We start from the raw sequence: 144,179 nt of genomic DNA, 5'->3' as shown, positions 1-144,179 counted from the left end.
GATATCAATGGAGATAAGGCTGGTTGAAGGTTTCTTCTGTCATTTTGGGATTTTTTTTTCAAACAATGTTAGATTTTTTTTTGCAATATGACTTCACTTGTTATCATTTTAATAAAGGCAAGTCAGTGCATTTCATTACATTTTTCTCTTTCACTTGACCATTACTCCATGCTTTGTTACCTTCCATAACTTCACATTCTCATTCTTAAATTTCAGATGATGAATATTTAGACAATGATAACAATAATTCTGAGATTTAATTTTGAGAACTCATCCACGTCGATGTGAGGAGATGATTTGAGCAAAAAGTAAGCTGTTACTGAAGGTGAAATAGATATGTCTTGAAGGTGTGCAATCTTTTATACAAGTTCATGAGCTCTGTTCAATAGATGATGTTCAAGAAAGATATTCACAATTGAGATGAAAAATGGCCATCTTTCTTTTACCATTTGAAAAACCATTTATTGTTACCCTTTTGAGCTTATCATTTTTTTGAAGAACCCCAACCAAGGATCACCCTCTACACTGGAGGGTAAATTTTGAAAAAAAAAAAAAAAAAGAAAAAAAACACCACAAAAGGTCTCAAAGATGAAAAGAGAAAGAAAAGCAAAAAAAAAAAATAAATGCCACACATGATTTGGGGCAAAGTAATGAGATCCTTTGTGTGAGGAAAGAAAAAGCAGTGAAACGATGTGGGGGGGCAAAATGCCAAGTTGTATCAAATGATCCTTTGGTTTTGAACCTCTTTAATACATGTTTTGAGCCTATTATATCCTTTTTTATGACCCTTCACCTTGGCCTACGTTACAACCTTGAAAAGTCCATTTAGATCAAGTGTGAATACTCAACTTGAATGGTCATATGTTGAGCAAAGATATGCTCATGATGAAGCAATGGAATCATGCTACATGAAAGATATCAACACTGGATGAAAAATGAGAAAAGAAAAAAAAAAGAAAAAAAATAAGAAAATGAAAAAATGAAAAAAATGAAAAAAGAGATCCAAATTGAAAACCTGAAAGGGTGATTTTGGTACCCAAAAAAAAAAAAAAAGATCCAGGTCAAATGGCTCACATGAATGAAAGATCAAAGACATCTGAAGATCCCTCAAAGACTGGGGCAGAGTTCGCCAAGCTCAAGATGACTTCAACAGTAAATGAATGAGTTTTTGAAAAAGAATCCTAGATTAATGTTGAAAATTGTCTGAATATTCATCATTTGGACATACCATCCATCCCAATGACATGTATCCAATTCACTTCCTTTCCCATTGGCTTTGTACCAAAACAGATCTTCATTATTTATCTTTACCATAATTCACTTTCTGTCCTCTTATTGTTACACCCTTAGAATGAATTGAGAAAATGCTTGATTGCATTGTATTTGTCAAAATTTGAAATGATAATGAATGAATGAATATGTGCTTAAAAGAATCTTACATTCATTTGAAAAGAAATCTAAGATGATGAAGAAATGGTAGAAACCTAAAAGAGATGATGGGGCAAATCTTGAAAAGTGATGAATTGATCGATATGACTTGCAAGATATGATTGAATGATGAAGACAATCAGTAGACAAAGTCTGTTTTGGAATGGTTGATGCTGAGACAAGGACCCAGTGATGGTGGATGAAATTTGTTTTGAAATTTGCTAGTGCTGAGAAATTCATTGAATGATGGTCAAGGGATGATCGATTGATGAAGTTTATTCCAAAGTATTGAAAAACAGAACAAGGAAAGAATGTGAGTGGAAAGGACAATTGAGAGATACACTGGTTCGATCTTAGAAGAGCAGTGCAATTGGATCCTTGAGGAATCAAAGGGCTTGACACCCAAGAAAGAAAAAAAAGAGCTTGAGAAACTTGAGTACCATACATTAAACAGGAATTAATTGGCCAACATTTGCATAGCATGCATTGAAAATCATGCACATTGCATAGCATACACTACTTTCAGGAAAGTATAGTGTACAAATTCAAGAAACAGGGGTGTTCCAACATCCCACATGGAAAAGACAGATATGAAAAGACTTTGCAAGTTTGAGAAGAAACTTGTCAGGTAAGTTCCTAATCCTTGAAATAGGATGTCTCTGGGTATCAGGGTTGATTTATAAGACCTTTCGGCATAATCTCCTGAAATCCCTTCAAACAAAACTTTTAACTCCTTCAGACATGATCGTCTAGGAGTATTTACTTTTCAAAGTTCGTTGCCTCTGTTTAGAGGAGCAATTTACTTTTCCAAGTTCGTTGCCTCTGTTTAGAGGAGCAATTTACTTTCCAAAGTTGTGGTACCTCTGTTTAGAGGAGCAATTTACTTTTCCAAGTTCGTTGCCTCTGTTTAGAGGAGCAATTTACTTTCCAAAGTCGTGGTGCCTCTGTTTAGAGGAGCAATTTACTTTTCCAAAGTCGTGGTACCTCTGTTTAGAGGAGCAATTTACTTTCCAAAAGTCGTGGTACCTCTGTTTAGAGGAGCAATTTACTTTTCCAAGTTCGTTGCCTCTGTTTAGAGGAGCAATTTACTTTCAAAGTTCGTTGCCTCTGTTTAGAGGAGCAATTTACTTTTCCAAGTTCGTTGCCTCTGTTTAGAGGAGCAATTTACTTTCCAAAGTTGTGGTACCTCTGTTTAGAGGAGCAACTTACTTTTCCAAGTTCGTTGCCTCTGTTTAGAGGAGCAATTTACTTTCCAAAGTCGTGGTGCCTCTGTTTAGAGGAGCAATTTACTTTTCCAAAGTCGTGGTACCTCTGTTGAGAGGAGCAATTTACTTTTCAAAGTCGTGGTGCCTCTGTTTAGAGGAGCAATTTATTTTTCAAAGTTCCGTTGCCTCTGTTTAGAGGAGCAATTTATTTTTCCAAAGTCGTGGTACCTCTGTTGAGAGGAGCAATTTACTTTTCAAAGTTCGTTGCCTCTGTTTAGAGGAGCAATTTACTTTCCAAAAGTCGTGGTACCTCTGTTTAGAGGAGCAATTTACTTTTCCAAGTTCGTTGCCTCTGTTTAGAGGAGCAATTTACTTTCCAAAGTCGTGGTACCTCTGTTTAGAGGAGCAATTTACTTTTCAAAGTTCGTTGCCTCTGTTTAGAGGAGCAATTTACTTTTCCAAAGTCGTGGTACCTCTGTTTAGATGAGCAATTTACTTTTCAAAGTCGTGGTGCCTCTGTTGAGAAGAGCAATTTATTTTTCCAAAGTCGTGGTGCCTCTGTTTAGAGGAACTTCGGCAAAAAAAAAAAAACAAAAAACAAAAAAAAAACAAAAAAAAACAAAAAAAAACAAAAAAAACAAAAAAAAAACAAAAAAACAAAAAAAAAACAAAAAAACAAAAAACAAAAAACAAAAAACAAAAAACAAAAAACAAAAAACAAAAAACAAAAATTTAAAAAAAAAAATCAAAAAATAAAAATGTTGAGTTGAGTCTTGATTGGGTGTCTACGTCTTTGCGCAATTTCTGTTTCACAGAAAATGTGCAAAGAGGGGCAGCTGTAGACACCCAATTGGGTCCGGGCCCAGATCAATTGGGCCTGGCCCAAAGGGGTAAGGCCCATTTCAATCCTGTATTTTTTTTTCTTTTCTTTTTTTTCTTTTGTATTTTATGTATTTCATTATTATTATTATTATGTATATCTTTGTGTATTTATTTTTATTTAGATTAGATTTATATGTATTGTATATATATAGTTATATATTTATTATTATTATCTTTTTTTTTTTTGTAATATATTTTTAGGTTTATCTTATGTTATTTTTTTTGTATTATCTGTTAATTTTATCTGATTTTTTTTTCCGAATTATCTGATATTATTTTTTTATTTTTATACTATCATATCTTTTGATTATCTAGTATTTTTTTATTTATTTTGATTTTAATTCTGGATGGCTAAGATTCAAAGTTGAAGAATCCCACTCTGGAGGGGAATTCAATCAGAAGAGTCCAGTTGGATTCAAAGACTGAATTCCCGTCCAAGGAGGAATTGAGATTGATCAGGAACTCCTGATCAACCCCTATAAAAGGGACCCTCTGGAACAATGCTGAAGACACGGAGAAAACAGTAAGCAAAGCTACTGATTTGAGAGAAAAGGAGGCGTATAGGAAGCTAGGAAAAGTTTAGGAGTGTTCTGGGAGTGAGAAAAAATTTTTAGAGATTTTTGGCGAAAATTTTTTCTGGAAATTTCTGGGAAATTTCCAGAATCCGGCAAAAATTCCGGCGAAGTTTGAATTTTCCGGCGACATTTCCGGCGAACATTGAAGATTCCGGCGACCTACCCAGTTTCCGGCGAAGAATCTCAGAAACCGACGATCTTCCGGCCAACTTCCGACGAAATTTCCAGATTTCGGCAAAAATTTCCAGAATCCGGCACCGGTGTTCTTCAGTTTCTAGAGAGAAGGGAGAGAAAAAGGAAGAAGAGAGAGAGGGAGAGGAGCGTTCTGCCAAAAAACGGAGGAAGGTGCCTTTTATACCCTCCCAAAACGACGTCGTTTTGGCCTTAAGTAACCCAGAGGATCCGCGCGTTTTGCCGAACCCGACCCGACCCGGGCGTCGACCCGCTTTCTGACCCGCGCGTGCCAGCCCCCTCCGAGCCGAGCCGAGCCGAGCCAAGCCGCCAAGCCGCTCCCCCGAGCCGTTTTCTCTTCCTTGAGCCGAGCCGAGCCGAACCGCGATCCGAGCCGCTCCAGGTTTTTTTTTTTTTATTTCTTTGTTTATTTGTTTATTTTATTTTTTATTTTTTATTTATTAGATTGGGTTTATGTGATATTCCTTTTATTTATTTTTTATTATTTTATTTTCTTTAAATAAAAATATAAATTTCCAAAAAATATTTTTAGGGAAAAGTTGAAAGTATCAATTTTCCTTAAAAGAAAAATAAATTTCCAAAAAAAAAATATTTTTAGGGAAAAGTTGAAAGTATCAATTTTCCTTAGAAATAAATTTCCAAAAAATATTTTTGGGGAAGAGTTGAAAGTATCAATTTTCCTCAGAAATAAATTTCAAAAAAAAATATTTTTGGGGAAAAGTTGAAAGTATCAATTTTCCTTGAAAATCAAAATTTCAAAAAAAATATTTTTGAGGAAAAGTTGAAAGTATCAATTTTCCTTAGAAATAAATTTCCAAAAAATATTTTTGGGAAAAGTTGAAAGTATCAATTTTTCCTACAAAAAAAAAAATCATTCTTTCCTTCCTTTCTATCTTAATTTTGATTTTGTTTTTTTCTTTTAAATAATCCGACGACGGAGCCTCTGGAAGTGAAACAGTAGTTTTTCTTGCATACTCTTGAGGTAAGGGAATTTTCTCAATTTTCTGCTAAAAGTATTAGAGTCAATTGAGAATAATTTTCAACAACTAACTACTTGGTAAAATTTTAAGGCTTTTGGATAACACAAATTCAAGCTGGTACCATCTTTTGATGGGCGTTGTGAGGGTGCTATAACCTTCCTCACACGTAACCGAACTCCCGAACTCTGTTCTGGTTTGTAGACCTGAACCTATTCTTCTAGGGACCCTTGAACTTAGGTGTTCCCTGAAAGGACAGATTCCATAGGTGGCCAATCGCACCTAGATAAAAAAGATTGGTGGCGACTCCCTAAAAGTCAATGTCTAACGATAGATCCCCGGATCTAGACGTTATGACAATGACAAATCCCAAATCTGGTGCCACTCTGGAAATCTGTTAATAAAGATAGGGAATGTGAATAGTTTTCTGATGTATACTGTAAGTTGATGAAGATGCACTGCTTGGAGGCAACAGCTGCAGTTGCTGCCTCCAGGTACTACTTCCAGCTTTTGAACTGAAAATAAATAAATAAATAAGATTGTATTTAAGGTTAGTAATGCTCTTGGCCAGCTACCAAATTGAGTACAAGCTTGAGATTATAGTGGGAGAGAGTAAGATGGTACATGATTGTGGTGTTAGTTGAGCAATTGGGTAAATTTTGGAGCCTTTGATCTTTGTTCATTGTTTGCTAGGAAACCCCTATTTATAATCCTCATTTTGTTTTTTGTTGGAATTTCAAAATTTTACCTTTTTGCGGTTTCTTTGGTTTTCAGTTATTTTTATTGAATCATCCTTTCTCAAACTTGCATTGTTTTTCTAATTTGTAGGTAGGGTAGAGAATTTGGAGCCGGTGATTCTTCTTCTAATCTCAGTGTTGCGACTCCTGACGCTAATAATTTTATAGCTTTTTTTCTTTTTGATTTTATTACCTTGGTAAGTTGAAAAGCATGTTTAGAGTTTCTTTGAATTTTATACTATTAAGAAGTGAAATGGAATTCAATTTTATATTATTTGTAGTCATATTTCACTCATTTCGATATGTTATGAATTTTATAATTTTAAAAATTAAAATACAAAATAAGAAAGTTTTTACAAAATAATGCCACTACATAAAACGACGTTTAAAACCAAAAACTCACCTATTTAGCTGTGTTTATTTTTTTTTTATTCTTTCGAAAATAATTGTATAATTAATTTTGATAACATTAAAAACAGTGGGGATGATAAAATTAAAAGTCAGCAATAAGGGTGTCAGACTAAATTAAATGATGAGTCAATATTTGCTTGGTAAAAGTATAGTGAGGTACGGTTAAGAAAAAATTGATCATTAAGAACGTATTAATTGATATATGAAACATTATCAAATGCATTAACACTAAAGCTTTTTAATTTTATAAATGAGATTAAACTATTGATATAATAAAAAAATTAATATAAAAAAATGAGACATGTGTTATCATTTTAATTTTTCTTGTGAAATTAAAAAACTTCACTATTAGTATATCAAATAATTTTTTTTGATATATTATATAATTTATAATATATTTGATATTTATAAATTTAATAAAACTATTTTATATCAAAATAATATTTTTTAAATAATTCACAATAGTAATACATGTTTACAAATATTTCCAATGAACAACATAATAAATAACTTAAAAACCTTCAAACCTAAAACCTTGAAAAGTTCTAACAAATAAAAGAAATGGGAAGGTTAACAAGAATAAATAATTTTAAAACTCCAAAATAAAAATTGAAAAAAAATTTCAATATGAAGAAAAAAAAAAGAAGATGGGGACTTTTCTTGTTTCATGCCAGGCAAGAAAAATGAACAAAAAGGCTACAACGGAAAGGAAAGTGCGATTAGGAAAAGGGGAATCATCTTCACTAAACTCATGAGGCTCCAAACTGGGATTTTATACAATTGGAAGCTACAGTCACACAGCATTGGAGCTCCCCGCATCACCAAACGAGATCGAAGAAACTCAATTTAAGCGATGCGGGAGAAAAACGAAATGCTACTTGTCCTTTTCAATTACCTGGTCTGAAGCTTGATGAAGCAAATCCGAAGAAAAACGCTCTGCTGATGATGGCTTTTCTCTGTTATCTAAGCTGTCTATTGTAATGCGAATGTCGTCATTACTAGCCATTACCTACACAAAAGTATGATATACAACTCCATTATTATTGGAATAAAACCTCTTGGAAATCAGCCACAGTGAATACGAAATTGACTCTATTTGTTTACGAAGCAAAGAATGAAACGAATTTTGTTTGGATTTACCACCCAAAGTTGAAGCAGAATTGTGCTTGTGCTTGTGCTTCTGAAATTTGGACTTAGTCTAAAATCGATGTGGTATAAATAGAGGTTTCAATCGAATGAGTTCCAAATCATTTTAAATTTAAATAATTTTAAGTTTCAAGCATTTCAAATTTAAATCTTTTACTTTAATTAGGGATAGATGACCTCAAGAGCAAGAGAGGGCCATGGTCCATCCAAAAAATTTGAAAACGCCAAGTCTCTCTCTCTCTCTCTCTCTCTCTCTCTCTCTCTATATATATATATATATATATATATAAGTGAAAATCACGTGCATGTATATCTCAATAAAAATTAATAATAGTTAATTTATTCTCCAAAAAAATCAATTTCAGAGTTTCTATGCTTATTTTTATTCTTACATGCACACTTATGTTTTTTTAATATTTATAAAATTAATAAAAATATTTTTATATCAAAATAATATTTTTTAAAATAATTAACAATAGTATTACTTATTTACAAATATTTACAATGAATAACATAATAAATAACTTAAAAATCTTCAAACCAAAAAACTTGAAAAGTTCTAACAAATTAAAAATAAAAGAAATGGGAAGGTTAACAAGATTAAATAATTTTAAAACTTAAAATAAAAATTAAAAAAATTAATATGAAGAAAAAAAAAAAAAAGAGAAAGCGGGGACTTTTCCTGTTTCATGCCAAGCAAGAAAAATGAACAAAAAAGCTATAATGGAAAGGAAAGTGCGATTGGGAAAAGGGGAGTGATCTTCACTAAACCCATGAGGCTCCAAACTAGGATTCTACGATTGGAAGCTACAGTCAAATAGCATTGGAGCTCCCCGCATCACCAAACGAGATCGAAGAAACTCAATTTACGCGATGCGGGAGAAAAACGAAATGCTACTTGTCCTTTTCAATTACCTGGTCTGAAGCTTGATGAAGCCAATCCGAAGAAAAACGCTCTTCTGATGACGGCTTTTCTCTGTTATCTAAGCTTTCTATTATAATGCGAATGTCGTCATTACTTGCCATTACCTGCACAAAAGCATGGGATACAACTCCGTTATTATGGGAATAACACCTCTTGGAAATTAGTCAAAATGAATACGACATTGACTCTATATTTTTACTAAGCAAAGAATGAATCGAATTTTGTTTGGATTTACCGCCCAAAGTTGAAGCAGAATTGTGCTTGTGCTTGTGCTTCTGAAATTTGGACTTAGTCTAAAATCGATGTGGTATAAATAGAGGTTTCAATCGAATGAGTTCCAAATCATTTTAAATTTAAATAATTTTAAGTTTCAAGCATTTCAAATTTAAATCTTTTACTTTAATTAGGGATAGATGACCTCAAGAGCAAGAGAGGGCCATGGTCCATCCAAAAAATTTGAAAACGCCAAGTCTCTCTCTCTCTCTCTCTCTCTCTCTCTCTCTCTCTATATATATATATATATATATATATAAGTGAAAATCACGTGCATGTATATCTCAATAAAAATTAATAATAGTTAATTTATTCTCCAAAAAAATCAATTTCAGAGTTTCTATGCTTATTTTTATTCTTACATGCACACTTATGTTTTTTTACAAGATTTATCTCTATTTTTTGTAATTACTTTTGCAAACGAAATCTAAAAGATCCAAGTTGATAGTGATCACTTCGAATTTTATATTGATTCGATTTTGAAATATATTTTTAATTTGAATTAGGTATGAAGGTCTAAATTATTGATTTTTTTTATCAAAGAACATTGAGTAACATTAAAAATTATAATGGATTGAACGAAATTTTAAAATTCAGTCATTTTTACTATCCTCATCTATAAATTTATAATTACATGTAAATTGTCATTTGTGCAATACACAAAATAATTTTATTTATTTCATACGTATATACTTATAAATTAATATTAAATTATGTTTAAATTTTAAAATGTACAACATATATAAAATTTTATATCTGACTAACTTATTATAAAAATAAGATTTTTAAAAAAGTAAGAAGAAAATTACATATTTTCACTTTGCACCATCTTTATTTGCAATAATATTTATACACCTAAAATTTATATCAAATAAAAATAAATTACATATTTTTCTTAAAAAAATAAAAACATATATATTATCGAATGATGAATTAAATAATAAAAAAAGTGTAAGCATACTTTTACTTTTGTAATCTTATTCAAATTACTATATAAAATATGAAACATGTTAAGACATGTGTAAAAAAAAATAAATTGAAAAAATTATTAATTTTCATAAAAACAAACTTGAAATAGTAATAAAATATACCTTAAAAAAATAAAGATGCAAATCATAAAAATAAATTGCAATAGAAATAGAATTCCAAAAAGTTGCAAACCTAAAAATAAAAAAAATGATATAACACATTACATTTATAATCTTTAATTTGTAGAATAATTCTTGGATGACATTTAAGATTAAATAGATAATATTTAAATTGATCTTTAAAAAATTAAAAAGACATAATAAGTGATAAAAATTAAATCAAATTTTTTGTCTATTTTTAAAATATAAATTTGATAGTTAGAGTTGAGATGGATATAAGTTCTATTATTTAAAGATTTAATATGAAAAAATTATCTGAATTTTTACTTAAATTTTTGAAAAAATAATTTTGTTTGATATAAATTAAGATAAAAAATATAGTAAGTTTTTTAAAGATTCAGATAAATTTTATTTTTATATTTTTAAAATATGATGAAAGATTTTCATAATTAAATAATTTATAAAATAAGGTTATCTAATAAAAAAAATTAAAATTTTAGATAAAATTCATATTTCAAAATTTTAATTTTAAAAAAAATATATTTCTAAATTAATTTGATTTGTAATTATAATTTAAATAATTTTGATATTTTTAAAATAAATTTAAAATTATTTAATTTATAATTAAAAAATTATACTTTTTAAAAAAAACCATCTCACATATCATCCAAAGAACTCTTTTACATGACAAATCTTATTAGGTATTTTTATATATCATAATATAATAATATATACATGATGATACAGATACCTACAAAAGTATTTAGTGACATACATGAATGACATCAGCTTATTACTTCACATATTCAAATAATTGTACGAAATAATATACTGAAGTCACCATAATTCAAATTATAATGGATTGAACAGTATTTTGGAATTCAATCACTTTTATTATCCCTATCTATAAATTTATAATTGGAGTGGGACAGACACCTACAAAATTGTTTACTGACATATACGAATGACATCAATTTATTAGTTCACATATTCAAATAAACGCACTGTCTATGATATTGACACATCACAACTGCAATAGTACTTACAACTACGATAGTACAAACCCTTTTAATTTGTCTACAAAAGTCTAAAGCATATCACCTATAATTTAATTATAATTTATATAAAATTTATATTTATAAATAACAAATTTTTATTATGATTAAACAATTATAAAATTACAAAAAACTTATAAGTGAAATACGTCAGGAAAATCTAAAAATAATATCCGCATTTATCTTAATCCAAAGTCCATTCCTCATCCAAATTAGAAGAGCTATGTACAATTCACTCCTCTTATATTTTCTTTTCCTTATAACAAGCAATTGACCTGGCACGTTGTAGCGAGATGTGAGTTTTCCTTTTATTCAATAAATATTTATATATTATTCAGCTTTTCTTTTTTTTATTTTTTTTTTAGTAAAAAAAATTATTATATAGTAAAAGAAAATGATAGGTAGTAAAATTGATTCAGAATATATAAATAAATAAAAATAAAACATAAATTTTCTAGTATATGTTATTCTGCTGTATAAAAGTAAAATTTTACATTTTTTTCAAACAAATACAAATGAATTTGAAGTTCAAGCTAGCATACCACGATTAAGGACAGTTCAAAGCAATTAAAATTTCACAATTTTTGTATTTATGTCATATATCATGTTATATTTGATATGTATAATATCACAAATTATTAAAATACAAATAAGATACAAATTATAAAATGTGTCTAAATCTTAAACACGAATATAATATATTTATTATATATGTTACATGTGACATGAAAAAACTAACACGCATATAATTAATTCATTTAGATTTGTCTAGTTATATGATAGTTTGTTTAATTGATTTTTTAGTGATCTTTTATTTATGGTTGTAATACTTGATTATGACTATATTTTTTCTTGTACTTATAATTTCATAAAAAAAATTGGATTATTTGATTGTTAATTCTAGTGTGTGCATTTGTTTTCATTGCTAGATCTTGGAATTTTAAAGTTTTTTTTTTCAATTAGTATATCTTCAATTTTTTTTGGATTTGTGCACTTTGATTTAAAATTAATAATCTAAAACATGACATAATAACACAACACGAAAATAATATAAATAAAAGACACAAAAGTGATACGGTTTAAAATTTTAACAAAAATCATATATGAGTTTAACAAAATAAAAAATATATTTCATATTTTCGCGTCGATACGAATTATAACATAATTTTTATGTAACACATGATACGAATATATAAATTTTCAATATTTTATATGACACGAATACAAGAATTCTCAAATCTACTTTGATCTACTCATGTATAAGATCTTTGTGACTTTCTTAATTTGGATTTTATAAGGTTGTTATTAATTAATGTGTAAACCTTTCTGTTTTATAAGGTATTTATCAAAATGAAATCTTTTTTTATTTAGAAAAGTACAATCACATAACCATTTAGGAATTTGTATGTGTCACGAATTCCTTATCAATAAGACAAGAGGTTATCTTTGAGTTATAAAATTGTGGGTCTTCTTTCACCTAATATACATATTTTTTGGGTTAATAATATGGTTATGTGACAAGTGATATTAGAGCATATTCAACTCTTTATTGATGTGGACTTCCATAAAAGATATTAGGATTGAAGTAAGCCCAAACCAAAGTGAGTCCTCCTCTGTGGGTGACCTCATAAGAGATAATAGAGTCGACATATGTCCAAACTAAAGTGAGTCCCTCTCCTCTTTGGATGAAAGAGCTAATACAATGAGAGCATTGCAAAATTGGGTGGGAGAGAATGTTACTAATCACACATCAATAAGAAAAGAGGGTGATCTTAGGTTATAAAATCATAGGTCTTCCATATCTTTTGGATTAGCAATGTGAACCTATAACATAAGAATTATCTATATATAATTTATATGTATATGTATCAATAAGAATTGATAACATCACATTAAAATTAACACATAATTTAATTTTTTTATTAGATCTCATTGATAATAAAAAATTTATTTTCTTTTATGCAATAAAATGTTACCATGTGGTAATTTATTGGAACCTGAATTTGTTACTATGTCTTTCAAGTTGAAAGTTATCATTGTCCCACTTGAAGATAATTTTAATTGTATTTATATATTAATTAATGTATTGATAATTGATTCATTGATGGGTTTTGGTTATTAATATTTTATATTTTTATTTTTAAAATTTTTATGAAAAATATTTAATTAGAAATAATGAAAGGAAAAATTAAAAGAGTGAAAATTTTTTTAAAAATCATTTTTTTCATTTTTTGGTTTCTCCTTTTCTTTTTTCAAATATTTTCTTGAAAACAATTTTTCTAAAAAAAAAAGGAAAACTTGATAAAAGGGAAATTTAAAAAACTCACTATTTCTTTATTTTTAATTTTTTAAAAAATAAAACTAAAAACAAGTCCTCAGAACCTAGCGTCTAAACCAATATTGAGCAATTAGCACCAAAGTAAGCTTTGCTTAAATATACTAGAAATTTTCATTCAGTTTCGATCGAATCACAATTTTATTCGGTATGAACAATTAATAGATATTTATCAAATAATATTTAATGAAAAAAAATGAACAAATTAATTCAATTGGACTTTCATTAATGTATAACTTAAAAATTAAAACTTAATTTCCAAAGATACAAAACCAATAAATTTTTTTCACAATGTTTTGAAACATAAAAAATTAAACTAAAATGTAATAATCTGGATATGATTAATGGTTATTTATGGTATTTAATAGATGTGTTAAATTTAAATTACATTCATCACTAATTATATTTATTTACAATTAATTGGATTCATCGATACCACAAATTCATGAATGTCTAAGTTTATAAATAGTTAAATTCATACAATTTGGGTTTGATTCATGATTATTTATACTATTTAACAGTCGATTTGAATTTACATTCAAAATATTACATTTAAATAACATTAAACTTGAAGTATATTCTATCACTATTAATTGGGTTCATAAATATCATGAATTCATGAATAGTTAAGTTCATAAATAATCAGATTCATATATAATTAAATTTATATAATTTAAAATAAAAAATAAAAACATTAATAAAATAATATCCATGATCTCAATTAATTATAATCTTTACAATTTATGTTTTGTAACCCATTCAATTCAACTCAATCAAAAATTTTCAATTAAAACAGTTATTATTCAATTAAATACCTCAAGCGGAGATTAATTTTTATTGAAACCAAAATAATAGTAGGGCAGTGATGATTACAATGTTATATTAGGTGGCAAGTCCGGCTTAGTCCTATTTTTTAGTTAAAAGTAGAAATAATATTATTTCATCAATGATTTTATATAACTTTTTATAAACCTTTAAGATAAATATATAAAAATTTAATTTTAAAAAAATTATAAAAAAATATCATTTAATTTATTGATAATGTATAAAATTTATAAATTAAATATTCAATTTAAAGTTAAATATTTAATCTATTAGAACCATATCTGTAATTTATTATAAATTAGTATTTTATTTTTCGATATTAAGATTTTTTTCTTATGGAAACTCAAGCTCGACAGATGTTAACGGGACATGGCACCATGATGCTAAAGGGTAATCATACATGGAAAATGCTGATTTTTAGAAATAAAAAAGATAAAAATGAATAAATTTATTTAAAGAGAAAATACAACAAAAATACCACCTGATTAATTCTTCGCTGTTTCAAAAGTGTGAATGAATATTTAACTGTCACATGATGGATGTAACATCTGTTGCAATGATGCTGTTCATTCAGTCTTTACATTTTTTTTCCTAATTTATCTTTGCTCTTTAGTGTGCAAACTTTTCAAAAGGTTTGAAATTTCTTTATATTGCCTCAGGCATCTAATGCAGAATTTTGGAATAGACATGGTTGAACCTTAATTCTGATTTTGATTGCTAATATTCAAGGAATTAACTTTATTTTACTCACGGCGCGAATTGCGGACTTGAAACTTAATTTATAATAAATTATATCGCAATAATTCGTTAAAATCCCATTGAAAACAATGTTTTTTTTGGAATTAGGCCATTTGTCAAATTTATAAAATCACATCAAGACTCTTTATCTAGTACCACCCATAAATAAAATTTAGATACAATAATTTGAAACAAGACATAATAATATGTTATAAAAATAATACAAATAAAAAATGTAAAAATAACATAATTTAAAATTATATTTTATATTTTCGTGTTGACGTAAATTATGATATGTAATTTTTTTTAAAACACGATATAAATACAATATTTTATATGATATAGTGACATGAATTATCAGATTTAATAAAATTTTATTCACACTAAGTGGAAAGACCATAAAGCAAAAAAGAAATGATAAAATCTTAAAAAATCATTGAATTATTTCAATTTTTTAAATAAATTTTTATATTTTTTTTGTATCCAAATAAATTTTTATACTTTGATTTGTATCCAAATAAATTTTTATTTCAAATGAAATAATGAATTATGTTAAAAAATTATTTAGATATAAATTAAAAGTTTAAAATTTTATTTAGATATAAATTAAAAATTAAAGATTTATTTGAATATAAATTAAAGATTGAAGGTTTATTTGAATGTAATAAAAATATAAATATTTATCTAAGTTGAAAATTTTAAGCATTTTTTTATTATTTTAACAAAAAAGAAAAACTAAAACGTAGCATTAGTATTCATGCTTCTATTGTTTACTAATTAATTTTTTGAAAAGAGCATTAGAGTTCATACTCTTTTTGCTTGCCACGTGTTACATGGAAGCCTAAATGGGGGCTGACTTTTTTTCAGGTAAAAAGCAAAGTTAGGGAAAGTTGCTCCCATCTCTCAAAGCTCAACCGTAGCCCTCAAGGTCTGCGATATCTTTCTTCAAGATCCATCCTTGGATGGAACTCCCATCATCAACTCTATTGATGGTGCAAAGGTATGCCACGATAAATTGACGGTAGATGCAAGCTATTATTTAATCTGTTCTTCCTTTTATTTTTAATCTTTTTGCTTGCACTCTTTTGCAACAAGTTTAATAGATTTGTTGTTTGTTAAAAATTAGACGTTTTAAGCATTGACTATGGATACCAGGATGGTTCCATATATTTCTTAGTATTATTATTTCTCACTCTTTGATGAATGATATATCCAACTCCAAACTTTTTATTGGGAAATTGATGCGATTCTCAGTTTTTGTATTATATTTCTTCATTAAGATATTTTTATGACTCTTACATAGATACAATGATATAGGCACCAAAAACATCCAGAGCAAGTATAGTCAAGGAAGCATCATGATCAGTTGCTAAAACTATAGCACAGCAGGCTTTGATTGCTCACTAGCAAGGGATTGTGAAGAGCCTTGAAAACTTCTTAAACATGTTGAAAGCAAATTATGTTAGTTAAATATTTTACTTTTCTTATTTTTCTTCATGTCTATAATTTTATCTGTTTTTTGCATAACGCTTACTCTCATGCTTCAAATTGAACTTACTTCTTTTGATCAGTTTTTAGATTAGGTGCAATAAGTTATGACAGAGGAGAAAGAGTCAAAGTGCTACCATTCACTACGTATGTTTTGGATGCCTTTTGTTTGAGAATTAATGTTGTTTGATTCCTTAACAATTATCTCTATTCTTAATCTGTAAGGTGTTTACACAAATATTCTCATTCATCAATGTTCAACTATTCAATAGGTAGGAGTTCAAGCTGCTATTTAGTGCTTTATACTTTGTTTTTCTACTAAATGCAGAAAAATTTTCATTTGGCCTTTAAATGCACTATTCTATTGCAGCCTTTTGTTGAGGAGAGAGTAATGTTCATTTAGTAATGGTGAATATGTAAAAGCTGGATTGGCTGAGTTGGAACAATGGTGTTTCAAGGCAACCGATGAGGTACCTTTGACTGCCTCCCAATTTACTTTTTGGTTCTAAGATATGTACTTACAAAATTTAAAAGGTATATAAATGCAGTAAGTAGGTTATGAAAAATAGATGATTAACTAAATTTATATTGTTTTGGTAGAAATTTATAATGATTTAATAGACTATTGGATCAAGATTAGAATGTTTATTGAAATCATGGTCAAAGCATAAAATAGTGGGAGCCTTTGGGAGTTCAATGTACGTATTGTTTCAAGATGGAAACTTTCTTTCTCTGTTTGTTTGCCACTACCTCTAATTATTTACACTTTTTCTTTTTGGAATTATTTATGCATATTGCCTCTTAGAAAGAAAGTAATGTCAAATTTGACTCTATGTATGTCATCGTGAGTATTTTGTGATATTGACTAATATGATATCCAGAATTCAAATTTTACTCTAAATATGAAATTTCACTATAATTAATACTCATTTTTTTATTTTTCTTTTGTTGGTTTGATAGGCAGAATTGATTTTGTTTCTAATAAATATTGTCTAAATTGTAATATGAAGTCCATTTTAAACTTTCAAGCTCTGAGTTTGTAAGCCTTTGCCACCCATTGCTATCAACTAAGCATGGCATTAAATGCCTTTTTCAAATGGAGTAGTAGCAAATGATCTTTTAATTGATTATATTTAAGCATTTTTCTAACTGAATTTGATTCTTTTATGTTTTGAAAACTGGATTATAAAGTTTTAAATATGAAACTAAATAATAACTTTTTGCCTCTCTTTGCAGAGTAAAAGAGGAAAATGGAACAAAAAGAAATTCCGAGAAATATGCAAATGCTGCTAGATTTCTTAGGCTGCTTATGGAAGCAAAGGTTGTTAAATCAAATGAGGTTCGTATGCATGTGCTTTTTTAATTGATGAACTGAGCTTTTGCAAATATGTCAACTTTTTTTTATGCATATTATATATATTCTACTACGTATAGTGCTATAGACAAAAATCGTAAAAGATCATACACGTTAACCCGAAAATATAAATCTACTTTGATCCTCATTATATTCTATATATGTATTACATATGCTTTTTTTTTAAGTACCACTGTTCTTATATCCGCAGCGTGTAGCGCTGGTTCGCATGCTGGTAGATATAAAAGAAAAGTAGATATAAAAGAAAAAAACTATCACATGTGGATAGCAGTTAGAATTGGATCCCTAATGGGTTTAGCCCAATTATTCAAAAAAAATTAATGTGAAAAATTATATATTGCTTTTTAAATTCATAAGAGCTCACTCTTATTTTATCTAATCACACCATATTTGTGAAGGTAATTGTTTATGAGTTAACAATCTTAAATACCAAAAAGTGACAAGAAAAATTAAACACAAGTACTTATTTTGTTATTATGGCATGGATCAAAATACGAGAAGCATTACACTTGATAAATAACTAATCACAAACATTAATCATAAGAATTGGCATAAACTTTTAGTTTATAGTACTGCTACTTGATAGACTTAGCTGCACTTCCTGCTAGCCTGCCTCCAATAGATAATGCAAAGAAACATTGCACTTACTGCGGATGAACATAGGATAAAGCTGAAAATACAGTTTGTACCATGGTAAGTAGGAGCAGGACAACAGCAGCGACAACTGAAATGAACGACCAGGGAGAGTTAAAATAATCTTGCTTCAATTTTGCCTTCCATATGTTTCTCCTTTTCTTGCAGTGCTTGTCAACCTTCTCAAATATATCGGCATAATAGAAGTTATTAAAGTCATCCGAAGGGTAAATAAAGTCGCCGAGTTTGTTAAACATTTGGGCAACTACTTCATCATCGCCTAACGAATTAACAACAATTTCTCGGTTACAGAGTAATTGCACATCCTTGCCTGAGTTGATGAGACTATCCATAAGCGTCACATAATCACCAATGTAATAAGTTGATTTCGAACCTCGGAGGAATTGTTCGTAGGCCAAGAAATTACGCAAGATACGCTCTGTATTATCTTCAACTCTTAAGGTTGGAATCTTCAGTGTCCCATAATCGGTAAAGTCTACTTCGAACAAGCTCGCTTTTCCCTTTTTGCTTTGCACCTCCTCTCCTTTCTTTTGCTTCCACTCCTTATATTGCAACTCCTTACCTTTATTTACGAAGTCGATTCCTGCCTCTTCCAGCTCTGTTGCAGATCTTATGAATTTCCATGAGCGTTTGCTTCCTTCTTCCTCCTGCTCTTTTCCACAGCATATGAAGTTTCGTAAGCGTTGGGCTATTGGTTCTTTGGCTTCTGCTTCTGCTTTTGCTTTTGCATTTGCTTTTGCTTCTGCTTCTTTAAAATGGCGTTTTCTACCTGAAGGAAGCCAACAACTATGTACGAAGCCTAGTAGATGCTTGATATTTTTGGGTTCGGGGAACTTTTTAGGAAGACATATCTCTGGTCCTGGTAACAGATCTTTTGAATAGAGAGAAAAAACCAATGTAGGAAATTCATCTATTTCAACATTTGACATCTTGATCATGCCATACAACTTTAAAAGCACAAAGAAAGGAAGCTGATTTTCGAGTAGTAACAAATCATAAAATATCTCCATGCGAGTCCCCTTCTTTCAGTTTACGAAGATTCTTAACTAGATAATCATTCTTTTGAAATAGCAGAACAATAAAGCATCCATCAAGCACCATCATTTCTACAAATGTGTCAGAGTCAAAGCGATCTAAAGGTTGTTCATAGAATTTGCGAACTCCTTTTTCTATGGCTTTAATGGCTGATACAAACTTTTGCGCTTCAGCCTTGCTCTGTTTAATCATCCTACCGAAGCAATTCCTTTTGATAACTTCCATTGTCTTCAAATGTTCCTTACCATGGTGATAGGGACCAATTGAGATTACATTTGGTTCATAGGCTTTCTCATTTACTTCACGTAGTGGACTGGGCACTTTATAAATACTCCAACTATTTGCATCAAAGGAAATTTCACAAAGTTGAAGGGGATCTTCTTCTAAACTTTTCTTTTTGGGTTTACGAATATAATTATTATGTAGGTCACCTGCGATCACCTGTTAAAAAGGTGAGTGAGATAATTTGTTAATTAGAAAAAAAAAAAAAAAAAAAAACTACCACCACATGAAACGACGTTTAAAAACCAAAAACTCAACTATCTAGCCGAGTTTATGGATAAAAACATCCTTATTTAACTGTGTTTATAAAAAAAAAAATCTTCATTTAACTGCATTTATTAAAAAAAACCCCAAAAAACGGCGTTTTTGAAACGCAATCGCTACTAATTTAAAAATTTTCAATATCAAAATCACATTTCATATCATGCCTAAATTGTTGGGATTAAAAACACCTCTATTTTTCCATAATCGGCATTTAACAATAGGTCACTAAATGACAAAAAAAAAAAAAAAGGGCCACAGAAAACCTATTTTTTTTGTATTATCTTTGCAAGTGGGTTGGGCTTTATCTTGTTACTCAGTATACATATCCTATTACCCGAAGAAGAAAAGTTGTGATTAGCGTTTTTTTTTTTTTTTTTTTTGAAAAAAATGAAAACTTGTGATTAGTTGAATATATGTATTCAGAAATTCGCCCTTCTACACCCTTCTTTATTAATTTCTTTTCTAAATTTATATCCTCTTCGTCTATTGTTCTTCAAGTCTTTTGAAAATAATTGTATAATTAACTTTGATAATATTAAAAACAGTGATGATAATAAAATTAAATGTTAAAGTAATAAGAGTATATGATTAAATTAAATGATGAGTCAATATTTATTTGACAAAAGTATAGTGAGGTATAGTAAAAAAAGAATTGATTATTAAGAACGTATTAATATGATATATTATGTAATTTATAATATATGTGATATTTATAAAATTAATAAAAATAGTTTTATATCAAAATAATATTTTTTTAAAAAATAATTCACAATAGTAGTACATATTTACAAATATTTCCAATGAACAACATAATAAATAACTTAAAAACCTTTAAACCAAAAAACTTGAAAAATTCTAACAAAGAGAAAATAAAAGAAACAGGAAGGTTAACAAGAATAAATAATTTTAAAACTTTAAAATAAAATTTGAAAAAAAAAAAAAGAAAATGGGGACTTTTCTTGCTTCATGCCAAGCAAGAAAAATGAACAAAAAAGCTATAATGGAGAGGAAAGTGCGATTGGGAATGATTTTCACTAAACCCATGAGGCACCAAACTGGGATTCTATACGATTGGAAGCTACAGTCAAACAGAATTGCAGCTCCCCGCATCACCAAAGGAGATCGAAGAAACTCAATTTACGCGATGCGGGAGGAAAACGAAATACTACTTGTCCTTTTCAATTACCTGGTCTAAAGCTTGATGAAGCAAATCCGAAGAAAAACGCTCTGCTGATGACGGCTTTCCACTGTTATCTAAGCTGTCTATTATAATGCGAACATCGTCATAACTATCCATTACCTGCACAAAAGTATGGGATACAACTCCGTTATTATGGGAATAACACCTCTTGGAAATTAGCCAAAATGAATACGACATTGACTCTAATTTTTACTAAGCAAAGAATGAATCGAATTTTGTTTGGATTTACCGCCCAAAGTTGAAGCAGAATCGTGCTCGTGTTTGTGAAATTTGGAGTTAGTTTAAAATGGATATGGTATAAATAGAGGTTGCAATAGGATCAAATAAATTTTAAATTATTTCGAATTTTAATTATTTTAAATTTATATAATTTTAGATTTCAATAATTTCGGATTTATATTTTTTTACTATTATTAGGTATAGATGATTTCAAAAGCAAAAAGGGGCGGGGGCCCATCCAAATAATTTGAAAATGCCGAGTACATATTTATTAAATAACTTTGGATTCCCTCTCCCCAACAAACCCAAACGTAACTGTATTTAGTTTTTTCTCCCATAACTTATTTTTTGCATGTGAAACTTGGAGATGATTAAAATCATATGATTATCTTTCTATGGCAGACAACTTAATAACCCCAAGGTAATCAAAAATGCAATGGAAAAGCACTTCTCAGAGCACTTCAGGAAAGATCAAGGCCCATCTCTTGTATTCTCATATGCATTTTTTAATGTGCTCACCCCTGGTCAAGTCCTTCAATTAGAAGTCCCCTTTTCAGAAAAGGACGTGCTGGATGCAATTATGTCATGCGATGGTGATAAAGCTCCAGGTCTATATGGCTTTAACATGAATTTTATGAAAAGAAAGTGGAGTCTCTTGAAGTTGGAAATCATGGAGTTTTTTCAAGAGTTCTTCAACACGGGAAAGCTCACGAAAGGAATCAACAGCTCTTTTATAACTTTGGTGGCAAAGAAACACTGTGCAGAATCTCTAAACGACTTTCAGCCAATATCATTAATACGGAGCATTTACAAAATTCTGACAAAGACCTTAGTAAATATATTGAAACAAGCAGTGGGTTCTCTCATTAGCCCAACTCAATCTGCCTTTGCGGAGGGCCACCAAATTTTAGACAGCATCTTTATTGCAAATGAGGTCATTGACAGCTTCAAAAAAAAAGAAAAAATAAACAAACAGAAGTTTGGTGCTCAAGTTAGATTTTAAGAAAGCTTTTGATAAGGCTAACTGGAATTTTCTCTCGCACATTATGAGTCTCATGGGCTTCAGAAATAAATGGATTGGATGGGTTAGAGGTTGTATTTCTTCAGCTTCAATATCAGTACTAATAAACGGATCCTCGACAAATCCTATCAAGATGAAGAAGGTCTTAAACAAGGCGATCCCTATCTACGTTCTTGTTTATAATGGTTACGGAAGCGTTTAGTCTTCTACTTAATAGTGCCATTGACTTGGAACTCATCAGAGGAATAAGAGTCAGGAATGGTGATCTATAGATATCTCATCTCCAATTTGTAGATGACACTATTATTTTTTGTTAGCCAAATTTTGAGCATTTTCTTACAATCAAAAGGATCCTCTAGTGTTTTCAGTTAGCAACGAACCTAAAAGTTAACTTCTCAAAAACTACGCTAATTTGAGTTAACATAAACTCATAGACTCCATCGGAATAAATTGGTAAAATTTATTGCAAAATAGATATCTAAGAATGTGGTATAGATACCTAATCCAAACCTCTTCTGCTTATCTTTTTCAATAAATTAAGATACTCTTTTCACATTTTATAAAGAGAAATTTCACTCTCGCCAAAAACAAAAACAAAAAGCAATTCCACTTTTTCAATCATGTTGAGATAATGGTGGCAGACAAAGAAATCTCAACCTTTCAATTATGTTGAAATAATGGTGGGAGGCATTCTGTTTCTATCCAAGTAAGAGTGTAATTGGCTTAGTTATTGCAATTCACTTTTCGTATAGTCCCGAATGTCAAATCCAAATCCCATGTTCTATGCCCTTTTTTTTTCCTTTTTCAATAAAGTAAGGTAGTCTTTTCACCTTTTAGAAAGAGAAACTTCACTTTTATAATTAATTCTAAGATATAATATTTAATAAATTTAAAATAAATTTTTATTTTTAAAATTTTTATTTAAAATTGTAACTTCTTTCATAAAAAAATTTCATTTATTGACCTAATTATTAAAATTCTATCTATAATCTATTCATATGCATTGAACGTTAGTTGGCTTATTTATTGAAATTCACTTTAACTTTTGTTAGCATAACAGCCAATAAAATAAGATAGAAGACAAAACAGTTTGTCTCTTCTACTAACTTTTTGGGATAAGAATATTATTGGTTGTCTAACATGTGTTGTGCATTTTATGACAATATATTTTCTAACTTATCTGATTTACTTTTCCACATTAAAATATGGCAATGACTTGGTTAGGTTAGACCGGCCAAAGTCAATCAAATTAGGTACCTAATTGCTTTCATTGAGCTGTTAACCTGAAACCTCATGAAAATGACAAAACTTAACCTATTCCCAATCGATTCCCCACTAATTACTTCAAAATAAAGTACTGTTTGATAAAACTGACAAAATTTTATATTAAAAAATGTAAATATAGAATTTTTATTTTTGAAAAATATAAGTGTTAATTTATGATTATTTGGTCTCTATTAATTAAAATTAAATGTTGAGTTTATTTTTTTTATTGAATTTTCGGTAAAAAAGAGGTTAAATTTTAATTAAAATTTTATAATGAAAATATTTTATTAAGTGATTTGTAAAAATAAATTATCAAACATATTGAAAATATCAAATTAAAATTCTTAATAATTTAGCGAACACAAACTATTTTTTTTAGTTATATGTACTATATCATTTGTTTTTAACAAACAATCAATTAATATTATTTTCAACTCAATTGAATTTAGTTTTAATAGAATTAATATTTAATTATTAAGCTTGAATTTGACGAGGAAACATATATATATATATATATATATTCTAGAGTAAAGTCACTTTGTGATCCCAAAATATTGTTTAATTTGAGTTTTATACTATTTTATATTGAGCTCAATTACACCTCTAATGCTTCCCGTAACAGCTAATCACAGCCTGCAGCTGCTGAATTTACTTTCAAATTTTTGGTAGCTAGAAAAATTATCTTCTTCGTTATATTTAAACTTAAATTCTAAAAAAGTGATTTATATAAAGGTCATTTATAAGCATGATTTTGAAAATGCCTCTAAATTATTTCTAGGTAAAATTGCATAAATGATCCAATCTTTTAAGTACTTCCAATTTCAAATTCTAATTTTTAAGTTTTGTCAGCTTAATATTGAAATTATTTAAATTCAACTATAGTACTTCAAATTACTTAATCAATTAAAGTTAAAACTAATTAAATATGTCAACGGAATTTGATTGAATTAATAATGATAGAATACTTGGTTTATCAGATGTAGGTTTGATTCTATTAGCAGTTCTTTTTGATAAATAATCTGTAAGTTTAATATGCACCATCACTTAGGCCTAGGACATATCCTGATCTTGGAATAAAGTAACCTTCCCTCATCTAAATTTTTATGTACTAAACAACTAATTAAATATTGGTACTTATATACTAAAATGTATGCATGTACATAAATTACACTTTTAAACCCAAAATTCCAAACCACGGAATAAAGCCCAAATTATTATATGGATTAAAAATCATGAAGTTCAGCCCAAAATCTAAATATACCCAATACTTAAAAGACCCAATTCAATTTTTAATCCCAAATAAAAATCGTAGACAAGGCCCAAAAGATGAGGCAAATTTGATTGAAGAAACTGGAGAGTTCTATTTTCTTCATATTTCCATCCCAATCTCTGTTCCGAGTCTGGGAGGAAAAACAGGCACCTTCCACCCTCTTCAAATTGAAAACCCAGAAAGCTTTTACAGGAAAAAAAAAAAGGGAAGAAGGTTTTGTCATAACTGTCCTTACCAGCCAGATGTATCAATGTTCCTGCAATTAAATTATAATGCCCAACTTAGAAGGAACTGCTAACAATGTAACCCAGGATGGTTGCACCAAATCAGTCAGCCGCGTGAAAATGTGGCCAATAAATAGTTTAGCCCAGGTTTTGCAAGTTGTGATCTACGAACTAGCTGATGGTCGGAAGCTTTTGCACGCAGCCACTGAATAGCTAAAGAATTCCCTGATATATGTACGCTCTAATTCATGCAAATAAAACAATAGAACAGTGAAAATAATTTGGTGTTTCTTGTCTTTATTGTTTAGGTACAGGTTCTGTGCTGTATGCTGTGGTCTAAATGAAAATTGTATCTTTTCGATTGTGCATACTTGCCTGATGGGTTGAGAGTTGAGAGTGAATGTTGTTTCTGTTGCATTCTGCAGTTTTCCTTGCTCCGATTTTAAATCCAAAGTCAAGAATTGGGAACCAAAGGATAACCGCTGCGACTACTAATAGTTTGGAATCATTTGTTGAGCATAATGGTTCTAGACTCGAGTACACTAGTTGAAAGTAATAGATGGGTTGGCTCTAGATTTTATGTTTGACATTTGACAACAGTATAGTGTTGAGCAAAATGGTTCTTTTCTTGACAATTTTGCAATTTCTATGAACTATAGTAGACTATGAAACTTTATCAAATGAATGTGATTACAATCCTTTTGGATGCTGGCCGGGCACTATATTTTGGATTTTCTGATTAAAATTTCTCAATTTTATGATGAGAAACAGGAAAGTTGAAAGGAGAAAATAATAAGATTGACAACACATTGAGATTTAAGTATTTGGGGATTGTTGCCAATGAAAGCTTAATTTATGGCAAAGAAAAGATTTTGAAATTTTGAGATCTCAAATTTAAATCTTATTATATGTGAGTTTATTTTAATTTGATGTTGAATTATCCAGTTTAGTTGGTTTGTACTTGAAAGTGATTGTAATTTCTTATATGTACTTGAAAGTGATTGTAATTTTCTGCCCGATCATTGCCTTAATTTGGTTCCTAGTAAATCTCAAGGGTACAAGTTTTAGCAAATCTTGACCAAAATAATTGAACAGTTGAACTATAGAGTTTGAAGAATGATGGGTTTAAATAAAGAGGAATGTCCTTGTGGAGGTGTAGGTAGATACTGCGGCTGATCCTTCTTTTCTTCAGTTATGGATTCTTTTTAACAATCAAAAGCATGTTTGATAGATAAAATGTCTATTTGGATGGAGTGCAAAATTGAAAATAACGGTAGAAATAAAATTAGATGTTGTAACAGTAAAATTAAAATTAGTTGTAGAATATATGATTTGATGTAAAAATAGCAATACTGATGAGATAAATATAGTGAAAAAAAAAATTTTGTATGAAATAAAAATTGCATGTTTATTTATTTTATTATTTATGTAGTTATTTATTTTAATTAAATATTTAATTATAAAAAGATTTTATTTATTTATTAGTTTATTATAAAAAAAATTATTTATTTTAATAAAAAAAATAAAATGAAAAAAAATAGAGAAAGAAAAAGTTTTGCTGCGATGAGAAAATTAATTTCAACTAGACCTAAGAGAACCAATGAAAAATTGAAAGAATAGTGCGACTGAAATAAATCAACTGCATTTTATCACAACATTATAACTAATGGTAGCTTTGGGATGTCGACCGCACCTCACTGGAGGTGTAGGTGCATCCAAATGCAGCCAAACTAAATTAATGGAGAAAATAAAAGGAATAAAAGGAACTTGATCTACTTTTTTTGTTAATCACCAGTAGGGAAGCAAATCGGACACCATAAGCTTTTATTATGTACAGCATATAATGAACTTAAAAGAATTAATGAAAAATTTTTAATTAAATAAAAATTAGGAAAAGAGAGTGCTTTTTTTTATAAAAAAATGTAAGAAAAGAATTCGAATGGAGTAGTCTCATTTAATATATGTTATTGAACCAATATATAATCTGAATATTTTCTTGTCGGTAATAATTAAGTAAAAATTATTTAACTATTCTTTATATATATATATATATATATATATTGAAATAGAACTTCCATTCATTTATTATCGTTGAAAATGTATTGAGATATTATATTAGGATTTTAAATCTAAATTTGTTATTTATCACTTATGATTATATTAGTTAATTAAGTTAAAGTTGAGTTGATTACTATATTTTATATATATATATATATATATTTTTTTTTATATACATATATATATGTACATCTATATAGCATTAGTAGACGAAGATAGACTTGAAAATAAAATATCATCTCACTCTTTAATTTCTCAATCAATAAAGAATTTCTTTTTGCAAAAAAAAAAAAAAGAAACGAACTTGAAAATAAAACTAAACTTCAATATTAATCACTCTTTTATTAATTAAGATGGGATAAAACGTAAACAAACGAATCTATAACAAATCCGTTCATATATATAATGCTACTTTAACATACTTTATGATATAATAAATATAATTCCGTAAAAAAAAAAAGCTTCAATTTTTTGGTCTCTGATTCATCAAAATCCTAAGGTTAAGAATCGCCGCTGCCAGTTTGTTTGGCTATATCTCTTCCCTGTTTCAAACTCCATAAGCAAAAGAATAAAAGAATGCAGAAGATTGCCCCCACGACAAGTCCCGCTATTACATATGAATTCATTATGTCTGTGTTCACAATTTAAGATATAGTGTAGGAAACTTTTGTTAAGATTAAACAAAATAATTTACATTGAATTCAGAACATATAAACACTAAAGGGGACATAACTTTTACCTTCAAGCTGAAAGCCAAGCTACTTCAAAAGTACTTGAGAATTGTCGTATAATCTGGAGCCAAGTTGAGAATGCTAAGCCCTAGTGCCAACCTCTCTATTTAGAGTAGTTTATGGCACCTGCTAGGGTTATTTTAAAGAAAAAGAAAACAAAAAGGCTTGGTCAAGAAATTGGTAAACGTTTATTATAGGAAGGTATCAAAAATTTAGGGAATATTTGACATTTATTACATGGATTCGGCCATTCTCTTAAGTATATGATATTTACATATCAGAGAAAATTCACCTTTAATGATTGTAATGAATGATTATATTCCACATTTATTATTTTTTTCTCCTTTGGTCATCAAAAAAAAACTTCCGCATCATTAATTATTAAACCAAGTACTTGAAAGGAAAATATAGACGGTATTAATTTTAACAGGAATTTAAAAAAAAATTGATTTTAATGTATTTAATATTAAAATATTAAAATTTTTGAACGAATTAACATTTGAAATTACTTTATGCTTTGTTTCATGATATACAGTGGCAGTCAATTAACCCAAATGCTAATAAAATTTTTGAATGACTTAAATTAGATTATTCTTTTTCATTAGACTAATTTCCATTCAAAAATAATAAAGAGAATATGAGAATTTATAACATCATGAACTAAGGAACATAAACATTTCCCTCTAAACGAACACAATTAACCAAGTCTTTCCTCCATAAAAAAAGGTAACAAATAATAATGAATTTTTATTTGATGCAATGTCAACAATATTAATTTATAAATTTTACATATTATTAATGAATCATATAATATTATTTCATTAATGATTATACATAACTTTTTTATAAACCTTTAATATAAATATATAAAAATTTATTTTTTTTCTAAATTTACCAACAATATCATCTAATTCATTGATTGTGTACAAAATTTATAAGCTAGATACTCAATTTAAAGTTAAATATATAATCTATTTGAACCAAATCTACTATTTATTATAAATTAATGTTTTATTTTTTATTAAGATATTTTTTTTATAGAAACTCAAGCTCGACAGATGTTAATGGGGCATGGCACCATGATGCTAAAGAATAATCATACATGGAAAATGCTGATTTTTAGAAATAAAAAAATAAAAATTAAGAAATTTATTTAAAGAGAAAATACAACAAAAATAATTATTTTTTTAAAATGAAAAAAAAAATGGATTTACTTCCAGACAAGTTTTGCCTTTGATGTTGGGCTTTTAAAGCAAGGGATTGATTGTTTCAATTGCGCCCAAGCTGCTAACAGTGGCTCCTTTGCGTTCCTCCACCGTTTATTTATACTAGTTTATTATGTGCCCTTATTTAAAGATTCTTCATTGACAAGAAATAGGTAAAGCCTTACTATAAATATAAAAGAAAAAACAATCGCATAGAAGTTAGAATTGGATCCCTAATGGGTTTGGCCTCATTATTCAAAAAATTATATTTATTTTTTAAATTCATAATAACTCACGATTATTTTATCTATCACACCATATTTGTGAAGGAAATTGTATATGATTTAACAATCTTAAATACCAAAAAATCACAAGATAAATTAAACACAAGTACTTATTTTGTATTTATGGCATGTATCAAAATACGAGAAACATTACACTTGATAAATAACTAGTCACAAACATTAATTATAGGAAATAGCATAAGCTTTTAGTTTATAGTAATGCTACTTAATAGACTTGGCTTCACTTCCAGCTAGCCTGCCTCCAATAGATAATGCAAAAGATGCACTGCACTTACTGCGGATGGAAATAAGATAAAACTGAAAATATAGTTTGTGCCGTGGTAAGTAGGAGCAGGAAAACAGCAGCGACAACTGAAATGATCGACCAGGGAGAGTCAAAATAACCTTTCATCAATTTTGCCTTCCATTTCTTCAACTTTGCCTTCCTTTTGGTACTCCTTTTCTTGCAGTGCTTGTCCACCTGCTCAAATATTTTGGCATAATAGAAGCTATTAAAGTCACCGGAAGCGTAAGTAAAGTCGCCGAGTTTGTTAAACATTTGGGCAACTATTTCATTATCGCCTAACAAATTAACAACAATTCCACGCCTATGGAGTAATTGCACATCCTTGCCTGAGTTGATAAGATTACCCATAAGCTTCAAATAATCACCGATGTAAGTTGATTTTGAACTTGGGAGGAATTGTTCGTAGGCCAAGAAATTAAGCAAGATACGCTCTGTGTTATCTTCAACTCTTAAGATTGGAATCTTCAGTGTCCCATCATCGGTGAAGTCTACTTTGAACAAGCTCACCTCCACCCCTTTCTTATGTTTCCAAACCTTCTTTTCGAAGTTGATTCCTGCCTCTTCCAGCTCTGTTGCACATCTTTTGGACTTCCATGAGCTGCTTCCTTCTTCCTTCTGCTCTCTTCCACAGCACATAAAGTTCTGTAAGCGCTGGGCTATCGGTTCTTTTGCTTTTACTTCTGGTCCTACTTCTGCTTCTGAAGGAATCCAACAACTATGTACGAAGCCTAGTAGATGCTTGATACTTTCGGGTTTCGGAAACCTTTCAGGAAGACATATATCTGGTCCTGGTAACAGTCCTTTTGAATAGAGAGAAAAAACCCATGTAGGAAATTCAACATTTGACATCTTGATCATGTCATACAGCTTTAAAAGCACAAAGAAAGGAAGCTGATTTTCGAGTAGTAACAAATCATAAAATATCTCCCTGAGAGTCCCCTTCTTCAGTTTACCAAGAATATTAACTAGATAATCATTCTTTTGAAATAGCAGAACAATAAAGCATCCATCAAGCACCATCATTTCTACAAATGTGTCAGAGTCAATGCATTCAAAAGATTCTTCATAGATTTTGCGAACTTCATTTTCCATATCTTTCATGGCTGATACAAACTTTTTGGCTTCATCCTCGCGCTGCTTAATCATCCTACTGAAGCAATGCCTTTTGATAACTTCCATTGACTTCAAGTCTACCTTACCAAGGTGATAGGGACCAATTGAAATTACATTTGGTTCATAGGCTTTTTCATTTATTTCACGTAGTGGATAAGGCACTTTATAAATACTCCACTTGCGTTCATCGAAGGAAACTTCACAAATTTGGAGGGGATCTTCTGCTAAACTTTTCCTTTTAGAGTTACTAATACAATTGTTACCTAAGTCACCTGAGATCACCTGTTAAAACGGTGAGTGAGATAATATGTTAATTAGAAAAAAAAGTAAATTAAATTTGCATTGTGCCTGCTGCCTGCATTTTTATTGAAATACGGAAACATTCCTTGTGATTTTTAAAAGTAAATCAAATTTGAAGTTGCATAGGTGATGGGCTTATAAGGGTAGTGGAATTTTCTTATGTTTTCGTTTTAATTGTTTTTCTGATGTTTAAGTATTTTTTATTTGAAATCGCAAATCCCAAATCTGGTGCTACTCTGGAAATCTGTTAATAAAGATAGGGGAATGTGAATTGTTTTCTGATGTATGCTGTAAGTTGATGAAGGTGCACTGCTTGGAGGCAGCAGCTGCAGTTGCTGCCTCCAGGTATTGGCAGCAGCTGCTGCAGTGCTTGCTACCTCCAGGTTTTGAACTGAAAATAAATAAATAAATAAGGTTGTATTTGAGGTTAGTGATGCTCTTGGCCAGCTACCAAATTGAGTACAAGCTTGAGATTATAGTGGGAGAGAGTAAGATGGTACATGATTGTGGTGTTAGTTGGGCAATTGGGTATTTTTTGGAGCCTTTGATCTTGCTTCATTGTTTGCTAGAAAAGCCCTATTTATAATCCTCATTTTGTTTTTTCTTGGAATTTCAAAAATTTACCTTTTTTGGGGTTCTTTGTTTTTCAGTTATTTTTATTGAATAGTCCTTTCTCAAGCTTACATTGGTTTCCATTGATTTTTAAGTTATTTATTATCTTACAATGAATAACATAATAAATAACTTAAAAATCTTCAAACCAAAAAACTTGAAAAGTTCTAACAAATTAAAAATAAAAGAAATGGGAAGGTTAACAAGATTAAATAATTTTAAAACTTTAAAATAAAAATTTAATATGAAGGAAAAAAAAAAAAAGAAAGCGGGGACTTTTCTTGTTTCATGCCAAGCAAGAAAAATGAACAAAAATGCTGTAATGGAAAGGAAAGTGCGATTGGGAAAAGGGGAATGATCTTCACTAAACTCATGAGGCTCCAAACTGGGATTCTATACGATTGGAAGCTACAGTCAAACAGCATTGGAGCTCCCCGCATCACCAAACGAGATCGAAGAAACTCAATTTGCGCGATGCGGGAGAAAAACGAAATGCTACTTGTCCTTTTCAATTACCTGGTCTGAAGCTTGATGAAGCAAATCCGAAGAAAAATGCTCTGCTGATGGCGGCTTTTCTCTGTCTATTATAATGCGAATGTCGTCATCACTAGCCATTACCTGCACAAAAGTATGGGATACAACTCCATTATTATAGGAATAAAACCTCTTGGAAATCAGCCACAATGAATACGAGATTGACTCTATTTGTTTACTAAGCAAAGAATGAAACGAATTTTGTTTGGATTTACCACCCAAAGCTGAAGCAGAATTGTGCTCGTGCTCGTGCTCGTGCTCGTGCTTGTGCTTGTGAAATTTGGAGTTGGTTTAAAATCGATGTGGTATAAATAAAGGTGACAATCGAATCAAATAAAATTTAAATTATTTTGAATTATTAATTTTTTTTGAATTATATTAAATTTAAATAACTTTAAGTTTTAATCATTTCAAATTTAAATCTTTTACTTTAATTAGGGATAGATGATATCAAGAGCAAGAGGGGGCCATAGCCCAACCAAAAAATTTGAAAACGCCAAGTATTTATTTGTTAAATAACTTTAAATTCCCTCTCCCCAATAAACCCAAGTACAGCTGTACTATTTAGTTTCTTTCTCTCAGAATAACTTATTTTTTGCATGTGAAACTTGGAGATGATTAAAATCATATGATTATATTATTAGATTATGATTTGTGTGATACACGAAATAATTTTATTTATTTTTTGTATGTAAAAATAAATTAATATTTTTTTAAATTATATTCAAATTTTTAAAGTTTATAACATATAATAGATTTTATACACTAATTTATCATAAAAATAATTTTTTTAAAAAAAAGAAGAAAAATTATATGTTTTCATTTTGTACCATTTTTATTTGCAGTAATATTTATACAACTAAAATTTATGTCAAATAAAAATAAATTACATATTTTTCTTAAAAGAATAAAAACGTATATATTATCAAATGATAAATTAAATAATAAAAAAAATAGACATACTATCACTTTTGTAATCTTATTCAAATTACTTTACAAAATATGAAAAATGTTAGAAAATGTGTAAAAAAAGGAAAATTAAATTAAAAATTATTAATTTTTATAAAAACAAACATCCAATAGGAATAGAATATACTTTGCAAAAAGAAAGATGCAAACTAAAAAATAAATTATAATAGCAATACAATTTGAAAAAATTGCAAATTGAAAAATAAAAAAAAATGATATAATACATTATATTTATAGTTTTTAATTTGTAGAAAAACTGTTGGATGACATTTAGGATTGAATAGATAATTTTTAAATTGATATTTTAAAAAATTAAAAGGATTTAATAAGTGATAAAAGTTAAATTAAATTTTTTACCCATTTTTAAATATAAAATTGATAGTTAGAGTTGAGATAGATATAGGTTCTATTATTTAAAGATTTAATATGAAAAGACTATTTTAATTTTTAATATTTACATAAATTTTTTAAAAGATAATTTTTGTTTGATGCAAATTAAGATAAAATAATATAATGAGTTTTAGAAAGATTAGGATAAATTTAATCTTTATAATTTTAAAATGTGTTGAAAGATTTTCATAATTAAATAATTTATAAAATAAGATTATATGATCAAAATTTAAAATTATTGAGATAAAATCCATATTTCAAATTTTTAATTTTTAAAAAATCTCTAGATTAATTTATTTTATAATTATAATTTGAATAATTTGAATATTTAAATTAATTTAAAATTATCCAATTTGTAATTTAAAATATATATTTTTAAAAAAATCATATATATCATGTAAAAAAATTGTTCACATAAACATTTATGTGATAAATTTTATCATGTGTCAATATATATTATAATACAATAATATTTGATTTGCTTTTTGAACTTCACTCGCTAATCATCAATCATAATTTTTGTAATTAGTAAATTTGTTATAAATGAAAATCACGTGCATGTATATTTCAATAAAAATTAATAAAGTTGTTTATTCTCCCAAAAGTATCAAATTCAAAGTTTCTATGCTTATTTTTATTCTTATATGCACACTTATGTTTCTCACAAGATTCATCTTCATTTTTTATGATTACTTTTGCAAACAAAATCTAAAAGATCCAAATTGTTACTTATCATTTTGAATTTTATATTGATTTAATTTTGAGATATATTTTAAATTTGAATTAAGTATGAACATTTAAATTATTGATATTTTTATCAAGTAACTTTCAACAAATTTCAAATTATAATGAATTGAACGAAATTTTAAAATTTTATCACTTTTATCATATCTATTTATAAAATTATACTATTATCTTCAATTTCTTGATTTAATGACAAAAAAACATTAAAAAAAACATCAAAATTAAAGTTCGATCTCAATTTTCTCCGGTTCACCTTTGATACAGGACTCTTACCTCTTTTAAAAACAATATATATATATATATATATATATATATATATATATATATATATATACTATTAGAATGGGACGGATACCTACGAAACTGTTTAGTGACATATTGAATGACATCAGTTCATTAAATTCAAATAATTGTACCATTTATGATAATGACACATCGTAACTACAATAGTACTAACCTTTTTAATTTGTGTTATCTCTTATAATATCATCAATTAATTATAATTTTAAATTATATAAAATTTATCAAAATTTTATATAATTTTTAATTATAATAAAATATTATAAGTGAAATGCTTGAGGAAAATCTAAAAATAGTATCCACATTTATCTTAACACAAAGTTCCATCCTCATCCATACCGGTAGAACTATGTACAATTCACTCCTATTATATATATAAATATATATATAAATATATATATATATATATATATATTAGTTATAACAAGCAATTGGACTCGCACACGTTGCAGCAATACGTGAGTTTTTCTTTTATTCAATGAATATTTATGTATTATACTGCTTTTTTTATTGTTTTTTAGTAAAAAAATTTATTATATAGTAAAAGAAAATGATAGGTAGTAAAATCGATCAAGAATATATAACAACAACAACGTACTAAACTTTATATTATGTAACTCTCAGGTTGGCTATATAAAAGATCAAAAAAGAATCATGTTAGGTCATGGGTTCGAATTTTCTTAACCACTCATTTTTATTCACAATAACCTTTTCATCTAGTTCTTTAGTGTTCATATCATTTTTAATTATTTACATCCACATCTTTCATGGTCTATCTATAGAAATGTTGCTTTCTCTTAATTCTAAAAGCTCACCTCTCTTAATTAATGCACCGCTAAATCTATATTTCATATATCCAAACTATCAAGGGCCTTCTCTCATTTTTTCCTCAATTCAAATTACTCTTAATTTTTTTCTAATCTCTTCATTTCTGATTTTGTGTTTTCTAATCTTACCAAACATCTATTTAAGCATATTCATCTCAATTATGCTTATTTTCTTTTTATGTTGTTTTTTAATAGCCCAATACTCAATTCCATATAACAACGTAGACCTTATATTCATTTTATATACCTTTGCCTTTAACTTTAAAGGCATGTTGCAATCACACAATATACCCAACACATTTCATCACCTCACTCATCCTGCTTGAATTCTATGATTACATCCTTTTCAATCTCAATATCGCTTTAAATAATTGATTTCAAATATTGAAAATAGCTACTCTTTGCTACTACTTCACCATCTAACTAATTACATTACCACTTACTTATCTTTAATTGCTAAACTTACATTTCATATATTTAGTTTTAGATCTATTCAATCTAAAGCCTCAAGACACCAATATATGCCTCCATACTAGGGTTGGCAACGGGGCGGGTTTTTGCTCGTCCCAAACCCGACCCAACTATATAACCACAAAACTTGTACCCGTAATCGTACCCAACCAAAATTTTTTTTTATTTTTTTATACCCAAACCTGATATTGTATAAATCGTACCCAACCCGACCTGAAATTAAAAAAATATTATTCTTTAAATATAAAATATTATTTTTTAAAATATAAATATATAAATTAAAAATTAAAAAATAATTTTTTATATAATATCGTGTCGAATCATGTCAGGTTTGTCTAAAACTCGTACCCGACTCGACCTCATTTTTTTTTTAATAATACCCAACCCGACTCGACCCGAAACTCGATTTTTAAAAAAAAAATTGATCTTATGAGGTCAGGTTGGAACCTGCTGATTTCAGATTTGGCTGCCGACCCTACTCCATACTTCTAACTTTACATTAAGATCATCACTAGTTTCAATAACTAAAATTATATCATCCATAAATAACATATACCATGGCACTTCGTATTAGATATGCCTAGTGAGTTCGTACATAACTAAGGCCAAAAAAAATGAACTTAGTGTTGAGCTTTGATGCAATCTTAAGGTAATAGGAAAGCTATCAGTTACTCTCCTAACCGTCCTCACATTCGTTACTACACTTTCATACAATATACTTTAAAAGAACTTTTTTTTTTCATTAAAGTCCACCAAAACACCTTTTTTGGGAACTCTATCATATACTTATTCTAAGTCCATAAATGTCATATGTAGTTCTCTCTTTTTTGGCTAAAAAACCTCTAATAGAAGCCTCAATAAACGACTTGCCTCTGTTGTGGAGCGTCTTAACATAACCTAAATTGATTTTTGAAAATAATAACCTTATGTCTCAACCTACATGCAATTAATCTCTCCCACGATTTCATAGTATGACTTATAAGCTTTATTCCTCGATAGTTTAAACAATTTTGTATATCATAGTTATTCTTATTTATAATACTCTTCCCTCATTCTTCTAGCATCTTTTGAGTACGTCAAATTTTGTTGGAAATATCTATCAATCATCTTACCCTTATTTCACTCAAGCATTTTCAAACTTTAATCGACATTTCGTATGATCTTACAATTTTCTTTTGTTTTCATCATTCTCAAAACTTATTTAATCTTATACCTTTTAATATTCTATTTAAACACGTAATTAATATCTTGAAAATGTATGCTAAGCTCACCTAAGTCATGGTCAAAATTGCCATTAAAGAGATTATCAAAATAATCTCTCCATCTCTTATTAATTTTCTTATTAGTCACTAAAACTCTTTCTTTTTCCCCTTTAATGCATCTTATGTTATTAAGATCCTTACTCTTTTTATCCTTCATCTTAGCAATTTTGAACAATTTTTTTTTCATCTCTTATCTCTAGTTTTCTATATTATTTCTCATGGATCTTAGATTTTGAATCTCTAATAGCCTTCTTGGCTTCTTTTTTTGTTGTCTTATACTTTAAATAACTTGTCTCATCCTTATTATTCCTTATTTTACTATAAAACTCCCTCTTTACTTTAATTGCCATTTTTATATCCTCATTCCACCACCAAGATTCATTTTTTGATAATGCATAACCCTTAAATTCGTCCAATGTCTCTTTAGTAACTTTTTAAATTCTGGTAAAAATATTTTTTAATATTATCTCTACATCTTCATCAGGTTTCCAAAAAACTTCTTTTACTAATCTATCCCTAAAAGCTAGTATTTTGTCCCCCTTTAAGTTTCACCACTTAACACGTGATTCATGAATCTTATATATCTTTGTGTTATCACACTCTCACTCAGTATAACCTTAAAATAAAGCAGCTTACACACTTGGTATAACTAGTGTGACAACATTCTCATTCCCTATAATTAGTTCTAAAGTAATTGCACTTGGAATAAAGTAACCTTTAGAGTAACCTTGGAATAAAGTAATTGCCTTCACTTACTTGGAATAACGTAACCTTGCACAATCGAGAATAACTAGTTATATCGAATGAGAATTACATTCGGTAACTTTTATAAGTGGGTCAAACACTCTCACTTGGAATAAAGTAACCTTCTCTCACTTAAATTTTTATATACTAAAAAACTAACTAAATACAGGTACTTATATACTAATGTATGTATAGACATAAATTACACTTTTAAACCTAAAATTCTAAACCATGCAATAAACCCATAATATTTATGTATTACACTGCTTTTTTTATTGTTTTTTAGTAAAAAAATTTATTATATAGTAAAAGAAAATGATAGGTAGTAAAATTGATCAAGAATATATAACAACAACAACGTACTAAAATTTATATTATGTAACTCTAAGGTTGGCTATATAAAAGACCAAAAAAGAATCATGTTAGGTCATGGGTTCAAATTTTCATAACCACTCATTTTTATTCACAATAACCTTTTCATCTAGTTCTTTAGTTTTCATATCATTTTTTATTATTTGCATCCACATTTTTCATGGTTTATCTATAGAAATTTTGCTTTCTCCTAATTCTAAAAGCTCACCTCTCTTAACTAATGCACCGCTAAATCTATATTTCATATATCCAAACTATTAAGCGACATTCTCTTATCTTTTCCTCAATTCAAATTACTCTTAATTTTTCTCTAATCTCTTCATTTCTGATTTTGTGTTTTCTAATCCTACCAAACATCTATTTAAGCATCTCCATCTCAATTATGCTTATTTTCTTTTTATGTTGTTTTTTAATAGCCCAATACTCAATTCCATATAACAACGTAGACCTTATATTCATTTTATATACCTTCGCCTTTAACTTTAAAGGCTTGTTGCAATCACACAATATAACCAACACATTTCGTCACCTCACTCATCCTGCTTGAATTCTATGATTACATCATTTTCAATCTCAATATCGTTTTAAATAATTGATTTCAAATATTGAAAATAGCTACTCTTTGCTACTACTTCACCATCTAACTTAATTACATTACCACTTACTTATCTTTAATTGCTAAACTTACATTTCATATATTCAGTTTTAGATATATTCAATCTAAAGCCTCAAGACTCCAATATATGCCTCCATACTAGGGTTGGCAACGGGGCGGGTTTTTGCTCGTCCCAAACCCGACCCAACTTTATAACCACAAAACTCGTATCCGTACCCGTACCCAACCAAAATTTTTTTTTATTTTTTTATACCCAAACTTGATATTTTATAAATCGTACCCAATCCGATCCAAAATTAATAAAATATTATTCTTTAAATATAAAATATTATTTTTTTAAATATAAATATATAAATTCAAAATTCAAAATTAATTTTTTATAATATTGGGTCGAATCAGGTCAGGTTTGCCTAAAACTCGTACCCGACTCGACCTTTTTTTTTTTTAATAATACCCAACCCGACTCGACCCGAAACTCGATTTAAAAAAAAAAAATGATCCTATGAGGTCAGGTTAGAACCCGCTGGTTTCGGATTTGGCTGCCAACCCTACTCCATACTTCTAACTTCACATTAAGATCATCACTAGTTTCAATAACTAAAATTATATCATCCATAAATAACATATACCATGGCACTTCGTATTGGATATGCCCAGTGAGTTCGTACATAACTAAGGCCAAAAAAAATGAACTTAGTGTTGAGCTTTGATGCAATCTTAAGGTAATAGGAAAGCTATCAATTACTCTCCCAACCGTCCTCACATTCGTTACAACACTTTCATACAATATACTTTAAAAGAACTTTTTTTTTTCATTAAAGTCCACCAAAACACCTTTTTGGGAACTCTATCATATACTTATTCTAAGTCAATAAATGTCATATGTAGTTCTCTCTTTTTTGCCTAAAAAGCCTCCAATAGAAGCCTCAATAAACGACTTGCCTCTGTTGTGGAGCGTTTTAACATAACCTAAATTGATTTTTGAAAATAATAACCTTATGTCTCAACCTACATTCAATTAATCTCTCCCACGATTTCATAGTATGACTTATAAGCTTTATTCCTCCATAGTTTGAACAATTTTGTATATCATAGTTATTCTTATTTATAATACTCTTCCCCCATTCTTCTAGCATCTTTTGAGTATGTCAAATTTTGTTGAAAACATCTGTCAATCATTTTATCCTTATTTTACCCAAGAATTTTCAAACTTTAATCTATATTTTGTATGGTCTTATAGTTTTCTTTTGTTTTCATCATTCTCAAAACTTATTTAATCTTATACCTTTTAATATTCTATTTAAACACCAAATTAATATCTTGAAAAAGTATGCTAAGCTCACTTATGTCATGGTCAAAATTGCTATTAAAGAGATTATCAAAATAATCTCTCCATCTCTTATTAATTTTCTCATTAGTCACTAAAACTCTTTCTTTTTCCCCTTTAATGCATCTTATGTCATTAAGATCCTTACTCTTCTTATCCTTCATCTTAGCAATTTTGAACAACTTTTTTTCTTCATCTCTTATCTCTAGTTTTCTATATAATTTCTCATGGATCTTAGTTTTTGAATCTGTAATAGCCTTTTTGGCTTCTTTTTTTGTTGTCTTATACTTTAAATAACTTGTCTCATCCTTACTATTCCTTATTTTACTATAAAACTCCCTCTTTACTTTAATTGCCATTTTTATATCCTCATTCCACCATCAAGATTCATTTTTTGATAATGCATAACCCTTAAATTCGTCCAATGTCTCTTTAGTAACTTTTTAAATTCTGGTAAAAATATTTTTTAATATTATTTCTACATCTTCATCAGGTTTCCAAAAAATTTCTTTTACCAATCTATCCCTAAAAGCTAGTATTTTATCCCCCTTTAAGTTTCACCACTTAACACGTGATTCATGAATCTTATATATCTTTGTGTTATCACACTCTCGCTCAGTATAACCTTAAAATAAAGCAACCTTACACACTTGGTATAACTAGTGTGACAACATTCTCATTCGCTATAATTAGTTCTAAAGTAATTGCACTTGGAATAAAGTAACCTTTAGAGTAACCTTGGAATAAAGTAATAGGTACTTGGAATAAAGTAACTGTCTTCACTTACTTGGACTAACGTAACCTTGCACAATCGAGAATAACTAGTTATATCGAATGAGAATTACATTCGGTAACTTTTATAAGTGGGTCAAACACTCTCACTTGGAATAAAGTAACCTTCTCTCACTTAAATTTTTATATACTAAAAAACTAACTAAATATAGGTACTTATATACTAATGTATGTATAGACATAAATTACACTTTTTAACCCAAAATTCTAAACCATGCAATAAACCCAGAATATTTATGTATTATACTACTTTTTTTATTATTTTTTAGTAAAAAAATTTATTATATAGTAAAAGAAAACGATAGGTAGTAAAATTGATCAAGAATATATAACAACAACAACGTACTAAACTTTATATTATGTAACTCTAGGGTTGGCTATATAAAAGACCAAAAAAGAATCATGTTAGGTCATGGGTTCAAATTTTCTTAACCACTCATTTTTATTCACAATAACCTTTTCATCTAGTTCTTTAGTTTTCATATCATTTTTTATTATTTGCATCCACATCTTTCACGGTTTATCTATAGAAATTTTGCTTTCTCCTAATTCTAAAAGCTCACCTCTCTTAACTAATGCACCGCTAAATCTATATTTCATATATCCAAACTATCAAGCGGCCTTCTCTCATCTTTTCCTCAATTCAAATTACTCTTAATTTTTCTCTAATCTCTTCATTTCTGATTTTGTGTTTTCTAATCCTACCAAACATCTATTTAAGCATCTTCATCTCAATTATGCTTATTTTCTTTTTATGTTGTTTTTTAATAGCCCAATACTCAATTCAATATAACAACGTAGACCATATAGTCATTTTATATACCTTCGCCTTTAACTTTAAAGGCATGTTGCAATCACACAATATACCCAACACATTTCATCACCTCACTCATCCTGCTTGAATTCTATGATTACATCTTTTTCTATCTCAATATCGCTTTAAATAATTGATTTCAAATATTGAAAATAGCTACTCTTTGCTACTACTTCACCATCTAACTTAATTACATTACCACTTACTTGTCTTTAATTGCTAAACTTACATTTCATATATTCAATTTTAGATCTATTCAATCTAAAGCCTCAAGACTCCAATGTATGCCTCCATACTAGGGTTGACAACATGTCGGGTCAGGGTGGGTTTTTGCTCGCCTCGAACCCGACCCAACTTTATAACCACAAAACTCGTACCCGTACCCAACCCAAAAATTTTTTTATTTTTTTATACCGAAATCTGATATTATATAAATCGTACCTGAACCAATTCTTTCATAAATTTAATAAAATATTATTTTTTAAATATAAAATATTATTTTTTAAAATATAAATATATAATTATATAATTAAAAAATTAAAAATAATTTTTTATATAATATTGGGTCAGGTTTACCTAAAACTCGTACTCGACTTGACCTCATTTTTTCTTTAATAATACCCAACCCGACTCAACCCAAAACTCGATTTTCAAAAAAAAAATTTATCATATGGGGTCGAGTCAGGTCGAAACCCATCGGTTCTGAATTGGGCTGCCAACCTTACTCCATACTTCTAACTTCACATTAAGATCATCACTAGTTTTAGTAACTAAAATTCTATCATCCATAAATAACATATACCATGACACTTCGTATTGGATATGCCTAGTGAGTTCGTACATAACTAAGGCAAAAAAAATGAACTTAGTGTTGAGCTTTGATACAATCTTAAGGTAATAGGAAAGCTATCAGTTACTCTCCCAACTATCTTCACATTCGTTCAACACTTTCATACAATATACTTTAAAAGAACTCTTTTTTTTCATTAAAGTCCACCAAAACACCTTTTTGGGAACTCTGTCACATACTTATTCTAAGTCAATAAATGTCATATGTAGTTCTTTCTTTTTTGCCTAAAAAGCCTCCAATAGAAGCCTCAATAAACGACTTGCCTTTGTTGTGGAGTGTCTTAACATAACCTAAATTGATTTTTGAAAATAATAACCTTATGTCTCAACCTACATTCAATTAATCTCTCCCACAATTTCATAGTATGACTTATAAGCTTTATTCCTCATTAGTTTGAACAATTTTGTATATCATAGTTATTCTTATTTATAATACTCTCCTCCCATTCTTCTAGCATCTTTTAAGTGCATCAAATTTTGTTGAAAACATCTGTCAATCATCTTATCCTTATTTCACTCAAGCATTTTCAAACTTTAATCGATATTTCATATGGTCTTACAGCTTTTTTTTGTTTTCATCATTCTCAAAACTTATTTAATTTTATACCTTTTAATATTCTATTTAAACACTTAATTAATATCTTAAAAAGTTATGCTAAGCTCACCTATGTCATGGTCAAAATTACCATTAAAGAGATTATCAAAATAATCTCTCCATCTCTTATTAATTTTCTCATTAGTCACTAAAACTCTTTCTTTTTCCCCTTTAATGCAGCTTATGCCATTAAGATCCTTACTCTTCCTATCCTTCATCTTAGCAATTTTGAACAACTTTTTTTTCTTCATCTCTTATCTCTAGTTTTCTATATAATTCCTCATGGATCTTAGTTTTTGAATCTCTAATAGCCTTTTTGGCTTCTTTTTTTGTTGTCTTATACTTTAAATAACTTGTCTCATCCTTATTATTCTTTATTTTACTATAAAACTCCCTCTTTACTTTAATTGCCATTTTTATATCTTCATTCCACCACCAAGATTCATTTTTTGATAATGCATAACCCTTAGATTTGTCCAGTGTCTCTTTAATAACTTTTTAAATTCTGGTAAAAATATTTTTTAATATTATCTATACATCTTCATCAGGTTTTCAAAAAACTTCTTTTACCAATCTATCCCTAAAAGCTAATATTTTGTCCCCCTTTAAGTTCCACCACTTAACACGTGATTCATGAATCTTATATATCTTTGTGTTATCACACTCTCACTCAGTATAACCTTAAGATAAAGCAACCTTCCACACTTGGTATAACTAGTGTGACAACATTCTCATTCGCTATAATTAGTTCTAAAGTAATTGCACTTGGAATAAAGTAACCTTTAGAGTAACCTTGGAATAAAGTAATTGTCTTCACTTGGAATAAAGTAACTGTCTTATCTTGGAATAAATTGATATTTTTATATCCTCATTCCACCACCAAGATTCATTTTTTGATAATGCATAACCCTTAGATTTGTCTAGTGTCTCTTTAATAACTTTTTAAATTCTGGTAAAAATATTTTTTAATATTATCTATACATCTTCATTAGGTTTTTAAAAAACTTCTTTTACCAATCTATCCCTAAAAGCTAATATTTTGTCCCCCTTTAAGTTCCCCCACTTAACACGTGATTCATGAATCTTATATATCTTTGTGTTATCACACTCTCACTCAGTATAACCTTAAGATAAAGCAACCTTACACACTTGGTATAACTAGTGTGACAACATTCTCATTCGCTATAATTAGTTCTAAAGTAATTGCACTTGGAATAAAGTAACCTTTAGAGTAACCTTGGAATAAAGTAACTGTCTTCACTTGGAATAAAGTAACTGTCTTATCTTGGAATAAATTGCGATTTTTATATCCTCATTCCACCACCAAGATTCATTTTTTGATAATGCATAACCCTTAGATTTGTTCAGTGTCTCTTTAATAACTTTTTAAATTCTGGTAAAAATATTTTTTAATATTATCTATACATCTTCATCAGGTTTTCAAAAAACTTCTTTTACCAATCTATCCCTAAAAGCTAATATTTTGTCCCCCTTTAAGTTCCACCACTTAACACGTGATTCATGAATCTTATATATCTTTGTGTTATCACACTCTCACTCAGTATAACCTTAAGATAAAACAACCTTACACACTTAGTATAACTAGTGTGACAACATTCTCATTCACTATAATTAGTTCTAAAGTAATTGCACTTGGAATAAAGTAACCTTTAGAGTAACCTTGGAATAAAGTAATTGTCTTCACTTGGAATAAAGTAACTGTCTTATCTTGGAATAAATTGCCATTTTTATATCCTCATTCCACCACCAAGATTCATTTTTTGATAATGCATAACCCTTAGATTTGTCCAGTGTCTCTTTAATAACTTTTTAAATTCTGGTAAAAATATTTTTTAATATTATCTATACATCTTCATCAGGTTTTCAAAAAACTTCTTTTACCAATCTATCCCTAAAAGCTAATATTTTGTCCTTCTTTAAGTTCCACCACTTAACACATGATTCATGAATCTTATATATCTTTGTGTTATCACACTCTCACTCAGTATAACCTTAAGATAAAGCAACCTTACACACTTGGTATAACTAGTGTGACAACATTCTCATTCGCTATAATTAGTTCTAAAGTAATTGCACTTAGAATAAAGTAACCTTTAGAGTAACCTTGGAATAAAGTAACTGTCTTCACTTGGAATAAAGTAACTGTCTTATCTTGGAATAAATTGCCATTTTTATATCTTCATTCCACCACCAAGATTCATTTTTTGATAATGCATAACCCTTAGATTTGTCCAGTGTCTCTTTAATAACTTTTTAAATTCTGGTAAAAATATTTTTTAATATTATCTATACATCTTCATTAGGTTTTTAAAAAACTTCTTTTACCAATCTATCCCTAAAAGCTAATATTTTGTCCCCCTTTAAGTTCCACCACTTAACACGTGATTCATGAATCTTATATATCTTTATGTTATCACACTCTCACTCAGTATAACCTTAAGATAAAGCAACCTTACACACTTGGTATAACTAGTGTGACAACATTCTCATTCGCTATAATTAGTTCTAAAGTAATTGCACTTGGAATAAAGTAACCTTTAGAGTAACCTTGGAATAAAGTAACTGTCTTCACTTGGAATAAAGTAACTGTCTTATCTTGGAATAAATTGATATTTTTATATCCTCATTCCACCACCAAGATTCATTTTTTGATAATGCATAACCCTTAGATTTGTCCAGTGTCTCTTTAATAACTTTTTAAATTCTGGTAAAAATATTTTTTAATATTATCTATACATCTTCATCAGGTTTTCAAAAAACTTCTTTTACCAATCTATCCCTAAAAGCTAATATTTTGTCCCCCTTTAAGTTCCATCACTTAACACGTGATTCATGAATCTTATATATCTTTGTGTTATCACACTCTCACTCAGTATAACCTTAAGATAAAGCAACCTTACACACTTGGTATAACTAGTGTGACAACATTCTCATTCGCTATAATTAGTTCTAAAGTAATTGCACTTGGAATAAAGTAACCTTTAGAGTAACCTTGGAATAAAGTAACTGTCTTCACTTGGAATAAAGTAACCTTGCACAATCGGGAATAACTAGTTATATCAAATGAGAATTACATTCAGTAACTTTTATAAGTGGGTCAAACACTCTCACTTGGAATAAAGTAACCTTCTCTCACTTAAATTTTTATATACTAAAAAGCTAACTAAATACAGGTACTTATATACTAATATATGTATAGCCATAAATTACACTTTTAAACCCAAAATTCTAAACCATGCAATAAAGCCCAAATTACTATCTAGATTAAAAATAATGATGTTCAGCCGAAAATCTCATTTTAACCAATACCTAAAACACCCAATTCAATTTTTAATCCCAAATAAAAATTGTAGATAAAACCCAAAAGTTAATATAGATAACTTATTAAGCCTAAAACGACCATTTGCCAAAAACCAAAAGGCCCAAAAAGTTCAGGCAAATTTGATTGAAGAAACTGGAGTTTTATTTTCTTCATATTCTTTGCCCTCTGAGTCTAGGAGGAAAAACAGGCACCTTCCACCCTCTTCAAATTGAAAAGCCAGAAAGCTGTAACATGAAAAAAATAGGAACGAAGAAGGTTTTGTCATAACCATCCTTACCAACCAGATGTATCAATGTTCCTGTAATTAGATTATAATTCCCAATTGAGAAGGAACTGCTAACAATCTAACCTTGGATGGTTTGAAATCTACGAACTAGCAGATATTCGGGAAGCTGTTGCATGCAGCCATTGAATAGCTAAAGAATTCCCTGATATATGTATGCTTTGATTCATGCAAATAATACAATAGAACAGTGCAAATGATTTGGTGTTTCTTGTCTTTACTGTTTAGGTACAGGTTCTCCGGTGTATCCTGTGGTCTAAATGAAAATTGTAGCTTTTCGATTGTGCATACTTGCCTGATGGGTTAAGGGTGAATGTTGTTTCTGATGTATTTCGGAGTTTTCCTTGCTCCAATTTTAAATCCAAAGTCAAGAATTGGGAACTAAAAGGATAATCACCACAACTAATAGTTTGGAATCATTTGTTGAGCATAATGGTTCTAGACTCGAGTAGCCTAGTTGATAGTAATTGATAGGTTGGCTGTAGATTATATGTTTTGACATTTGACAAAGGTATAGTGTTGAGCGAACTTGTTCTTTTCTGGACAATTTTGCAAATTCTAAGAGCAGACTGTGAAACTATATCAAATGAATGTTCTTACAATCCTTTTGGATGCAGGCCGGGCACTATATTTTGGATTTTCTGGTTAAAATATCTCAATTTTATGATGAGAAACAGGAAAGTTGAAAGGAGAAAATAATAAGATTAACTAAACATTGAGATTAAAATAATAAGACTAACTGAACATTGAGATTTAAGTATTTTAGGATTGTTGCCAATGAATGCTTGACTTAACTGCAAAGAGGAGATTCAAGTTTATATTTCACTAATACATAAGTTTGGTTTAATTTGATATTGGATTATCCAGTTTGATTGGTTTGACAATTTTTGATTAATTAATTTCTTATATTTACTTGAAAGTGATTGTAATTTTCCGCCCGATCCTTGCCTTAATTTGGTTCCTAGTAAATCTCGAGGGCACAAGTTTATTTTTAAAATTAAAATTAGCAAATCTTGACCAAAATAATTGAACAGTTGAACTATAAATTGAAGAACGATGGGTTTAACTAAATAGGAATGTCCCTATAGAGGTGTAGGTAGATACCGCGGCTGATCCTTCTTTTCTTCGTTTATGGATTCCTTTCAACTATCAAAAGCATGTTTATTTACTTTATTCTTTGTGTAGTTATTTATTTTAATTAAATATTTAATTATGAAAATATTTATTTATTTATTAGTTTATTATAAAAAAATTATTTATTATAATAAAAAAACTAACATGAAAAAACAGATAGAAGAAAAGAACATTTTTGTCTTACATTATATATATGTATGAATAAAAAAAATAAGAAAAAAAATATGAATAAAATTGAAAATTTTTGGCATGGGAAAATTATTTCTCATAGAATTTATTTACCTCTGAATTTCAATTATTTTTTAATCAAAATAATAAGAACAGTGGTAAAATTACAATTGTTTAAAAATATATAGTAAATTTGATTAATTTTTTAAGTAGAGTGAAAATTTTGGACTTTATCTCATAATTTATTCTGGTTGATCATTTTTTTAATAAAAAACTAATAGCGAATTAGGATATCTATTAAGTTCATACTTAGATATTGTCTGGTAAAAGCGATTGCATGGCATGTGTCCATACATCAGTAATGATCAATCATTTTTTTTCTTTTTTAATGTCAAAATCAAATGCTAATAAATTTTTTTGAATGAATTAATAATTGAAATTACTTTATGCTTTGTTCATGATATACAGTGGCTATCAATTAACTCAAATGCTAATAAAAATTTTAAATGACTTAAATTAGATTTTTTTTTTCATGATGCTAATTTCCATAAAAAAATAAAAATGAAAATTTATAATATCATGAACTAAGGAACATCAATATTTCTCTCTAAACCAACACAATTAACCAAGTCTTTCCTCCATAAAAAAAGAAAAAAACAAATAATAATGAGTTTTTATTTAATGTAATATTAACGTATAAATTTTATATATTATTGTAAATCAAATAATATCACCTCTTTAATGATTAAATATTTTCTGAACTTCTAAAATAAATATATAAAGACTTATTTGTTTAAAAAAAATTTTCGATGACATCATTTAATTCATTAATAGTATATAAAATTTATAAATTAAATACTTAATTTAAGATTAAATATTTTAATCTGTTGCTCACATCAAGATTTTTTACAAATTAATATCTTAATTTGTCGGCATTGACATATTAAGACCTTTTTTGGATGGAAACTCAAGTTTGAACCACATATTAGTGACCGATGTTAATCTAGACACAACACGAATTATAAAATATATTTAAATTTTAAATACGAATATGATGTTATATGTGACACGAAACAATTATATTAATACATATACAATGAATCTATTTAATATGATATGCTTGATATGGCACAATATAAATAAACATGAATAATATAAATATATATAAATAAACATGATTTATTTACATATACATGAATACATATAACTAATACAAATATATATGAATAATATAACTAAATTAATAAACAACTATCAATTTACAAGTTACAATTAGAAGTAAGAATAAATACTAAAAAACGAAAGACACTAAACACTAACTTATTACACATTTAATTTTAAATATATAATTTTTATCATGTAATTTAAAATAAAATATTTAAAATAAGTCATCTATATACATATATATTTACAGTAATAATTTATAAGTTATCTTTAAATAATTTTTTATCATATAAAATAAAATAAATTATATAATTTTTTTTATTATTATACATATTATTTAAAATATGTATTGTTTTTCATTTTTAATTTATGATCTTTTATCTTGACTCTTATGATTTAAAATAATTTTTTATAATGATTCTTGTCCCATTGCCACTTATTCCATAAAATGGAACCCAGAGTTTTTTTCCTCATCTTCCTAATGTTTCTAGATTTTCTAGCTTCTAAATTAAGTTTTCAAACCCAACCTCCTTCCAACTGCAACTTTTTTCAGAAACCAGGGGTAACTTGGGCATTTCAAACAGTGTGCTATGTAGTGTCATAATAGCCATTCATCAATAGATAAAACAAAATCTAGACTCAACTCATTAACAGGTAATTTTTGGAGTTCATCAAAACAAGGTTTTTGCTCCACATCATGTGTTCAAAGTCTCATTGACAAACCAAGTATCTTAAACCCCAAGGCGGCTTTCAATGAATCAAATTAAATATAATATAGAATGTAACATCTAGAATTATGTTTATCTCGAAGTCCATTTCTAAAGTATTGTTAGTGAGCAACTGGTGGGAATTGGGACATGCTTTTGGTTGAATTGTCTCAGCCTCCTGATCCGTGGCACAGGTGCCATTAGTGTACATTCACACAATCTTTCCGATTTTAACCAGTGGATTCCCTGCGGCCTAACTTTAACAGGATAACCATTGGCAGTGGAAAACATCATGACACCAGTAAGGCCAAAGGTGCAGACTAGAGTTTGGTTAGGTCTAAAGCTAAAAATGAGTTGAACAATTTTTCACCAGCTGTACAAAGTCCCCAGCTTGAAGACTGGATAGATAGGTGTCATTTAGGCTGTACCGACACTGTAAATGAGTTGAACAATTTTTTAACAGACCTAAACCAGAAGATCCTGTACATAGTGCCAAACGTTAAAGAAATCAACACAAACATAGAGCCATTCTTGGTTCACGGAAATAAGTCACCTTAATTCTTCCCTTTTTTTTTTACAAAGAATGGTGGGACCTTATCTTTCTTCGGAAAGGCTTGCATGCCTCAATGCTGAGGTCAAAGGCTGCTGCAAGTGCCGTGAAGATGGCAGCATTCTCCACACGTCACATGCCGCATGGCCAGTTGCACTGTTGGCCTGCTGCTCTTTCCTTCTCCTTGGACTCTGTAGCTCATTACAAAGCCACAAGCAATTGGACTTACTGCTGAAAAGTCACCACTGCTTTGTGGACTTGGTACTGGAGTTGGTGCCTGCCACATTTGCTTGTCAGTGTCGATGAAAAATTCCCCACCCTTTTCAGCACTAAAAAGTATCTCAGACATGAGAACCTCTGCTTCATCCTGGGCTTCAGACAGCAGGTGAAATCAGCAGCAAACAGAATCTCTGATGCCACGCTCACGCCATGCCTCAAGCTTTCCCCAAGGCAGCCAGCTCTCAGGCCTGTAAACATCTGGACGAACAATCAACCATGCTCCTGGGTTTGACCTAGCAACCCAATCACAACCTGTTGATGGCACAAAGGGAGTGGTAATGAAAGCTGCCGCAATAGCCGAGCCAGAGAGATCGTGTATCTTCACCTTCCATCCTTTCCTCTCTATTCTGTCCGTCTCTATGTCCGAACTGTCAGCAGAACCAGACGGTAAGCGCTTAATGGGTCCACCTGTGCTACTCTGCCAGTTCAAAACAACCATGAAAAGTTTCAGTAACAACGAACAAATGACTAGAAGATAAGAAAGAACTGTTTCTGAGTTCCATGACCACACAAAGTCAAAAAAACTCAATAGCAGACGAAATAGTCCAAAGATCAAAGACAATACTACATATCAGGAAACCATTCCCATGCAAAATATTTAGTTAGACGCTTTGGAAATTTTAATATATATCTTCAATTGTTATTACATTTAGCAAGTTGGTTTCATTTCCAATTTATTAATTTTTCTTAAGCAAACTGGATATTGTTTCCAAGAGTCATCTAAATGGGTCCAAGTACATTATAAAAACTGAGCGCAATTGCAGCTTTTCAAAATTTAACTTCAATAAATGGAACACAGAGGCAATTTATAGTTTTACATCTCGACTAAATTTGCAACTGAAAATTGGTTGTTTGATGGAACCTTGAAGCTGTACCTTCTGAGGACTCAGCATGGTCACATCTTCAAATTGGAATACATATCTAGGATCAGGATCTAGTTTTACTCTCAAATGAAGTTCTGCTCCAGGTTTTCTATTCTCGTGCTCGTTTTTGCTGATGCCAATCCATCCATTGAAAAGAATCACTGCTTTCCTTCACCCCATTCAGGACCCACCTTCAACTTGAATGTTCCAATCTGCTGTCTCCTGACTCCAACACCACATTGTGACCCCTTTCATTTCCGTGAAGACGGTGATCTCCAGATATGCATGGGGGTTATAGAAACAGCCAGGAGTCAGCAAAGCCTTCACATCAGAGTCTTCTAGATAAAAGCTAGAGGCAATGCTGTTAATATCAGGTGTGGCCTCAGGAAAAGATACTAAGGGAATTGATGTTGTTTGCACAGGGAAACCTTGAAGCCGTATCTCACAAGAATATGGGAAAGCAAATGCATGAACTCCAGCTTTTGAAGAATTCAGGGCTGATCCAGGAATCCTCAGACCCAATGAGCCTATTGACAACCTGATGAAGCCTGAGGATCCATTATTGTCACAAATATTTCCCCATTGTATAAAAAGCTTTAAGCTATACAACTCAACAACCCAGTCATTTAAGCAGGCAAGTGAAGATTAGATCACAAAAACAAACTCAGAAGCATGTTGTAGCAAAATTATTGCCTCGCTAAGTGATTTGTGCATGTTGCTGACTTCAACTAAGATCAGTTTCATTAAATATAAAAGGTGTCAAGGTGACAAATAGGCAGTGCAATTGTAGCCTAAGCAAGAAAATTTTTGGTTAGTCAGTTAAGTACTTGCAACACCTTAATTAGTCAGTTTAATTGTTGTTTTCTGGGAAACATACACGATCTTATGTATTAGCATATATATTACGCTGGTATGGGACATATCAACCTTGTTACCTACCTTTACCCAATATTTTGAAAGAGAAAAATAAAATGTTCTGGTGTTAATGCAAATTTAAAAGAGGACCTTAATTCTTCAACATAACCAATACCTGATCAAATCCCTTGCTTGTGGCAAAGAAATAAAGAACTAGTATGATTTATTGATGCAATGAAATATTCTCTAAGTTACTTACTAATACACCCAAAGTAAAGGTCCCAAACTAAAAAGCTTCCAACCCTAAGCAACTGTCAGAAGATCTTGCCCAAGTTATGAAGCTACATCATATACTAGAAACTAGAAAGATATAGCACTTTCCGCTGTTTTTTCGACAGAATTATATGAATCATCGGCTTCTTGCCGGAGGTATTCCAGGCCATGATCAATACGTTTTGACTATTATAGTGACACATGCGGATCTTATCATAAACATAGGTTGATCAGTTCTCCTATCTGTTCCTTCACTTAGAAAATTTATGCAAAAATTCAACAGAATAAATGAAATATCAGGATCTCAGAACAGTTGATGTAAATTTCTATACAGGATTAAACAAAGTCATATAGGTAGTTGTTTCCAAGGTCACAAATAGCCTCTTAAGGGAATTTCGTGCACCTAAATGGTTCTATTATTTTCTGCTTATTCTCCTATAAGTTCAAAACTTTCCAGTCAATTCAAAGATGGTTCAAATAGAATACTAAATAAAATCACTGAAAATTAACCAAAAAAAAAAAACCAATTCATAGAAGACTAAGAAACTAGAAATAAAGTGAATCCTCAAGGTAAAATAGATTGGAAACTCTAGCAATGTAAACATAGTTCTTTCATCAGTGCAACATAGAAAGTAGCAGCAAAAGTTGACATTAATGAAATCGTCAAAAGAACTGAATCCTACAGATTTGCCACTTCTTTCAGAAAGAAATATTGTATCTTGGTTTCTGTAAATAAGACTACTAAAGACCCTAGAACTACTGACATCTCATTTTCTACAGAGCCATAAGAAAAGAATATGCCAAGAAACAGTCACGCAAGGAAGCAAGCAAACCGTATATGATCAAATTTCCTAACTTTTCATTTATCATTCTATGCTCACGAAATTGATCATATAAACTAAAAAATCTTTCAGTATGTATTTCCTAAAATTTTATTATACATTTAACAATGTAATCTGGCTTCAGTTATCCTTTTGGCTCCTTCAAATTTCTCCTAAAACAGCAAATTCACCTCCACTAAACCAAAAGTTACCACACTTAAGCTTCCATGGGAAAGACTATTGTTTATTAAAATCCCAACTTAAAAACAAGAAACATGTTGCCCAGAATTCCAAATTCTTCTCTTTTAACGTACTTTTTCGATCAACCAACCCAGAAAGAAAAAAAACGCCTTGTAACTTGAACTCAAAAGGAAAAACCCATCAAGAATTCCCACTTAAAAAAGAAATCCCAGAGTATTTCAACTTAAAATGGAAAACCCACCTTTAATTTCAAGAAATATTTGTTGGTTACATGCAAGCCAAACAAAAACATTAAAACCCAACTAAATATCAGAAGACAACCAACGAACAAAAGTCAAAGTCACCTAAAACACCCCACACACACACACACACACACACGCACACAAAAAAGCCCAAATTTATATTAAAGAGTTAAGTCGAAACTCAACGAAAAAAAATGAAATAAATCTAAATTAAAACCAAAAAAAAAAAAAAGAACCCGCCTTTTTAATGAAGCTTTTTCTTCCTACAAAAAAGCTGAAGGAAACAAATTTCCCAGAAAGAAAACATCAAAAAATCACTTTCCCACAGTCCAAAAATCCTTTCCTTTACTCTTTTTTTACGAAAAAAAAAAAAAAGCTAAGGTTTTCAAAGAATGTGAACAATAATTGGATGTTGAAGGAAGGTGAAGAAGAAAAAGGAACAAAAAGCCTTTAAAAGGGCTTTAACGCAATCCGGGTTTTCACGTAAGACCATTCAGACATCACGAGGAAGCTCTCTTTCAGTCTTTCTCCAGAGAAAAAAAATACTTTTATAGTAAATAAATAATTAAATTAAATGAATAAATTATATTAATAATATAAAATAATACTAAAAAATAGAGGAGAGGGAGGACGTGAATCCAGTTGCAATCAACGCCGAGTGTTGGTTCAGACCTGCAAAGGAAAAGAAGATGGCACTTTCGGACATATATCCCTCACTTCGTCTTCCAAACAGTTTTTTTGTTTGTTTATTGTTAATAATCTAAAGTTTATATTTTACATTTTTTTATTTTTCAAAATTATCCTATATTATTTAGAAAAAATATATTTCCAAATATTTATAGGTGTCATCTCACATTCTATTCCAATAGGTGGTATTAGTTTTTATTTTTGCGTCAAAATAAATTACAAAAAAATCAAAAGCCATTTTCTTGAGTACACACAAGTTTTAAAAAAATGGAATTATTTATAATATTAAGTTTGAAAACATCCTACCAAAAATTTTGATAAACAAATTAATTTTGAAAATTTTGAAAACCTTAACGGGGAAGAATCTACTTTTATCTATCTTGTTTTTTTTGTATAAAGGAACAAAAAAATGTGTTTTTTTTAAGGAAATAAATATAGAAAATATGTTTTATTACATAGTTTTTGGAGATTTGCTAGTTGTAAATAATTTTATTTTTTTTATAATAGGTCTAATCTCACTAAGTTTGACATTAGGACTAGAAAAATGAAAATAGGCCAATAATAATTTCAATGTTCACTCCTAAACATTTGAACATATCATGAAACTTTTTAAGCTATAACCAATATTTTCATAGATTTTAATTTCTTATTTTAATAAAATATTTTATTGTCATTTTTTTAACTTGAGCATTATGCATGAATTTATAATTATAATTAGAATTTTATGTTACATGATAGAATTTTGGAACCTTGATTTAATTATTACATAAATCATAAAGTAGGGCACCTGATGATTATATCTTCGATCATTTTGAGTTCAATAAAAGTTTGAAATATATATATACACTATTTTTTTAGTGATTAAATATTTTAAAGTTTTGGTTTAATATTTTTTTAATCAATTCAAATAAAATTATTTATATTAAACTTAATGAATTTATAAAAAAATTATTTTTTAATAATTTTTTAACGAATTTAAACTTGAGATGATTAAAAAATGAAGAAATTTTCTTGCCACTCGAGCTAACATCCATTAGCATGTATAATTATGATACAACTTTTAGTATAAATGGTTTCTTATGCATATTGATATTGTCTTAGTTTTTCAAAGTATATGAAGAGAACAACATTACAACTCAAACTTATACATATGATTTAAATATTCATTTGCTACCAAAATAAGATCCTTTCTTTTTTTTTTTTTCTTTTTTTTTTTCATGCTCAAGGTCCTTGAGAGGGTGAATCTCAAACATGAGTTGCATGAGTCTCCAAAAGTGGCATTGCCAACCAACATGTTGAACAAAATCTTGCTCAAAATGACAAAAAAAAAAGAGCTGGCTGCAAAAATCAAGGGGTAATGGACAGATCTATTGCTTGTGCAAGCATTGAGGGAATTGGTCCCCAAGCCATTAAACCAATCTCTTTCACAAAAACATGAAAAACACTAGTAGTAGGTTGTTTGTTGATAACTCATAAAATAAAACCCTAGAATTTTAAACAAAAAGGAAAAGGGCCAATAACCAAAATTTAAACATGAAAAAACCTAGTAATTGATAGTTCTAAATTGTTTTTTTTTTTTTTTCAGTTTTTTTTATTTCTAAGATCCCTTTTTAAACAAATCAAAATTTTTTCCAATCTCAATATTTTCTATCTACTAAATTATGATTAAGGATGACAACAGATCAGGACAAAACAAATTTTTATCCTTGATTTTAAAATATTTTATTTGACCAGACATCAATTATCATTTTTTATATTTGACTTCAATATGATGCATAATACATAAAACCGTTTTTAATCCGCATTTAATTCAAATTAATTTAATAAAATATTTATAAAATATTATGTTTAATATAAATTATATTTTAATTAAATAAAAATATAATATTTTTATTTAATACATATATTAAATTAAAGTATGTTAGCTACTTTCTTTTATTTTATTAATATTCAAAAAAAAAAATTTAGAGTCTAAGGAAGGATGATCGGTGAATGGTGTAGAGCAATCCTTCCTAAATAATTTGCATATCTTTAATGGAGTTTATTTGATTTAATATTATATTCTCTTCAAATGTGCTATTAATGACAACTAGAAACCCCTTTTATATTTTTTTAATATGACTTTTAACTATAAAAGATGTTACTATTAAAAATACATTACGATCATCTTACGTATAAACGTTATGTTTGGATAAATATAAATAAAAAAATAAAAAAAAAATATTGTAACTTTTGTTTAGATAATTAAATTAATAAAAGAAATGAAAGGAAATGAGTTAAAAGAAATTATAACAATCATTACTTGAATAAGAGTGAAAATGAAAGGAAATGATTCATTATAATAATTTTTTTTAATTATAATTTTTTATTATTTGTGATTTTAGAGTACTCATTGATCATGATATATTTGTTATCTTGTCTGACTTCACAGTTGCTACTATATCAATAGTTTTTAATCAAGTTAAATAATAAGATGTTTTACAAATATGCATTAATGAATTTTAAGCTAATCCAACATCTTGTAAACCCAATAAATATATCTATTTATATTCAATCATTCATCAAAATCAAATCACCAAAAAATTATAAAAAATTTTTATATTGGAATATATATATATATATATATATATATGAAACTTACTTGAAAAAAAAAATGGCTTTGAAAAAATTATAGGATGATTGTAATCTGTTTAGATTTTTTTGATTAGGTTTTTAGTATTAATAAAAAGATTGACATAATAGTCTTTTTATAATTTTTTTTTCAACTTTCATTTTCAAAGCTTTTTTTTTTAAATTGAGGTATTAAAAAAATTGAGTTTATAAGGAAAACCAAATGTTATTTGGTTTTCATCTCTTTCTTTTTCTTTAACGCTATATTTGAATAAATATTAATAAATGAAAGGAAATGAAAAGAAAATAATGAGAAAGAAAGTTTTTTTTTTTTAAAATGAAAGGATACATATAACTTTTATTTAGATAATTAAAATTAATAAAGGAAAGAAAAAGAAGAGAATCCTAAATTAAAATTAATAAAGGAAAGAAAAAGAAGAGAATCCTAACAATTATTGTTTGGATAAATAGTGAAAAAAAATGAAATGATTAATTATAATAATTTTTTTTAATTATAATTTTTTATTGCTTGTGATTTTGAAGTACTCTTAGATTATGATATATTTATTATCTTGTCTAATTTTAAATTTGTTGCTATATTAATGATTTTTAATCAAGTGAAACAGAAAAATATTTTATAAACATGTATTGATAGATTTTGAGTTAGTCTGTTATCTCATAAACTTAAAAAATATATCTATTTATATTCAACAATTTATCTAAATCAAATCACCAAAAAATTATAAAAAAATTATTATATTAAAAGATATATGTGAAACTTTACTTAAAAAAAGAGATAGTTTTGAAAAAATTACAAAATGATTATGATCTAGTTAAATTTTTTTATTAGATTTTTAATATTAATAAAAAGATGAATATAATAATCTTTTTATAAAAAATTATTTTCAACTTTCTTTTCCTTAACTTTTCATCCAAATTAAGATATTAAAAAAATTAATTTACAAGGTAAACTAAAATTTATTTGGTTTTCACTTTTTTTTTTAAATTAAAAATTTATCCAAATAAGAAAACGAATTTTTGTTTCTTTCACATTACTTTACTTTCTTTTTTTTTTCCCTTAATTTAAATACACTATAAATTAAATATTTATCCAAACAATAAAAAAAATTATTTCCTTCACTTTACTTTACTTTACTTTTCTTTCTTTCTTCTCTCCTCAATCCAAACACACTCTAAAAGTTTAGATGAAAGGACACCACCTAACTTTAGAGTCAAGACGTGCCGATAAGCATTGAACTTATAAATTCCTCGCAAAACAAAAAAAAAAAGACAGTTAGTAACGAAAATCTTATCAGTGACTTTTACGTCTAAATCTCATCCGTGACATGTTCCTCCTTCCTTAGTTTAGTTAGGGAACACAATATTTTTGCTTTTGTAACTGTATTGCATCTTTTGTCCAAGCCTCTGTTTATATTTGTGAATTTAACCACATTTTGAACTGAAAAAGTTTATGAACAATTCCCTTATAGTTGAAAATTCGAATCAAATACATATTTTTGTTTAACATAAAATTCAACATAATAAAAAAAATTAGAAATTCAAATTTTAATTCATTTGAAGAGGAATAATTATGTTAGACATACGAAAATTAAATTCAATAATTAAGGTATGTTTTTCATACTAAAAAAATCAATTCTATTAATGTAGTTTTGTTTCACATTTATTAAATATTGGATTTTTTGAAAGTTTATATTCAAATTTAGTCTATTCACCTATAGTTAATTAGTTTTAGATTAGATGTTTGCCATTTTATCATGTTAATTTATTTTATATTAAATGTTTAATATGATATTAAAATCAAATTTTATATGTTATTCTTATATGTTACTCCTACCTGTTATGCCTTTCAAAATTGTAACATATTAACAGATATACTTCTATCACCGTTTACTCATAATAGAAGCTTATTAAAGTGATATTATTTAATTTTTATTAAATATTAAATTTTCTGTGAATTTATGTTCTAGTTACCCACTTCACTTATTATCATTTTTACTTTAAGTTGATAAGTGGAACGCTTAACAAGTTAAATTAGGATAATATTCAGATAAATACTTAAACTTCACAAAAAAATTAAAATAAATCCTTAATCTATTGCATGAAAAACTAAAAACTTTTATTTTATTCCAATTATATCCATTAAATATGAAAATAAGTGAATAAAATTTAATTACCATAATTATTAGAATAATATTTTTTTATGTATTTTTATCTAATTCATTTTAATCATGTTTGATACATAATATAATGAATAGGATAACATGATAATTAACTTATAATATACTTGATTTGCATCTATAAAATAGAATAAGATTATAAGGAAATTAATTATCTTTTCAGTATAAAATGATTTAATCCTCTCATAGTGAAAAAAAGATTATTTTTAATCCATAAAATTGAACTTATATATCTTATTATACCCTTAAAAATTATATCAATAATTTAAATTATATAAACTTTAAAAAATATAAGCACACATCAAACACAAAATAAAATAACATTATTTAATTTAATTCAATTTATAATATTATCTTATCTTATCTTATAATAATCTTATATACCCAACACACCCTTTATAGATTATCTCAGCCAACTCATAAGATTTTAACAAAATATGGGATATCTCAAATATGATTTTGACAAAATATAGGATATGTCAAACATGGAAAAGTATTTATTCGTCAAGTTTGAGACTTTCAATCCATATATACCTGACTCTATCTATTCAAAGGCCAACCATGTTTCACATACATCATCTCCTGACTGCCAAATATAAATAAAAACAATTAATGTTATGAATAACTCTAAATTATAATAAAATGTTTAATATAATATCTAAACTTTAAAAATTTTTAATGTAATACTTGAACTATGAATTTATTAACTAATGTGATACTCACACCAAATATGGTTAGCTTCAAACGATAATACATTATGCACAAATAATCCTTCAAATACCACATCAATTAACAAATTAATAATTCAAATATCACATCGAACATTTCATTATAATTAACATTAACCCAAATAAAAATAAAATAATGAGCAACAATACTTTTCTTGGCGTCACCACTCACCCATGTGCCTACAGCTCCTCTAAAACCTTGTAAGTAAAAGTAAACTCATATTCAAAGTGGATAAGGTGACAAAAGAAAATTGTATATATACATACATACATACATACATATATATTTAGAATTAGCCAACAATTGACAAAAACAATGTCGGCTGAAGCAATTGACAAAATAGAAAATTGTTTAATGAAGCCAGCAATTGAGTTAGCATCTAACAGAGAAAGGAAAAGCCTTTGTTTTCACATTAGCCACTAACCCCAACCTTCCACCAGTGTATCTTCTTGGGAAGGCTATTTTCATCAACCAAATAAATAAATGGCCTGGCTAATACAATGGGTTAAAGGGATCACATGCAACACCCTTTGCAATGAAACCAACTCATTCATATACAAAAACAACAGCACAAATATATGGCTTTCATAGTATTAGCATGCCAAGCAAAAATAACAACCAAAACAAATCCATGTTTGTTGGGGGGAAGTCATGAAAAGACCAAATCAGTAACTGTTAAAGAACATAACTGAATGATAAGAGACATATGGAGCACAGAGACAGGAATCACTTCCACCTCTTGTATCCAAAGAACTTGCCCTTATGTTTTCCAAACATGCCATGCTTCCAACGCTTCCCAAACTTCCCATGCTTAAATTTCCCATGTTTGAATTTTCCAAGACCATGGCCATAGTAACCCCAACGTCCAAGATGATGAGCTCCATGTGCCATATGGTGAGCCCCATAAGCAGCAGCCGCAGCAGCAGCTCCTCCAGCTACCAATGCTCCCACACCATGTCCATGCAAACCATGTCCTGTAAATTTTACTATTCAGGTCAAATGATGATATAAGATGAAAATGAAATACTATGTATATGTGAGTGAGCATCACTCCAGATCCTTTTGGGTTTTGAGAGTTAAAGAAAATGCAGTACATGAAAAACAAATCTATACAACTTTTAATTTAAAGCAAGATACTAAGTAAAAACCTTTTATATAAAAAAATGACAAAAAAATGACAATCAATAATAAGTTTGAAATCCAATATTATGTTCTTGCTCATTGCTGTTTGAAGTATGAAAAGAAACCAAAGCCCATAAGGGCTGCTCTAGGTAGGATTAACAACTTGAATCTAACAGAAACAATAAAACAGCCATAGGAAAATAAAGGGTCCTGGAGCATACCGGGATAACCAGCTGGTGGATATCCACTATGAGGTGGATAAGCTACCGGAGGGTAACCTCCGGGAGGAGGATATCCAGCAGGTGGGTGTCCGCCAGGAGGAGGATACCCTCCACCTGGCGGATACCCTCCTGGTGGAGGATATCCAGCCAGTGGGTAGCCTTGTGGGGGATATCCATGAGGGGGATATCCATAAGGAGGATATCCTTGTGGATGGTAAGATCCAGGTGGAGGATAATGTCCAGCAGCATAGCCAGCAAGATGAGAAAACAGCCCTTTGTCACTTGACTCGCCTTCATGCTTGTCCCTACCACCTCCCATTTTTCTTCAACTTGAAATTATTGAGTTTTGAGTAACTAGTCTGTTATGAGTTGAAAGAACAAAACATTATTGGCTGAAACAAACTCTAAAGGAAAATATTGAAAAGAAAATACTAAAAAAGAAATCAGTAACAAATGCTATCAAATGAGTACCATTATCAAGGCTTGGCTGGTTTCAAAAGTTGGTTCAAGCAAAAGTAAGATTGTGAGAGAAGAAAAAGGGTAATTCCTAGTTCTAAACATCTATATGTATGATATGCTTAACATTTCAGTATTCTCTTTCTTGTCTCTCATTCTTCCATTTAAGCAGACCAGAAACTAGGAAAAGAACAAAAAGTTTCAACAACAATCAAGTTCAATAATCTAATGTATTCTGAAGTCCCATTTATCGAACAGAGACGAGCCTTCCACTTCCATTAATAACGAATTAATGATTAAATAGCTCTACTCTCTCTAAATATTAATTAACATTATTAACTTGATCAGAATTCTATACAGTAAAATGAAGGCATCAGAAAAGATCCTAGAATCAGATCAAGAACGATACTACATACTAGTAGAGAAATTTAACATTATGACATTTTAGAATACTATGAATATAGCATACTAATAACTTCAAAATGCATCTTTTAAGGTATTGGAAGATAGCATTAGCACGTAATGAAATCAGAAAAAATTTGCTGATGCTGAATCAATAATGACAATAAATTTACAAAATAAAACAATCATATTGAGAGTATATAAAAAAAGAGTCATAGACTAGCTATTATTTCTTTAGATTGACTTTACAATGTATTGCCATCAATATGGATGCTTTTTTTTCATGAAAGATTCACAAGCACACCATACATATATTCTTCTTCTCTGAATTTACCATCTGCCATAGTAAATGTATTGGATCTAAAGGGACATACATACATACACGAGTGTTTTTATGCATATTTGCAGATACATACATACATGCATGTCTATATTCTTACATAAAAACACACCTACATAGTCCTTTGGCAACAAGGTGACATGGCAGATATACATACATGTGTCTGCAAATATGCATACATGATTAAACATACATACAGACAAAAAAAAAAACACCCAGAAGATCAAACAACACATGCGCCATTCTTTTAATGGTATTTGAGAAAAAAAAAAAATCCCGTAGTTAATAAAGGATTAAAAAAACCAGCAAAAACGAAAGATATCGAAATTATGGATTAAACCCAAAACTAAAAACACCCCAAAAACAAGAAAGAAGGGGAAATGATTACACAGATTGAGAGAAGAGGGAACCAAAAATTGTGGAGCAAAGCAAAGAAAGATCCTTGAAAACGAAAGACATGAGGTAAGAGTGCGAGAAGGCTGCGGGTTTTTACCTTGTTGTAGGGGATTCTTTAGATCCGAAAACTCCTCTCCTTTGGCTTTGCAATAAAAAATATTATCGAAGTGAATTTCATCGACGGAGATGTTTTGAGGGAGAGTTACTAGTTTTCCGAGAAATATTTAAAGAAAAGATGGGAAAGTAGAAAGAAAAAAAAAAAGATATCCAAAAAATCTAAATTGTTGGGTACGTTTTTTCGACTTTAGTTTGTACAAGTTATTTCAACGCGGTTGCTTTCAAGGTGACGCTCATCACGTAGTAGTTACCGAGCTGGTACCTGCTCGCTGCTTTTTGTTCCTTATTTTAATTGTTTTTTTAATATTATAAAATTAATTTTTTATAATGTTAATGCATCATATTTTTCATTTTCAAAAATAAAAATACATATAAAAAATTAAGACTATAAAAATATAAAAATAAAAAATTATTTTAAAACACCTCAAAAAAATGAACAATTAAAATAAGAAGGAAAAATATATCTTTTTTCTCATTTTAATTTTTCTTTTAATCAGTAAATAATATTCACTTTTTTCTTTATTTTTTTATAAAAGTAAATGAAATAAATTTAAAGTAAAAAAAAAAAAAGCAAAACGCTGGTAAAAGTAAAATTTTACCATATGTTTTTCTTTAGTTTTTTATTTTATTTGACAGACGTGATAAATTTGTTTGAAGGATACATGCGTTTTATGTTCAATGATAGTAACTGTTTTTCATGTTTCACGAAGAATTTAGTGAAGTTGTGGTGCAATTGCATGATTTATTTACAATACCATTTATTCAAATAACATTATTGCTTTTTACGTCACAATATCTTAAAAAAAAAATTGTTATTTTGTCTTAAGGAACTGTTTCATTAATTAAAATATAGTTAAATAAAACATTTGATAAATAGCTTGTGAATAAATCTAGGGTTTATATTTATTTATTAAATTTAATAGATGATCATAAATAATATTTCAGAATTAATTAATTAAATAAATAAATTATAAACATAATAAATTTTCTTCATATTTGTTTCATTTAGTTATAAAAAATAGGGCATTTGTTGAATAGTTCATAAACATTTTTATTTTTATTTTTATTCTTTTATTAAATTAACAAACAATCATAATCTACATTCTAAAATTTATTAATTAAATGAATAAATTATAAATATAATAATTTTGCCACTTTTTTTTACAAAGACTTGCTTCTTTTCTTGTTGTTCTTGATAACAAGTTTCGTCTTCGAGATCAGAGGTGAATAAAAAAGATTTTTTATTTACATATTTTTTTATCTCGTGTTTTTAATATTGTGCTATATGAATACAGCCATGTGAATATTATTCATTTGTCATGTTAATTATTATTTTTATTCTCTTAATGTAAGCATCATTAATTTAACATTTCAACCATTTATGAACATTATTCCATATTTAATTAATTAAATAAATAAATCACAGCCATAATAAATTTTGCTCATATTTGATTCATTTAGATGTAAAAAATAAAGATTTATTAAACAATTTATAAACATATTTGTTTTTAGTCGTTTATTAAATTTAATAAATAATTACAACTTACATTCTAAAATTTGTTAATTAAACAAACAAATTATAAATATAATAATTTTGCTATTTTTTTCGCAAAGACTTGCTTCTTTTCTTGTTGTTCTTGATGACAAGTTTTCGTCTTAAAGATCGGAGTTGAATAGCAAAGACTTCTTACTTAAATATATTTTTATCTGCAGTTTTTAATATTATACTATATAAATACTACCATGTAAAATATTATTCATTTGTCATGTTAATTATTATTTTTATTCTCTTTATATAAGCATCATTAAATGTTTTTCTTTTTTAACTTTGGGTGAAAGTATTTTGATTATTCATGAAATTAATCATTTATGAATCTATAATATTCATAAATTCAATTAATTATGAATATGTATTTAATATTTTGTGTCATTTAAAATTTAAATTTAGATTCATATTTACAATTAATTAATTATAAATCAGATCCCAAATTGAATAGATTTAATTATTTATCAACTTAAAATTCATAAATTTATGATATTAATGAATTCAATTAATCACGGATGAATGGATTTAGCGTTAAATATAATTTAATATATATTAACATATTCATTGATCAATATAAATATATATGAATCAAATCAACATATTAAATCTACAACAACACACAAAATATAAGCTAATATATATATCTATATGTATAGAAGTTTTTCATATTTTTTATATCATTTATTTATTTCAAAGAAAATTGTTACTACAACCATTAACATTTTAATCTATATCTTGGGTTTTTTTTTTTTTTTTTTTTCCTGCTTAAACTTAAGCCCAGTGCTAAAGGTGGAGAATCTTGATGCTCATTCTTTTATAAACATAATAATATAATGTAATATTGAAATAGATTAAATGGTATAATTATTTTTTAAAATATTAAGTAAATTTTAAATTTCAGCACTTGTTATAATTTTTATTTTAAATTACGATACCTTTTATACATAAAATTTATAAATAAAAAAAATTAATGTAGAAAGTGGTACATTATTTTTTATATCATATATTTATATAAATATATAAAGATAAAATAAAAAATTAAGGTGGAAAAGGGTACAATATTTTTTATGCAATTATATATGATAGTCGTTGATAGTGTATAGATGCTTTTTGTTGGATTTATTTCAATAAATTTATAAATAAAGCCAAAAAGGATTGACAGATTCCAAATTCCAAAATTTATCATAGAAAATACAATGAAATTTGACGATGTGGGAAGCGCCAGGTGGCTTCTTGAGGCACGTTGGTGTGCCAAACGAAAACTTTAGAATATATTCCAAGACAATTGGAATATTTGAAACATTTTCTTTTCATTATTCGATATTATCACTAAAAAGAAGTTCTTTTATCAAGTCAATTTAAGCTTAATTTAATATGGTTGTTGAAAATAATTTTTTTTTCAATTTAACCGATAAATATTTGTTAATTTAAACCAGGGTTTGAAATTGTCCAGCCATCAACTGTTAGGGCCAACAATGAAATCGATAGTAACTTTTTTATGAAAAAAATATAAAGATAAATAGATTATAAAATTTTTCAAGCCAAGACAAAAATTTATCATATTTTTTAAAAGTTTTAAAATAACGAGATAGCAAATTAATAATAAAAAAGATATCATAAAATTTTAAAATATAGATTCAAATCTATTGTATGTAAATTTAATTTATTTTTTAGTTAATTAATTAATTAATTAATTATTATATATAGATATAATATTTAATTATGGTTATAATTTATATTTATAATTTAAAAATTAGTTCAAAATATTTTTAAAACCTTTTTTTTTAGATTGAACGTATCTTAACCATTGATAGTTCAAATTGGAAGCCCGATAAAACCATCTATTCAGACCCCCAAATGGATTGTAAATCAAACAACCATTGTTTTGTTAAGCTGAATTTTCTTGTTACTCTTATTCTAATCTTCTTAGTCGTGGACCAAAATGAAACATTTGTTTTTTATGTAGATTTTTATAACTTATTGTGTTATGAAATAGTAATTATTTTGAATTAAAAAGTAAAAGTCAAATTGAACACTATATGCATTAAGTTTTTTGCATCTTCATGCACCAAGGATTTTCAACAGTGGCTGTTTGCTTTTTGTAAGTAAGGGCTTTAGCCTTTGAATTCATTAAAAAAGAAGCTTTGAAGTTTTAAATTAACAAAATGGACTAAGGCCTAACCAGATGATTGAGCCGCTCTTCTTTTCCGGTACAAAACTCCCTACATACATTCATGATCATTATTATTCTTACATCTTAAGTCACATAATTAAGAGTGTAAACGAATAAATCATGAATGAATTGTGACATTTCGTGATCTGTTTATTTAATTAATTATAAAATATTATTTGTGATTATTTGTTAATATTAATAAAAAAAATTAAATTCATTCACGAACTGTTTGCTGAACATTTTATTTGCTCTTATAAACGAATTGAAAATGAAAAAAATTTGTTAAGTCCATGATTTATTTGTTTAATTAATTAATTTTAAAATGTTATTAATAATTATTTGATAAAATTAATAAATAAATAAAAATTGAACACATTTATTAATGATTCGTCAAACATTTTATTTATTTACTCACTATCTAATTTTAAATGTTCAAGATGAGAGAGCCATATGCCTCCATACCCTTTACAATACTCTGCCCCAACATTAACCTAACTGCTCAATATCATAATGGCATGCATTATTGGATAATGAAAGCCGTTTACAAATTATAAATTCCTAAAGCCTATTCAATGTTATCGATCATCATCTGAGTCCAAATATGGGAGGACAAAATGCAAAAGCCCATTTATTATGCAAGGTTCCAAGTATTGATTATTGGTTCAGATTCTAAAGGACTTAAAAATCAGTAAGCAGGTTATAGGGAAAAGCCACCTCATCTCTCAAACTCTACATGGCTACAATGGTTCTCATCAGTTATGAATACTTGGGAAAAGGAATGAAGTAGCTAACATGTTTTCATTATGTATCAATCATCTCTCTATGATTTGAAATAATTAGCAGCAATTAGCAGATATAATATAGGGATTACCACTTCCAATATCCACCATAATTGGCAATGTTGGATCCCGGCAGACTTCACACCAATCAGCTACAGGCACTGGCACCTACCCAGAATCTAATGATTTGAGACTCCATTCAACAGTAAACCTTTCATACCAAGCCAAGAAGCATTAACAACAGAAGCCAATAAGACGAAACCATTACTGCCAGGAGATAATGTATGATTGATTACCTACAGAGAAAGATGAACTGAGATGGTTGACATGTGACCTGATTCTTACGTGACCCAACTCCTGCATTCAAATAATGGAGGGCAGAAAACACCATTATGATAAAAAGAGAAAAAAATTATAACCTATTATAAATATATAATTAAAAGAGAAAAAATTTAACAAACCATTATCATAAAAAGAGAAATCTTGATGACCCATAATCATGAAAAGATAAAACTTGATAATGAAGAGAAAGAAAAGGGTACCTGAGAAATCTTGTCAGTGAGGTTAAGATGATGTATTGAGACCATTGTATGGTTCTACGGCTGTTGTAGAGCAACGGATACATCATCTCCTCAACAAATCAAATCTGAGATACTCATGTGAAAAAGAAAAAAAATCATTTTTCATTTTCCTCTGAAATCTTTAATTGATTTGCCTCATTATTCCCCATTGTTACTTTGTTAATCATATCTCAAGTGAGAGGATAAAGGATAAAATACTTCTTCATTGTTAATTTGTTACCAAAGCAAAATATTGGACTCAATTGTTGTTGTGGGAAAATTTTTTTTCTTTTTCATGAAGTTGTGGGAAATTTTTTTTATTGATGGTAAAATATTCATTTTCTTTAATTTAATCATATGAAAATGAAAATTTCTCACTATCTTTGTTCTCTCATAACTAGATTTTGATGTTAAACAACAACTATGAAGGAGGATGAGTCAAGATAAAGAAATGAATCCCTTTCTTAAACTCAACTCAATCTAATCAGAATGTTTTGCATTTTAAAAAAATTATTTTATGATTAAATGGGTATTTTATTTAAGCCACCAGGCATATTCAAGCATAAGTGCTTAATGCTTTATTCATAGTTCATGTAGTTTATTGAAGACAAATAATGGCATGGAAGATTCGACAGGTATTCTTTACATCTATCGTCATTTGGTTTTGCATAATAATATATTTATTCTATCAATATGAAATTTATTCAATCAATTAAAATTTATTTTTTTTAATAAAAATTATTGGGTTCGAGTCTTATCGGTGATTATTTGTTAGAATCATTTTGAATGTATAATTTACAATCACTTGTTTTAAATTATTAGATAAAACACATCTTATCTTGATTTAACTGAACAATTTATTTATCTCAAAATTTTTTGATTAAAAAAAAATTGATTTCGTTTAGTTCATGATAAAGTTTTGTTAAATTATTGCCTAAAAATTCATCATTAAACTTGAATATCATTTTTAATATTTTAATATTATTTAACTGGAGATCTAAAAGAATGATATAAGTTTTTTAAAGAAAATACTTTGGGAACTGATCACTTTTTTTTTTTCAGTAAAATTCAGTGTGTAATTTATCTTGGAACTTAATGAGTGAAATTTAGGGATAAAGTAATTTTAGATTTTACTCAATTTTTAATTAATTTAAATAAATTTATTTATATTAAATTAAATAAATTAATAAAACATTATTTTCTTATGATCTCTTAAATTTCGAATCCAAATTTTTATTTATATACATTAAAATACTTGAGAGTTATGGGTAATTAAATTCACCATTATCAATTAAAAATAAATTAAATTATGGGTTTTTTTTTTAAATTTAGTCTTTTTACATAATATTAAACAATTAACTTAAAAAGGGTTAAAATTTTAATTAATTGAAAGTTTCATCTTGAAAAAAAACAAGGGGTTAATAATATATTTTTATATAACTCAAAATCTAACGAATATTTTTGGTATAATTTTTTAATTATAAAAAATATGTAAATAAAATTTTTAATCTATTTTTCACACTAAAATAAAAAAAAATTATGGAAATAAGGCTGTAAATTGGAAATAAAAAAAATGGTAGCCGTCTCTCTCTCATCCTCAGGTAATCCTTCTTCCCCTTATCCTCTTATTTATCACGATAAACCGATTACCCTAATGTCAAAGTCTCTTCTTTTCTCTTCTCTTCTTCTCCTTCCTTATTTCCATCCGCTTGGCACTGCCTGGAGACAGATAAACAATACCCATTTTTTCCTTTTTCCTTTTTCTCTTCTTCAAATGGACAATATCAATGGTTTGTTAAAGGAGAAAACACAATTTACTTTTGTTTTTATTTAAGTTATCAGTGAGAAGCCGGAAAGAAAGTGAAGAGCAAAGGGGAGAGGATGTCTTGTTTGTTGCCACAGTTCAAGTGCCAACCTGTCATTTTCTCTATCCAATTCAGACCTCACCACTCTCACCATTGTAAGTTTCACACTTAAAAGATGCCTTTGTTTCAATTATAATTCAAACGGGTAGTTGATATATGCATATATATATGTTTTTAACTAGATTGAAAGTTACTTTATTCAGTCTGAACTAAACTGGTTGTGCATTAGTTTTTTTACTAGTTTTGAATTTGGTTGAGTGTTACTACTCATAAATGCATTTGTTTTCAATTAAAATTGAGTTGGGTAGTTGTTATATTTTTCTATTGGATTGAAAAGCTAGAGACTTTATTTGATCAGAAGTGAAATGGGTGTGCTTTGCCTTTTGTGCTAGTTTTGAGTGGCATTCTCCACCATTTGATTTATGTCAACCTTAATTTTAATTTGTGTGCTTTGTTTTTGGTAGTAATTTCAATGTCAGAAAGTCAATGTCTTTATTTCAATTACAACTATGAAGGCCCTATAGCAGTTAATTGGACGAATTTTATTCTGATATGCTCGCAAATGCCTTTTATTTCTACCATAATTATCAGTTTTTGTTGAATTTGTGTATTTTCATATGGTAGGCTGCCTTCTTTTAACCTGATATCTGAAACAAGAGTGGATTTAATGTGGCTTTGTTGCTTTTATAACAATGCAAGTTATGCCAATGCCACTTCATTTTTGCTCTTAATGGTTTTCAATGAGCATTACCCACATTTCTATTGTTAATGCCTTGCGTAAGGACTAAGACTGAACTGTCTTCCTGAGCATTCGAGGAATTAATTACCTTCATTTGGCTTGGTTTGTTAATTTGGCTATAGGGATTACATATAATTTGCTATTTCCTTTGTTGCTAATTTTTTAATTGCTGTTGCTAGAATGGTTAAATACTTTTCTGCTAAGTAACACGCTTGTGGCAAGTTTACTGATCCTCTTAAGGTTTGTGGATTGATCTTTGTGGGCTTAGGTGCTTGTTATTCATATGTTTGTATCTTTCTCATTAGAATATAAGAATACATTTACAAATTAGTTTGTCTTTTTTGGTGCAATATTTCTGATGCCCCTCCTTTACCACTTCCCTTAATGAGTAGATCCTGGATAAAATTTTTGTAGTTTGTAATGCTTTTCTTTGCATCATCATTTGTATTTGTATGATTATTTAATGTAAAGCTTTAAGGATTCTTTGGTTTGTAATGGTATCATTTGTCATTATTTGTTTCTTCTCATGATTTCTTGGCTGAATCTGCAGCAAAACATAAAGAATCTATATGTTTCCAAACACAATGTGTTTTATCTACCACTTTACCATCAACATCAACAGTGACAACTGCAGTGCTTGATGTAGAGAAGCTAAGATTACCATATTTTGAAGCTTGTCCAAATTCAGTTGTGGCGGATAGACCATGGACATATACAGGGGCAACCGGTCTGCTCTCAGAGGTCAGTATTGTTCGTTTGAGGATATGGACTTGAGAATTTCAGTTAAAAAAGTAGATTATTAGCTATTGAACATCTGAAATAGACATGTTTTCTTCCTTCATCTAGTTCATTGCCTCTAGATGAACTAATGAATGATCTATTGCATATGAAGATCATGCTAGACAATGAGCCTGTTACTTTCAAGGAATTGCATTTTGGTTATAAGCGTATAAGTTTTTCTGTAGACCCATTTGAAGGTGTGTTTATTCCAGCAATTCTGTTTCCTCAGTGATTTTCTAAAAATTGAGCCAATTCATAATCTCTGGATGATAGGTAATTATTAAGTTCTCTTCTTAGTTTCTTCATTCTGGGCTACTGAGTTTTGGCCATATTGTCAATTCTGAAGATTACTTTCAGTGGCAATTGTCTTGCTGTGCCTTGTCGTTTCAGCCTGTGTTTAGAATTATAGTGTCTGGTTGAATGATCTCTTTATCAAAGAGTAAAAATTTACTACAGAATTTTGGTGCTTGTTATGAGGTCATAACACGATGTGTGTGATACAGTTTCAATTTCATGTCTTTGATATATATACAGGCAAGCTATGGAGCAACTGAAAATCTTCTTACAAGTGATGAGGATGTAATTGCTGCTGCAGCTGCTGAGGCAGTAGCTCTTGCACGAGCAGCTGTTAAAGTTGCCAAGGATGCTGCCTTGATGGTTAAGAACCGCAGTTCTGCAAAAACAGAAATGAAATCTGCAGTGTCATCTGTGACTGATATTTGCACATCCAAGTGGGCTCTGTTTACTGAAGCAGAGAGGGCTAGTATTGTTGGAGATTTCCTCACAGATGAAAGTGAACTGGAAGAAAATGATTCAGAGCAACATTTGACAAAAGAATCTGATGAACTAGAGCCCACAAATGAAGAACTTGAACTTCTTGAGGAACGATTATCCAGAAGTATAGCAGTGAGGTCAAAGCGCCAACCAGAACGAAAAGCCAGAAGAACAAAAGCAGCAGAGAAGGCTGCTGCCAACATTGTTTCTGTGAAGTCCGGTTCTACCAGCAGAAAGAGGCGCGGTGCTTTACAAGATGTAGACTACTCTGATCCATTGCGTTACTTGAGAGGGACTACCAGTACTTTCAGGCTTCTCACTGCTAATGAAGAACTTGAGTTGTCGGAAGGAATACAGGTATGATAATTTGACAGGGATATTGGTAAATTAAGACTCTTAGGGAGATAAAATTCCTGCAATTGCTTAATCTATCACCAAAGGTGCATTTTTTACCTTGGATAGTAATCCGAGATGATGCCATGAATGCCCTGAGATTTCTGAACATAAAGCTTGTGTGCTGTGTGCTTGTGTTCTCCGGGCATCATAGACCATCAATGTTGTAATTGGCTCATCCAAATGGTTTATTAAAAGATTATTAAATCATTCTTGTTGCACTATGAACTAAAACTTTGATGTGTACTTGTACCTTCTTGATTTTGTAAGTTTCTAATTTCTCCTTGTATCACTAACTTCAGGATCTACTGAAACTGGAAAAGCTCCAGGAGGAGCTTGCAGAGCGATGTGGAGGACAGCCAACCTTTGCACAGTGGGCTGCTGCTGCTGGAGTTGACCAGAAGACCCTGAGAAGGCGCTTAAATTATGGTGTGCTTTGCAAGGACAAAATGATTAAAAGCAACATACGGCTTGTTATTTCAATTGCAAAAAATTATCGGGGAGTTGGAATGAATATCCAAGATCTTGTTCAGGTATGCGATCTCCAACATGCAGCTGAACGAGTTGTGTTTCTCATGAGAATGGAACTGTGAAAAAATTTAAAAAAAAAGAAAAAGAAAAGAGAAAGAGCAAAGAAATGGCTTTAGCTTATGCTTTTAGAGTCTGAATCTTGCTGGTTCACTCACAGGAAGGATGCCGGGGCCTTGTAAGAGGTGCTGAGAAGTTTGATGCTTCTAAAGGTTTCAAGTTCTCAACTTATGCTCACTGGTGGATTAAGCAGGCTGTACGGAAGTCTCTCTCGAATAAGTCAAGGACTATTCGCCTGCCAGTAAGTTATAGTGTTCTGGTCCTAATGCATTGCCATTTGGAAGTGTCAATGACAAATAAGATTCTACCAAATACTTTCATATTGAATCACTTTTTTGATGATAAATGTAGTTAGTATAATACTTTCATATTGTATCAATTTTTTGATGATAAATGCAGTTACTATTGAAGTATGTATCAAATTTGTTAACTTTTTCAATTTTTGTCTTTGCAGATTCACATGGTTGAGGCAACATATAGAGTGAAGGAGGCTAGAAAGCAGTTGTACAGTGAAAATGGAAGACAGCCTGACAATGAAGAGGTTGCAGAGGCAACTGGGCTCTCCATGAAGAAGCTTGCTGACGTTCTACTCGCACCGAAGCCTCCTAGATCTCTTGATCAGAAGATTGGGATCAACCAAAATCTCAAACCTTCGGTCCGTCCTATGTCAAATCTGGCAATTTCTTTTCAACCTGTAATCATTATTGCACTTGATTTTGTTTTGTTTTCTGATGGGACTATGTTAATTTTGTCCAGGAAGTAATTGCTGATCCTGAAGCAGAAACACCAGAAGATATGCTGATCAAGCTGTTCATGAAGAAGGATCTGCATAAGGCGTTGGACGGTCTGCGTCCAAGAGAAAGGCAGGTGATGAGATGGAGGTTTGGAATAGAAGACGGAAGGATGAAAACTTTGCAAGAAATCGGGGAGTCAATGGGTGTAAGCAGAGAAAGAATCCGGCAAATTGAGTTGTGTGCCTTTCGGAACTTGAAGAACAAAATGAGAACAAAACATTTGCACCAATATTAGCTTTCGTATGCCTAAAAAGATCCAGGATTCAGATTACTGATGAACCTACTAGCATCCATAGTTGAGGATCAAAAGGCTTGTTTAAGAAATTCTTATTTCTTTTTCATTAGCCAGCGGTACAAATTTATCTTCCCCTTTAGGTGTACCTGCAAATGTCTGTTCATTGAAAACATAGTTTTTTGAAGCATTTCACAAAATTTTTTTTATGTACCAGAGACATAAAATTCAGGCACCAAAAACAACTTTTTTTTTTCATTACTTAATTGTCACATGAAGGTTATGTTTGATTCAATGTCTGGGATTGTTGTCAATTTTGAAAATAATACAATTCAACGGAAAATTAACATACTTCTATGTAATCAGAAACAAGTTGCTTAGAATGGCATAACTCTGGTACATCATAACATGGCAAAACATTAGAGCTTATGAATGGTGTATCAAATTCTGAATGCGAAGATTTTAGTTTAAAAATGCCACTTAATTTAGTTGACTGTGTCACTGTTAAACTAGTTGACTTGTATGTTGAATGCGAACAAGTTGAGTTGACCGTACGGTATTAGTTTTTAATATGCAATGAAATTAATTTTTGTGAAATTATAGTTATTATAATGATGAAATTGAATATTATAATAAAAAATTAAAATTAAAATTAAAATATGTATTTAAATTTAAATTTGATGATAAAAAAATCTTTTATTTTAATTTTACATTAAAAGAAACAACTGCTTTAAATAGAATAATTAAAATTTTTTTAAATTTTAAATAATGTAATTGAAAACCTTTAACTGCGTCCTTGAAGTGCTATCCAAATGCATTATAAGATACAATTGGGAGAAAAAAAGAGCTTAGATTTCATCTCATTAGATCATGAAGAAATTCAAATACACTCTTAATTGTATTGTTAGAAACTGAACTAATGTACATTTCTAAAACTTCAATTGCTATTAAATATTATTTTTCTAATTTGGATACTAAATTATACAATTTAAAATAATTTAAGTGGGATTTTTATAATAAAGTCTCAATTAAAATTAACAAAATGTCTAAAAAAATACACTCCTTGTCAATTCTCCGCGGCATAACGTGTCGGTTTCCCTAGTTGGAGAAAGTTATAGAATTCTCTTAAATTAGGAGCCCAACACGTCAGAATAAATAAATAAATAATAAATAAACAACGCAAATAAATATACACATCAACTCCTCCAAACGCAGAAAAAGTCCAGAAAGCTGTGATTCCTCCTTTTAGCAGAAAAGCAAAAAAAAAAAAAAAAAGGGGAAATATGGCCCTAAATCCTCAGTTATTCCCAAATGGTATGCCGGTTCCTTTCACCAACGAGATGTTCGTTCTCGTCAGAGATGGCGTTGAGTTCGAAGTAGACAAGATCCCCGGGTACCCTTTTTTTGTTTTAATTTTTAATTTTCTCTTTTAGGGTTTTTTTTTTTGGTTTTAGGTAAGAATAAGATGAGGACCTGGATCAATTCAATTGGTTATGGTTTTGGTATTTTTCAGATCTCAGGGAGGTCGTGTTAAAGCAAGGGGCACAATTTACTTGTCCAATGTAAGGATGGTCTTTGTTGCAAGTCAGCCTGTTGGGAATTTCTTTGCTTTTGATATGCCTCTGGTACGTCATCCTCTCTTTTTTGTTTTGAGTCATAAAATTTGGAGGCGGATAGGCTGCTTCAACACTTTTTCAGGAGCCTAGATATTGCTTGGGGGTTTTTGGTAGCATGGACGAGGCGCCACTGGTGCTCAAACCCAAGGCGTCTTATTATAAGACGAACAAGCTGACTGATTGAATCAATCCCTTGTTGCCCATTAATATTGCCTTCATGTTCATGGCATATGGCTTAGCTTTGCTTCTTTGCATAACATACCTTCTGGCATCTATTGTTCTTATGACAACCACTTTGCTATAGCTTCCTTTGCTTTTGTTGCTTGATAGTTTTTATGTTTGAACTCTAATATTGAATGGCTTATGAGATCTAAGTTGATAAAGTAGTTTTTAACAATGATTCTGTGAGGCATTGCATAATATCAGCCCTAATTTTTAGCTTGGATTTTGGTCTTGGATTTTGCTTTTTAAAACTATAAATTTATTGTTCTGTGTTCATTCTCCAATAATCTGAAGTTATAAAACCCGAGTCAATGTTAAATTGAGCATATGTGCCTTTTGCAGGCATTTGTTTCTGCTGTTGCCACCACTCTTATATCTTTGTTGTCAATCTTTTGGATGAAGTATCTTTGTTAGATTCTCCTGCAGATTGAGACTGATTCGTATATATTGATTTATGTTACTTAATGCAGCTTTATGTGCATGATGAAAAGTTTAACCAGCCAATATTTCACTGCAACAACATTTCTGGTCATGTGGAGCCTGTAAGTAAAATGGAACAACACCTTCTGCTGTTAACTCTTGGCAGATTTTTCAATAGTTCTTGAATATGTCGATTTTACAAAATTTTAGGTAGTTCCAGAAAACGAGCATAGGGCTCTCTACTCCACTCATTCCTTGAAGATTTTGTTCAAAGAAGGTGGCTGTGGAACCTTTGTTCCACTCTTCTTAAACTTGATTTCCTCAGTTAGACAATATAATCAACAAGTAAATCCCGCACCACAACCTCATATGGATCCTTTACAAGCAGCACAAACTCCTGTTGATGAAATGATGAGACATGCGTAAGTGACCTAGTTAGCTACCACATAGTATAGCATGACCGATTTCTTAAGTGTCTTACTAGTAAACTGTTCTCTCTGTTTTTGCAGATATGTTGACCCTAATGATCCAACCAGAATCTTTTTACAACAGCCAACTACAGAGTCTCAGTTAAGGCGACGCACTTACCAATCCCATCCGGTTGAAGGCTCAATGTGATTTTGATCTTAGCCTTTCAAGATCATATTGTAAGAAACTTAAGCAATGTTTATTGTGTTGTGTAATTAATTGCTGCATAATGGCATCACATTATGGTACTATTTCATTTTCTTTGTTGTCCCTTGTCTTTACCAGAATGAGTGAATAACAGTTGCTTGTTTTTGTACGTTTCATGTTAATTTGTTGGTTAGCATTTTGGTTGGTTGTTATTGAATGGGAAATGAAAAAGAGGAAGGAAAAGGGTAAGCTGTGTGAGGCAGTGGAAAGAGGGTGATTGAGAAAGAGGTGAAAAATTGGGGACTAATGAGCAATTGGGTGAAAATAATCAGAGATTAAAGGATTATGAAATAATCATATCATCCAATGCTATACCATATATTTCTTTAAAGCATAAATTTAATTTTTATTTTGTAAATAATAAAGCATAGAAGGGAAAAAAAATAAAAATAAAAATATGTGATATTGAGGATGCGAATTTCACCTCGTCTTTCCCTTGCTAATTGAATCAGAATCATTTTTAAGTGATTGAATTTTAATGAACGATTGGAATATAATATATTATCGAATCTAAATGACAAATGTGAGGAAAATGAAATTTACTGACATATTAGTACTTACCGATATTTTAAATAAAATTTTTACATATTTTATATAAATATATAAAAATATTTATATTTATATATTTAAGAATAAAAAATAAGAGTTTTCTCGTCCAAAATTTTTAGCAAGAAAAAAGTTGACAAACTTAAATTTTCAATTGAAGTGATCAATTTATTTTAATTTGATTATTCTTGTTATTAAAAATATATTGATCTATTTCATTTATTTTTAAAAAAAATCAATTAGTTCGATTTTTAATTTTTCAAAATTATATAAACTGACTGCTCACATCTAATTTAACTCAATAAAATTGATAATTTTATGTATATTTATGATCAAAGAATTAAATTTTCGAGAATAAAATAAATTTATTCAAATGAAGTTTGAAAGGATAAGGAACAATAGTACATGCTGGAAACAAAGGCGGCAAAGAAAAGACGGCAAAAGTAGGAAAAAGTAGTTTTAAAAAACTTTGGGACGATTCTATGTAGAGTGTGGGTCGGAGTCAATTCGGGTCCAACTCAATATTCGCCCCCACAAAAAAGAACTCCCTTTAATTTTATTTGGTGTAGAACACCCTTTTATTTGCTACTTCTCTGAGTTACCTTCCCAGCTCAAAATTCGTTGCAAAAGAGAGAGGAAGAGGGAAAAAAAAAAGAAGAGAGAGAGAGAGAGAAGGCTACTTCTTTGTGATATTTTTTTCATTTGGGTTTCTGGGTTTTGTTTAAGAAATGAAAGGAGGAGGGAGGAAAAGGGTAGTACAGAGTGAGGAAGGAGGAGGGGGTGGTGAGAAAGAGAAGAAAAGAGGAGGGAGTGGCGGACAAACAGTGGAAAGTGAAGGACTTAGGGAGAGAAAGAGGGAAGAAGAAGGAGAAGAAGAGGAGGAAGAGGATGAAGAAGATGAAGAAGAAGGAGGAGAAGAAGAAGAAGGGAAAGAAGAAGAAAATGATTATGGAAAAGAGGAAGAAAGGACTAAGCTTGATGATGGGTTCTTTGAGATTGAAGCTATTCGTCGTAAAAGGGTTAGAAAGGTTGGATCTTTTTTTAATTTTTTAGGTTAATTTTCTCTTGAACCAAACAGATGGGACAAAGGGGAAATGGGTTCCTTTGTATCCAAAGTTTAGGCTTTTTGACTTCTTTTTTGGGTTTTTTAGTATCATTTATTTGCTTTATTTATTTATTCTCGAATTTGAGTGTTTGTGATGGAAATGGAGAAACTTTAGGAAATGAGACAATTATAATATGCCATTCATTGCTTTCCTTTTTTGGGGTGGTAGGAATTTTTTTTAACTTTTAGGTTTAATTTTCACTCTATTTTATTTAATTATGAGTGTTTTTGTGTATAATATAGGGCCAGCTTCAGTATCTCATCAAATGGTGAGTACCCTCTCTCTATCTCTTTAATACTTTTTTTTTTAAAACGGTATGAGTTGTTAGCTTACTTAAGAAATGGTAATTCAAATTATTGATTTTGGGTGATTTTTATCATGTTTTGAAGGCGTGGATGGCCAGAAACTTCAAATACATGGGAGCCATTGGAGAATCTCCTGTCTTGTTCTGATGTTATAGATGCATTTGAGGAAAGGTAAGATTCCTTGATTTCCTTAGCATATTGCTCAAAGCTTCCTCGGCTTTGTATGGTTGCTAGGTAAAAGAAAAGAATATTTTCCCTGTTAATAATGTGTTGATTCATTATTCTTGTTTCATATCCTTTAGACTAGCTTTTTCATCGAGTAGCCAAAGCAGGCTTCATTGTTAAGTTATTGATTGGTGTTATAATCTATTTGAGTGGCAAGTAGTTGAATTAGTTTAAGTCTTATTGAACTATTTGGTTGAGTTGTGCCTTCATTGCCTTTCACTTCTCCTCAACTTTCTAGGCAAATAGGGTGTACAAAACCAGTTTGTCTTTTCCATATCAACATGTCTTTAATTTCCTTTGTATTTGAAGCTTGAGTTCGGGGAAGCACAATCGAAAGCGCAAACGCAAGTATGGTGGTCCTCATATACAGTCCAAGAAGAAGCAGCTGCGTTCCTCCATTGCTACATATAATGCCACTGGTCTTGTTGTTGATAAGTCTTCCATGGTTCCTTTTGACATTTCAGATATTGCCGATCTTTCTGCCGCAAGTCCAGTTACAGTGCCAGCACATGAGGGAGTGAGTAATGGAAATGTCAACAATCTTAAAAAACCTAAGAGGGTTAAGGAGAATGGATCTACAAATGGTTCAAAGCAAATTGATGAAAGGAAGGATGAAAATGATTATGATACCAAGCTTAGTGAGCTAAAAGGAGCAATATCTTCCAATGGGATCAATGCCGATAAGCTTGCTATGCGGTTCCAAGGAGGCAAGATTTCTGAAGGTGATGGCCTTGCTAATGGGCTACCAAAGGTTGATCAAGTGGAATCCGTTCAGAGTGATCGTCGCACAGGGGCTAAAAGAAGGAAGTCTGGTTCTGTGAAGAGGTTTAAACAAGATCTATCTTCCTCTGGATCTAATTTGACTCAAAATGCTACATCAAATATCCATGTTGGCAATGGAATTACAGATGCACAGATAGGAATTGAAAATCTTGGTTTAACAGCTAATGGTTTGAGTCATGGGCCCCTGATTGATAATTCTGTAAATGTACCTGTCATAACCAAGATCCTCAAACCTGTGGGCTTTTCAGCTTCTGTATCAGACAACAATCAAGATGTGTCAGTAACCTTCTTGGCAATCAGGTTTGTTTTCAAACTCTAATGCAGCCATCATTTTATATGAAAATAATTCTCTATGCTTCTATCTTCCAAACAAAAGCTAAAATAGAATCTACTATTGTGGTAAGTGTGCAACTTTTTACAGGACAAACAAGAAGAGAAAACTTTTGCATTTAATGAATCTCGCAACCACTTTTCCAACATATGCCATGATATTAGGTTCCATAACTATCTGAGCTAATGATGTGTTTTCTTATGTTGTTATGATTGTTTTTCTTTTCTATCTAGAAGTACATGCAATGCAAATAACTTTCAAAACAGTCTGTATATAATTGCTTACCTTTGTACCTTAATTTGCTGATTTATATCATCTTGAAATTATATCTATATATTGCTTAATACTTTTTTAGGCAGAAACTTCTAACCTTCTATGATATTGTACATTAAGATCATGAAAAAATTTAATTGTTCTACAAAAGTTATGAAGTTTGTAGTTTGGCTGACTGAGAAAAGTATTTTGGCTTCCTCTTGGTGGTAGGTATTATTGGATGGGAGTGTGGTACTTTCTTGTGTAAATTATTATGGGATGTATTAACACTTAATGTACGTTCATATTGCTCTTTAGAGCTTTAGTTGTTGTTGCAGCATTTTACTTTATTTGTGCCTGTATTTGACCATAGTGTTTAAAAGAACGTAAAGGAAAAAAAATGTTCTACATGAATTTCTGGCTTGACTTTAGTTTAAAATTTGGGAGAATGTACTACACTTCATTAAGAATTATGGGCTGCTTCTGTTTCCATGTGTAATTTTCAATGGAAAGTGTACATTCTTCATGGTTGACAATTGAAAGATCTTTTCCAAGAGAATGGTAACTTTATGGTGACTTGAAATTAAAGTCCTGATCGGTGAGCAGGTAGCTGCTTTGGACATGACAAGGATGATATGAAAATGTAGCGTGCTTTTATGGATTTCAGCTGTAGAGCGTGACAGATAGGAAATTGCACTTTTGGGGCCTTTTATTGAAAAATTAGTGATTGTTAATTATTTAAGAATTGATAGTGGAAAATTTTCTCAAACTTTGATAGTTATGATTCTTATTTCTTTTATATGTTTTATACAGCATGTGTGGACTTGTTTTATAGGAATCAAATTGCAAATTTAGCTATTGCGTTGGTCCAAGGGTAGCCTGATGGTAATCTTAATTCTTACCTAAATATGATGGTGTTGAGTGTATAAATGACCCAATTAAGACTTATCTTTTTGGCTGTAGGAGAATTTTACACATTGGTAAATTTAAGATGAAGCTTTTCTTGCTCCTGAGAATTGTATATTGGATTTGAAATTGATGTTGGTATCAAAGTGAGTGGTGGGCTCTGAAAAAGGAGCTGTTTTTGTGATATGAACTGTTAGAATAGTGCAATTTCTGGGTTTTGCTTTTAATTTTAATTGGAAGATAAGCTTGCTGATCTTTGATGTGATTGTGTTGTTTGAGAGTGCTCAAATTGATGCTGCACTTGAAGTTTCCATTGTCGATGATAAATTTTGTTTGGTGCATTTTTTGACAGGTCTGATGGAAAAGAGGTTATGGTGGACAACAGATATCTTAAAGCTAACAATCCACTTCTGGTAATTGATCATTGTCTTGCCTGACCTTTTTCCTAGTCAATTAACATTGGCTCTAACAGCTAACACTTCTTGCACTTCTTGTCTCTTTTTCTTCTGTGCCAGTTGATCAACTTCTACGAGCAACATCTTAAGTATAGTCCTCCATCTTGATCACTGAGGCTTAGTTAGAGTGTTGGTGTAGCTAGAGCCAGCCATATTTGTTTTGTTTTGTATACGTGTTGTAACTTAGTTGCACGAGATAGATCAGGATAGTATGTGCTGTCTCAGTTTCGTACTGCCATGCGGAGTGATGTAGCTGTAGATCTCTCACTCTCTCTCTTGCTATGTATGTATGATTAGATAGCTGTATCCTGCCATTAGTGTGTGTTAATTGGATATTTAACACGGTTAGAAGTAGTGAAGTTTTGTCTGACAAAGTTCAATGAAGCCTAACATTTTTTGGCCTGAATGAAGCTTACATGAGTTACATCTTTTTCTGTCTCTCCACCTACACCACACGAGGAGCTTGGCATGGCGTCCTGGTGATGAAATCTATTTTGCATATTTGGTTCCGAACGCATGTCCTTGTACCTGTGACTTGTTTATTTTTCACGGAATTTGCTAGCATATTTGCTTGCCATGGCAGTGTTTCATCCTTGCGATCGTATAGGAATATTGCACTGTTCTAAACTTGCACTGTATGGAATCTTTTCAGTCTATGCTACATTTGTGGCTAACTAAGCTGTATTTATATATTTTTAGTGAATTGTTTGTGCATTACCCGATTTAGGATTTGGTCAAACGAAACTTGAACTTTCATGTGATTATTAACCAAAAAAAAAAAAGGATTATCAAATTGTTTGAATTCCATTACAACAAACTTTTCTACTCTCACGGTAAAGAAGATTGCGCTTTGCATTTCAAAATCCCAGAACAAAAAGAAGCGGAGGGCCATCTCCATTAGTACAATCTCTAATGGTGGGAGTCTTAGGATCGGTGATCTTTGGTCCTACTCTGCTGTCTATTCTAGAGTTAGTTTGCCTTGTTTCAAGCAGGAGGCTCTGATAGTGGCAGTTTTTATGTAGTGATAGTGCTTGTACTTCTTTACCATTGGTCCTTGTGCAGCAGCTTTCAACGTTCTTCCTACTCTACGTTTGTTTAGCTCTCCTCTTCAGCAAGCAGGTAGCTCTGCCATTGAAGATGGGTTTGGATGGGGAACTCTACTTTTAGTTGTGCTCTTCTTAGTTCTGTATAATTTTTTGGTGAGTTTGAGCCTTGCTTCTCCCATCTGAAACTGTCTCTGGAGCATTGCGGTTGTTTGCTTGTGTTTGTGTGTAAAGCACAATAAAGACATGTGTAAACTAAAACTTGCCAACAGCTGTGTGAGCTGTTCGTAAAGTAATGGATTTTTCATTTTAATGATCAGGAAATTTATTGTTCTTTATTTCCCCTTCCTTTTGCATGGACGAAGTTTGGTGCTTGATTTGTCATTGATCTAAGCATGTTGTAAGTCTGAGGATTCAAAACCAAGTTAAACAAAATATAAAGCATTGCTGTCCTACTTAGCTTTTACCCTGTTGGTGTCAAAATATGTTAAGGGAAGCATTTGAAAGCAGCCAGGACAGTCTTCCGAGATCATGGCTTTGGACGTTGTCGAAAAATTGAAGAAATAAAATGAAAGGCGGGGCTGAAAATGGATATGAGGTTGAAGTTAAGATAAGGACAAAGATGAAAAAACCAGCGGGGAAGCAACAACTGAAAGCATTCTCATCAACGTTTATATTGCAGAAAATTTCGATATATTACATCAATAAGAACACAACCCAAAACCACACATAAAATTATTACTATTACAGTACAGATGGAATAAGTTGCAGTCTTATTTCAGTGTACGATAAAATTCAACAGATAAAGAAAAACAAGGTCAGATTCAGAGAATATTTTCAGGGGGAATCATTGTTTTGAAATTTGTCAGTTGCCATTTAGTCATGCTTGTCTCGTGATATGTAGTGATGAGAAAATTGAAGTAGCCAGACTAAGAACTGTTCGTTGGCTGAATGTGAGGAAAATTCAATATATGAGACCTTTCGTTGGCTGTATTCTACAATTTAGCAGAGAGAACACATGCACTGAGAACATTTAATAAAATTGACTGATCAGTTTTAAGAACTTCATAAATTGAGAAGCCATTCCCAAATTCAGGAATCAACTCAGAAAATGGTAATTTCTACTTAAAATCATACACCAAAGAATGCACCAAAAGATTCAACAACTGAAAAACTAAATTTCTAGTACAGAGAGCAAAAAAGTTATACAGGATTTAGCATTTTCAATGATGCAAGACTAACCGGAACATGAAACTAGTTCTTTGGTATGTTCTTTCCAACAATCTTAGCTGGAGTTATACGTAGCAGATTTCCTGGCTTACCAGGGACAGCACCTTTGATCATCACAACTCGAAGTTCATTGTCAATTTTCACTATCTTGAGCTTTCGGATCTTTCTTTTGCATCCTCCCATCCTGCCAGGCATTTTCTTCCCCTTGTATACACGGCCAGGTGTTGTTCCAGCACCAATAGACCCCAACGCTCTATGACTCTTGGAACCATGGGTCATTGGACCTCGTTTAAAATTATGGCGCTTTATTCCACCTATGTAAAAATTAGGGAACAAAATTATGTTACATATTAAATTCCGCCAATGGGGAATTTGAATTGCCAAAACAGCAAGACCCACATCACGAGCAAAGGAAGTTCAAAATCTTTGAAGAAAGTCTTAGCATTTCTTATTAAAATGCTAAACACAAGGTAAAATGAGCCAAATAATATAATTAGAGAATATACCAACCAAAAAACATATATATATATATATATGTATATTTCTAGATACCCATTTGAACTTTGCAATTTGATCAACATAAGATTGTAAGTCAACAACACCAGCAAACATTTATGATCAAGTTATGATTCACACAAAAAAATTCACTTAAAATTGCATATAAGCATAATATGTTCTCATATAAAACACAGGGAAACTATTCACCAGAACCATGAAGCAGCAGCATCAACGGACAAGCAAAAGCTAATGCAGAACAATAGTAGCACTAATTTACAATCAAACAGCTGCAAGATTCAGCAATCAAGCAATGTGCTGCAACCAAACAATAATGACACCAAGATTGTATATCACAGAAGTGATTGCTGTATTAACTGCAGTAAATGCAAATACAATCTGCAAAATAAATCTTAGGAGCATTCTCAGCAACATGTTAAGAGAATGCAATCTCAAGGTCAACTCTAGGAGCTGTCTACAATCCTTATTTCTTGTAATTAGGATCTTAGTCTTTATGGTGTTATACTCTCCATTTATATGTAATCGGTGTATATATGTGTACAATCAATCAATAAAAATTAAGCTATTTCAACACCTCATTGCTCAAATCTTATAGGCTTTAGATTTGGAAGATCAAACTTTTGCTGATCCTCCAACATCTCCAATAAAACACAGGCAAAAACACAACTTTCATAGCAATATCCCTAGAACCATAACACAATACCATCAATTAATCATCACCTTCCAAATGCAACCAAAAAGAATTAAACAAAAAATCTAACCTTGAAATCCTTTCCCGATGGTAGTCCCAGAGACGTCAACAAGATCACCTTCCTTAAAATTCTCTTCAATAGCTAACTTCTGACCAACCTCAAACTCCTCCACAGTTGGCAACCTAAACTCTTGCAAATGCCTCATGGGAATAATACCACTTTTCTCCAAATGACCCAACTCAGGCTTTGTCAACTTCTTATCTCTAACTCTCCTATACCCAACTTGAACAGCATCATAGCCATCAGTAGCCGAGGTTTTAACTTGGGTCACTATATTTCCTTCTCTAAAACCAACGACAGTTACTGGAACAACTGTGCCATCAGTTTCAAAGTAAGTCATCATGCCAAGCTTTGTGCCCATTACTCCAATGCCTGCTTCCAAGCTCATTGAGACCACATGGGAAAATGACCTTTTTTGGGTGGTTTTGAAGGCAAAAGAAAACTGGGTTTTTGTGGGTTTTGAGAGAAAAGAAGATTTGAGGGAGAAAGGAGGAGACTTTTGGCAGCAATGGCCTAAGGAAGGGAGAGATAAGGAAGCAATTGGCATAGTATTTTCTGCGTTTGGTTCGGAAAAAAGTAAAGTAAGAAGAAAATAGGAGAGAAAAAACTCAGAAAAATGGAAACCTCATGCCCCCTTATCCTTTGTGGGAAAATTGGGAAGTGGGACGCAATCTAGTGCTGTTGGAAGCATGGGATAGTTCATAGGACCATTGGTTTTTGAAGAATTTTTTATTTCATTTTTATTTTTTGATTGCTTATCCTAACTTAATTACCTTTTAGATATTAATCAAAATTTTTTGATCGTTGCGTTTTAATTAAATCTTAATTCGTATATTTATATCATATAAAATATTAAAAATTTATAAATTTATATAATGTTTTAAATGAAAATTTTGTGTTACAATTTATATTAATATAAAAATATATAATATATATTTTTAATTTTATTAAATTTATATATAATAATTATTAAAATTTTAAATTATATTATTTTTATATTTATTTTTATATCATATTATTTTAAATTATCAAATCTAATTTTAATATTTAGTCAACTATATATATATATATATATATATATATATAAGAACATAAAAAGAGAAAAAGAAAGAGCGTTGAATAGTGAATATATTACTCTAGGACCTTTTTCATTTTTTTTTAAAAATAAAAATAAAAAGTCCCATAAAATGATACCTTATAAATATTTTTCAATAAAATCTAAAAGAACATAAAACATTAATAACGAATAATCATCAATGAATATAATTAAAACTGTTTCGAAGTGAGAAAAGTTCCGTTAGAATGATACCTTATAAATTGAGGTGCTCCAATGATATTTTCTCTTTCAAAGTTAGAGAAGAGAAAAAATAAAAGAGAAAAGAAAATAATGAACAATCACAAAAAATAATTTACAATAAATTAAAACAATCATGCTAAACATCACCAGTCACCTTCAAGCTATCCTAGGAATGGTTTTAAAGCGGCTTTGGAAATAGCTAATCCGATGAGGGAAGCCGGAACCGAATAAAACAGATTAAAGAAATTAAATGCAACAGCAACTTAATAATAAGCCTTCACCTTTTCAATTTCAGGTCCTAAATCAATCGAAAGGTTAGTAGGACTAATCCTCGCATCATTTCAAACTAAAACACCTTAGGGAAACATATTTGCAATTTTTTTGAACGAATTAACAGGACATAGCAGTTCACTCACAAGTTTCTTGCATCAATGAATTTGATCCTTTTCACCGACTTGTTATGACCATGACAAAACAGAAAGGCAGATAATGAATCAGTAAGATTGAACAAATAATGTCTCAATGAAACCAAACCATTCTACTACTTTATTCTATGCACTTTGACATAAAACTTGGACAAGAAGTGCAAATAAAGGAATTTGCATGCCTTTTTCTTCTCAGAGTAAGTGTTATGAGCAACTTACACTTTGAGTAGGGTTTGAAGTGAAGTCTTCAAGCTATATGACAACAAAAGCAACAAAGTTAATTAAGGCTGTTTTGAATTATACATAGGTATCAAATAAATTTATTGGAGCTTTTTTTTTTTTTTTTGTAAAGAATAATAAAATCATAAGGTAAAAATGAAAAATAAATAAAAAAGATAGCAAAAACATGTTGACCAAAGAGAGTTTAATTGCTTTTGGCCAAAACAACAAAGAGGGATAGCTTAATTGCTATTCTTTTGAGCCTTTGAATGTTATTTTTTTCAAATTTGGTATCTAAACTCATATTATTTTCTTTAATTTATTATTGAAAATTATATGAATTTTAAAATTTGTAATTGAATTTGTTTTGCTTGATATAAGATTTTTTTATTAAGTGTTAATTAATTGTTTGAAATACTAGCAATCAATTTGATAAAATGAGAAATTTTCATTAACTCAATACCCAAAATATCATTAAGAAATATTGTCATATTAATAGGAAAAAAAAAGAGTTTCCAGCTTCAGATTTCCCTTTTTCCGATTCTGCAAATTGTTTTGATCATTAAGCACTGCATTCCTAGCATTGAGGGATGCAAAAGCAAAAAAAATGTACATGATCATCCAAATTTTGAAAAAATAAAAAAATTTAAAGAAAAAAATTTTCCTGACACTCAAAATTTTTCAGGGCTTCAAAATTTTGTGTAATCACTTCATTCATTCAGCATCAGCCAACACTCAACACGCAATGTAATACATCAAGAGAGTAGTGTTAAGAGAGTTGTTCTTGATATCAGCAACGGAAGCTGATATAGTGTTAGAGAGTAGCCAAGTGTCGGAACCTTCCAGCTCTAGTTCCAGGCACCCTTTGGGTCTGGGTTCTGGCATTGTCCCTACCATCGAGAATGTGGTGTCGACTGTGAAGCTGGGTTGCGAGCTGGACCTCAAAGCCATTTCTCTTCATGCGTGAAATGCTGAATACAACCCCGAGAAGTTTGCTGCGGCATGATGAGTATAAGGTGCCCAAAACCACTGCTCTGATATTCTCTTTTGTCAATATATGGTTTGCTACATAGCCAAAACCGGGCAACAATTTGTAAGCATGGTCGGATCATTCAAAAGCTTGGTTTTGATGTTGAGTACAAAGATTTCAAGATTCAGAGCATAGTTGTCTCTTGTGATTTTACATACCCTTTCAGTCGTACACAGCTTGCGAATTCTCACAGCAAGTTTTCAATATTTGAGCCAGAGTTCTTTCCTGGATTGATTTATCAAATGAAACAACCCAAAATTATGGTTTGGTTTTTCCTTCCGGAGAGATTGCTATTGCTGAAGCTCAGAAGAGAAATGAAATTTTCAAAGCCTTTGAGAACATATATCCAGTTTTTATGTCTTTCAGGATGGACAAGCAAATGAGTTCTTGAAGAAGACCTGATAGGGTTCTTGGAGAAGAACACAGTAAATAAATTTTCAAACTCCATGGCAACAAAACTCTGGGTTAAGATTGCAGAATAACTGCTGTTTAGATACACTAAGCAGACAGCACTAACAGCAACTGAATGCTGCAGATGGATGTTACAAACTCTTCCCATTCTTTAACTTGTTGACTAAGCATTTTAATAGACATCATCTTTCTGTACTGAGACATTCATTTCAAATCCAAATTAGATGCCCAGGACACACTCTGTCAGAACATATACCACCCATGTGAATATAAAATACAATCTTGCTGTTATTCTATAAAACCAGCACTTTCCACTATGAAGCAAGAAGCATAGCTCTCTTGCCCATCAACACTGCTCATCTTGAGCCATCAGAACCCTGTGAAGGACGAATCTCCTCGGGAGCTGATGCATTACGCAAAGCTCTCCCCATCTGAATTGCAACAGAAGGGCATTGCCCGGTGCTTGCTGGAGCTGCATCCTCAGTAGCAGCTTTTAAGGCATTCTTTTTCTTCGCCTTCTGTGCCCAACCAACAAGGCCAGCTTGTATGTGCTCGTCAAATATTGCCTTCTTGAATGAGCTTCCCATCTTCAATTCCATAGGAAAGGCATGTAAATTGGAGTTCCAGATAAGGAATTGAAGTTTATGGTTACAAGAGACTCAACTAACCTGTGTGACAATGGCATAAAGTGGCAATGTGCTATAACTACATAGTACCTGAACGAAAACCCTGAAGGAACAAACAGAAAATAAAAAGCTTAGCAACACAATCATAATGCACATATAATAATATTGATAGAAGAGGAAAAATTTTAAAACCAACCAAAATCTAACAATAGCATAAAGGGATTGGTCATTGGATTTTACCCTATAACAAGTCTTGGAATGATATAACCAATTTGACCCATTATGCAGGAATCAAATCCAAACTGAACCTATAGATGATGAAGAAAGTATCATTATGTCATCACAATTACTATGTGGTTCATATGGCAAAATAGTGGTCTAAAATATAAGCTTACCCATATCCAAAAGAAAAATGCAATCTCAAAAGCATTTTGGAAGAGGATAAAATGGATCAAGAAGAGGATAATACGAGGCTTGTTGAACCAAAAGTGTTCATCTGATGGTTGAACCACTAATTCACCTTCAATAGCTACATGTTTCTCAGCAACCTCGTGAGCCAACTGGGTAATCACATGCTCGAGCTTGGTGCCCACAGCAAGTAGAAGCTGGAAAATAAATAAATAAATGCAAAAACAGAACAGGTAAGCAAAAAAGAACTTGTATATAAATAAAATTCTACATTGTGGACAGCTTTCTTTGATGCATGTAATGGGAGGACATGATCACTACCTTCTAATGTCAATGAATTTCTCATGTTACTGAGTTTCATTCTTTTGCATTTTATTATAGTACTATGAGGATCATTGTTGACAAAAATTGATCTTGACAAGTAGAATGAGATTCCGTCATCCCATTAATCGGTTTCTCAAAAGATTTAACAGAATATGGATCAGATTATTTGAAAATTTTTTAGCCTATTCAATTATCTCTTCCATTTTGGAATCACAGCAATTAGTTATATTTTGTGTAGGTAGATATGTTTTTAGTTTTGTTCATGTATATATGTGTGCATAAGAAACTGTACTAAAACTACTCACAATAAAAGGAATGAATGCTATCCAGAAATATGTATGCCAGCCTGCAGAAGAAAATTGAGAAAATGTCATCATTATACATGGTATATTAATGGTAGGTAGTATAATCTCAACAAAAACATCTATTACATGCCATAGAAGCCCAAAAAAAAAAAAGGTTCATATTATAAGAAACTGCCATCATTGTTATTTTTCATTCATTACATTGGAAAGATTAAAATATAACCTAAACTTTAGAAAAGAGAACAAATAATAATAGCACCACCAGACAACACAGTTCTATATTACCAACAATGTAGTCCCACATTAAATAGTTAGAAGTGCTATGAGTTGGCATAACACATGCAACCCTTTCTGAACTATTAAAAAGAAAATTCTTATCAGAAGAATAGCTTTTTTGACAAGATTGTGAACAGAATGAACATCAAAACATGATAATGCGAACAGCATAAGGCATCAAGATTAAGTTAATTGCCAATAATCAATGGTATCACATACCATTAACATTCAGCAACAAGAAGATGACCACAAATACCCAGAGATACCAACTGCAAATGAACAAATGAAACAATAAATCAAAAAGAATTATCATGTAAACATGATTTAAAGTCAGAACTTACAAATACCTATTTGATGTGTGCAAGAAAAGAAACCATATGACACATAAATCTTCACATATATACTCTCAAACATCACTTGCCTTATACCAACAACATGCTTAAAATCATCTTCTAAGGCTCGTATCATGTATTTGTGAAAATTAAACTTGGGATTCGATTTGCAATGTCTCTGCAATAAAAAAAGTAAATATTGGTAATTGGCTATGACAAGGAATGACATTACAACCATAACAAAGTTCTGCAAGACAGCCAGTTTTGCACAGAAAACTTACCATGATGAAACCCAGCCTTAGTGTCACGTAATCTGATTTGGTCACAGATGCATAGAATTGCTTAAAAAATGAATGCTGTAAGAAAACAACAGGAAAATGAAGAAGAAGATCAGAGTCATGGTTAGCAGAAGCAGACAAACTTCTGGTTTTGAAAAAAATGTTTGAGGCTCAATTAATATTGCTTCTTATTGGATGTCTTTAGTGTTCAAAATTATGAAAGAAAAGTGAGACCAGGGAGACAAAGATACCTGACAGAACTAAAAGCTTTTATTCTTTGAAGGTAACTAAACAGGGCAGGGGTAAAGATATTCATTGAAAGCAGAAACAAACCCAATTTAAGTATGACCTTCACTCGTACTCCCCGTCTTATGAGGCACAGCATTACTTCTTATTAAACTATAGTATTTCTTCCATTTTGTCCAATACCAAGTTAGAAAACTCTTGAGGAAAAATAATCCTTCCCTTGAGAATTGAAAAACATATTATAGGAGGATCAATCATAAACTTATCAACCAAAAGAGGCAGAAATGAGCGCAAGCATAAGCACAGACACATTTATCTAATAAGCATACCAAATTCCAAACAATGGCAAACCAAAAGGCAGGCCTATGCCCAATTGATATTTAACAAAATAGTTGCCATAAGACCATCAAGACAAAACCCCAACTCCACCCACAAAAAACAAAACCTAGGCCATGGACAAACAGTGCATATTTCTCATATATAAAGCAATTTCAAGGTCTACCTTTTCTCTGACATGCATATTTCATGCCAATTCTCACACATGACAGGCAAGGGAAGAGGGTGCATAAAAAAAAGAAAGAACAGTTTAGAATCAACCCTTTTGGCCTTTTCATTAAGTTCAATTGTTATAGATGTAAAAGGCAAAATTATTGTATCATAACTCATAAATGGAATAGCAGCTTACCAACCACCCTAGCAAAATAAAGTCTTTACCAATACCCAGAAAATGCTCTTTGATAAAAGTATGCTGATGGACATGAGTGACTTTTTTCAACACTGCACTAACAGAGTACAAAAATTAGAAGCACCAAAGACAAAAATGGACTAGCAGTAGCAGGTCACATTAGAGACATATACTGCATAGTCTATTGACTTTGAGATAAGGCTTCATTAAGTTTGCAGTCCCATTAACAATACCCTAGGGCAATACTTCTATAGGCCTTGAGCAAGATTCTGAACACGCATGTCCATGTGTGCACTGAATAATTAAATGATATCATGGAAAATAGTGAGCATTTAGATTGGTATTGATCCTTACTTTGCTGTGGATCATAATTCTCTTTTGCAATTGAATCTTCCCAATGTTTCCATTGACGTATCTACATCAACAAACAATGTCTTTTAATGAAAGGCAGAGAAAAAAAAATGATTGGAAAAGAAAATCAACTCTACCACATAGAAATAGTTGAAGAATAAGCAAATGAAACCTATTAGACTGCTTACCTTTAGCCCTCCAAAAGAAACTGTGAGAACACAGAATGTCACATGGACAATGGCCAGGACGAAGATAAAAATATGCAGATGATGTAGCGCTTCAACAGACAACAAGGGTACCTTACCCTGAAGCACAAAAATATGGAAATAAAAATGTCTGTCTTTAAAAGAAAAAGAAAAAAGAGCCAGAACCTGTATTACTCTACTCAATATGATACATGGGATTGTTTTGGAACCCTAGATGCATTTGATACACTATCGATGCCTCAGTTTAACCATCAGAACTATAATATTACTCTCATCAGGATTTCCTTTCTAACCATGACAATAGATACAATAATTCCTTGTTTTTCCTTATTTGAACATATAAAGCAAGAGTTATCGACAATAAAGCACACATAAGATTAACAACCATTGATTTGGTGATGGGCAACTATGTTACCTTCTCACTACAGTATCCCATCTGGGAAGACGTAGATGCTTCAGCCAGTAGGCGCCTGGTTCCCCCTGACAGGGTGAAAGCAAAATACTTTTGAAAATCTGATGTTGTAGAAGTACCACTGTTGTGTTCAATTTTACAAGGAAGCATGTGTGTTAATGCTTCCCTTGACATGCAGATTTTAGAAATTGCACCCTGAAATACTGTCAGCAACAGTGATATAAACCCCAACAGCATCAACTCTGTCGAAAAGAAAAAAACCCATTTCAAGGTTACAATTTGGAAAATAGCAAAAGAATTTCTCTATGGCAATACATTTAAAATCAAACAAATGAAAAATCGAGAGAAAAAAGAAATGGTTTACCTTCTTTGACTTTCAAAAGAGCCTCAAAGAGTGGTTTCTGTTGTTTCTTCTTCAAAACAGTCCCAAGATAATGAAGCAAACGCTCCATGGCCAAAGAGATGGCAACAATCACCGTGCAAACTGCTGCTATAACCCATGTTGGTGTGTACTCCAAGGTTGCCCCCTCTCCGCCTTCACCCATTTCTCACCAAAGCTTCTTTCTTTACCTTTCTTCCTTTTTTTTTTCTTGTCAAAAGTGTTTAACTATTATTGGTTTGGTTCTCTCCTAGGTTCTCAGGAGAGAAGAACCAAAGGCCAACAAATCTCGTTGACTTAAATTATCTATCAGTTTTTTAAAGTGATACTGGATTATAACAACAGTTTAATCAGATTTTTTAATATTAATATAATTTAACAAAGATATTATAATTGTTAGTTTTTGAAAGAGAACGACCTCTCTTTTGTTGGGTACTGTAATAATGAAATGTTTATGTGATGAGGTTTCATATGGTATGCATGTGACTTTTTTTCAACTCAAAATTATTACTTTTTTATAAAAAAAAATTGTATATTTTGTAATACTATAATATTTTAAGGATTTGTTTTTAGTTTTATTACATAACAACAAAGGGAACCTAAAGGGTCAAGAAAAACAAGAGAACCCACTGATAGCAATGGAGCAAAGGATTTGGTTCACTCAGATATAGGGTTGGGAGTTGATGATTGGGGTTAGATTTGATATTGAATAGATGAAAAATGGGTCATGGTTTGTTCTGACATTTGATTTTAAGTGATTTTTTGTTTTTTTTTTTATTTTTTTTCTCTTTCTTGCTTTTGAGATTCCATTTTTTGGTGGAATATTGTAGGAAATGAAGTCATGATAATGCTACATTTTGGGGTTTGTGAATAATTTATCAAACTTTTCAACATTTTCATTGTTTTTTCTTTTTTTTTTCATAATTTTTTATAATAAATAAATTAAAGTAGTAGTGAAAGATCTAGTGAAACCAACAAGGTGAACTGTAACTTTTCTTCACCTAAAAAATAATAATAATAATAATAAAGCAAGAAGAAGTTTATACAATATTTGTAACATGAAAAAGAAAAATGAAAAGAAAAGTTTACCCTTTTTCTCTTTCAATGAAACAAGATTTGGTACATTTGATTTCTTACAAATCTTTTTAATTGATGGTTGTTGGTATGATCTGGATCAGACACCTTTCCTATGAAGTTAAAGCCTTGAGAACATGAGAAGGCAAATCAATGTTGTGGCGCAGAAGTCAATGCTTTGTTCTTCTTTTTTGTATTGTCTTTTGTTTGTTTTTAAGGATTTTGCTTTGATCTTTTCTCTTTTGTTCTTGCTTTTACTTTTTGGAATATTTTGTGGCTTTTTTCATGGTTTTATCTGAGTACTATTTTATTATTGTACTAATCTTAAGACTTTTTCAACATGGCTCTAAATACAATTGATATTTAAACGAAACGCGTTTTACTCTGTTTATTATCGATACGCGTCTTACTCTATTTACCATGGGCAACAACGAATTAGGTAGGGATAAATATTTTTTTTTAGTGAATTTGATTTGATTTTATAAATTTAATATTTAAATTTAATTTGATATTAAAATATTATATTTATATTTAATTTATTTTTTATATATTTAAATTTATAATCGATTTAAAATTTATAAAATATTATTTTTTAAATATAAATATAAAAATAAATAAATAATAATAAATAATATATATAATATCAAATTAAAATGAGTTTACATAGAATTCAATTTTAACTTTTTGTTAAAAATGTCCAACTTTAAATCTAATTTAAAAAAAAAATTTAATCTTATAAAATTAATTAGATCGAATCAAATGAAATGAATTATCAACCCTACTATTTACTAATTGTTTATTTAAAGAAAATTTGTAGTTTCTTTCTTTTTCTCACAACAATCAACAAATCCTTTGACTAAACTAAGCATGTTGATTGACTAATTGATTTATTTATTTTCACGTCGATAGCATTTATAATCATCCTTTCTGCTTACCGTTTGTGCATTTATATTTTTATTTGCTTTTCTTTTTATTAACGAAACAAAGAAATGATGGTATTCTACAGAAGAAAGTGATGATTATTGATTTGCTTTTCTTTTTCCCGTTCTTTCAAGGCAAACTATAATCAAATGCTGGAAAATAACACTAACAGAGCAAAAGAGAGGCCCAACGATTTGACAAATACTCTTGAAAGCGTATGGATGAAGTTTAGGGCTTTTATTATTATATTAAAGTATTTTTTTGAGTTCGGACTTTGGACTCAAAAAAGAATAATTACCAACAACTTCTTAACAAAAAGAATAAAGAGAAATCACGATAAGTTGTAAAGCTTGAATTCCACTTCAAATCATTCTATTCTCCATATATATATATAGAAAAGTAATTAGTAATAATCATATAATTATTAACTTAATCCCTTATTTGTTTTAAATCTTAAGGTTTAAAAAGAAGAGAAAATAATTATTAAAATCTTGACATGATATCGAGAAAATAAAAAATTATAAATTTCAGTGAAATTTAAAATTATAAATAGTCCTTATAATTAATAATAAAAACAAGCACACTTTGTGTTTGGCAATTTCATCTTAATTTGTTTCATCCATGACATTGTCGTGAGCCGTGATTTTGGGAACTGACATTACGCGGCTATTGGCAAATATGATTTTCTTTTAAATTTTAAAAACAAAGTATATACAAAATATTCGGCTTTACAATTCTCTTCCCGTCATATTTCTGACCAACTTGAAACCCTCATGTTGAGACCAGCCACTCTTGAGAAAAACAGCTTCTTTTCCGGCCTCCTTAATGCAAAGACAGAACAGACAGGATAGACAAAATTTTGGGAAGAAGATCCCAAAAATAGGGAAAAAAGGGGTTAACAATATATTAAAAAATAAAGCTACCCCTAAAATTTGCCAAAATTGTGGTCCTGAATTAGATATGTACATTTTGTACAGAGGAGAAGCTGGCTTCAACCAGTTAGCTTGGATATGAACTGTGATCCCAGAACTCGACTGGTGGACCAGGACTAGGCATACTCTTTCAACCGTGACCAATTAAGTTCAGGTCTTTGCGCAGGTTGAGTTCAGCCATTAAGTTTTGCTACGAACTGGCTTAAATTATATTCCTCTGTGTACTGTGATTGATCCCAAAGCTCCTCCAATCCACCAAGGATGGCTTTTAACCCCTTCCCTCTACCCATTAATTTCGGGTCTCCATCTATACTGCTCTCTGAACGTTTCGAGGCAGTAGCTCCCTGCAAATCAAATTCGTTCATATCAGATACCTCATGAAAACTAAGGAAAGAGCTTGAAAATTCAGTAGATTCCATTGATTCAACATAAGAAAAACTTCAAGATCTAATTCCCATATGAGGCCACTGAGGCCAACTATAGTCAGACATGGCATGGAAGAAATAGGGAAACCAAAAATAACTTGCAAATGTATCATTATGCTATCAAATGTAAAAAGTCCTAAAAAAACCTTTTTAGATGTTTCTGCTGAGGCAAATAGATCAAGCAACTGATCAGTGTTCATGGTTCTCAAACTGGCATTCTCAGCATTGATAACAGCATTGGCAATTGATATTTTGAAACGTTGGAGGCTCATAACTTTCTCTTCCAGGGTGCCACGCATGATGAGACGATGGACATTCACAACTTTCCGTTGGCCTAATCTGTGTGCTCTGTCCATTGCCTGAAAGTGCACAAAAGATATACGTCATTAAAATCATTAGTGAAAGTCAAATATAAAAAAAGCACAGTTCCTTTCAATGAACACAGTAAGCTGCAAAGTTTAAGTAAAAGGTTAAAACAATTTAAGACAATACGCAGGAGAACATGCATCTGTTCATATTTCCTGAAAATTATAATGACAAAAGAATAAATAAACAATAAAAAAAGGCTATCATTAAAAGCATAAGCATAAGCAAAAGCAAACAATCATAAAGCCAGAATTCTCATCTTTGATTATCCTTGAAAGTACTCAGGCCATTTAATTAATGTTACAGTTTTGTGCATAAACCACCATTTTTCCAGGCCGGCATTACTGAGACCCAAAGATGGATGAATGTCAAGAAACCTAATGTTGATACTATATGACGGAATTTCACCTAAAAGTTACCAAGCTAAAGAAGATAAATTTGTAAAAAAATCATCATAGCACACTAGTGGAGGAAATTAGTTTCATTGGATCATCAACACCTGCATGGCAGATTCTGTACAAAGATATGTAAAAATTTCAGTTACCTGATGATCACGCATTGGATTCCAATCATGTTCCATAAAAATGAGGGTATCAGCAGATGTCAAGTTCAGACCAAGCCCACCAACTGTGAAACAGAGCCATTAAGTAAAACATCATAAAAAAAATTTGCTCAGCACAATAAAAGCATTACCATGTGTTGTAAGCAGCAAGGCATCAATGGTTGGGTCAGAATTGAAAGCTTTCACAATGTCAAAACGTTTTTCTGCTTCAACTGATCCATCCAATCGTAGATAAGTGACACTGTTTGATGCAAAATTTAAGAATTGATGAAATTTTCTAGAATTACCGCGAGATAATAGGAAGGCAAAATATGCTTCAAGACAGATGCAATAGCTCAGAGCATATACATCAAAACGAAGAAGAAAATCAAAATAAACCAAAAGATCGCAAGAGCTCAGAGCATATACATCAAAATGAAGAAGAAAATCAAAACAAACCAAAAGATCTTAACGTTGGTTTATTTCTATAGCACACTTTATAAACCTCTTACACAGGATAGTAAAATTTCACTTGCTGTCCCCAGTTGTCAATTTAAACATTTGCATCAGAAAGAACCATGATTTTCCAACTGGTTGTAAAGAACAAAGAAACAATGACTAAACAATTACACCACGAGAGTCCAACACTTGTTTGACCATTCAAGATCTGCCTAATTGAATTGATTTTAAATAGAGCATTCTTATAATGCAAAAAGTAAAAGGTACTAAATGTTAAATGATAAACATCAACCTGAAAATAGAAGGGGAAAAAATGGACAAGAAGGTTCTAAGGACGAAAGTTGGGATCTATAAGCACAAAAAAGAGCAAAAACTGGATAAACATCAATTGAGTACAATTTTAAAGCCAGCCAACCAAATAAAGGTTATATCATTAACCACCAATAAAATTATTATCCTCATATGGTATGTTAAAAAAGTATTGTTAGGAGTAAGGACACATCAAACAAATCAAAAGTAATAGGTCCAGGTAGTGGAAAAATTATACCATCCATTTATAACTAAATACTGGACACTTTGAAAGTGCAAGTCAAACAAAATGAAACGCCAAAAAAGATCCAACCTATAAAGCCTTATGTGTTTCATGAAAATTGGCCAAAATAAACTACTTTCATAAACATTTCTTCAGTTGTGCTAAATAAATAAGATAAAAGAACTTGAATTATTTCCCTACACAATCAATAATTCTAACATTCAGCTACAAAGAAGTGTTAGAAGACTCACTTCTTCATGTGGGTGTGAAACAAGTCCTTTTCAATGATATCCAGTAAGGCCTGCATGGAAAACCATCGTTGAAATGATAAATCTGGAAAGAAGCATACAAGCTCAACTTAGCAAGCAAAGAGCCAGAAAGATAGGTTGATCATTACTTTATGTTGAGCAAATATCAGAACCCTGTGCTGTCCAGCTGTGACAGCACCATCAGAAGCAGAAGTATCCACACCAATTCCACACTCTTCCAGAATCTCCTGAAGAGCAACTAATTTGGGAGAGTGGTGGAGTTTATGAAGTTCAGAAATGATATCTGAACTTGCAGGGAAGAACTCTGACAACTGCACTGTTAGTGACTCAGTAACCTTTTCACCAATGACAAGCAAGGGATGGCTACAGAGTTTTAGCAAGTATTGCAGCGCCTAAACATAACAAAAGGGAAACTTGCTCAGCCCATAGAAACTCCTTTGCACTGAGGAAAAAAAATAAAGAGGAATGCAAGGAAAAGAATCACTTCACCTGGAATACATGTGTAGATGCTTTTGGTGAAGTAATCTTCCCCCCTCCTGCAACCGCTGACTCATCAGTCTTTACCATGCTTGAAATTTCTTGTTTCACATGTGAACCAGAAAACTGTTCATAAAGTTTTAATTGGACAGGGCTAAGGTCACAGTATCTGTCCTGAATGATTTTCTCTGGCAGGTCCGACAAAACCTCATCCTTTGTTCGACGAAGTAGGAAGGGCATGACCTGCTTGTGCAGTGCTTCCATAGCTAGTGCCCCAGCTTCAGCATCCTTGGCAGAACATTTCGGATCTCTAGCAGCCAGCAATGGCTTCCCATAAGTGGCTTGGAACTGCCAAAACAACATCAAATCAACAGTGTTCAATACCAAGAAGACAATAACAGACAATATTTTTGTAACTAAAAGACCACAAATAATCAACTTGTTAAAAGCATAAACAGACAAGCAGAATTTTCCACATAACTCAGTGTTCAATCCGCCATGAAATATAAAATACAGCAAATCAGAATATTGGCTATAAGGTCACTTTGTATGAGACCAGGTAAACATCAACATCCATCACTATGTTTAACAAAGGTCTAGTTAAAAAAATTCTAAGTGCTGATATATTTTACCACTGAGCGAATATCAGTCATAGACTCTGGTAATTACCAACATTCACCGCTTTCATAACAACTAAGAGTTTGGCTTAGAAAATGTTTGATTTCCTCAGTAACCTAAGATTCTATGTAATATCAAGGGATTCACATATATGGTTTGCACATGCATCAAAAATAACCCCAGCCCCCAGGAAAACTCATGCCAGACTCTCAGCATTTTTTTGTTTCCCAAATAACCCAACAATAGCCTTTTGAGGAAGAAAACTGAATATACATAAACAATAGGCAGCATTTCTTTATGAGAACCCAAAACAAGAAATCAAAAAATAGATACCTGTCTCTCTGTTCCAAGAAATCCTGGCATTAGAAAGTCAAAAAGTGACCATAGATCCATGATGTTGTTCTGCACAAAAAAAAAAAAAAAAAACCTATTAAGAAACTTTCTCAAGAAAACTGGAAATTCCAACATATACAAGTAAATAGACTTTGAACTTACCTGGATCGGTGTTCCACTTAGTATTAAACGGTGCTGGGCTTTCAGCTGCTTTACTGACAATGTTATTTTAGATTTTGCATTTTTGATGATATGGCCTTCATCCAAAATACAGTAGTTCCAGAGAAATTGTCCAAGATAATCAGCATCCTTGCGCACCACATCATATGATGTTATGACTACATTATGCTTATCAAACTGTTCTCTCAAAGCAATGCGGTCCTGAGCAGAACCAACATATTGGAGCGTGGATATTAAAGAAGCATCAATGTATTTTTCTATTTCAAAAGCCCAGTGTCCAACAAGGGTTGATGGGCAAACAATTAAGGACGAATGAGGATCCCCGTTGTTATTTGAAGCACGACTCTCTGCTATGTCTGATGCCACAATTGCTGATGCTTGAAGTGTCTTCCCAAGCCCCATATCATCACACAAGATCCCATGAAGCTTAAAACGTTTTAAAAAGGCCAACCAGTTTATACCTTCTTGTTGATACCTGAAGGCACGCAAGCAATGGGAAGACTTTAGGGAAAAAAAAAAAAAAAACTCTAGGACTTACTACTGAAACCACCAAATCTGTTTCATGTTGCATTTGATTTGCAAACCAATATTCAGCGGACAGGACTAAAGCTTTAAGTCCTAGATTAACCAAGTTTAAGTTGCCTCCCTATAGGAAGAAAAATAATGCATCTCAGGTTATTGAACGCACATTGCCAAAAGGTGAATTGCCAGTTTAGAGAAGAAAACAAGTGAAGAGAAAAACAGATAACAAAATATCTGTAAGATCTGCATACACTCCAAATAATTGGCACATATAAAATACCAATCATGTCAATCCCAAACCCTAATCTACTTCTCTATTGAGAAAAAACCAAACATGGCCAAATATTGTTCACAATTCTTCCAAAGATAATTCATGTGAAATCACCAAAGAGAATTTTAGGTCTCCAAGAAGAAATCATCTATGAGGCTTGTTTTAGAGCTTCCCAACATAGATTTGACCTACATTACGTTTTCAAAAATGAAGGGAAAGGAGTAAATGACATGAGCTGGTATAAATTTTGGAGGCCCCAGTGCTTTAACTTAAGACAAACTTAACCTCGAGGTCACCATCAAAACGAAATTATAAACACGAATCATTGAAATGCAATTATTCCCCACAGCATGCAATAGTAGGCAAGTGCAGGAAAGAGTATCCTGAAGTGAATTTTCCTATTGAAATGTCAGAGGACATGTAGAAGCCAAAACAACACAGTACTAACAATAAAGAATTTTTACTCATCTAGGACGCTAAAGGAAAAAGAATACGGAAGAAAGTTATGTGGACAGACAAAAGTACCTTCTCAATGTCACTTTCAATTCAGTGAAGAGCTTGTAATCATCAATATGGGAATTATCAAGAAGCTGTTCCAAAAATTGTGCGTCTTCTGCATTTCTAGATAAACCTTCACTCAGTCCAACGGGTGGAGGCAGACCTCTTGTTAAAGGAAGAAGAGGTACCAGGGCAGCAAAACTGTGTGTCACACTCTGTCTGACAGAATGATCACAATCATTCATACACCTAAGAAGAGGGACAACTAACAAAGGCGCATATGGAACCAGCTCCACACCTAATCCCTGAACAAGCAAACTAATAAGCATGCCAGCACCTTGTCTTGCATGGACAGATGTCACATCCCCCAACATAGGAATGGCATTTTCAATCACAGCCTGCATTACATCTACAGTCATAGACTTGGCCATAGAAGTGATACACCTGGAAGCGGCCAATCTAACTGCCACATGGGAATGACTAACACATTTGAATATGAAAGGAAGAAGCATCAGCAGTTTGGGTTTTAGGGTTTCATCCAGCATTGGAGCAATAGAACGTACCACCTGCCAAAAATAAATCATAGATAAAAATCAAGACATAATTAAATAAAATAGCACAAGCGCATGAATTAACCACCACAAAATCAATATTCAAGTCAAGGACTAAAAGGTAACAAGGAGGAAAAATTAGTCCGTTTGGACTAGGACATAAAGCCAACATCAAAAGACTGCAGAAAAGAAGTATGGATAATGGGCACAAAAAAGAAGTATAGATGATGCCAGAAGTGTAAGAATCTCATTGTATAAGCAAAGTGACTAGGACTTGCAAAGGCATGGACAGGTTGTCCGCTTCCATGTCATACAGCATACTCCAGGCACCATCAGACTTCAATAAACAGGCAAACCAGAAACAAGTATCATTTTCCATGATTCTGTTCAACATTCTTGTATGGAAAGAATGATGTTTCCAAGTTCTTATTATGTTCAAGCTGTTTTTTTCCACAACTAACATAAGCCATTTAAAAAAGAAGTCAACGACACTAAAGCCACTAATTTCAGAGAATTTGAAGCCTAGAGCTCAGATTTAATCCTTCATCTCGTGATGCTATAAACCTAGGAAACTCATCTTACCATGAAACTAAACAAAGTAAAATAGTTGATTGTATTACATCTAGAGATCGATTGATTATGATCACATCTGCCGCCACCACTTAGGCTGCTCTAACCCAGATGTATTTCACAGGTTAAAAAACTTAATAACATTTTTTGTTAAAACTAAAGCTCCAACAGAATGCAAGAAAAATTTTAAGACCAATTTAGGTTTTGCCTCCAAAGGTGAAGGGGTAGACATATTAAATGACAAAAGAGAAATGAGCACCAGAATCCAAATCTTGTGTCTTAGAGTACTATCATAGAAGAAGGTTTAGCTTATGCACTTCAAGATTCAACATACTTTGAGCCAAGTATAACAACAACTTCCACCATAATGAGTTAACTAATTCTAGATGCCCAAGATTGCTATAAAATAGCAAGCTACAAAAACCCAATCAATCCGTTTATCAAATAATAGTGTACAGAATTTAATAATTGGTCCTGCAACCAGCTTGTAATGGTATTATCGTATGTCATATGTTGTGATTCCTAAAATAATGAAATTTTCATCACAACCAGATATTGTCACATTGGCCATGTGAGACTAAACATTTTGTAATACTCTTGGAAGGTTTACAATAATCATAATTCTAGTAGGCCATATTGATATTGCCAACCATCATATCATGGAGAAAATTCAGAAGAAGAAAATAAGAAAATCAAGGAAGACAACAACCTGGATATTATTAATCAAGACCTGAGGATCTTTAATAGATCCAACAGCTTGCACAATTTGCTGCTCATCTGCAGGACTGCCAGGTATAAGAACCTCAGTAATGCAATCCCACAATTTGGGAAGCTTCTCAAATAATGTAGGACCAAACTTCTCACCCACATGCCTCAATGCTAATTCCGACCCCCTTCTGCTGATAAAACCCTCCACTCTTGATTGATCTTCACCACCAGCTAGCTTGTGAACCCTTGGTTTATGTTTTCCTGTACTAGTCCCAAAGGAGAGGAAATCCTGGTCATCAAGAATCTCCATGCAACTCATAACTGCAGCTTGAGGAGTCTCTGAAGGATCCGTGCATGTCAAACTACAAATATTCTTGATTAACTTATCATTTGGGCTGGGCTTACGAGTAATGCAATGATAAATAAGCTCTGCAAGTGCCTCAGCCGCTTTCTGTTGCAGTATCTCCTCCTAAACAATGTATGAGAAATGAATCAGAACCAAATCAATTTGTGTTGTTGCCGCACAAAGAATTCATCTTGAAAACACTACCTGTTCTCTTTTAATTGAAGCCATTAAAGGCAAAATGATAGGATTGAGTCGTGCGGGAAGATCCGACATCCAGACAACGGCAGCAGCAACTAAGGAGGATACTGTAACATGCAAATTACTCTGCAGAAAAAAAATTTTGACAACTGTCAACAAATATCAATGAATAGAGTAGCATATCACACATGTAAAATAGAATCACAAACGAACCTGAACACATTTTAAGTAGCCTGAAGTTGTTATAAGACGTTGTTTCGCTGACTCCATATCATCAGTGTTCCTTCCCATTGATTCATTCCCAGCATTATCATTACACACTAACGGCACTTTTGAAGCAAAACTGATTGCATCATCCACAGTTATGCTTTCCACATTAATTTTCATATTTGACAATATATCCACAAACATGCCAGATGACTCAACAGCATGTAGAAACTGACTAGCTTCATTGCGCATTTTAGCAAATGTCCTAGACAGCTCAGCATAAGGTAGAACTGAATCTTTTGTAGGGAATGCGGGATCAGAACATGCTAGCAAATCCAACAACCATTTCCTAAGATGAGCTGGAAAAGCCTGCATAATTTCCTGGTTTACTGATGGCTCCCTGCTTTTGATCTCTTTGAACCAAGCAATAAGAACCATGGATGCTACCTGATAAAAGGAAAAACTAGTTGACAAAGGGAAAAAAAAAATCACAATCATGTTACCCGTTGAACATAACTAGTACATACCTGTCTTTGAACTCCTGACATGGAGGTAAGAGCATTCCACAGTGGATCAACTACACAGTGCAAAGAATTTGCCTGCAACTTGGATGCAAATATTCCCAATGCTGAAGCTGTAACGACTCTAGTATTAGTTACTGACATTTCTGCATCAGCACCAACAATTATCTTCACTAAGTTTGTAGAAGCATCTCCATTCCTTTCCTGAGCAACAGCTCCTCTCACAGAATCCAAGCCAACAGTTCCACAAGATTCATTCTCAAGCTTCACAGCTTTCATTTTAGCTGCTGCTCTATAGTGACTCTTTCGAGGAGGAGCAACTGGCCAAAACATTTTTGTAGTATCTAATGCCGAACCATAAGAAGTGGTTGCAAGTTCAATCCAAGAGGACATAAATGATGCTGCAGCAACTTCCAAATCCCCAACAGGGCACTAGAAGATCATTGCGAAAAAAAATGTTTTAGTAAAGACAGATGCAAAGCAAGTATAGAAAGCAAAACAAGGAGATAGGAATAGAAGGATAAGCCCCCCAGTAAATAGGATGTAAACAGAACGGCACCAGGAAAAGAAACACAATAGTCTACATCTAAAACACAGACATACTCAAGCAAGGAAAGCTAAAACAAAGGAAAAAAACTGAGGAAGAATAACTCCTAATAGTCAAATGTTAAGCCCATTAGTCAAACTGTGAACATTTTATATCAGCACTAAGAAATGAAAAGCAAGCACTTCCTCTAATTCCACAATCTCCACATAAGGAGGGTAGCACTCTCCATGTGATCTAACTCATAAGCATAACTCAGTACCCTTCTAAATTGCAAATATTTATTACTTTCCAATCAAAATCTAGTAACTCCAGATTATTAATAGCCTGATACGTTCAACAAAAAAAGGAACAAGTTTTATTCAAATTTTCTGATCTCAGCTGAGTATGATTGTGAGGGGAGAGGGGAAGAGGTGTGTTCAACTTCAAATCTTAAGATACCTGGATAAAGTTTGAGGTCTAACACAAAAATTAAGCAAAATTCAGAATTCCAACCCCAGAAAAAAATCAAAAATAAAACTGCCAAACAAACAATAATAAATCACACTCTTGCAGCCAGTTCCCAAGCTGAGAAACAAGGTACTCCTATATTGCCAAATGCAAACGACAAATCTAAGCCAACTTAAGTAGAATGCTAGCACTGATGGTTGTTTCAACAATAGAGTATAAATTCAACAACACTACAGCAACAGGACAAAAATTTCTGAAAATTAATGTCGATGTCGATTCCAAGTATGGAGAAAAAGCCCCCATAAGCTGTTCACAGCATGCCTGGAGTCTGAAGGATATAAAGATAGTTTACTTATGATGTCCTTTCTCTTCCGATCAGCATTGTCTATGATGTTCATATAATGTAAGTTCCATGACACTGGCATTGTCTAGGAAAATTTTCGCAGGATAAATAAATTCTGCCTGGGAAAAATACTAGAAAAGATCCAATCGAAAGTTTCTCTGAGCCTTGTGACTTTTAATTCCTTAATTCCAACCAAACTTAGCAATTAAGGGATCAAACATGCTTGATATCATGGTTTAAATTAGACAAGGCCCTTGTTTTGAAAATCCTAATCATGATATATAGGTGATTGCCGTGCCAGTCAATCCAGTTCTTTTTATCAAAAAATTTCATTAGCTGATTTAAGAAGTAACTTCTCTAGAAGCATGATGTAGAGGCGCTTTTCTAAACTTTTCCGAAGAATTATACATATTGTGAAAAAAGAATTACAGAAGGTATGACTCATCCTTTTAGTCTTTGCAACAAATTTAAAGTTCTCACATCCCTTTCTCATGTCCAAACAATGAAAATTCTTCTTCCTAGGATAGAACATTTCAATGTTCATCAAACCTTTTATAGACTGATAAAATACATTTACGAGAAATCGAAAAACCAACTATCCCTAGGAAAATGTTTTTACAATTAAGATGACATGTTTTCAGTTTATTGGATATTTTGTTCGTAATGATTCAGAAAATGCCCCAAGTATTTGACTGAGTTAAATATCTTTTCTGTTTGGTTGACTTTTACCACAGAAAGAAATCAGGAAAGAAAAAGCATAAGACATACAAACACTAAGTCGTACACAGTGAAATCTTCATCATTTTCCAAACAAAGTCTCATTGACAATGGAATTTATGATGGATCTCATCTCATCACAGAGTAACAAACAATATAAGCAAGGTCTTTTGATGTCTAAAACATAGGATTTATCTTCGATGATTGTAATTAATGCTTCACTTGCTTACAAATGCTAGCTATGATTCACCAAATCAAGCAAATTTCATAGCTTTTCTTTCATCTCTGCAGTACATCTATGAGACTAATTCTACCCCAACTCAGTCAAGTATCTATGTACCTACATTTTTCCAACAGCAGAAAAATATTGCATAATTTTGCATTTACTCAATTTCTCCACCACTAACCACATCCATTTCATACGTTTTCAATTTTAAAAAATGTATTCAATAATTTAGAAATAGGCATCGGAACCAATCCCTTATGAAAGGTAATAACAGGACTCTCTCCCATGGCTTGATTCATTGCTTTTGTGAATTTGAATTAGACGCTACATTTCCTTGTGCTCCCAGTTTCATACTTCTCTGTGAAACTCTAGCTAATATGTGTTAAAACAAGGCTAAAATAGAGCACCTTGGCACCCTAGACTCAGAAAAAAAATAAAAAAAAAAAGAGAATCAAGTTCACCTAAGCAAGGGTAAAAGAGATGGTGTAAAATTTCTTAGTGTTTAGGTGAAACAAAAAAGTTTAACCTTTTTGAATCAAAAGCACCAAAAAGAAAACCTTTTGACCTTCTTTTAACACCTTTTAATGGAAGTTCCTTATAGAGAGCTAAATTGAGCCACATTAAAACAAAAGGGCATCATATGGCCAAACTATGGGGACTTTTATCTGCAGTTGACCCTTTCAATAATCCAAAAGAAATACAGTGCACAGCAATGCAATAATGACCACATGATACAGCAAAAACTAAAGATTCATACAAGATCTTGCTAAATCTAAGTCTTCTGGTTCATAATTTTAAAGTTAATACAATTTGGATGAAAGACTGAAATTGCAGAATCAGCTTACGTTCAAGAGATCAAAAACAAGGACATCTACCATACTATAACCATTGAAACTGGCCATAACTTATTCTCATTTTAGTATGATTGTTCAATTATTAAAGGGATAAGAACTGAGTAAATAAAAAGAAAGCATGAAATAGCAACTTCTGATAAATTCATGTGAGATACCTGCACAAGCAACCTCCAAACCATCTCAGAACACTGCAGAATTTCGACATTCGATTCTAGGAGCAGGTTCTGGAATACAATCCTCAGGGTATCATCCAGAATAAAAGATGGCCAGAAAGAACTACCAGATGGCTCAGAAATGCTCCTTTTATAACCAGCTTCAAGAAGCCTCTCCTGCAAAATGAAAATTACAAATGAATAATCCCTCAAAGAGTCTTTTCTAATATTCTATTAAATGTATGAAAAGAATCTTGCAAGCAAATAAGCATCCTTCAATTGGAGACATACTCATGAGTCATGCCCAAAATAGATATCCTGACAACCAAAATATGCAGCCAGTTTGCCAAAAAAAACTAATAACAATTTTTGACAAAATATATAAGTGACCAATACTTATACACAAAAAATAAAACATTGTATAAGCAGTTTACCAAAGTACGGATAGCTGAATGTCGAACTGATGTAATACCATGCCTCATAAAGGGCCATAATCGGGGTGCTAACATAGACAACATATAAGGATTTTCCTGCAAATCTTTCCCTTCTCCAACCTCATCAACATGAACTACTTCATTTAGATCAAAATTTTGCTTTTCTTTTGCTGCCGATGTCCCAAATGTCTTGGGCATCATATCCTCTTGGGAGTAGATTTCTGCCAGCAGGTTCATAACACTGCAAATAACAATATTAATGATGTGGATTAAACAGGGTCCCACATTCTCCACAATCTCTCCCGCGTAGCTTTACACATTTTAGGTCAAAGTCTGAATTTGGTCCCTCTATCAATAATGCGGTTTTGGTCCATGTAATCTACTTTAAAGAATTTAGCCCCTTACTTTTATAAGAAATCAATTTAAGGACAGTTGACAACAGTGTTTAACTTTTTTAATTAAATTCAATTGCCTTACTTGTTTTATGATGTAAAATGCTAACCTGAATTTTTTTTACCACATGGCACATTTTAGTACAAAAAAGAACAAAAAAGAACCTCACTTTTAATAAATAAAAAAAAAAAACTAGAATTTGTTTTTTTAGAATTTAAAAAATATATTATTATTTAATAAAAAATAAAACATGGTATTTTTTATACTGATATGTTTCACATAGCCAAAACACTAATCTACCTCAACATGCCAGGTAATCTCTAAAACTCCATGTCATCCAAATTAAACATAAAATGTGAATATTGTTATCAATTGTCCTTAAATCTACTTTTAACAAAAGAACAAGGACTAAATTCATAAAATTGGAGTAAGAGGACTAAAAGAGCAAAAATTGAGATGGTAGAAGAACCAAATTCAGACTTTAACCCACATTTTACTATTTAAGTTGCCAACAGCAAAAGGACTTTGAGTGCTGAAGATTTTAGAAAGATTGTAAATGCTAGTTGCTAGACATCCTTGGAATACACCTATAAATTCATAGATTTATAAATTAATACACCATTCAGCATGCCATTTGCAGTGACTATCAAGAGGTTCTTCTGCTTTTTATTATTTTTTATCATTCTCTTTCTTGACCCTGCATAATACTATCTTATGACAAACAGTTGGTAGAAGTATAGAGGTTTGGAAATTTGTTCAGAAAATTTTAAAGGGAATGCTTCTTTAGTTGCAAATTTTGTAAAACATAAAGTCAGTAGTCAAACAATTAGGATACTCTTTCAGTGTGTAGATAAGTCATATCAGCCAAAATCATATCGCTTGTTAACTGACATGCTCACATGCAGTCTTTAGTCAAGATATTATATTTTCAGTTTAGAAAATCCTAATTCTTTTTTCTTATAGCAAAAATAATTGCAGATGTTTCCTAATGACAAAAACCATTCATATTTTACAAGCCCTCAACAAGTTCAATACAAAATATCTACAGCACCAACAATCAGAAAAAAGTGCATCCCTGTTGCCAAGTAATCCATAGCAAAGATGCCTTTCAAGGATCACAGTCACAAATGTCAGCACATGCAATACATTCACTATAAACATATTCCATATACGAGCATTGCATGCTAAGAATAACAAGTTACAAAGTACTAAAAAATTTTGCAATATGTCATTTCTAACTTGTAACAAAATTGTCATTGTGAAGGGCAAAATTAGGAAAGCATAGAGGATTAGTGCAACGACTTGGAAAATGTCAACATTAGGTCCTTTTTCGTCCACATTAAAAAAGAATTAGCTGCAATTTTTCCCTAACAAATGACTCCACCAACTTTTGACTCATAATTAAAATTTCAGCTAAGGAAGTTCACTTTGTTACAATTCAAAATGCTTAAATCTACTGACTACTGATTACATGAGAGAACTAAACAACTTATTAGCCTGGGATTTTCAAAACATGAAACTCTATATGAAAACACAGAATATTTAAGAGTCATAATTTAAACAAAAACAGAGCAAAAGAAATCCAAACAATGGGTACAATACAAGGAAATGTAAATAGATTACCTGCTAGTGGATGGACTAAGGTCGTCCAAATCAAGTAGTATATCCCAAAGCAGCATAATAATTGAATGCAGTGATTGACCTTTTAAAGCAACAATAGCAGATGCAGCAGGTATCAGAGCATCTGCAGCCACAGCTCGCACATCATCATCAGGGTCCTCCAATCCAGCCTTGCAAGCAGGAAGAACATGGCCGAGCAAATCTTGCAGCATCTCCTAGTATGCAGAAGAGAATTGTTATAGCATGGTTAATGAAGAGTCAAACAGAAAAAAAGAAAATCCAACTTCAAAATATGTCTCTCACACATTGCATTTATGCACAGGCATACCAAGAGAGAGAGTGCAGGTGGATGGGGTACAAAATAATAGAAAATCCTGAACTAAAAATAGTCTAAAATGAAACTGTCATAAGTCATGACCAGTGAACTACACCCTACACAAAATTGAAAAGTGGTAAATATGAAGTGCCAATAACAATTTCATCAATATTTCTGCCCAATCCCCACGACGATAGAAATGTGACAAGATTTTGTTACATCATCTGCAAGACATAGATAATTTAAGATTTTGCAATTTCATTTATTAACAGATCAGAAAGCACAGCTTCCAAAGGCTAATTATGACAGAAGAATAGTTATGAGCCTTTCATTTATTAAAAGATTAGACAATAATGCCTCCAAAGGCTAATTATGCAGTTATGAGCCAGAAAATCTAAATTTTCATACTTAGAAAGGGCACAAAAGGTACTGAAGGCCACAAAATCTTACCTGTCGAATAGCAACCAAATACTTGATACCCAAAAGGCTTCCATGACGAATTTCCCATTCTGGCCTACGCTGAACAAAGAAGGAAGACAGCAAAGACCACCATAACAACAGTAAGACTGGAGCACCAACTAGCCTTCATTGTAATTGAGGATTATGAGCATGAGCTTATAAGGTATTTACCTGCATTTGCAGCATGACATTCAATGTTTCATGAACTAATGAAGGGTGCATGTACTTAAAAGTAGCACCTAATGCTTGGGCACAAGTTTCCCGTACTGGAGCAACAACCTGATCAGATACGTAGTCTCCAAAACTGCAAATTAGAGATACAAAAAAACAATTAATATAACCTATTTCTCATCCACTAATACTAAAAAAAAGTATTCAAAAATAGCAATTTATCATCAAATAAATCCAATTAGTAGTTTCCACAATATAAGTAGCACCAAAGAGGAAACATGGCATACCGGTCTAGTGATAGCACACACAAGAAACGAATTGCACAATCCTGAAGAAATGCACAATTCTTAAGCCAAGAATGCCTGGCTAGCTTAACTAAGTTAATAAGCTCGCAATTTTCAGGGAGATCTATTAGTACATTTGAATTTGCAAATGCACCCTTATCTTCATGGTAACTCTTTGGCTCTTCCATTTCAACAGCTTCTTTACACTGGAACATCAGATCATCATGATAAAATTCAGTCTCTATCTTCATAGAACTAATATCATGTTGACCATTAAACTGCCCTGAGGGCAAGGTCCACGCAGAGTCCTTAATCTTCACAGCAACATCAAAGCCACCATGCTGGACAGCAGAGATCATTTTGTCCATCACTGGAAATGATACATCTTCAAGCTTTGGCCTCTTCAGATTTGGCTCTGGTTCATCTGGTGAAACTTGCATATTCAAATCAATTTCTCTCTGTGTCTTCATTTTACTTGAATAATCTATGTCTTTTACTTCAAGAAACACTGCATCATCTGAGTTCAAGTCAGGTAAATATACCCCGGCAGAAGCACCATGAAGCGTTAAAATTTCTCTCAAAGCCATAACACTACCATGTCGAATCTCCCACACTGATAACACATGGTCAAAGGAAACGATCATCAGATCAGAAAAGGGAAACAAAAAATGAATGATATAACTCTTTAAGTTTATACAAAAGCTTACCAGGATCAAACATATCAAGAATGATTTCTTCAACAAAACTACGGAAAGGCCACCGGCCATCTACATCATGATCAGAGCTGTCTTCATCAACAACAGCACCAAACTGCACAGAAAGTCTACATTATTTGCTAGACCTGATGGTTAAAATGGAAGAAATAAAATAGAGGAAGAAAATAATTCATATCTTGGAAAAGAAAACAACCACAAAAGTACCTCCTGAATCCTATTTGTAACCTCACAAACTAAATTTGCCAGCCCTTTAACAGGGAAATTCCATTTTTACCCAAAACAATGATGGTTTGAACCATGAACTATCCAATAGTTTTCCAGTTTTAACTGAGATAGTTAAGCCTTTTTGTCTTCATAAACATTTTATCTTGGTCGCTACAAAAGGATACAGCATTTTTGCGCCAAACCACCCGTTACATTTGTCCAAAATATCAATATATTCAACAATTCATCAACTCCATTGATAAAAGAATACCATTTTGACTTGATTCAAAACAGTGAAACACTCAACACTTTTACCATACACGAATTTCCAAGACATTCTTATGAATTTTAGACATGTTATTTGCACAGAGTAAGTTTTATGAGTTAAATACATCACCAAAGGAAGAACAAATTATTTAGCACAGTTTATGTAAAGCTCATAAAAGGCTAAAGACTCTGCAAAAAGGAAAAAAAAAAAAAAGGCAAATGCACAAGATAAAGATGCACACAGAAGTTGAAGAACAATGAGATAAAAAATGGATGAGTATTAATGCTGATGAGATCAGAGAGAGGGTCAAGAATTTGAGTTTTTCAGTGAAAGATCATTCTCATTGCAGGGCCAAGCTTCAAAACTTTCAAATTCATTTTAAAAGCAGTTAAAAGTTAAAACTATTAATTTAAGTGGATGGTTTATTAGTTCTATAACTTTTGATTAAGTAAAAAAATGTAAAATTGCAATATCTGTTCATAGAATCTTTACTTACAATTATTAGGTTGTCTTCTTTAGGTCACTATGAGAAATTTATATTTTCATAAAAAGCTAAAATCCTAACTGCAGTAGCAAAAAGCATGAGTCTAACAGGTTATGCAAATTCAGTTCATTTATTTTATTCATTTACTTTGAATTCTCAAGAATTTGGTGAAAGAATATAGATACATAGTGATGCCTAAATTTATAAAAAAAAAAAAAAAAAAAAAAACCACACACACACACACACACACACTAGGTCCAGAAACTGAATGTGAATGGAATCAAATAGAACTAAATTGCAAATCTTGTAACAGATGCTGTAACCAAAACAAGGATAAGACTTTCATATTATTTATTAAATAAAAAAGATGTAGCACCCAATTGATATGAAGTTTTGCATTCAACATACATAAATAAAACATTAGACCTAACAGCTAGGTATTCTAAGACCAAAATCATGAACTTATACGTTAATTAGCAAGTGAGACATTCTAGTACCTTACTCGAATCTAATGGATCAGGACATGTTCCCCTTGGAGTTGATACATTGTGAGCTAGTGATACCTCTGTATCTCCGTCATCAGACAAGCCCTTTGCTTGATCTTTCGAATTTATTTTAGCTTTTCTCTTTAACATATTCAACTCTCTTGCACTTGGCCTTCTTTTAGACATAACATTAGGTACCATATGTGAAACCAATTGCTGGATATTATGTACAGATGGCGACTTGTAAAATCCATTATCTAACCCATTTCCATTGTTGTGTAATTTGTGAACTATAAGGTCCTCATCTCTAATCATATCACTGACATCCATGAACTGCTCATACATATCCAAACCTGCCCACGATAACCAAGTCCGGTGTAAGAAAACCATGTGCAAGGAAAGTATAACATATCAAACTCAGTAGCCTCTTGTGAACTCATTAAGGGAGACAACTGAAGGTAAAGAAATCATACATGCAAACCAAATTGACAAATTATGAAGTAAAATTTAACTCATAACAAAGGGTAAACACATGCAAATTACAAAAAAAAGGAAGAAACTAAACAAATAAAAATGCATGTAAATTATTGAATTCTACAGCAGAGAGTCCCACTCTTTACACCGCCAACCTTCCTTAATCATTTAATTTGCTGGAATGGGAATATAATTACAGCAAAGGCTCAGTTTATGTTCATATGAGTTGAAATTCCAAATTGTTTTAGACATAAAATGCTTATTTACCTCTTGATTGTTTGCCATGTGGAAAAATTATTGAATTGAAGCCATTCTTACAACCTGATGGCAACCTTACTGGAAAAATGACCTCCCTCCCCCTTCTCACTTTGACTTATGTTAGCATCAGAATATAAAAGAGTATCAGGACCCACCCACAAATTTCGGCTAAAATGTTAATATCATTTTTAAAAATTTTAAAAGGTGAAGCTCTTCACAAATATTAAGGGGAAAAAAAGTTAAAACTACAAAACCACAAGACAACCAAGTTTTCAATGACAAAATTGAACAAAATTGAATTTTCTATCTGATTAGTTTTAGGACAGAAAACAACATTAATTTGTTTTACGTTCAAACAAAGGAAGCTAACCTGATAACTGGAACCTACAATGTATCAAAGGTCCTTAGTCTCTAGTTAATATTAAGCAGTTTTGGTAACTTCAGACCAAGGAACAAATGAAACAGCTTCACCTAAACGGAACCTAATTGACAACTTCCCATGTTAAAGAACCCATTTCACACTTTCCAAGTTCTGAATGTAACATAATTGCGACTTACTGCTTAGATTACAGAAAAGCCTAGATTAACTGCCCATATGTGTTTATATATATATATATATATATATAAAGAGAGAGAGAGAGAGAGGTATATGCATGATACGTCCTCCCAATCTACTCCATCCAATGTACTTTTGCCAAGCAAGCTAATAGACATGTGTATATGTCATACCCAACACCATACCACTAAAGAACTATCAGCCAAGAGATTTTTAACTCAAAACCAGATTTCTTTAGGTTTGAAATATATATTTATGGAATCTATGAAACAACAGATAAACAACATCAAGTTATAATAACACCTCTTCTACCTTCCCTCCTTGATATAAATGCTCAAATAAAATCCAATCTCCCTCCGCTCCATCCCCACCGCCAGAATTAAAAAAAAAAAAAAAAAAGAAAAGCCAACCCCACCTCAACAGGACATAAAAAGGAAAAAAAATTATAAATCCACTAGATCTTCATAAAACCTTCACCAATGAATAGATCATAGAGACAACAAAATATCAATCGTCTCAATCTAAAAGACTTGCCAGAAATTTTGAACTCCTAAAAACATTGCAAACTTTTACCCTGACAATGAAATTATCTCAAATAAAAACTTCTTTCCCCTTTTTTTTGATAAAATATACAGAATTCTTTCTAGTACCATATAGTAACAACAAACCAAATGTCAAACACGATAAATATCTGAAAGTATCATCAACTCCTAATAAACTCATAAAAGAAAAAAAAGTACCAACCTAAGCGTCGTTTTAGATTCTGTTTCTGGCGAGCCAATCTCTCTTTAGGATTCTTTGAGTTATCATTTGCAATATCATACTCCTGCATTGGAAAAGGAATCAAACGTTTTCATTAGCACAGAAAATGCTATAAATTGAAATTAATACACAAAACGACCAATGTTGCGACAAATTAAAAAAAAAATTATTAGAGGGAGGCATACATTATAAATCAAAGAGAAAACTAGTAGTGCCAGAGAGGAGGAACAGGGGGATGCGGAGAACTATAGAAATCACCGTTAGTATCTAGTGCCCATAAGTAAGCTTCTAGAGAACAGAAGTGATGGCTCTAACTTAGAGCTTTAAAAATAATGCATTGAGAAGGTTATCAGAGGCAGATTTAATAAAATTTTTGAATAAATAAAATCATCATCAGTTATTTCAAATAATTTTCATCTAAAAGCATTTTTCAAATAGTCATATTCCAGCAAAACCTTTTAGTCCAGCTTCAATCAACCAAACAAGCTACTAACACTGACTTGCAAACCTAAACAATTATTTCAACAAGATTCAGATAAATGTCAAGATAACATATGACTATTAAAATGATGCTAGTTGTCATAATCAGAATAACTACCATTCAAAATATACTTTAAAAAGAGGAAACAATGTGAAGAAAGGCAATCACAATTCTCTTTAATTCTTTTTAGCTCTATTGTTATTATTATTATTATTATTATTATTATTATTATCATTATCATTATCATTATTAGATAACCCAGAAAACCGTCTGAATAGATGCCATATTATTACATAACTTAAGTTTACACACTTCTCTCTATTCAACAAAAACATCCACAGGAAAACTGATAAGAAAGGATGGGAAAAGGTTCTTGATCTTGTTTACAAAAAGCAAAGGCATTTTACAACTCCAGAGATCGAAAAACAAAAATAAATAAAACAAATATGAAAAGCTACTTTACAAGAAATTGAAAGAAAGAGAGAAAGAAAGAAACCAATGTCAAATAAAGGAAATCAGAAATGTGACATCAGCCAGAACAAAGACAGAAGATTCTAACCCTTGACCATTTATCGCTAGAAATAACAACAAATGGAAAGAAAGGTGCTGTACATTTACTGAGAAATTAACAAAAGGAATTAAATAGAAAATTTTCAGTATAACATGTGGAATTTTTTTCAAGGTTATTAAAATCCTAATAAAGAATACTACATGATATTTAGACTAAATCCTTTGGCTTCAACATAAAATGGAGATCATTTACCTGTCCACCTGAGGCCAACAAAGCCCCAAACTCCAACACCTTGTTGATGTCAAAGCTGTTAAAAACAATTTATTCAAAGAAACATATGTCAGTAAAGAAGACAACTAGATATTGTTTGGAGAATCGCATAATTAGAAAGATGGAACTGAAATTAATGACAAGCATAATATTTTTCCATCCGAGGAAAATTTTGGTACAATAGAAAATGGTAAAAAGAAATCTCATAAACAACCTTCTAAATGAAACACCTGCCACAATTTTAGAATGTAAGTCAGGTGATGCCACCACATCTTCAACACTAGCAGATATCCCAGCCTCAGTCATCTTTGCTCCAACAGAAGACAATAAATCAGCCAGAGAAGTGTGCTTAACATTTTGAGCAATGGCTCCTATGGCATGAGCAGCAGCAACCCTTGTGTCCCAATTTTTACTACGAAGATACTGAGAAAGCTAATTGCACAAAAACAATATAGTTTAGGTAGATGATTAAGTACAAAACATAACAATAACATGCAACTGACAAGTCCACCCCAGAAGGATAGTCCATGGTAAAAAGATGTCATAACAACAACACAAAAAAAAAAAAGGTAGAAATACATAATTAGAAAATGTAAATTTCACACTAGAATTAAATAAAATAACCCTAACTAGTGCTTAGCTCAATCCCTATACTAAGTAGCAAAACGCAGAAAACTTGAGAACAGCTCAAAAGTTAACTCAACTGTTCTGCATTTTGATTACAAACGTCCAAGAAAAATACCTTTCAAGCTAAAATTTAATGAAGAATCTTCAATTACAGCCTCAATGATTTTTCTAGGTTGAAAAAAGAATAATTTAATAGAATCTTGCAATGCAACAATTTAAAATGTCTAATTTCTAAAAATTTACAGTTTAAAAAGAGCAATTAGTGAAGCGGCCCAGCGTGCAGGGGAAAATGGAACAAAACATAGAGACAGCAAGAGAGGTCTAAAATCTGTGGCATTCAAAAATAGTATTCTTATTTATTTTCCTTAAAACAACAAGAACATCCAAGCATTTTGATAAAATGGGTCGAATTCCACCTTTAAGCCCTATAACAGAACCATATTAGAAGTAAGAATGTTGACAGCTTAGGAAAGAAGAACATTTAGGATAAACTTCTCACAATCCTAATTCAGCAAGGTTAAACACAGACTTCGAAATGTTAGCTGCCACCTAAAGTCTTTTAAGTCATAAATACCACAAGCACAAAAACCACAGAAACCGGCAAGTCCAGTGGCCTACTAAACCGACTTCAGCTTATTTAGGTATTTTGCTAAACAACTAAACTCAATTGCATGGAAAACAGCAATTCCAATTTTGTCAACAATCGCATTATTCCAAAAATAATAATAATAAATGTCAAAATTCAATCTTGGCAACGTAATATACAAGGTATAGCGTCTTTGCTTCCTCCAAATAATCTTAAAAAAATACAACAACTGCATTAAATCCAAAAAATCAGAGAAATGTAGCTTTTTTTTCTTCCTCAAAATGACATAAATTCCAAAAAGCTCCAAATTGACCAATAAAAAAACACTTATTACACTAAAATAATTGCTAAGAGTGCATAAAAATTAAAAGAAATTAAAAATCACAAATTTGAAATCAGTACCTTCTTGAGAAGAGAATTCAAGTCCTGCGGATGCGATTTGGCAATATCCCCAATCTGTCTTGCCGCAGTGAATCTCGTCGCTTGCGTTGAACCAGCTTTTTTAAACAAAATCAGTCAAAGAAACAAAAGGAAAATGCTTATTGAATTTCGCAAAATTTCAATCAGATCCAAATTAAAAAGAAATAATTCAAAATATAAAAAAAGGATACTGTCCAACAAAGTGAGTAAACGATTGAGTCGCGAAGATTGTTGCTGAGCCATATAGCTGAGACGGCGTCGGATTACAATTCTCCACTAATTCTTTGGCATCGTCTTCGATCATTCAATTTGAAATATCGAAAATTTTTCGCTTCTCGAAGAAAAACAAGAAAGCTTGGTAAAAAAAAAAAAAAAGAAAAATGAGAAAGAAGGGAAGTGTTGGATTCGACGTCGTTTTTCTCAGTGGAATCTGCTTGGCTTTCGTTTTCGGGCACTCCTTTGTTTTATTATATATAAGAGAATGGAAATAGAAGGTAAAGAGGGATAGATGTGTAAAATTAGGGTTACCAGCGAAACGGCGGTGACGTTTTGGTGATTTTAAGGAAGAAGATGACGATGCATTTTTTTTTTTTTTTATAAATATATGTCGCAAATTTAATCGTAAAAATGAATATATTGTTTTCAAATTATTATTTTTATTTTATGTATTTTTTAAATTATTACTCATTTTTATATATTTTTTATTTTTGTTGTTAATAAACCATAAAAAAATCTTGCCCTTTTGTCTCTCGAATATTGATTTTTTTTTTGGTCAAATTAAAATTTAATATTTATATTTTATTTGCTTCCTTAAAAAATTGGTTTGTGCAAATAATTTTGACGATAGCGGGTCAGGGCCGCTCGTTTAGTTGGGCCAACCGCCAACCAGATTGTTATAAAGGAGCCGGAGCGGATGATTAATATTGGAGCCCATTCCGGCCCCCACAGCTTGGCTCCGCATTGGTCTAGGCTTGGACAAAAACTTTGAGTTCAAATTTGGTTCACATAATTTCAAATTATTTTAATATTTTATCAACAAATTATATATAATTAAAATAAAATATTAAATATATTTAAATATATAAAAAATAGTAACAATGAATGTTAATTTTAAAAATAAAAATTTTACCTTTCTTGTTAAAATTATCTATGTTCAAACTCCATCATTTTTCTAAAATAATGTAAAACATTTTATATTTTTTCTAAAATAAAAAAATGGGTTAATACTTTTATGCTTTTGTAACCTGTATTTTTTATTAAAAAATTAAAAAAAAATTTCTTTAAAATTAAAATGAGATCGAGTAGAGTAGATTAAAAATTAGAAAAACAAAAATAAAACCTCTCCAAGTTAAATAAATCTATGGGACCAACACCAAAACTTTACGAAGAAAGCAAGAATGGAATAAATTCTCTTTGCCGGATGAAGTAATCATCATGGCAAAATCCACAATACAATAAAAAAAAAAAACATATCAAGGAAATTAAAATTAAATTATATGTTTTTTTAAGGAAATCTTAGTTTAAAAATAAATAAATATAAATATAAGTATTTAAATTTTAAATTTATTATATTATTTATTAAAAATAATTATATAAATCAATTAAATCAAGTTTTGTTTTAAATCTTATGCTTCTTTATTTAGATTTTAAACCAATATTTAATTGTAATAATTTTAAGATAATTTATTAAAGTTGATTAAGACAATTCATTGAATTGAGATTTGGATAAATATTTTAAGTTTGAATTATTAAGGTTTTATTAAAAAATGGTAAAATTTAAATATTTAAAAAAAATTATTAATCATGATTTTATACCAACTAATTGGATTGATCTATAAGAAATGAATGATAAAATAAATTAATATTCTTTTTCTAATAAAATGAAAAAAAATCACCACAATAAAATGAAAAAAAAAAAAAGTAGTGCCAAAAAAAGCAGAAGAAAAACAAAAGAAGAATACAGTAGGAACTGTCTTCACTTTCTTTCTCTTCTTTTTGTGCCACCCCATTTGCTTTCTCGTTTTCTTTCAAAGCAAAACAATTGAATAAAGAAAAAGCAACCAACCATTACGACTTCATAGCTGTTTTTCTAAGCCAAAAAAGTAAGCAAAAAGAAAGAGAAAACACAGAGCAGAAAAGAAAAACAGAGGATTACATTTTGCTTTTTTTTTTTTAATTGCTGATCTATTTGTATTTGGCCCATTTTCAGAATTCCCTTCAGTTTCAATTTCCCAAGTTTTAAAAGCCCCGAGGTTTCTGGGTTTTTCCAGGTATTGTTGGGTTTTCTATCTCTTGCTTGAAAGTTTTAAGTTTTATGTGATGGAAAGTTTTCAGCTTTGCTTAACATTTTCTTCTTTTGAATTAAATTTCCATCTTTTTTTGTTTGTTAGTCAATTTCATACTCAAAAACTCTTAATTGTTGCTTTTCAGCTATTGAGTTGATCTTCATTTGATTGCTCTGTCTTTCACTTAATTCTACCTCTAAGGTGAGTTCACAGTTAAATTTTGTGATATATTTGTTCGCTTTGGATCCAGTGGGCTGTTTTATTTTTAATTGGTTCTTTTTTTTTTTAAAACAGGTTGGAAATTGAGAAGAAATAAATTTATATATATAGTGAGAGATGGGGCTTGAAAGATTGGAATTTGGAGTTAGAGTTAGGAAATTTATGGTGATATCAGTTAAAACATGTCATAGTCGGTTCGGAATCATCCATTTTGGGTTGGCTTGTTTTGTTTTTTGATTTTTTTGAATAGATCATTTCCTTTGTTGTTTTCTGTATTGGTTACCGCATCTCCTGTTTTGGTTTGCACTGCTGTTTTGCTTGGTACTCTTTTGAGTTTTGGGTCACCAAATATACCCGAAATTGACGAAAAGGAAGAAGAAGAGAAAGTTAGTCATGAAGTTTCACAATTGAAAACTGGGGCTACGGAGGATGATACTGTTTTCGAGAGAGGTGGTGGTGATGATGATTTTGTTGTTGAAAGATATGTAGGGAAGAAGTGGGATATTGTAGACAATGCTGATGAGAAAGATAATTTGGTTGATAATGAGGTCAGTGAAGCAGAGGAAGAAAATGGTTCAGTTCGCTATAAGCCATTGGTTGATGAGGATTTGGATTCTAGGGATATTCATTGTAAGAATGGGGTGATTGATGAGTTGGAGGGAACATTGAGTGGTTCATTGTTGGAGAAGAAGTGGGAAATTCGGGAAGAGATGCTGGTGAGTGAAGGTGTGTTTAGTATGGGAGAGGCTGCAGATGATCGACATCTTTTAGCAGATGAGGTAGGAGATAGGAATCTTGAAGTGGAGGATGATAAACGCAATGCAGGTTTCAGTGATGTACCAAGGGTTGATGAATTGGATTCTTCTCTGGTGTCATCTTGGAAATGCACCGCAGATGATGAGGATGATGGTGTTGATGAAGATGATGATGAATCTTTGGATTCTGGTTCTGATAGTGCTGAGAGTTCTTCTCCTGATGCTTCAATGGCAGATATAATTCTGATGCTTGATGAGTTGCATCCACTTTTGGGCCCTGAAGCTCCACACCCAGCTCAGTTATCTCATGATCGTCTGGATTCTGCCTCAGAGAGATCTCATGGCAGCAATAATGATGAAAGTGTTAACCTGTATGAGTTAGAAAACCAGAGGGAGGAAGATAATGATGGAGAGGAGGATGAAGGAGGGGAAAAGGGAGATAAAGAGGATGAAAGTAAATCTGCAATTAAATGGACAGATGATGATAAGAAGAATCTCATGGATTTGGGGACTTCAAAGCTTGAAAGAAACCAACGATTGGAGAATCTTATTGCAAGGAGTAGAGCCTGTAAAAACATGAGATTGATGGCTGAGAGGAATCTAATAGACTTAGATAGTGCTGATATTCCCTTAAACATCACACCAATTTCTACAAGACGGAACCCATTTGAACTTCCATATGATTCCTACGATGACCTAGGGTTGCCTCCCATTCCTGGCTCAGCTCCATCCATTTTGCTGCCAAGAAGAAACCCTGTTGATCTTCCTTATGACTCAAGTGTGGAAAAATTCAATCTTAAAGGAGACAATTTCCAACAAGAGTTTTCAGGTTTTAATCAAAGGGAAACAATTCTCCAAAGAGAAGCCTTCTTTCGAAGACATGAAAGCTTCAATGTTGGACCATCATCTTTAGGTGTTCCTCAGCAAGAGCTTAACTGGAAACCTTATTTTGTTCCAGAGCGGTTAGTAACAGAAGGAGCTAACCCTTCCCCATTCCAAAGGCAGTCAAGTGAAGTTAGCGAGTCGAAGTTGAGTTCTATTCCTTATACTGAATCAGTGAGTTCAGTTCTGGATGAGGAGGACAAGTCATACGAACAAGATGTTTCTCTAGAAAATGAATTGATTGTGAATGAAGATCATGCTTCTGTCCATGATGAACAAGATAGTGAAGCGTCTGGGGATGTTGAACAAGCCGATAATAGAGATGTTCATTATGATGTGGTTGAGATCGTATTGAGAGATGAAGAAAGTCGGTTGGAAATGGAATCAAATTTGTCTGAAGCTGGAGCAACTGCTCATGTGGAACTCAATGCAAGTGAAATTGTACCAACATCTCATGTTGGCCAAGCCGAGAATAGAGATGTTCATCATGATTTGGTTGAGATCACATCAGGAGATGGAGAAAGTCAGCTGGAAATGAAATCAAATTTGTCTGAAGCTGAAGCAACTACTCATGTGGAAAGCAATGCAAGTGAAATTCATCCCAGAACAGATCCAGTTGAGGAGGATTATAGCAGTAGATCAAGTTTGTCCTCGTTATCAGAAATAGATGAAAAGATATCTGCTGTCAGAGGAGATGGATCTGCAGGTTTTGACCCCAGAGATCATGAAATTAAAGAATCTGGCATTTCTATACAACCATCATTTGAGGAATCAGAGTTCCATTTTACAAGCAGGGTGGTTGATGATAATCAGCATAGTGAACCTGTTTATGATTCAAGTCCTCTTAAGAAGTTCCTATCATTTTCATCTGTATCTTCTGACACACAAGCTGAGATATCTGAGATGGGTTCACCCTCAATGTTGGTTGAGTCTACTGATAAGGAACCTGAAGGGCATGGTGAAACAACTGAGCAGGGTGCTTCTGGTTTTCAAGAGATGCATGCAGCATCCTTAGATGTACTTAATGAAACTGAACCAAGGGCAAGGGATCTCCCGGAGATTTGTGAACATGATGATACATATGCTGGTTCATCGGGGGTTTCTTCCACTTCTGCTGGTCATAATGTATCTGTGGTGCCTGAATCTGTGGTTGAATATGTTTCAACAGATGCAGGGTCATCATCTTCTGACAAGGGATTGGAGGAGGATGTCCCAAATAAGGAACAAAGCTTTACCAAGAATCAAGTGGACTTATTAAGGATGACTCTTGCTGTTGACCAAGGAAAGGGGGAGGTGTTGAATTCTTCACCAGCAGTACAACAGCATCAAATGCACCCCAATAAATCTTCACAGGCTGAACCGGGAGATAGGCATGCAGTTGATAAGGAAGACACTAAGCTTGAGCGAGTTGAAATCCATTCATCAAGTTCATCAGAGGATAACTTAGTTGAGGGCAGTGTTATGCCCAAAGAAGAAATTATCCAGACTGAATGTGATCAAATGCAATCTTCAAACTTTGCTGCAAGTCTTGATGTTGATGACCACCATGATAAGGGTGAGGAGTTGTCTTCCATGGCTTTGACTTACCAGCATATGCCTTCCAATTCATCCACAGCAGAGGAATCAGGTCAGATAGTGGTGGCTCAAGTTTCACAAATTGACCTTTTAGAGGCTAGCCTAAGGGAGGTGCATAAAACGGAATCTGAAATGGATCAATTCCAATCAGCATGTTCTGATTCAAAGATTGATACTGGTCTCGGCCATGATATGAACATGGAGGGAATTCCTTCAAACTCTAGTTATCAAGCTATGCCTTCTAGAGAAAACCGTTCACCAGAATTGGAGAAACAGCTGTCGCTGTCTGATAAATCTATGGATGAACCACACATTGATGAACATCATAAGCTTGAAGTAAGTTACGCAAGTATTTCTTCTATTTGTTTTCTTATAAATTATTTTGCATATTTATTCTTCAAAAATTCATTTCATTTTTTAAATATTGATGCTTACTTTGATCTCATTGGATCAAGTTCTCTCAGTTATGAACTTTTTTTGTGAGCTTGGAGTTTGGTAGAAGTAAAATGATAATCTATCCTCTTTGTTTTTTCATGCTATCTTTTTTTTTCCTTTTCTGTTTCTTTATCGACAAAGGAATTGATGGTTGTATAAAAGTAACCTTTAATGCCAGATATACCAGCAAAAGAAAGTAGTCAAGTTGAAAGCAATGATATTATTCTTGCATCAAATAATGATGTTGAAGTAGCTAATTAAACATGGATTATGTGATACTCATATATTTGCAGATAATTAAGATTTCATAGAGCTGAGTGATTGATTTACCCAGTATGAAATGTTCTTATTGCATGTATGCTTAAATACTGTGGCGTTTAAGCAATTTAATGCATTATTTATTTGAATTTCCTTGTATATATCTGAATTTTCTCAGGAGTTGAATTGTTTGCTTCCGTTGCTATCACATGCATCCCTTTTCCTCTAGCGTGCTTGATAGACATGGTACTATGGTACCCTGCATTTCACACTATGTATCTCAAATTTTATGGTATTTATGTATCCTAATTGTAATTAAATTGGTGATATCAAAACTAACTCCGGCCACTCTGATTTAGGAGCCATCTATAATTGCAACTGAGTCTAGAGGGGAAGTAGACATTGTCAACAGTGATGTTAATGTACATAAAGTTCATGAGTCCGAGGACAAACTTTCAACAAATTTCTCTTCTATGACTTCAGAGTCCACTTCTTCTCCTGCTGCGAGTCCTGAACATACATTGCCAACAGATCGAGAAGATTTGAAAGACAATATCCTAAACAAAATTGAAAGTGAGGGCCCCAACGAGGTATCAGAACACTTTAATTATGCAGCAGAAGTATATGCCACTCATGTTGATGAGGAAAATATAAGTGAAGAGGAAGATGAGATTAAAGAGATTGATGAAGGAATCCTCTTTGAATTGGATACTGTAGGGGACTTTAATGTCAAGGAAATTGGTTTACCAGAGGGATCTCATGTTGCCTATACTGAATCTGCATTGTTACCAGAAAATATAAAGGCCGAGACTAATGTTGAGCTGCCTGTTCTTGAAGCAAGATCAGTAGAAGATATTGATTTGGCTTTCAAGCAACTTCATGAAGGAGTAGATGTTGAGGAAGTAATTCTTCCAAGTATGATTGAGAATCTGCAGGATCATACAGATACCAATTCAAGATTACCTGTTGTTGAGGGAAGATCTCTGGAGGATATACATGATGCTTGCCAACAAGGCCAAGAATCTAATCCAGCTGAGCTGCCACATTATTCAGACTTAAGGAATGAATCATCAGAAATAAAGCAGCTTGAAGCAAGACCGGTTGAAGATACTAATTTGGCTTTTAAGCAACGTCATAAAGGAGTAGATGGTGAGGAAGTAATTATTCCAAGTATGCATGAGAACCAGCAGGATCATGTCGATACACATTCAAAATCACCTGTTGTAGAGGCAAGATCTCTGGAGGATATACATAATGCCTTCCAACAACGCCCAGAATCTAATCCAGCTAAGTTGCCACATTCTTCAGACTTGAGGAATGGATCAACAGAAGTAGAGCGGCATGATGTGGTTGCTGCTAAAGAGATTGAAGTCAGTGATGGAGTCTCTGTTACTCAAGAAAATAGCGAGAATGCTGCTAGCGAGCCAAAAAATGAATATGAAGAAGCATCAGAAAAATCAAGTCTAAACCTTAAAGGTAAGAATGCAAAACCGCATGACTCAAGTTCTAGTTCCAGCTTAAGCTCCAGTGATTCTGAATGAAAGCAACAAAATTTAGTTCTAAAAGAAAGAGAAATATAGAGTTTGGTGTCTTCAGTTTTCTTTTAAAATGGTTCTTTTTCTCCCCCTTCTTTGCGGAGATGAGTTTTTGGGTTTTCTAATTTGGTTACCATCATGTTTTTGATTAATGGTAGTCATGCTTTGTTGAGTTTTTGATTGATTGAGTGATTTCTTCAACAATGAGTTTTAGTTTTGATTTCTTTTTTCTTCTTTTTTGGTTTTTTTTTTTTTTATGCCTTTCAAGTATGGCAGTTTGAGGTTTAAGATTGATTTGATCCTTGAATATCTTTGTAAATTATATCTTGGTTGTAGAAGTGATGAAGTGTTCAATTCTAATGTACTTGTACAATTGCTTTCTCATATTTTCCATCTTTCTCCTTCTACGTGTATATGTATTCTTATTGTTTCGCGATATATATATCACTTATGGAGGGAGATGAGAACTCCTGATCTCACCTTCCACCAGGTCAGTCTCTCAAGAAAACTTCAATTAGCTACAGGTTGTTCATTCAAGTCCCCTAAATCCTATCATCGATGTTCAAAGAAAGTCATCATTTTCTTGCAACGCTAGACACTAGTTGCTTCTTTAATCCTATTTTTCCTATTGTAAAAGCAAATATAAACGGTAATTCATTGTAAACTTATATTAGAAGGTTTTGATCATCGGTCTCACAATGGAAATCATCAATCCAGTTGCAACTCTTCATGTTTTTTTGCATTAGAAAATACATGCCAAGTTGGCGACTTGTGGCTGCAATGAGTATGGAGATGTGCCTGCCTGGTGCCTGCTTAGGCATGTTTGTTTGGGGTTAAAGAAAATGAACTCATTCTAGTGAATGGACTCTGGAAAGGGGAAAGCAGGGAAAGGCTGCTGGGTTTCCGCTTTTCCAGCTCAAATTCTGCAGCCAATTTTATGAGAGGAATATGTGATCTGTGCGTTTCTTCTAAGATTTATTATTCAAAGAACCTTTGGAAGAAAAAAAAAAAAAAAAAGACCCTTTGGATCTTCTAAATTCACTTTTAGCTAAATCAGTTTTAAATTAAAAATCAATTTATGGATCTTTTATACCCCACAAGAACATCAAATAACAATCTGTTTAGTATTAATATTGATAAGTAAATAAAAGTTATCATAACCTGAATGTATCAGTCTAAAAAGCCATGAAATTTCAAGAGCGTGGACCAAGGAATGTTTTCCTTTGAAAAGCTTCTGTCCCTTTCTTTAGAGGGAGTGAGGAGAAATTGAATGAGTGAAATACCCCACAGGCACGAGTTAGCCTGGTTGGGATTTTATGTAAAGCAGCAGGACAGAACTCATACTCCAAATCAACAAAGCTGATTCACATCTTCAGGTTTGAACTTAGAGAGAGGGCAGAGGTTGCTTGAGATTGGAAAGCTATCTCATTCTGTGACTGGAGAGCCAAATACTCTTCAGATCATGAAAGAAAGAGAGAGAGGGTACAGTTAATCTATGATGAATTATAACTCGTCCTTGTGAACATGCACTTAGTAATCAATATGAATATCTCCTTGTGAACATGCACTTAGTAATCAATATGAATATCTATGTTGCATGAGCAGATAACTATAACATGAATCTATAGATAACGGCATTAAAAAAAAGAAAGAAGAAACAAACTAAGACTTTACAGTCCTAATGCTTTTGCTTTTTCTGTGCAGGCTCTGAGGAACTCCCAGCCAGACAAATAAAAAGACAAATAAACAAACTAGGTATACCATTTTCTCAACAATATGCCAATAAGACATGGTTATTAAGATACTAAAATGAATAAAAATTTGTCCCAAAGCCTTTAGCCTAGTGGTTAAAGGCGTTTGAGGGGACATCGAGGGCTTGGTTTCGAACCAAATCTCTCCCCTCCCTCTTACTTGTACTAAGACTTTGCTCTCATGATGTAACAAAAAACAGAGAAATGAACAAAAATTCAAGACATTATCTAAATACGATATTTACTATGCTTGGTGTTAAACTAGAGGAGTAGGGAGTAGCTAAAAGATTTTAAAACCATAAGCATGACAAGTAGCATGCAATGGCACTCGAGGCACACCTTGAACACCCAAAACTCGAGTTCCTAATTCTCCGAACTCTTCTTAAAGACGATAAGGTAGGTAACAAGACATAGAAAGGCATTTTTACCATGTTTGAGAAAATCATTAACCACAGGAATAAGAATTTACGAACTTAAATGGATGAGAAACTTGGGATGTTGCAACAAATTTCTCATCAGCTGAAAGGCCTCGTGAATCAGATAACCAAAGTAATTACTTCAATCTTTGGATTTGTAGCTTTGGCCTTTGTTCTAAAAGTGTATGGATAGCCTTACTACAAAGTAACTGATTATGGGAATTGATGCACAATGTTGGAAAGACAAATTCATGCAAGAATTCGAATGGTCCCAACCAGTAAAATCAAAGACTACCTACCAAAGGGATCCCTTTATCTGGTAGTTAGATGTGATAATGACTTTTATGCCTTCATTAGGTGCATCAGCTGACACCAGATGTTGTCCTAAAGCTGATGAGTAGGAGGAGAAAGGGCTTCAGGAAAGAGGGAAGGTAGGAAGCATGGCATTGGAAAAAGTTCTTTTTCTTCTATTTTCCTCTTCTTGGCTGTCGAGTAGCAGGAAGGAGAGGCAGAGAAAAACACTTGCCATGAACAAAGGATGGATTCCCAGAGCATGTTTTTAATCTGTTCATAACAAATTCATGAAACTTTATTTTACGACTATCCCTCATACTCTTAAATTCTAAGCATCACTGATCCTTTAATAATTCAGGTGATTCTTTCACTAGAAGTTAATTGCACGTGGGATACCCGACAAAACATGAGATGTCTCTTCTTTTTGGCAGTTTAACATATAAAATGTTCCTCACCATAAGTTTACCCATGATATCAGAAAAAGGGCACCATTCCGGTATACATGATGATGAGAAGGCCCTCAATACGTACAAGATGAGACAAAATGGCTTTTTCCCTGTTTGATATACATACCTTAAGATGGATAGTAGCCACTCTATTGGCTTGTGCTGAGTTAAGAGTCTCCATCATCTGTGTCAAGAAAATTCTAATAATGAAATATGCCACGTAAGAAATGTAAAGTGCAGTAGCTTATTCGTTTGCAGACTTTTGGGCTTACGAATTTCAAGATATTAGTCAAATGACAGCAAGTCGGCAACCATGTAATCCCGGTAAAGCTAATTAAATCTCTCTGTATAGGTAAACCCAGGTCTTCAACTGACTAACCTGAGAATATTAACCAGGAGAACTCATAGGATGAGAAAAAAATAAAAAAAAATAAAAAATTAATTTGAAATTATAGTGTTCAATTTGATTTGGATCGTTTTTTTATTATTTGATTTGAATTAAATTTAAATATTAAATAAATATATAGATATATTAGGTTTGGATTGAATTTCATATTAAAAGGTGAAAAAAAAAAAAACCTATATTTCTTAATTTTTATATATATTTTAAATTTTTATAAAATAGAAATAATAATTTTATATTACAATTTATTCAAATATATTAAAATTTTACATTAAAATAATAAAATTAAAATTAAAAAAATACTAAACAGAACTGAATAAAATCGATAAAATTCGATTTAATTCAATTCAAATTATATAAAGATTTGATTCGAATTTATATTAAATTTTAAAAATTCATATATTATATAACATTTAAAAAAATTAAATCGAATCTAATTTTATCCGAACTTATTTTCATTCAAATCATACGTAGAGGTGAAAAAAAAATTGAAAAATCAAAAAATTAATTCAAAATTGTAATGTTCGGTTTAGTTTGAATTGATTTTTTTATTTAATTAGATTAAGTTTGGATATTAAATATATATATTAAATACGGATTAAAAAGTAAAAAAAATTGAATCAAATCGAATGGAATTATATATATTTTTAATTATTATATATATTTTAAAATTTTATAAAATAAAAATAATAATTTTATATTAAAATTTATTTAAATATATTAAAATTTTATATTAAAATAATATATAAAAATAAAAAATAAAAAAATTAAATTGAATCCGATAAAATTTAATTTGATTAAATTTAAATTAAATAAAAATTTGAATTGAATTCAGATTAAATTATAAATTCTTATAACAACATATAATATCTAAAAATATTAAATCTAATTCAAATCTTTATCACCTTTCCCATGCGCCACGTCAAAAGACGTGAATCAGCGGCACCAGCAATGATTGGTGTGGAAGCCCAATTTGGCCCAACTCTCTTTTGCAAAAAAAGAAAAAAAAAAGTTCAGTCACTCTCACTCACGGCAACATGGCTTCATTTCCGAGGAAAAGAAGAAACATAAAAAAAATCCCAAACTTAAATCTAAAGTTTAGATCTGCCGTCCTGATCATTCCACGTAAGCCCCCTAATATTCTCATTTTTTTATTAATTAATACTTCCTCCCGAAGTAAAAAAAATTGTCTTTCTCTATGACAGGTTACTCTCTCTCTTTCGCTCAAACCCTCTCTTGCTAATAAAATAAAATAAAATAAAGGGCTTCTTCTCTCTAAAAATTTTTAGGTTTTTTCGCTTTCTTTACCAAATTTGTCCCTTATTTCTACTGCTGCAAGCAATCTCAGGTTCGTTCTTTGTTTATTATAATTGAATTCTTGTTTATTATTTTCGTTCTGCTTTGTAAACTTAGTTGAATTTTTCTTTGAGTGCTTCGAAACCCTAGGTTTCTATTTGGTTGCTAAGAAACTTAAGTAGAAATGGAATTGACAATTTGAAATCTTGGAAGCTGATGTCAGCTCTGTGGAGAATTTTGATATTAGGTACAGTTGAGAGTTCTTTGTTTTTTCTTTTAGTTTGTTTCTAGTTTTAATTTATTTATTTTCTATTTGTAAGTTGCAAAATTAAATAATTTAAATTTGAATGTTTCTAATTTGTTTTACTGAGAATTTTTCTTATTTTTTATCAGTAAAAAGATTTTATATAGTTGGAGAGATTTTTGTGAATGTTGTTGAACAGTAGAAGATGCTGAAAAGCAAACAATAGACTCAATGGCGGTCAGTTTGCGATTAGAGAAGGCGTTAGGTTATAAAATTATAAAGAAAATGAAAGCTATAGTTGAAAAATTGTTTTTAACTGATACTGCTTTGTGAGTACTAATTTATAATACCGATGATATGGCCTTCACGGAATTTAGAGTGGAGTGCAAATATCTGAAAGCTTGAGGAAAGGATTTGAGATTATGGTACTGTATTTTATCATTGCAAGAGGAAGGAAAGCGACAATAATTGCGAAATTTCATTTCTGGCAAAATTTTGAGTTGGTGTCCTATAAAAAAATCTTGGTGTACCATGTTTGTGAAAATCAATTTTGTTGGGACACATTAAAATAGTCTAGGGAAGAAACGTGGAAGTTTTGCCTCCTTGGGGTTTATGGCAGTTTTGACTGGAAAATAAGGGATTTTAGGGTTTATTGCTCTTGTAGGAATAAGGTTAGGGTTTAAGAATCTTTTGGTTATTGGATTAGTTGACATTTGATCTCAAGAGGAAGATTAAACTGAAGGAAACTTTAATTGTTGAATTGAGAGGTCTGGCTAGTGGGAATTGATATGAAAATATGAGGCAAGAATTAGGTTTGAAAGTCACAAGAGAGAGAATGTGGTTAGGGTGCAAAGAAGGGAAGTAACTCAAGAATGCTATGGCAAGATAGAAGAAGACAAGGGAGGAAGGAAAAACTAAATCACAAATTTCTAAGAGTTTTCAATAACTCAAATTTTCTTTAAACTTGAAATTAAAATTTGCCAAGATTGGCAATTCTAAGAGATATAGTCTAATCATCATTTGTCCTACTTTGAATAGGATTCCTAAAACCATTATGCTTAGGAATAAAACTTAACTAATGTAAACTAAAGACCATACGTAGTAACTAAATTCGACAGAAAATAAGACCCAATGGACCATGTCCAATGCCCATACTAGCAAACCGTAATACTGCTTCAAAAACTCCAATTAACTAATAAATGCTTATAATAATGATTGGATAACAACTAAATACACTTTCCCTTGGACATTTTCATTGATGAAAAACCCATGATCTTATCTTTTTTCTTCCTAAGTGATGAATTTTATCCAACCAAGCTATTGGTCGTAACATTGTTGTTTTTACCTTATATTACCACAGGCATATCATTCATAGCGAATGCAAGTTGTAGAGTTTATTTTTATTATAATTATTGTTTTTTGCAACTAGAGTGTCATGGTCAAAGAAATTCAGCTGCTTGTTTTTGAATATTGAACTCTATGATTTGAGGTCAGTAACGCTTAAGCTTCGAAAAATTTACATTAAAATGTTTAATAAGCTTGAAATGAGCATGTAATATGTATCATGGTCAAGTGCAATGCAGGACTCATAAATTAAGAATTTTTAAAAATGCTAGACTTGCAATAGGGGCTACCTGTTGAGTAATTCACGGTCCTAGTCCTGGTGATGACTGCCAAGGAAAAGTAGGATGGTTGTTTTGATGCAGCTGAAGTTGCTGTGAAACTAAAATGGCATGATGCTTATGGCTGTGAATGCTTGAGGCATGGGCTTTTAATAGAATTTAATGGTTGACTATAAGCCTTTAACAGTTGACTTTTATTTGTAATAGAGAGTTAATAACTATTTTTCTGGATCCTTTGCAAGATATTTTTTTATTTAAAAATGAGATGGAAAATGTAAGTGATATAAATGTTGGAGAAGGTTCACTGTAACCTGACTCATCAGAGAAATATCTTGTACTTTGTCCCTCTGAACAAAATGTGCATTGTTCTTCTTTCATCGATTTTTGCATGAAATGTAAAGAACTTTCTTGTTTTATATGAATAGTGATTTTACTTTTTTTTCTTTTTACTAATTTTTCTCTGCTACCTTGTCCCTCTCCCTTCTAAATTCCGATAACTAAAAGGGTTTACTGCAGGCTATGTAAAAGCTCGAGCAGCAAGATGAGCAATGACGCTTTTGATGGGCATATACTAACTGAGAAGCTGTCAAAACTCAACAATTCACAACAAAGCATTGAATGTATCCTACAGTTTCAAGCTTATTTGGAGGTTTTTGTTAAGAAAATAGTAATGGTGGATTTTTCTCGTTCCCATTAGTGCTATATAATTATGGTGACACTCCTGATTACCAGAATCTAGTGTAATTCTAAAGTTCACAATTGAAGAAGAGAAATTTTTTGTTTATCTTGTTTTCTTTTAGATATGCATTTCTCTAACTTTATAAACATGTAACTTTTCTTGTAGATTTGATTGAGAATGTATCATGTATCTTTTTCCCTTATGAAGTACCCTGTGTATGTTTTCTTTGATTATGGTTTTATGGCATAAGCTGATGTGATGCTTTTAGATTTATCATGTCATTGTTCCCTTATTTTAACCACGTGTTTTTGCTACTTTCTTCATGTCTGGTACTCTCTACGCATGAATTTAGTATCACATGACTGCATCAGTTGTTCTGCATTGCATACAATAATCATGACATATTAAGTTTTTTCTTATTGAAGCTCTCTTCTGTTTGGATTTTAGCATTTTGCTTTCTTTATTTTTAAGTTTTTTCTCTCACCTGTGTCACTTGCCTTTTTTTCTTTACATTTCACCAATGTTGTTCTTTTTTGAATCATGCCTATTTTTCTGGTATTTTTTCTAATGCAATACATATTTATGCTGCCTTTATCTGTTTTACTTTGGACCTCTGGCTGTCTATCTTAGTTGGCTATTAATTGCTACGTCGGTGGTCTATTGTTTTCCACCAGGCAATAACTTTTTACTAAGACTTAGACTGACTGGCTGACATTAAATAGGTGCTTGTTTTGTTTCCAGTGGTGATCTTCCTTGAAATATAGGGGGTGGTGTGGATTTGGTTCTTCCTGTAACACCTTTGTGTATTTGATCTAACTTGTTGAAATTTGTTTTGGAAATTATCTCCAACTAATCTTGGTTTGATGCATTTTCTTTCTCAATGCAGCAAATTGATATTAGAATGTGATAATTAGAAAAAAAGTTGTTTCTTTTCAATATTATTTTTATTTTCTTTTTGCATTTTGAGGAACTTGTTAGCTTCTTTTGTATGTAGTTTCTTTAGTATTAGTTCGTGAGGTATTCATTTTACAAGTTTTGCTTTTGGGACATTGTTTTTACTCAGGTTTGTAGGTCTTACACACAGTAATTAATCTTGTTGGCCTTTTTGTTTTTGGTCCAAGAGAGGTTTGATTGTGAATTTAAGCTGTTTTATACTAAGTTTAATTTCCTATGGTATAAGGAGTATTACTTTATTAAGCGCTAAACTCATGTCATTTAAATGGAAAGGAGAATAAATTTATGTAAATTAAGTTTAATTTCTTATGGGATAAGGAGTATTACTTTATTAAGTGCTAAGCTCATGTCATTTAAATTGAAAGGAGAATAAATTTATGTAAATTATCAGCAACTACTGATTTTCCTTCAAGATGTGTGATCTAGCCATAATGCCTACAGGCCTTAGATTGATGCTTTTAGGAGTTTCTTGGTGATACTGATGTTGATTATTTTTTATATTTGAATTACTTGTAGCCTGTTCTGTTGTCTTGTCTTCAATCAACTGTCATATAATTAGATATTACGCATGCATAGCATAATGGCCCCATATATAGTAATGTGATACTTTGAAGAGGGTTAATGCTTCAAAACTTTTCAACAAACTCTCTTTAATTGAAGGGATAAACATTATGAATGATTATAATTCCTTGATTGGGATAGATTAAAGCTATCTGCAGTATGAAACTCTCTCAACATAATTTTCTCACTTAATAGATAATCTCCAATGAGAAAGAATGGTTCTTGCATGAAATTTTTTCCACAAAAAAAGAAGCACTATCTCATTGTTGCGCAATATACCTCTTGTTTATCTTATTTACTACCATGAATTGATGTTATCGTGCATTTCCTTAACATTGGTTCAGCGTTGTCTCGATGGTGTATTACTCACCGGAAGAGGGCAAAACAGATTGTTGAAACATGGGACAAATTGTTTAACTCTTCCCAGAAAGAACAGCGTGTTTCTTTTCTGTATTTGGCTAATGACATTTTGCAAAATAGCAGGCGAAAGGGAAGTGAGTTTGTGAATGAATTCTGGAAAGTTCTTCCTGCAGCCCTTAAACATGTGTATGATAATGGTGGTGAGCATGGAAAGAAAGCAGTAACCAGGCTGGTAAGTTATTTATTCAATTTTGAGCAGTCTTCTCTCTGTTGCTTGTGTCAAATGGATTAGCTACCTCAGGTTCTGATGGAGTGACAAAATTTGTTTTTTAATGGTTGCTCTATCGTTGTCCCAAGAATTCAATGGCTCAAAACTTGTTACTTTTGGTTAATTGTGCTCCTTCATGTCTCTTTATTTAGTGCATTTTCATTTGGAATCTGTTTGCATAATACTCAATCTGGATCTGTTAACCTGGTGTCATTCTTGCATTTTGTTTCCTTTTGCTTTGAAGTGGCTTTATTTGGTTGTAAATGGTTAGCGTTAAAAATTCTCAACTGTGTAACAGTTGTTAGGTGATGGATTTTTAGCTTAAATTAGAGTAGTCAAAATACTTGTATTTCTAATGCTGATTAATTCCATCAAAGTAGGATTTAATGGTAGAATCTTTTCTTGTAAATACATGCAGATTATAGTCTCTCTTTTTGATTTGTTGAATATGAGTTTGGGGTCTTTGTAGAACTATTGTATCAATTTTGCTGCCGATCGTTGGTATTGCTGATTGTAGTTTATGTTAGTTCCCTCTCTCCTTAAATGGCAGTGTTAAATTTTCTTATGTTACAATAATACTCAATATATAGAAAAACAACTAAAATTTGGTAAACCTCAATTTCACAAGATAGGTTTTTTCTTTTTTTCAATTGTTTTACTCTATCTTTGTCGTGATTATCGTATGTAAGTGAGTATTGCTGCATTGCATACATTGATTTTGGGGGGGGGGGGGGGGAATTGTGCTTATCAAAGCTTTTGGATACATGGTTTTTCATGTAGTACTTTTGGTTCCTGCGCCAGCAACTTACAGAAGTATAGGATGCTTGTTATTTTTTGGCTAAAGTTCTGAGTATGCCTTTGAACTATCCCAAGTTTCCCAAGAATTAGGGCATATTTAGGAAAAGTGAGAAAGTTCAGGGGCTTACTTAGTATTTTAGCCCTTTTTTTTTTTTTTTGCAGATATTTGTGCTTAGGATGGCATCTCCTGGGTGTATTTTTGTAGATTATCCTTTGTTTATTGAAAATTGTTGTAGCGGCTCATGCTGTATTATTACATTTGTCTTAAAGTGGTCCTATCATTTAACAAGTAGTTTTTCCTCTCCCCCCCCCCCCCCTTCTCCTTTTTGTGGGTTTTTCTTCTGTGGTGGTGGGTTTGGGGGTGTTGTTTGCATGATAATGTTCAGGTTGACATATGGGAAGAAAGAAAAGTTTTTGGTTCTCGAGGGCAGAATCTTAAAGATGAAATGCTTGGTAAGAATCCTTCTCTTTCTTCTCCTCCTCCTTTGTCAGTGAACAATGGAAAAAGCTCAAATCCTATCAAGATAGTGAAGAGGGATGCTCATGCAGTGAGAATCGTAAGAATTTATCTATTCAATTCACCTTTCTACTTTCATCTATGATTGATTCTGGCCATTTTGTTTGTATTCTTTTATGACTAGACATTTTCTTGGCTTGTTCTTTTGTGATTTTGGTTATTTTTTCTTTTCTTGGTCATCTTATCTTCAGAAATTGGCTGTTGGAGGTCTTCCAGAAAAGATACTAACTGCATATCAATCTGTACTCGAGGACAATCCGAATGAGGATTCTGTACTAAACAAGTGTAATGCTGCTGCACAACATTTGATTAAAATTGGAGAAGATGTTGGAAATAATTTAGCTCAAGGTATGAGTTCTGCTATGGGATTTAATGTTGTATGCTTACATTTTATTAAGATTTTATTTATCAATAAAAAGAGAAGAGTACTATCTCTCCCCCTCTCTTTGTATATTCAGGTTTGTGTATGTCCTGATTAATGCTAGTTTTGGCATAGAGCTGTGCAGTTGTAATAAAGTATTTTTGAGTGTAATCTTTCTCTGAACTGATTCACTATTGAAAAGAGAATACTTCAGCCGTAAAATCTAGAAGAAAATGTTGAGTACAATTTACAACTCAATATGTGTCAAATTCTTGTTATTTTAGATTTATGAAGACAGAATTTATTGATGAGCCCAAATAATTACCTTGGATTCTTAATACTGGAATGGAGGGCTTTTGGTAAGGTGAATTTCCTGATGTTAGCTTTTCAAACTAAGTTCACCTGTCATTCTTAAACCATTCTGACAAGTGAATACTTCATGATTTGGTCTCTTTGAGTCCATTTTTGTAGTTAGTTCTTATTAGTTTCAAAATATTGAAAATGAAACATATACAATAAAGTCTAAGACCCTACTTACGACATGTAAGTTCCATCATTTCTGAGGTAGAAATCAGTAGACTGGGCCCTTTTCACTACTCTAAATTGGTGAAATATATACATCTAAAGTAAAATCCCAGCAGCATAATTTCGGCTGCTTCTCTTTCATATATTTATTTTTCATCTTGCTTATTATGCTCTAACTTTTTCTAATCTCCCAGTGACACAAAAGGTTTGCCTTTTTTAAAAAGCCAGCACAATTAAATCCCTTGAAGCCTCTTAAGGCTTCAAGCGCTAGTACTTGCGCCTGATTCTTAAGTATTTGCTATCAGTTGTTAGGTTGATTTGATTTTAAGATATTAATTCCTAAGAGAATGTCTCTCACTGTTCCTAACATGATTGTACTTGATCATTTGTGGAATTTTATTGTGCTTAACACCTGCATTTTACCCTAATGGATTTGAGAATGGAACATCATAAGAATCAACCCTAAGTAGTTGAGGTAAGCTCTTTCAAGGGTCATACAATTAGCTTTAAGGTTATTGACCTCTGATTTCTATCCATACTTCATGCATGTTTATGGTTGAATTAGTTGTAAATATAATGCTTAATGCTCCCTGATTGATCCAAACCAATCCACTGAATGAATGCACACAACTGTCTTCTAAAATATATATAAGTTATGCAATTCTTTAATGATGTAAGATCAACACATTGAATCTGCAATGAAGGGATAAAAAAAAAATTTGGTATTTATCAATTGTTCTTATGACTGATTTTGGTGCATGTTCTGATTAATAGAGAGAGTTTCTCCTCTATAAAGTTTACTCTTAATTTTTTTTTTTATTCTAATATGTTTGTAGTGTATTAAATGTCTCTGGTGCAGCTGATCCAGATAGTTCTCCTTCTAATCAATGTAGTCTTTGATTAAAAAGTGATGAAAGGGAACATATATTTGAACTTTTTTCTTTCTTAGGTATTTTGTCTTAATGTTATGTTTCAAAACAATTTAATGGGGGATCTTTTGGTTGAGGTTGTAAACAGCTGATTAATTCAGTCAACTGAACTTTTATTTTATTATAATATCTTGCTTTCAGTTTGGATTTACTGTGTACATTTAACAACTCTAAGTGTATATATTTGATTTTGGTTAGGGAATCAGAATGGATCTGCCTTGCTGGATGAGCTGCAGCAGCAAGAAAACGCGCTCCAGCAAGGCATTGAACAACTTGAAAATATCGAAATGACCAGGGTTGCCTTGATTTTTCAACTTAAAGAAGCACTTCAGGAACAAGTATGGTTTCATTACTATCATGTGTTCTTGAGTTGGCAATTACAGTTTGGAATCATTTGTCCTTGTTGAGCACTCATTAGTTTAAAGTTTTTCAGGAATCAAAGCTGGAGCTTATTCGTAGTCGGATGCAAGTAAGAATTGCTGTCTTCCTAATTACTTTCTTGAGTTGATATTTTGCAGCTAATAGACTTCATAAATTTGCAAATTTTGTCTTTAGATCCCTCTACAACAGAAACTTATTTCGCAATGTAACATATGTGTTATGTTGGAAGGAATCACAAAATTGATTGGTGCCATAGTAACAATTGGGAAACATTTTTCTATAGTAAGTTGGGAATAAAACTTGGTAGAAATCCATGGAGTTTGTGTTAGGGCGTTTTACTTAAAACAAAGTCACAATAGGGAGAAATTATGTGAAATTAAATGCCCACTTGAATAGAAAGTTTTAGAAAACTCCAAACTGAATTTATGTGAGATTTATCATCACTTAGGACTCAATCTTATGTGTAGAGACTATAGGGAATAGGGATGGTAGGCTTATTATGGGGTAGGATTTACAAGTTTATCACTACTCAATGCTTCCTCTCATGAGCAGGACCAATGGGCCTATCACATTCCCATGTTAGGATATTCTGTGTATGTTAGGGTAACTAGGTGGACCTGTTCTGATGCTATATGCAAATATGTAGGCATTTACCTAAAATTGATTGACAATGAGTTGTCTATTTCAGATCTGAGTATTTGATATCAGAGTTCTATTCTGGTTATGGCTTATTATAGTCATATTATCTTTGTACAAGATTATGCTTCTATTGATTGATTGTACTTGTTTGATGTAATGCAACTTGTAAAACTTTTGCTATTTTTCCAAGACGAAGTGAAACTATTGATGTTTGTGCAGGTTGCTCGTGGTCAGATTGAGAAAGCAAGCAATGTAAGGAAAATGCTAACTTTACCACCTGTCCCTGGCCATCTAACTGCTACATCGATTCCAACAGCGGAGGCTGTAGTAGTGGGTGAACAGAACCTTCCTTCAGCTCAGCCAACTGGCACTCCACTTCAACCTCATCTTCCGCAACCTATGATTTCCTTTGCACCTTCAAAAACAAGTGAAGAAGATAGCAAGAAAGCAGCAGCCGCAGCTGTTGCTGCTAAGCTTGCTGCTTCAACATCTTCTGCTCAGATGCTTACCTCTGTACTTTCATCCCTTGTTGCTGAAGAAGCTGCCTTTATGAATGGAAGCTTAAAGTCTAGTGGCTTCACATCAGGGTTATCAATGTTTCCTCCAGAAAAGCGCCCCAAACTTGAGAAACCAATGCCTGCATCTGATGCAAGCAACTCAGACATCACCAGCACAGCTTATTTTAGTCCACTACAGCAGCAGACGATCAACAATACGGCAATTGCACCATCGACTGGTATGCAACCAATGTCCCAACGCAATCAGATTCAAGCTCCCTTTGCTTCTGCTCCTCCTCCTCCTCCTCCTCCTCCTCCAACCCTATCTCCTGCAAATCCACCAGCAAGTCAATATGTGCAGTCAACTGGTATGATGGTAGGGGTAATGCCTTATAGTTATGGAGCAAACACGCTGCCACTGCCACCTCCTCTTCCCCCACATATGGCAATGAGTTTAGCTAGGCCTGCTTCTCAGCCTCTACAGCAGTCGCAGTCTCAGTCTTTGCAACAGGCACAACCTCAGCCTCAGCAGCAGCCAACCACTGGAGGATTTTACCGACCACCAGGTATCGGGTTTTATGGACAAAACCCTCAGCCAACACCACCTGTGCCTCGGCAGTGAGCTTCGCTTGGAAAACCATATCATACTACAGGTACAGGCCCATGAATATGGCACAAGGTATTGGATTTTAGGGCAAACCCATCAACCGATACCACATTACATTTCCTTGAAAATTAAGAAGGCTGAGAGTGGCGGTGTATAATGTAAATTATTAGAGAATTTCTAGGCTTCTGTTGTCTTAGACTTAAAATCAGAGCATGACCATGCCCTCATTAACCTCTCCCTTAACCAATTTGCTCTGCTGAGTTCCATGGTTTACCCGGTACCTGTAACTCTTTCTGTTTTTGGGTATTACTACTACTACATGACAGCTCAGTCATAACCTGTATGTTGGTGTACCAAAGTAGCAAGGAACTGCCATGGTCAGACGGATTTACAATGGGGGCAGTGAAATCCTTGAAAAAAACTCCGATAGTTTTGTAACTAATACTACTAGTTCGAGGGAAGTTTTAACCTTTTTTTAAAAAAAATTTATTTTGATAAATCTAATTTTTAATTCATCCAAATAAGTAGGTAAAATAACACTGTTTGTCTGTAAATAGTGAGAAAATAACAAAGGGTTGTCAAAGCACAAATACAGCGCTTAGATTTCTTCCCTCAAAATTCCAGGCTCGCATCATTATATTTTCGTTGACTGCGGTAACAGAGACAAGTTCCCCGTTTGATTCAAACGGGTCATGATGCGGCACGGTTGAGGCCAATTTGGACTTCAAACTGCGCAGGATATCCCGTTGGTTTGAACAGGGTGATAGCATTCTCACTGTGCTCATTTTATTCCTGTAGCAGTCTGCTGTGGTTTGTCGATTATTCTTATTCATCATCGAGAAGTGAAGTATACAATTAAAAATAAATTTGTAGTGTTTAAGTTGATTGTCTTTTGTCGCATATTCGAATGTCTTTTTTGAAAAATAAAATAATATTATGTATAAAAATTATTTAAAATATATTTATTTAATATTATTAAAGGTTTACTTGTATAAATAGTATGATTTTAATGAAATTAAAAATAATAATAAATATGAGATTAATTATTATAATAATAAAATTAATTATTATAATGATAAATTTAAAATTAATAATAAAGATATATTTTCAATGCAAACGCACGTGAAGTAAATCGGAAAAAAAAGAGAAATGATTATTAAAGATATTATATTAAAATTTATATATATATAAAAATTTTAAATTATAAAATAATAATGTTTTTAATTATTAATATAATAATAAAATTTATTATTCTATTAATTTATTATACAATAAAATTCATTTTTATATTAAATTTAAATTTTTTATTTTATAATTTCTTAAATTAAAAAAATAAAAATAAAAAACAAAAGTAAATGTATTGATATGAAGGGTAGTTGGGGATAGAAAGGAGATAAAAACAATTTCAATTGGCAAGTGGAGGGTTCCCCTTTCAATTGGTGCAAGCCAATAAAATATACACCCATACCATGCTGAAGGAAAGCCGAATAAATTGCCAGTGTGATTAAGGCCAAAATGCGACCCTAACCGTGCACTGACACTTCGATGTTATCCAAATGAGGTCTAACTTAAAAAAAAAAAAAGTTGTAGCATTTTATGTAAATGGTAAATTCGAATATTTCCGCCAAAGATTTTAACAAATCAAAATCCAAACTTGATTTTAACAAATGTTAGAAATTTGCAATAAAATAACAACATTCATGATAATCTTAATTAAAACAATCTTTTTTTGGGAAATAATCTTAAAATAATTTTAATTATATTATCTAAATAATGAATGTAACGAAGACCGAAGAAAATGAGAAGTTTACCTTGATTT

At 31.3% G+C, this 144,179-nt stretch overlaps 10 protein-coding genes and 2 pseudogenes across 16 annotated transcripts; 5 read left to right on the top strand and 7 right to left on the bottom strand.

The window, feature by feature from the left end:
• Positions 1–18,104: 18,104 nt before the first annotated feature.
• LOC111295422 (UPF0481 protein At3g47200-like) lies at positions 18,105–21,398 on the bottom strand (annotated as a pseudogene). The gene is made up of 3 exons (XR_016327391.1): positions 21,321–21,398; positions 21,077–21,190; positions 18,105–19,785 (listed from the first exon to the last, which is right to left on the bottom strand). The product of XR_016327391.1 is annotated as a UPF0481 protein At3g47200-like (transcript).
• Positions 21,399–29,468: 8,070 nt separating this feature from the next.
• Positions 29,469–32,504, bottom strand: LOC111294686 (UPF0481 protein At3g47200-like). The gene is made up of 3 exons (XM_089742870.1): positions 32,451–32,504; positions 32,218–32,319; positions 29,469–31,071 (listed from the first exon to the last, which is right to left on the bottom strand). Exons 2-3 carry the CDS (start codon positions 32,314–32,316, stop codon positions 29,662–29,664), a joined length of 1,509 nt encoding a protein of 502 aa, XP_089598996.1. The 5' UTR covers positions 32,317–32,319; positions 32,451–32,504; the 3' UTR covers positions 29,469–29,661.
• Positions 32,505–50,555: 18,051 nt separating this feature from the next.
• LOC111295157 (uncharacterized) lies at positions 50,556–52,367 on the bottom strand (annotated as a pseudogene).
• An 8,576-nt stretch (positions 52,368–60,943) lies between these two features.
• LOC111295243 (uncharacterized) lies at positions 60,944–63,638 on the bottom strand. Its single transcript, XM_022888649.2, has 3 exons — positions 63,449–63,638; positions 61,758–62,116; positions 60,944–61,388 (listed from the first exon to the last, which is right to left on the bottom strand). Exons 2-3 carry the CDS (start codon positions 62,074–62,076, stop codon positions 61,141–61,143), a joined length of 567 nt encoding a protein of 188 aa, XP_022744384.2. The 5' UTR covers positions 62,077–62,116; positions 63,449–63,638; the 3' UTR covers positions 60,944–61,140.
• A 6,481-nt stretch (positions 63,639–70,119) lies between these two features.
• LOC111295467 (RNA polymerase sigma factor sigB-like) lies at positions 70,120–74,986 on the top strand. Its single transcript, XM_022888964.2, has 7 exons — positions 70,120–70,486; positions 71,681–71,871; positions 72,445–73,041; positions 73,380–73,610; positions 73,766–73,906; positions 74,120–74,320; positions 74,422–74,986. The coding sequence occupies exons 1-7, from the start codon at positions 70,408–70,410 to the stop codon at positions 74,692–74,694; spliced, it is 1,713 nt and encodes a 570-aa protein (XP_022744699.2). The 5' UTR covers positions 70,120–70,407; the 3' UTR covers positions 74,695–74,986.
• An 896-nt stretch (positions 74,987–75,882) lies between these two features.
• On the top strand, positions 75,883–77,733 carry LOC111293866 (UPF0664 stress-induced protein C29B12.11c-like). The gene is made up of 5 exons (XM_022886893.2): positions 75,883–76,084; positions 76,205–76,316; positions 77,000–77,071; positions 77,160–77,371; positions 77,459–77,733. Exons 1-5 carry the CDS (start codon positions 75,975–75,977, stop codon positions 77,565–77,567), a joined length of 615 nt encoding a protein of 204 aa, XP_022742628.1. The 5' UTR covers positions 75,883–75,974; the 3' UTR covers positions 77,568–77,733.
• Positions 77,734–78,754: 1,021 nt separating this feature from the next.
• On the top strand, positions 78,755–83,250 carry LOC111293770 (chromo domain-containing protein LHP1-like). Its single transcript, XM_022886699.2, has 6 exons — positions 78,755–79,198; positions 79,519–79,544; positions 79,666–79,752; positions 80,116–80,889; positions 82,431–82,491; positions 82,594–83,250. Exons 1-6 carry the CDS (start codon positions 78,899–78,901, stop codon positions 82,639–82,641), a joined length of 1,296 nt encoding a protein of 431 aa, XP_022742434.1. The 5' UTR covers positions 78,755–78,898; the 3' UTR covers positions 82,642–83,250.
• A 1,398-nt stretch (positions 83,251–84,648) lies between these two features.
• On the bottom strand, positions 84,649–86,688 carry LOC111293771 (large ribosomal subunit protein uL3c-like). The gene is made up of 2 exons (XM_022886701.2): positions 86,084–86,688; positions 84,649–85,120 (listed from the first exon to the last, which is right to left on the bottom strand). The coding sequence occupies exons 1-2, from the start codon at positions 86,619–86,621 to the stop codon at positions 84,831–84,833; spliced, it is 828 nt and encodes a 275-aa protein (XP_022742436.2). The 5' UTR covers positions 86,622–86,688; the 3' UTR covers positions 84,649–84,830.
• A 2,804-nt stretch (positions 86,689–89,492) lies between these two features.
• On the bottom strand, positions 89,493–94,575 carry LOC111294434 (MLO-like protein 1). The gene is made up of 13 exons (XM_022887732.2): positions 94,270–94,575; positions 93,909–94,147; positions 93,476–93,592; positions 93,291–93,351; positions 92,937–93,028; positions 92,009–92,083; positions 91,817–91,905; positions 91,615–91,664; positions 91,120–91,160; positions 90,478–90,687; positions 90,323–90,390; positions 90,125–90,185; positions 89,493–90,043 (listed from the first exon to the last, which is right to left on the bottom strand). Exons 1-13 carry the CDS (start codon positions 94,448–94,450, stop codon positions 89,813–89,815), a joined length of 1,515 nt encoding a protein of 504 aa, XP_022743467.2. The 5' UTR covers positions 94,451–94,575; the 3' UTR covers positions 89,493–89,812.
• A 2,373-nt stretch (positions 94,576–96,948) lies between these two features.
• Positions 96,949–120,489, bottom strand: LOC111293916 (TATA-binding protein-associated factor BTAF1-like). Of its 4 annotated transcripts, none has more exons than XM_022886970.2 (27): positions 120,060–120,489; positions 119,851–119,945; positions 118,450–118,667; positions 118,218–118,272; positions 116,956–117,037; positions 114,936–115,276; positions 113,474–113,576; positions 112,770–113,379; positions 112,483–112,615; positions 112,303–112,371; positions 111,540–111,751; positions 109,524–109,764; positions 109,093–109,266; positions 105,810–106,235; positions 105,289–105,729; positions 105,082–105,201; positions 104,533–105,000; positions 102,730–103,268; positions 101,394–101,886; positions 101,232–101,300; positions 100,293–100,628; positions 99,932–100,195; positions 99,786–99,835; positions 98,696–98,805; positions 98,547–98,629; positions 97,783–97,995; positions 96,949–97,555 (listed from the first exon to the last, which is right to left on the bottom strand). In XM_022886970.2, exons 1-27 carry the CDS (start codon positions 120,109–120,111, stop codon positions 97,385–97,387), a joined length of 6,168 nt encoding a protein of 2,055 aa, XP_022742705.2. In that variant the 5' UTR covers positions 120,112–120,489; the 3' UTR covers positions 96,949–97,384. The 4 variants fall into 4 exon arrangements, with proteins under 4 accessions (XP_022742705.2, XP_089599314.1, XP_089599315.1 ...); XM_089743188.1 differs by having other exon boundaries at positions 118,450–118,658; positions 120,060–120,253; XM_089743189.1 differs by lacking the exon at positions 114,936–115,276 and having other exon boundaries at positions 120,060–120,472.
• Positions 120,490–121,777: 1,288 nt separating this feature from the next.
• Positions 121,778–128,172, top strand: LOC111294684 (uncharacterized). The gene is made up of 5 exons (XM_089743186.1): positions 121,778–121,970; positions 122,078–122,138; positions 122,299–122,354; positions 122,448–125,920; positions 126,637–128,172. The coding sequence occupies exons 4-5, from the start codon at positions 123,083–123,085 to the stop codon at positions 127,816–127,818; spliced, it is 4,020 nt and encodes a 1,339-aa protein (XP_089599312.1). The 5' UTR covers positions 121,778–121,970; positions 122,078–122,138; positions 122,299–122,354; positions 122,448–123,082; the 3' UTR covers positions 127,819–128,172.
• Positions 128,173–132,310: 4,138 nt separating this feature from the next.
• LOC111293736 (uncharacterized) lies at positions 132,311–142,859 on the top strand. Of its 3 annotated transcripts, XM_089743185.1 has the most exons (9): positions 132,311–132,470; positions 132,569–132,665; positions 134,801–134,904; positions 136,823–137,070; positions 138,291–138,461; positions 138,613–138,769; positions 140,435–140,574; positions 140,670–140,705; positions 141,476–142,859. In XM_089743185.1, the coding sequence occupies exons 3-9, from the start codon at positions 134,826–134,828 to the stop codon at positions 142,373–142,375; spliced, it is 1,731 nt and encodes a 576-aa protein (XP_089599311.1). In that variant the 5' UTR covers positions 132,311–132,470; positions 132,569–132,665; positions 134,801–134,825; the 3' UTR covers positions 142,376–142,859. The 3 variants fall into 3 exon arrangements, with proteins under 3 accessions (XP_089599311.1, XP_022742390.1, XP_089599310.1); XM_022886655.2 differs by lacking the exon at positions 132,569–132,665; XM_089743184.1 differs by lacking the exon at positions 132,569–132,665 and having other exon boundaries at positions 134,789–134,904.
• The last annotated feature ends 1,320 nt before the right edge of the window (positions 142,860–144,179 follow it).

This window comes from Durio zibethinus, chromosome 14 (genome assembly GCF_047325235.1).
Source record: "Durio zibethinus cultivar Kanyao isolate XHJ-2024 chromosome 14, ASM4732523v1, whole genome shotgun sequence".
Lineage (NCBI taxonomy): Eukaryota > Viridiplantae > Streptophyta > Magnoliopsida > Malvales > Malvaceae > Durio > Durio zibethinus.
This window is presented reverse-complemented; position numbering and strand designations above follow the sequence as displayed.

What these genes read in the sequence shown, in the direction of transcription:
- LOC111294686 (XM_089742870.1), bottom strand. Translation starts at nt 32,316, where the DNA reads ATGGCTAGTGATGACGACATTCGCATTATAATAGACAGAGAAAAGCCG. An exon ending in TTCATCAAGCTTCAGACCAG is followed by an intron (nt 31,072 to 32,217) that starts GTAATTGAAAAG and finishes CCGTTTTAACAG; the next exon opens with GTGATCTCAGGTGACTTAGG.
- LOC111295243 (XM_022888649.2), bottom strand. Translation starts at nt 62,076, where the DNA reads ATGGGAGGTGGTAGGGACAAGCATGAAGGCGAGTCAAGTGACAAAGGG. An exon ending in TCCACCAGCTGGTTATCCCG is followed by an intron (nt 61,389 to 61,757) that starts GTATGCTCCAGG and finishes TAAAATTTACAG; the next exon opens with GACATGGTTTGCATGGACAT.
- LOC111295467 (XM_022888964.2), top strand. Translation starts at nt 70,408, where the DNA reads ATGTCTTGTTTGTTGCCACAGTTCAAGTGCCAACCTGTCATTTTCTCT. An exon ending in ACCTCACCACTCTCACCATT is followed by an intron (nt 70,487 to 71,680) that starts GTAAGTTTCACA and finishes CTGAATCTGCAG; the next exon opens with CAAAACATAAAGAATCTATA. An exon ending in ACCAAAATCTCAAACCTTCG is followed by an intron (nt 74,321 to 74,421) that starts GTCCGTCCTATG and finishes AATTTTGTCCAG; the next exon opens with GAAGTAATTGCTGATCCTGA.
- LOC111293866 (XM_022886893.2), top strand. Translation starts at nt 75,975, where the DNA reads ATGGCCCTAAATCCTCAGTTATTCCCAAATGGTATGCCGGTTCCTTTC. An exon ending in GAAGTAGACAAGATCCCCGG is followed by an intron (nt 76,085 to 76,204) that starts GTACCCTTTTTT and finishes GGTATTTTTCAG; the next exon opens with ATCTCAGGGAGGTCGTGTTA. An exon ending in GATGAAATGATGAGACATGC is followed by an intron (nt 77,372 to 77,458) that starts GTAAGTGACCTA and finishes CTGTTTTTGCAG; the next exon opens with ATATGTTGACCCTAATGATC.
- LOC111293770 (XM_022886699.2), top strand. Translation starts at nt 78,899, where the DNA reads ATGAAAGGAGGAGGGAGGAAAAGGGTAGTACAGAGTGAGGAAGGAGGA. An exon ending in CTTCAGTATCTCATCAAATG is followed by an intron (nt 79,545 to 79,665) that starts GTGAGTACCCTC and finishes CATGTTTTGAAG; the next exon opens with GCGTGGATGGCCAGAAACTT. An exon ending in ATAGATGCATTTGAGGAAAG is followed by an intron (nt 79,753 to 80,115) that starts GTAAGATTCCTT and finishes TTGTATTTGAAG; the next exon opens with CTTGAGTTCGGGGAAGCACA.
- LOC111293771 (XM_022886701.2), bottom strand. Translation starts at nt 86,621, where the DNA reads ATGCCAATTGCTTCCTTATCTCTCCCTTCCTTAGGCCATTGCTGCCAA. An exon ending in CATCGGGAAAGGATTTCAAG is followed by an intron (nt 85,121 to 86,083) that starts GTTAGATTTTTT and finishes ATTTTTACATAG; the next exon opens with GTGGAATAAAGCGCCATAAT.
- LOC111294434 (XM_022887732.2), bottom strand. Translation starts at nt 94,450, where the DNA reads ATGGGTGAAGGCGGAGAGGGGGCAACCTTGGAGTACACACCAACATGG. An exon ending in GAATTATGATCCACAGCAAA is followed by an intron (nt 93,029 to 93,290) that starts GTAAGGATCAAT and finishes CTGTTAGTGCAG; the next exon opens with TGTTGAAAAAAGTCACTCAT. An exon ending in TTATTTTGCTAGGGTGGTTG is followed by an intron (nt 92,084 to 92,936) that starts GTAAGCTGCTAT and finishes GTTTTCTTACAG; the next exon opens with CATTCATTTTTTAAGCAATT.
- LOC111293916 (XM_022886970.2), bottom strand. Translation starts at nt 120,111, where the DNA reads ATGGCTCAGCAACAATCTTCGCGACTCAATCGTTTACTCACTTTGTTG. An exon ending in TTTCACACCCACATGAAGAA is followed by an intron (nt 98,806 to 99,785) that starts GTGAGTCTTCTA and finishes TGCATCAAACAG; the next exon opens with TGTCACTTATCTACGATTGG. An exon ending in CTTGCTGCTTACAACACATG is followed by an intron (nt 98,630 to 98,695) that starts GTAATGCTTTTA and finishes TCTGTTTCACAG; the next exon opens with TTGGTGGGCTTGGTCTGAAC.
- LOC111294684 (XM_089743186.1), top strand. Translation starts at nt 123,083, where the DNA reads ATGCTGGTGAGTGAAGGTGTGTTTAGTATGGGAGAGGCTGCAGATGAT. An exon ending in ATGAACATCATAAGCTTGAA is followed by an intron (nt 125,921 to 126,636) that starts GTAAGTTACGCA and finishes ACTCTGATTTAG; the next exon opens with GAGCCATCTATAATTGCAAC.
- LOC111293736 (XM_022886655.2), top strand. Translation starts at nt 134,826, where the DNA reads ATGAGCAATGACGCTTTTGATGGGCATATACTAACTGAGAAGCTGTCA. An exon ending in TTCACAACAAAGCATTGAAT is followed by an intron (nt 134,905 to 136,822) that starts GTATCCTACAGT and finishes ACATTGGTTCAG; the next exon opens with CGTTGTCTCGATGGTGTATT. An exon ending in AAGAAGCACTTCAGGAACAA is followed by an intron (nt 140,575 to 140,669) that starts GTATGGTTTCAT and finishes AAAGTTTTTCAG; the next exon opens with GAATCAAAGCTGGAGCTTAT.